Source organism: Rutidosis leptorrhynchoides, chromosome 3, assembly GCF_046630445.1.
Source record: "Rutidosis leptorrhynchoides isolate AG116_Rl617_1_P2 chromosome 3, CSIRO_AGI_Rlap_v1, whole genome shotgun sequence".
Lineage (NCBI taxonomy): Eukaryota > Viridiplantae > Streptophyta > Magnoliopsida > Asterales > Asteraceae > Rutidosis > Rutidosis leptorrhynchoides.
Window position 1 is genome coordinate 648017966 of NC_092335.1, and position 144179 is coordinate 648162144.

At 35.6% G+C, this 144179-nt stretch overlaps 2 protein-coding genes and 1 pseudogene across 2 annotated transcripts; all 3 read right to left on the reverse strand.

Moving 5' to 3' along the window:
• Positions 1-40043: 40043 nt before the first annotated feature.
• Positions 40044-44483, reverse strand: LOC139899156 (peptidyl-prolyl cis-trans isomerase FKBP62-like; annotated as a pseudogene).
• A 41484-nt stretch (positions 44484-85967) lies between these two features.
• Positions 85968-95587, reverse strand: LOC139902450 (probable disease resistance protein At4g27220). Its single transcript, XM_071885075.1, has 4 exons — positions 93969-95587; positions 92697-93855; positions 86068-86142; positions 85968-85985 (listed from the first exon to the last, which is right to left on the reverse strand). Exons 1-4 carry the CDS (start codon positions 95585-95587, stop codon positions 85968-85970), a joined length of 2871 nt encoding a protein of 956 aa, XP_071741176.1.
• A 45404-nt stretch (positions 95588-140991) lies between these two features.
• Positions 140992-143653, reverse strand: LOC139899157 (peptidyl-prolyl cis-trans isomerase FKBP15-1). The gene is made up of 6 exons (XM_071881981.1): positions 143535-143653; positions 143363-143412; positions 142560-142622; positions 141811-141901; positions 141578-141682; positions 140992-141242 (listed from the first exon to the last, which is right to left on the reverse strand). The coding sequence occupies exons 1-6, from the start codon at positions 143605-143607 to the stop codon at positions 141154-141156; spliced, it is 471 nt and encodes a 156-aa protein (XP_071738082.1). The 5' UTR covers positions 143608-143653; the 3' UTR covers positions 140992-141153.
• Between the last annotated feature and the right edge of the window lie 526 nt (positions 143654-144179).

Here is a 144179-nt window from a genome sequence, read left to right on the forward strand (position 1 = left end):
ATGATATGCTAACTTAATGATTTAAAACCTGAAAACACGAAAAACACCGTAAAACTGGATTTACGCCGTCGTAGTAACACCGCGGGCTGTTTTGGGTTAGTTAATTAAAAACTATGAAAAACTTTGATTTAAAAGTTTTTATTCTGAGAAAATGATTTTTATTATGAACATGAAACTATATCCAAAAATTATGGTTAAACTCAAAGTGGAAGTATGTTTTCTAAAATGGTCATCTAGACGTCGTTCTTTCGACTGAAATGACTACCTTTACAAAAACGACTTGTAACTTATTTTTCCTACTATAAACCTATACCTTTTCTGTTTAGATTCATAAAATAGAGTTCAATATGAAACCATAGTAATTTGATTCACTCAAAACGGATTTAAAATGAAGAAGTTATGGGTAAAATAAGATTGGATAATTTTTCTCATTTTAGCTACGTGAAAATTGGTAACAAATCTATTCCAAACATAACTTAATCAACTTGTATTGTATATTATGTAATCTTGAGATACCATAGACACGTATACAATGTTTCGACCTATCATGTCGACACATCTATATATATTTCGGAACAACCATAGACACTCTATATGTGAATGTTGGAGTTAGCTATACAGGGTTGAGGTTGATTCCAAAATATATATAGTTTGAGTTGTGATCAATACTGAGATACGTATACACTGGGTTGTGGATTGATTCAAGATAATATTTATCGATTTATTTCTGTACATCTAACTGTGGACAACTAGTTGTAGGTTACTAACGAGGACAGCTGACTTAATAAACTTAAAACATCAAAATATATTAAAAGTGTTGTAAATATATTTTGAACATACTTTGATATATATGTATATATTGTTATAGGTTCGTGAATCAACCAGTGGCCAAGTCTTACTTCCCGACGAAGTAAAAATCTGTGAAAGTGAGTTATAGTCCCACTTTTAAAATCTAATATTTTTGGGATGAGAATACATGCAGGTTTTATAAATGATTTACAAAATAGACACAAGTACGTAAAACTACATTCTATGGTTGAATTATTGAAATCGAATATGCCCCTTTTTATTAAGTCTGGTAATCTAAGAATTAGGGAACAGACACCCTAATTGACGCGAATCCTAAAGATATATCTATTGGGCCTAACAAACCCCATCCAAAGTACCGGATGCTTTAGTACTTCGAAATTTATATCATATCCGAAGGGTGTCCCGGAATGATGGGGATATTCTTATATATGCATCTTGTTAATGTCGGTTACCAGGTGTTCACCATATGAATGATTTTTATCTCTATGTATGGGATGTGTATTGAAATATGAAATCTTGTGGTCTATTATTATGATTTGATATATATAGGTTAAACCTATAACTCACCAACATTTTTGTTGACGTTTTAAGCATGTTTATTCTCAGGTGATTATTAAGAGCTTCCGCTGTCGCATACTTAAATAAGGACGAGATTTGGAGTCCATGCTTGTATGATATTGTGTAAAAACTGCATTCAAGAAACTTATTTCGTTGTAACATATTTGTATTGTAAACCATTATGTAATGGTCGTGTGTAAACGGGATATTTTAGATTATCATTATTTGATAATCTACGTAAAGCTTTTTAAACCTTTATTGGTGAAATAAAGGTTATGGTTTGTTTTAAAATGAATGCAGTCTTTGAAAAACGTCTCATCTAGAGGTCAAAACCTCGCAACGAAATCAATTAATATGGAACGTTTTTAATCAAAAAGAACGGGACATTTCATGAGCAATCTGGCGTTGCTCCATTCGTTGCTGACTATCCCACATTTGGTTGTTGTGCGTCCTTTGTTCGTTCGGGCTCAACCTCATGTTATTAACACTACCAACCAAACTGTCCCAACTTGATTGGGACGGATGCCACGGAACCTGATCACCAACGTTAGTCTGTGCCTCCATTTCCGCCTCTTCTTCCTGCTGCTGTTCTTGCTGCACGCCACTGCCACTTGCGCCACCTGCCTCAAAAGGTACCAAATGCCCATTTCTATCCTTCATAAGAATTTCAGCATTAATATAAGAAACCTTTTTTAATGGTTTCATGACGTTCGTACACTCCTGTAATCTGCTGAAATCTATGTTAAATTGTCGAGCAATTTGGGTGATGTAGTGGCCTCCCAGAAGTGGCTTCTGTTGCCGTGTCTAGGTAGCAATGGCCAGGAAATAATTACCGATCAACCCAGGAATGTCGGTATAGCAACCCCGCTTTATTTGGTCCATAATCCATAAATCCAACGTTTTCACTTTCTCGTGACCCTCAACCCTCGCATTAAAAGTGCATGCGATAAGTCTATGAAGCAGTTTATCATCCCAGGCTGCGATTTCGTTGTACCTGTGCCTGCTTGATCTAAACTGTGCAGCCGCATTCGGCCTACAAATCCTTCGCCAATAAGAAACATCACTAAATTCATGCCGGCCAACATAATCGGAGGCCCGCAAGTATTCACCTAACTGGGTATCGGTGAGTTCCTCAAAAATACCCAAAACTCGGCATAGCTCAAAACTACTTATACCCCTGTACTCACCCCCTAAACGAAATCGAAGAAAGTCATTTGACAAATAATCGCTGACATTGTTAAACCGCACAGTTGAGTAGAATTCTTTAAGCAACACCGGATAAATTGGTTCGTTGATGCTGAAAACTTGCTCCCAAGCGTGGGTGACTACTCTACCGTCGGGGATGGCGAGTAAGTTAGAAACATGGCGGCGCATACCCGCCTCTTCCAATGGGCCCCAGATAAAATACCAAGTGGCATTAATAGGCCTACGGTTTATCGTCTCAAATGTTTCTGTGTAGTCTTCGTCGTTTTGAACCTGTGTCAACCAAACTCGAGGATCATTTCGATCCTCCTCTTCTTCTTCTCCTGACGATGATGATGAATGATATTGCTGTTGTGGTGGTGGTTGTCGTGGTGGAGGTAAACCTGCTGTCCTTCCTCTCTTTGCCGGTCCTCCTCGGCTTGAATGTCCCTGCAAAACATTAACACCAGACCAAAAGAACATAGAAACCGTTGTGTTAATGTTAGCTAAAACATAACCGAGTAGCAAGAGAACTTAATCATTCCATTTCAAGTTCATAAGTATTATGACTCATTTAAGCAAAAGCGTGTGTTCACAATTTTAAACCAAAGTCAACTATAGTCAACATAAACCCGTTAATAACTTTTCAAAAATAAAAATCACAACTTCACAATGTAGCATCAACTTATGACTCAAGGATTCAAGCATGTTGTGTTATAGATCATAACATTTAAATTTGCATTCTAATGATATTCATCACAAATCATAACACATTTTTCGCAATTTTAGTTCAAATGACCTATTATAGCATCATACATTATGGCATTCCATTCCATCAATTTACTTCAACAGGCCCATACAAATGAAAATCAAGCATACATACTTCATAAGTTCCTTACAATTCAACAATATGCTAAAAAATTCAAGAACATTCAAAAATGACCCGGCCAATTTGACATCAATATCACCAATACAATTAAATACTTCACAAGATTCATTAACATCATATACAAACTCAACATCATGAACTAATCACCCTAAATTCGGATTCAAATTCCACAAACCCTAAAATCATGAACAAACCCTTAAAAGCATGTAATCTTTGCAAAATAAACACATTATGGGCAATTAAACTACTAAGGCATGTTAATCTTCACAATAATCATGCAAATCAAACACCCCACACTTATCCTTCACCAAATTATAGATATAAACATACAATTCAAGTAATTGATAAAGAAAAGTGTAAAAATGGAGTATCCATACCCTAGAAAACATGATTTGAAGTTTGGATTTGAAGAAGAAATCGCGAAATTGAGGTAGAAATTAGGGTTTTTGGAGAGTGTTTCGTGTTTGGCAGAGAGAAATGGATAAAAATGTGTTTTTGTGGTTAAGAAATGGGTTGGATAGGTATTTAAAACGTATTTTTTTTTATGAGTCAGTCACTCTAGACGGCGTCCAGAAAGGAGGACGGCGTCCAAGGTTTCATTTTAGGACGGCGTCTAGCAAAAGAGGACGGCGTCCAGGTCTTTAAATGGGGACGGCGTCTAGGAAAATGGGACGGCGTCCAGGTCTTTAAATGGGGACGGCGTCCAGGAAAATGGGACGGCGTCGCATTGCACTAAAACTCACTGACCTGTTTTTCTGAGTCGCGCGTGTTTAAAGGCCAAACGTAAATCATTTTGTACCAAACTAAAATTTATCGTGCACACATTTCAAACCTATTTACAATTGTGAACCATTTTTTAACGAGTCGTTCACCAAACTCGTCCCCATTTTGATTTATACTTTGTTCTTGAAGTTGAGGCTAACCTCATCCTCAATTTCTAGGGGACCATCAACATAGTGTTTGACCCGGTGGCCATTCACTTTAAAAGTATCACCCTTCCAGTTCACCATTTCAATTGTACCATAAGGGTACACCTTTCTAACCACAAATGGTCCCGTCCATCGGGACTTAAGCTTTCCTGGTGATAACTTGAAACGGGAATTGTAAACAAGGACACGATCTCCTTCCATGAATTCTTTTGGATGTTTCAATCTTTTGTCGTGCCATTGTTTGGTTTTTTCTTTGTAAATTAGAGAGTTGTCATAGGCTTCGAGCCTCAACTCATCTAATTCGTTTAGTTGGGTCAAACGTAACCGACCCGCTTCTTGGTAATCCAAATTGCATGCCCTTAGCGCCCAATGCGCTTTGTGTTCAATCTCCAACGGGAGATGGCATGCTTTTCCATATACCATGCGGAAAGGAGTTGTTCCAATTGGTGTTTTGTAGGCCGTGCGAAAGGCCCACAATGCATCGTTTAACTTGATTGACCACTCTTTTGGATTTGCACCAACGGTCTTTTCAAGTATGCGTTTTAATGACCGGTTGGTGTTTTCTACTTGCCCACTTGTCTGGGGATGATAGGATGTTGAAATTTTATGGATAACTCCATATCTCTTCAACACCTTTTCCAATTGCTTATTGCAAAAGTGGGTGCCCCGGTCACTTATAAGAGCTTTTGGCGTGCCAAACCTAGAGAAAAGTTCCATCAAAAAGTTTACCACAACTCGACCATCATTTGTTGGTAGAGGTTTTGCCTCCGCCCATTTGGAAACATAATCTATGGCAACAAGTATGTATAGGTAAGAATGAGATTTTGGAAAGGGCCCCATAAAGTCAATTCCCCAAACATCGAACACCTCGCATACTTGGATGCTTTGTTGAGGCATTTCATCCCGTTTAGTGATTTGACCGGTCCGTTGGTACGCGTCACAAGCCTTACAAACAGTGTAGGCATTTTTGAATATTGTAGGCCAATAGAAACCGGCCTCGTAAACTTTCCTCCCCGTGATTTGGGGACCAAAGTGCCCACCTGTTGGACCAAGGTGACAGTCAAGCAGAATTTCGGTGCATTCTTTCCCCGAAACACACCGACGAATAATTCCATCCGCACATCGCCTAAATATATAAGGGTCTTCCCAAAAATAGTATTTTAGGTCACTAAAGAATTTCTTTCTTTTCTGATGTGACCAACCGGTTTCTAGGAATCCACCCGCAAGATAGTTGGCTATGTCTACAAACCATGGATCATCAATTTTCTCAATCTTCATGAGATTTTCGTCTGGAAAGTTATCTTGGATAACAGTCTCATGGAGAACCCCAAGATTCGGGTTCTCAAGTCGAGAAAGGTGATCGGCAGCTAGGTTTTCGGCCCCCTTTTTGTCTTTAATATCGATGTCGAATTCTTGCAAAAGCAAGACCCAACGTATTAACCGGGGTTTAGCATCTTGCTTAGCAAGCAAGTACTTCAATGCCGAGTGGTCTGTATAGACAACCGTCTTTGCTAGTACCAAATAGGATCGGAATTTATCAAACGAAAAGACGATTGCCAAGAGTTCCTTCTCGGTGGTAGTGTAATTAAGTTGGGCTCCTTGCAATATCTTGCTAGCATAATAAATGGGCTTGAAATGTTTTTCAATTCTTTGCCCCAAGACGGCACCAATAGCAAAGTCACTAGCGTCACACATAAGTTCGAATGGTATTGACCAATTCGGTGATATGAGAATGGGTGATTGTGTGAGCTTTGCTTTAAGTAGGTTAAAGGCGGTAAGACACTCGTCCGTAAAGACAAATGGAGCGTCTTTCTCAAGAAGTTTGTTCATGGGGGTTGCAATTTTGGAAAAATCTTTAATGAACCGCCGGTAAAAACCGGCGTGCCCCAGAAAACTTCTTACGCCTTTTACATTTGACGGTGGTGGTAATTTGGCTATGACTTTCACTTTAGCTCTATCCACCTCTAGACCTGCACAAGAAATTTTATGACCCAATACAATGCCCTCTTTTACCATAAAATGGCATTTTTCCCAGTTTAGCACAAGATTTGATTCTTCACACCTAATCAACATACGCTCAAGATTATGAAGACATGAGTCAAAAGAATCACCGAAGACTGAAAAGTCATCCATGAATACTTCCATAAAGTCTTCAATCATATCATGAAAAATAGCTACCATACACCTTTGAAAGGTAGCAGGAGCATTGCATAAGCCAAAGGGCACACGTCGATAGGAGAAAGTACCATAAGGGCATGTAAAGGTCGTTTTCTCTTGGTCCTCTGGTGCTATAGGGATTTGGAAATATCCCGAGAAACCGTCAAGAAAACAATAAAAGTTCTTTCCTGCCAACCTTTCCAACATTTGATCAATGTAAGGAAGAGGAAAATGGTCTTTTCGGGTAGCATCATTTAATTTTCTGTAATCAATACATACCCTCCAACCCGTGATAGTCCTGGTAGAAATTAATTGGTCGTCTTCATTTGTGACAACGGTCATGCCACCCTTTTTGGGCACGCATTGGACCGGACTCACCCAAGGGCTATCCGAAATTGGATAAATGAGACCTGCATCTAGGAGTTTGACAATCTCCTTTTTAACAACTTCTTGCATATTAGGGTTGAGTCGCCTTTGTCTTTGTACACATGGCTTATAGTTATCTTCCATTAATATCTTATGCGTACAATAAGAGGGACTTATACCCTTGATGTCATGAATTTTCCATGCTAGAGCCGTTTTATGGGCTTTTAACATGGAAACAAGTTTAGACTTCTCACTTACAGAGAGTTCGGATGAAATGATAACCGGGAGAGTAGAACCTTCTTGTAGGTAAGCATATTCCAAGTGTTTTGGAAGTGGCTTGAGTTCTAAAACGGGAGGTTCTTCAATCGATGTTTTACATCGGTACTCATTTCCTAAATCCAATTTCTGTATTCTTCATCATTTGGCTCATAACCGTTAGCCATCAAGGTGGTCAACATCTCCACTTCTTCCAACATATTCTCTTCATCACCTTTCGCAAAAATGCATTCTCCCGTACCTTGCAATTCTGGAAATTCCTGCAACAACTCCGAATATGTGTTTATGGTTTGCACATAATAACATTGATCATCAGTAGACTCGGGGTATTGTAGGGCATGGTCAACGGAAAAGGTAACCTTCATATCCTCAATACTAAGGGTCAATTTCTGCCCATGAACATCTATCATAGCTCTAGCGGTATTGAGGAAAGGTCGACCTAATATAAGAGGCACACGTGTGTCCTCCTCCATGTCCAAAATTACAAAGTCAGCCGGAAATACTAGGGTACCTACTTTTACCAACATATTCTCTAAAATTCCACGAGGGAATTTAACAGAGCGGTCCGCTAGTTGAATTGCCATTCGGGTTGGTTTTAGTACCCCGGGGTTTAGCTTAACATATAATGAATAAGGCATTAAATTTATGCTAGCCCCTAAATCCGCTAATGCTTTAATGCATTCCAAATCTCCCAGGAGACATGGTATGGTAAAACTTCCAGGATCTGCTAATTTCTTTGGTATTTTGTTCATCAAAATTGCTGAACAATTAGCATTCATGGTGACGGATGAAAGTTCCTCCATTTTCTTCCGATTAGTAAGTAAGTCTTTTAAGAACTTAGCATACTTGGGCATACCTGAGATTACATCAATGAAAGGCATATTTATGTTAATTTGTTTAAACATATCTAGGAATTTTGACCTTTCGGCCTCTAGCCTTTCTTGTTGTTGTTTTCTTGGGTATGGGAGCGGTGGTTGATATGGTTTCACTACGGGTTTTTCCCATTCTTCCTTTTCAACCACTTTTTCCGGCTCCTTAACCGGTTCATCATTTCGGTTCAACGGAACACTAAAATCAGAATTTTCGGGCATTTTTGGAGCATCGTATGCTAAACCACTCCGTGTGGTGATAACATTGGCGTGCTCATTTCGAGGGTTCTTATTTGTATCGCCCGGTAAACTACCTGATTTTCTCTCACTAAGTAAATTAGCTAAACCACTCATTTGTTTCTCCAAATTCTGAATTGAGGCTTGTTGATTTCGAAACTGGTGTTCGTTTTTCTCGTTGGTTTGGTTTATATTTGTGACAAGCTGAGTTTGTGATGAAATCAACTTTTCCAACATACTCTCCAAATTTGACTTTTTTTCTTCCTGTTGGGGTTTTTGATAAAAACCCGGAGTTTGTTGTTGGAACCCACTACTTGACCCTTGTTGGTAATTGGAATTTTGACCTTGAGGGTTGTAGGGGTTGTTAAAGTTCTGGTTAAATTGGGCTCTTCCTTGAAATTGATTGTTATTTCTTTGGCTTATGAAAGCCACTTCTTCTTTTTGAGCCATTGTTAAACCGGCATCACAATCTTTTCCTAAATGAAGACCACCACAGTATTCATAACCTACTTTCATACTATGAATTTCCTTGGTGATTTTATCCATGGTTCGAGCAACACCGTCTATTTTAACACTTAGGGAAGTAAGGTCATCATAGGCGTCGGCGCTTTGGACTTGAGCATTACGAGTAATTGGGCTTTCTTGATGCCACTCATGAGAATAATCGGCTAGCTTCTCGATTATTTCATAAGCCTCTTGCTCGGTTTTGTCCATAAGAGAACCACTGGCCGCTTGGTCAATTGAAATTCGGGTTGCTACATTACAACCTTTGTAAAAGATTTGGACCTTTTGAAAGGTATCCAAACCATGGTTTGGACAACCTCTTAGCATTTTGGAAAATCGATTCCATGCTTCGTACAGGGTTTCCATCGGCTTTTGACAGAATTGAGTAATTTCGTGTTGGAGTCTCGCAGACTTGGATGCTGGAAAATATTTCTTAAGAAATTTTTCCAACATACCATCCCACGTTTCTATCGTAGCCTCGGCCAATGAATCTAACCAACTTCGTGCTTCCCCTTGGAGTGTCCAAGGGAAAAGTCTTAATAATATGGCCTGGTCAGTTTCTGGTTTAAGTTTAAAAAGAAGACATATCTCTTGAAAGAGACGAATATGTTCGTTTGCATATTCATTCGGACCACCACCAAATTGACACCTGTTATTAATCATTTGAAGAATAGGTCCTTTTATTTCAAAAGTTACCTCACCAGTAGGTGGAGTAATAGCACTACCTTGTCCGGTCCGGGTTGCTTTCATCTTTGCTGCCATTGATTGTCATGGTACCAACGGTCTTTCTCCTTCCATTTCAAAATTTGGGGGTTGAACGGGTTTACCAAAGTCTGAATATCGAGGCTTGGTCGTACTTGATTCTGAATCAAAGGTTTCTTGCTTTGATGAAGATTCAAAAATTTCAAGTACTTCTTTTGAAATCCTACCAAGCTTTCTATCAGGTTCTGTAAACGGTGTACGTAATGGAGATTCTGAACTTCGGGTATGTGGCATATGCGACCTATAAACTGTCAATCACACAACTAACAAAAACTATTAAACATACCGATTCTATAAGTTTAAAAATCAAAGACTATTAAAAATTTAAAATAAATAAGAAACTACTTAATCACAAATCAGTTAATAATTCTATTTTGACACAAAACTGTCCCCGGCAGCGGCGCCAAAAACTTGATGTGCGAGAAGTGTCGTATAAATTGTCGTATAAAATAATATGGAAAAATACCGATTAAAGATTTCTACACATTAACGGGCAGTGTACCCGATCGTGTAGTAGTATAGTAACTGGTTTAGTTCCGTGTATCGTTCCAAGGACAGTTGTATTAGCCAAACTAGAATTATAAACTATATTATGATTAACTAAGTAAATGAAACTTAAAGGTACAAGTTTTATGTTTTGGTGGCCATTTAACGATTTAGCCAAATCAGAGAAGGTTAAATGTAAAAACAATATTTTTGGTCTTTTAAATTTATAAGATGAAAATAAATGCAAAGAAAGCAAGTAAGATAGTTTTGATTTAAATCAAAGAGATGAAATGTTCATCTAGATATTTTACCCTCGGTATTGGATGTAAGTTTTGATATTAAGGCCTGATTGAATAATTATGTGTGTAAGTTATCTAATAGGTTCACTAAGAGTTCTCTTGAATAAACACGCAAACACAATCACAAGATCAAGGGTTCCCTTTTCACTATGGTTCTTGTATTTGTAATCAAATAACTATTATAAGCATGCTAATCACCTAAATCGACCCGCCAAGAGTTCTCTTTAGCGAGTACTCAAACAAGAATTACTAAGTGAGGGTTCCCTATTACTTAGACCTTTTCGTTTGTGACTAGTTGATTAGCTAGATCAAAGACTTGAATAACAATTGTCTTTGCGTTCACTCTACACAATTCATTCCTATTTTGTTTAACCATTTTAATCTAGTTTACCCCCTTGGTCCGGTTTAGTAAACAATAAATCTAAGACAAGTTGATTGTAAATCAATATGATACATCAACAAGAGTTCTCTTTATCAACAACATATCAATTAACTAGATACAAATGATTTTAACAGCAATAAGCATGGTTCTTAATTCAAGCTTTAATCTATCACACATAATACATTCAATCAATAAGATTACATCCAATACCTTGGTTATTAATCTAGACAAACATTATAGAAACTAGCCAACAATCATGGTAACAGACAACATAACAATCAGATTAACAACTGAAATCATTGTTTTAGAACAAGGAATAACCTACAAGAACAAGGAGTTCTTGGATGATGAAGGTTTTGATCTTTGATGTCTTGATGCTGAGCCTCTTCCAAGAGCTTGGAGTTCTCCAATTTTGCTCCTAAAAATCGTCTCTGTACTCTCTGGTTCGTAAGTTATGAAACAGTCCCTCAAAATAGTAGTTTTAAAGTGGAGAAAGTAGGTAAAAAGCACAAAAGTCGGCTGAAACCTACTACGGGACGGCGTCCAAAAAGGCTGGACAGCGTCCCGTCTTTAATAGCTAGACGGTGTCTTCAAATACAGGACGGCGTCCTATTTTAAGAGTCTGGATGGCGTCCTATAACCCCGGACGGCGTCCAGATATGCTGAAATCCACTATTTCGCTTTCTTTTCAATCCTCTTTTATTTGGACGAAGCCTAACACCTTGGAAGCTTTGTTTTACCATTTTAGAGCACTAAATAGACCTTAAGTCGTATCGGGATCAACCAATGTCATAAATCATCAAAACTCTTTGTAAATCACTCTTCCGATACAAATTTGCACATCTTGGATTATCACTTGTAGAAACGCCTTCATTATCCTCGATTCTAGAGCATTTTACACGATATTGCGATAGATATATATGATGTTATTGAGCAATATCAGAAAGATATCAGATAACTGGTAAATACCTGTGTGTTGCATAGTGTGGGAATTAATCCCAAATATGTTGAAATGTCCCGTTCTTATTGATTAAAAACGTTCCATATTAATTGATTTCGTTGCGAGGTTTTGACATCTATATGAGACGTTTTTCAAAGACTGCATTCATTTTTAAACAAACCATAACCTTTATTTCATCAATAAAGGTTTAAAAAGCTTTACGTAGATTATCAAATAATGATAATCTAATATATCCTGTTTACACACGACCATTACATAATGGTTTACAATACAAATATGTTACAACAAAATAAGTTTCTTGAATGCAGTTTTTACACAATATCATACAAGCATGGACTCCAAATCTTGTCCTTATTTAAGTATGCGACAGCGGAAGCTCTTAATAATCACCTGAGAATAAACATGCTTAAAACGTCAACAAAAATGTTGGTGAGTTATAGGTTTAACCTATATATATCAAATCGTAACAATAGACCACAAGATTTCATATTTCAATACACATCCCATACATAGAGATAAAAATCATTCATATGGTGAACACCTGGTAACCGACAATAACAAGATGCATATATAAGAATATCCCCATCATTCCGGGACACCCTTCGGATATGATATAAATTTCGAAGTACTAAAGCATCCGGTACTTTGGATGGGGTTTGTTAGGCCCAATAGATCTATCTTTAGGATTCGCGTCAATTAGGGTGTCTGTTCCCTAATTCTTAGATTACCAGACTTAATAAAAAGGGGCATATTCGATTTCGATAATTCAACCATAGAATGTAGTTTCACGTACTTGTGTCTATTTTGTAAATCATTTATAAAACCTGCATGTATTCTCATCCCAAAAATATTAGATTTTAAAAGTGGGACTATAACTCACTTTCACAGATTTTTACTTCGTCGGGAAGTAAGACTTGGCCACTGGTTGATTCACGAACCTATAACAATATATACATATATATCAAAGTATGTTCAAAATATATTTACAACACTTTTAATATATTTTGATGTTTTAAGTTTATTAAGTCAGCTGTCCTCGTTAGTAACCTACAACTAGTTGTCCACAGTTAGATGTACAGAAATAAATCGATAAATATTATCTTGAATCAATCCACGACCCAGTGTATACGTATCTCAGTATTGATCACAACTCAAACTATATATATTTTGGAATCAACCTCAACCCTGTATAGCTAACTCCAACATTCACATATAGAGTGTCTATGGTTGTTCCGAAATATATATAGATGTGTCGACATGATAGGTCGAAACATTGTATACGTGTCTATGGTATCTCAAGATTACATAATATATAATACAAGTTGATTAAGTTATGGTTGGAATAGATTTGTTACCAATTTTCACGTAGCTAAAATGAGAAAAATTATCCAATCTTGTTTTACCCATAACTTCTTCATTTTAAATCCGTTTTGAGTGAATCAAATTGCTATGGTTTCATATTGAACTCTATTTTATGAATCTAAACAAAAAAAGTATAGGTTTCTAGTCGGAAAAATAAGTTACAAGTCGTTTTTGTAAAGGTAGTCATTTCAGTCGAAAGAACGACGTCTAGATGACCATTTTAGAAAACATACTTCCACTTTGAGTTTAACCATAATTTTTGGATATAGTTTCATGTTCATAATAAAAATCATTTTCTCAGAATAACAACTTTTAAATCAAAGTTTATCATAGTTTTTAATTAACTAACCCAAAACAGCCCGCGGTGTTACTACGACGGCGTAAATCCGGTTTTACGGTGTTTTTCGTGTTTCCAGGTTTTAAATCATTAAGTTAGCATATCATATAGATATAGAACATGTGTTTAGTTGATTTTAAAAGTCAAGTTAGAAGGATTAACTTTTGTTTGCGAACAAGTTTAGAATTAACTAAACTATGTTCTAGTGATTACAAGTTTAAACCTTCGAATAAGATAGCTTTATATGTATGAATCGAATGATGTTATGAACATCATTACTACCTTAAGTTCCTTGGATGAACCTACTGGAAAAGAGAAAAATGGATCTAGCTTCAATGGATCCTTGGATGGCTCAAAGTTCTTGAAGCAAAATCATGACACGAAAACAAGTTCAAGTAAGATCATCACTTGAAATAAGATTGTTATAGTTATAGAAATTGAACCAAAGTTTGAATATGATTATTACCTTGTATTAGAATGATGACCTACTGTAAGAAACAAAGATTTCTTGAGGTTGGATGATCACCTTACAAGATTGGAAGTGAGCTAGCAAACTTGAAAGTATTCTTGATTTTATGAAACTAGAACTTTTGGAATTTATGAAGAACACTTAGAACTTGAAGATAGAACTTGAGAGAGTTCAATTAGATGAAGAAAATTGAAGAATGAAAGTGTTTGTAGGTGTTTTTGGTCGTTGGTGTATGGATTAGATATAAAGGATATGTAATTTTGTTTTCATGTAAATAAGTCATGAATGATTACTCATATTTTTGTAATCTTATGAGATATTTCATGCTAGTTGCCAAATGATGGTTCCCACATGTGTTAGGTGACTCACATGGGCTGCTAAGAGCTGATCATTGGAGTGTATATACCAATAGTACATACATCTAAAAGCTGTGTATTGTACGAGTACGAATACGGGTGCATACGAGTAGAATTGTTGATGAAACTGAACGAGAATGTAATTGTAAGCATTTTTGTTAAGTAGAAGTATTTTGATAAGTGTATTGAAGTCTTTCAAAAGTGTATAAATACATATTAAAACACTACATGTATATACATTTTAACTGAGTCGTTAAGTCATCGTTAGTCGTTACATGTAAGTGTTGTTTTGAAACCTTTAGGTTAACGATCTTGTTAAATGTTGTTAACCCAATGTTTATAATAACAAAAGAGATTTTAAATTATTATATTATCATGATATTATGATGTACGAATATCTCTTAATATGATATATATACATTAAATGTCGTTACAACGATAAACGTTACATATATGTCTCGTTTCAAAATCATTAAGTTAGTAGTCTTGTTTTTACATATGTAGTTCATTGTTAATATAATTAATGATATGTTTACTTATCATAATATCATGTTAACTATATATATAACCATATATATGTCATCATATAGTTTTTTTACAAGTTTTAACGTTCGTGAATCACCGGTCAACTTGGGTGGTCAATTGTCTATATGAAACCTATTTCAATTAATCAAGTCTTAACAAGTTTGATTGCTTAACATGTTGGAAACATTTAATCATGTAAACATCAATCTCAATTAATATATATAAACATGGAAAAGTTCGGGTCACTACAGTACCTACCCGTTAAATAAATTTCGTCCCGAAATTTTAAGCTGTTGAAGGTGTTGACGAATCTTCTGGAAATAGATGCGGGTATTTCTTCTTCATCTGATCTTCACGCTCCCAGGTGAACTCGGGTCCTCTACGAGCATTCCATCGAACCTTAACAATTGGTATCTTGTTTTGCTTAAGTCTTTTAACCTCACGATCCATTATTTCGACGGGTTCTTCGATGAATTGGAGTTTTTCGTTGATTTGGATTTCATCTAACGGAATAGTGAGATCTTCTTTAGCAAAACATTTCTTCAAATTCGAGACGTGGAAAGTGTTATGTACAGCCGCGAGTTGTTGAGGTAACTCAAGTCGGTAAGCTACTGGTCCGACACGATCAATAATCTTGAATGGTCCAATATACCTTGGATTTAATTTCCCTCGTTTACCAAATCGAACAACGCCTTTCCAAGGTGAAACTTTAAGCATGACCATCTCTCCAATTTCAAATTCTATATCTTTTCTTTTAATGTCAGCGTAGCTCTTTTGTCGACTTTGGGCGGTTTTCAACCGTTGTTGAATTTGGATGATCTTCTCGGTAGTTTCTTGTATAATCTCCGGACCCATAATCTGTCTATCCCCCACCTCACTCCAACAAATCGGAGACCTGCACTTTCTACCATAAAGTGCTTCAAACGGTGCCATCTCAATGCTTGAATGGTAGCTGTTGTTGTAGGAAAATTCTGCTAACGGTAGATGTCGATCCCAACTGTTTCCGAAATCAATAACACATGCTCGTAGCATGTCTTCAAGCGTTTGTATCGTCCTTTCGCTCTGCCCATCAGTTTGTGGATGATAGGCAGTACTCATGTCTAGACGAGTTCCTAATGCTTGCTGTAATGTCTGCCAGAATCTTGAAATAAATCTGCCATCCCTATCAGAGATAATAGAGATTGGTATTCCATGTCTGGAGACGACTTCCTTCAAATACAGTCGTGCTAACTTCTCCATCTTGTCATCTTCTCTTATTGGTAGGAAGTGTGCTGATTTGGTGAGACGATCAACTATTACCCAAATAGTATTAAAACCACTTGCAGTCCTTGGCAATTTAGTGATGAAATCCATGGTAATGTTTTCCCATTTCCATTCCGGGATTTCGGGTTGTTGAAGTAGACCTGATGGTTTCTGATGCTCAGCTTTGACCTTAGAACACGTCAAACATTCTCCTACGTATTTAGCAACATCGGCTTTCATACCCGGCCACCAAAAATGTTTCTTGAGATCCTTGTACATCTTCCCCGTTCCAGGATGTATTGAGTATCTGGTTTTATGAGCTTCTCTAAGTACCATTTCTCTCATATCTCCAAATTTTGGTACCCAAATCCTTTCAGCCCTATACCGGGTTCCGTCTTCCCGAATATTAAGATGTTTCTCCGATCCTTTGGGTATTTCATCCTTTAAATTTCCCTCTTTTAAAACTCCTTGTTGCGCCTCCTTTATTTGAGTAGTAAGGTTATTATGAATCATTATATTCATAGATTTTACTCGAATGGGTTCTCTGTCCTTCCTGCTCAAGGCATCGGCTACCACATTTGCCTTCCCTGGGTGGTAACGAATCTCGAAGTCGTAATCATTCAATAATTCAATCCACCTACGCTGCCTCATATTCAGTTGTTTCTGATTAAATATGTGTTGAAGACTTTTGTGGTCGGTATATATAATACTTTTGACCCCATATAAGTAGTGCCTCCAAGTCTTTAATGCAAAAACAACCGCGCCTAATTCCAAATCATGCGTCGTATAATTTTGTTCGTGAATCTTCAATTGTCTAGACGCATAAGCAATCACCTTCGTTCGTTGCATTAATACACAACCGAGACCTTGCTTTGATGCATCACAATAAATCACAAAATCATCATTCCCTTCTGGCAATGACAATATAGGTGCCGTAGTTAGCTTTTTCTTCAATAACTGAAACGCTTTCTCTTGTTCATCATTCCATTCAAATTTCTTCCCTTTATGCGTTAATGCAGTCAAGGGTTTTGCTATTCTGGAAAAGTCTTGGATGAACCTTCTGTAGTAACCAGCTAGTCCTAAAAACTGGCGTATGTGTTTCGGAGTTTTCGGGGTTTCCCACTTTTCAACAGTTTCTATCTTTGCCGGATCCACCTTAATACCTTCTTTGTTCACTATGTGACCGAGGAATTGAACTTCTTCCAACCAAAATGCACACTTTGAAAACTTAGCGTACAATTCTTCCTTCCTCAATACTTCTAACACTTTTCTCACATGTTCACCGTGTTCTTGGTCATTCTTTGAGTAAATAAGTATGTCATCAATGAAAACAATGACAAACTTGTCAAGGTATGGTCCACACACTCGGTTCATAAGGTCCATGAACACAGCTGGTGCATTAGTTAAACCAAACGGCATGACCATAAACTCGTAATGACCGTAACGTGTTCTGAAAGCAGTCTTTGGAATATCATCTTCTTTCACCCGCATTTGATGATACCCGGAACGTAAGTCAATCTTTGAATAAACAGACGAGCCTTGTAGTTGATCAAATAAGTCGTCGATTCTCGGTAGTGGGTAGCGGTTCTTGATGGTAAGTTTGTTCAACTCTCGGTAGTCGATACACAACCTGAATGTACCATCTTTCTTCTTGACAAACAAAACAGGAGCTCCCCACGGTGATGTGCTTGGTCGAATGAAACCACGCTCTAAAAGTTCTTGTAATTGGCTTTGTAGTTCTTTCATCTCGCTGGGTGCGAGTCTGTAAGGAGCACGAGCTATTGGTGCAGCTCCTGGTACAAGATCTATTTGAAATTCAACGGATCGATGTGGGGGTAATCCCGGTAATTCTTTCGGAAATACATCGGGAAATTCTTTTGCAATGGGAACATCATTGATGCTCTTTTCTTCAGTTTGTACTTTCTCGACGTGTGCTAGAACAGCATAGCAACCTTTTCTTATTAGTTTTTGTGCTTTCAAATTACTAATAAGATGTAGCTTCGTGTTGCCCTTTTCTCCGTACACCATTAAGGGTTTTCCTTTTTCTCGTATAATGCGAATTGCATTTTTGTAACAAACGATCTCCGCTTTCACTTCTTTCAACCAGTCCATACCGATTATCACATCAAAACTCCCTAACTCTACTGGTATCAGATCAATCTTAAATGTTTCGCTAACCAGTTTAATTTCTCGATTCCGACATATATTATCTGCTGAAATTAATTTACCATTTGCTAATTCAAGTAAAAATTTACTATCCAAAGGCGTCAATGGACAACTTAATTTAGCACAAAAATCTCTACTCATATAGCTTCTATCCGCACCCGAATCAAATAAAACGTAAGCAGATTTATTGTCAATAAGAAACGTACCCGTAACAAGCTCCGGGTCTTCCTGTGCCTCTACCGCATTAATATTGAAAACTCTTCCACGGCCTTGTCCATTCGTGTTCTCCTGGTTCGGGCAATTTCTAATAATGTGGCCTGGTTTTCCACATTTATAACAAACTACATTGGCATAACTTGCTCCGACACTACTTGCTCCGCCATTACTCGTTCCGACACCATTTGTTCCTTTCGTTCTATTAACCCCTGGTCCGTAGACCTCACACTTCGCCGCGCTATGACCATTTCTTTTACACTTGTTGCAAAATTTGGTGCAGAACCCCGAGTGATTCTTTTCACACCTTTGGCATAGCTGCTTCTGATTGTTGTTGTTGTTGCGGTTATTATTGTTGTTGGGATGATTGTTGTAGTTGCTGTTGTTGTTGTTGTTGTTGTTGTTGGGCCGTTTGTTGTAGTTGCGATTGATGTTGCGATTGTTGGGATAATTGTTGCGATTATTGTTGTAATTGCTGTTGCTGTTGTATTGGTGATTCTTATCACCGTTTTCCTCCCACTTTCTTTTGACTTGCTTCACATTGGTCTCTTCAGCAGTCTGTTCTTTAATTCTTTCTTCAATCTGGTTCACTAGTTTGTGAGCCATTCTACATGCCTGTTGTATGGAGGCGGGCTCGTGTGAACTTATATCTTCTTGGATTCTTTCCGGTAATCCTTTCACAAACGCGTCGATCTTCTCTTCCTCATCTTCGAATGCTCCCGGACACAATAGGCACAATTCTGTGAATCGTCTTTCGTACGTGGTAATATCAAATCCTTGGGTTCGTAACCCTCTAAGTTCTGTCTTGAGCTTATTGACCTCGGTTCTGGGACGGTACTTCTCGTTCATCAAGTGCTTGAATGCTGACCACGGTAGTGCGTACGCATCGTCTTGTCCCACTTGCTCTAGATAGGTATTCCACCATGTTAACGCAGAACCGGTGAAGGTATGCGTAGCGTACTTCACTTTGTCCTCTTCAGTACACTTACTTATGGCAAACACCGATTCGACCTTCTCGGTCCACCGTTTTAATCCGATTGGTCCTTCGGTTCCATCAAATTCCAAAGGTTTGCAGGCAGTGAATTCTTTGTAGGTGCATCCTACACGATTTCCTGTACTGCTAGATCCAAGGTTATTGTTGGTATGTAGCGCAGCCTGTACTGCGGCTATGTTTGAAGCTAGAAAAGTACGGAATTCCTCTTCATTCATATTCACGGTGTGTCGAGTAGTCGGTGCCATTTCCTTCAAAATAGTTAAATGGAACAAGTTAATCATACAGAATATTAAGAGTAGTTAATAGTATTTCGTAGCATAATATGAACTCATTTATAAAAGCTTTTTCTTCATATTAGCGTTTTATAAGTTTAAATTCGGGTAGTACCTACCCGTTAAGTTCATACTTAGTAGCTAATATACAATTCAACTACTACAATTCTATATGAAAAACTGATTATAATAATATTTCGCGTTCAAACTTTTATACAATATTTTACAAACTTACAATACCGCTTATTTTACATAAAGCATGAAATATAGCACACAATAACTTTGATACAAGATAGTTGTGAAGATAATTCTAGCTAGTACACAAGTCGTTCAGCAAAGGCAATAAAGACACGTAATTCATACGTCCAGAAACAAGTCATGCATTCTGGTTTTACTAGGACTACTTCCCATCCTTGGTCTTGTGCAACATAACCGTTATGGCCGTTGATAAGACAGCGTGTTGTAGCGTCATCAAAGGGACGAGGGTTACGTAATGTCCAACAGTCCCGTAATAATCTAAAAACCTCATTTCTTACCCCAATTACCGACTCCGTCACTTGTGGAAACGTTTTGTTTAATAGTTGTAGCCCGATGTTCTTGTTCTCACTTTGGTGAGAAGCGAACATTACTAATCCGTAAGCATAACATGCTTCTTTATGTTGCATGTTAGCCGCTTTTTCTAAATCACGAAGTCCAATATTCGGATATATTGAGTCAAAATAATTTCTTAACCCGTTGCGTAAAATAGCATTTGGGTTCCCCGCAATATATGCGTCAAAGTAAACACATCGTAACTTATGGGTTTCCCAATGTGATATCCCCCATCTTTCAAACGAAAGTCTCTTATAAACCAAGACATTCTTGGAACGTTCTTCGAATGTCTTACAAACTGATCTCGCCTTAAATAGTTGTGCCGAGGAATTCTGGCCGACTCTAGACAAGATTTCATCAATCATGTCTCCGGGTAGGTCTCTTAAAATATTGGGTTGTCTATCCATTTTGTGTTTTTAAACTGTAAAATAGACAAGAGTTAGTTTCAAAAAAAATACTTATTAATACAAGCAATTTTTACATATATCATAAAGCATAAGAACACTATATTACATATATTACACCACACGAATACAACTATCTTATTCCGACTCGCTCGTTTCTTCTTCTTCGGTTTTGGTTCGTTTTGCCAAGTTTCTAGGGATATATGATGTTCCCCTAATACGAGCCGTCGTTGTCCACATTGGTTTAGAAAAACCTGGTGGTTTAGAGGTTCCCGGGTCATTGTTACAACTTAAGGACTTCGGGGGTTGACGATACATATAAAGTTCATCGGGGTTGGAATTAGATTTCTCTATTTTTATGCCCTTTCCCTTATTATTTTCTTTTGCCTTTTTAAATTCAGTTGGGGTAATTTCTATAACATCATCGGAATTCTCGTCGGAATCCGATTCATCGGAGAATTGGTAATCCTCCCAATATTTTGCTTCCTTGGCGGAAACACCATTGACCATAATTAACTTTGGTCGGTTGGTTGAGGATTTTCTCTTACTTAACCGTTTTATTATTTCCCCCACCGGTTCTATTTCTTCATCCGGTTCCGATTCTTCTTCCGGTTCCGATTCTTCTTCCGGTTCCGACTCTTCTTCCGGTTCCTCTTCGGGAGCTTGTGAATCAGTCCACAAATCATTCCAATTTACATTTGACTCTTCATTATTATTAGGTGAGTCAATGGGACTTGTTCTAGAGGTAGACATCTATCACATAATATCAAACACGTTAAGAGATTAATATATCACATAATATTCATATGTTAAAAATATATAGTTTCCAACAAAAATGTTAAGCAATCATTTTTAAAGAAAACACGGTCGAAGTCCAGACTCACTAATGCATCCTAACAAACTCGATAAGACACACTAATGCAAATTTTCTGGTTCTCTAAGACCAACGCTCGGATACCAACTGAAATGTCCCGTTCTTATTGATTAAAAACGTTCCATATTAATTGATTTCGTTGCGAGGTTTTGACCTCTATATGAGACGTTTTTCAAAGACTGCATTCATTTTTAAACAAACCATAACCTTTATTTCATCAATAAAGGTTTAAAAAGCTTTACGTAGATTATCAAATAATGATAATCTAATATATCCTGTTTACACACGACCATTACATAATGGTTTACAATACAAATATGTTACAACAAAATAAGTTTCTTGAATGCAGTTTTTACACAATATCATACAAGCATGGACTCCAAATCTTGTCCTTATTTAAGTATGCGACAGCGGAAGCTCTTAATAATCACCTGAGAATAAACATGCTTAAAACGTCAACAAAAATGTTGGTGAGTTATAGGTTTAACCTATATATATCAAATCGTAACAATAGACCACAAGATTTCATATTTCAATACACATCCCATACATAGAGATAAAAATCATTCATATGGTGAACACCTGGTAACCGACAATAACAAGATGCATATATAAGAATATCCCCATCATTCCGGGACACCCTTCGGATATGATATAAATTTCGAAGTACTAAAGCATCCGGTACTTTGGATGGGGTTTGTTAGGCCCAATAGATCTATCTTTAGGATTCGCGTCAATTAGGGTGTCTGTTCCCTAATTCTTAGATTACCAGACTTAATAAAAAGGGGCATATTCGATTTCGATAATTCAACCATAGAATGTAGTTTCACGTACTTGTGTCTATTTTGTAAATCATTTATAAAACCTGCATGTATTCTCATCCCAAAAATATTAGATTTTAAAAGTGGGACTATAACTCACTTTCACAGATTTTTACTTCGTCGGGAAGTAAGACTTGGCCACTGGTTGATTCACGAACCTATAACAATATATACATATATATCAAAGTATGTTCAAAATATATTTACAACACTTTTAATATATTTTGATGTTTTAAGTTTATTAAGTCAGCTGTCCTCGTTAGTAACCTACAACTAGTTGTCCACAGTTAGATGTACAGAAATAAATCGATAAATATTATCTTGAATCAATCCACGACCCAGTGTATACGTATCTCAGTATTGATCACAACTCAAACTATATATATTTTGGAATCAACCTCAACCCTGTATAGCTAACTCCAACATTCACATATAGAGTGTCTATGGTTGTTCCGAAATATATATAGATGTGTCGACATGATAGGTCGAAACATTGTATACGTGTCTATGGTATCTCAAGATTACATAATATATAATACAAGTTGATTAAGTTATGGTTGGAATAGATTTGTTACCAATTTTCACGTAGCTAAAATGAGAAAAATTATCCAATCTTGTTTTACCCATAACTTCTTCATTTTAAATCCGTTTTGAGTGAATCAAATTGCTATGGTTTCATATTGAACTCTATTTTATGAATATAAACAAAAAAAGTATAGGTTTCTAGTCGGAAAAATAAGTTACAAGTCGTTTTTGTAAAGGTAGTCATTTCAGTCGAAAGAACGACGTCTAGATGACCATTTTAGAAAACATACTTCCACTTTGAGTTTAACCATAATTTTTGGATATAGTTTCATGTTCATAATAAAAATCATTTTCTCAGAATAACAACTTTTAAATCAAAGTTTATCATAGTTTTTAATTAACTAACCCAAAACAGCCCGCGGTGTTACTACGACGGCGTAAATCCGGTTTTACGGTGTTTTTCGTGTTTCCAGGTTTTAAATCATTAAGTTAGCATATCATATAGATATAGAACATGTGTTTAGTTGATTTTAAAAGTCAAGTTAGAAGGATTAACTTTTGTTTGCGAACAAGTTTAGAATTAACTAAACTATGTTCTAGTGATTACAAGTTTAAACCTTCGAATAAGATAGCTTTATATGTATGAATCGAATGATGTTATGAACATCATTACTACCTTAAGTTCCTTGGATGAACCTACTGGAAAAGAGAAAAATGGATCTAGCTTCAATGGATCCTTGGATGGCTCAAAGTTCTTGAAGCAAAATCATGACACGAAAACAAGTTCAAGTAAGATCATCACTTGAAATAAGATTGTTATAGTTATAGAAATTGAACCAAAGTTTGAATATGATTATTACCTTGTATTAGAATGATGACCTACTGTAAGAAACAAAGATTTCTTGAGGTTGGATGATCACCTTACAAGATTGGAAGTGAGCTAGCAAACTTGAAAGTATTCTTGATTTTATGAAACTAGAACTTTTGGAATTTATGAAGAACACTTAGAACTTGAAGATAGAACTTGAGAGAGTTCAATTAGATGAAGAAAATTGAAGAATGAAAGTGTTTGTAGGTGTTTTTGGTCGTTGGTGTATGGATTAGATATAAAGGATATGTAATTTTGTTTTCATGTAAATAAGTCATGAATGATTACTCATATTTTTGTAATCTTATGAGATATTTCATGCTAGTTGCCAAATGATGGTTCCCACATGTGTTAGGTGACTCACATGGGCTGCTAAGAGCTGATCATTGGAGTGTATATACCAATAGTACATACATCTAAAAGCTGTGTATTGTACGAGTACGAATACGGGTGCATACGAGTAGAATTGTTGATGAAACTGAACGAGAATGTAATTGTAAGCATTTTTGTTAAGTAGAAGTATTTTGATAAGTGTATTGAAGTCTTTCAAAAGTGTATAAATACATATTAAAACACTACATGTATATACATTTTAACTGAGTCGTTAAGTCATCGTTAGTCGTTACATGTAAGTGTTGTTTTGAAACCTTTAGGTTAACGATCTTGTTAAATGTTGTTAACCCAATGTTTATAATAACAAAAGAGATTTTAAATTATTATATTATCATGATATTATGATGTACGAATATCTCTTAATATGATATATATACATTAAATGTCGTTACAACGATAAACGTTACATATATGTCTCGTTTCAAAATCATTAAGTTAGTAGTCTTGTTTTTACATATGTAGTTCATTGTTAATATAATTAATGATATGTTTACTTATCATAATATCATGTTAACTATATATATAACCATATATATGTCATCATATAGTTTTTTTACAAGTTTTAACGTTCGTGAATCACCGGTCAACTTGGGTGGTCAATTGTCTATATGAAACCTATTTCAATTAATCAAGTCTTAACAAGTTTGATTGCTTAACATGTTGGAAACATTTAATCATGTAAACATCAATCTCAATTAATATATATAAACATGGAAAAGTTCGGGTCACTACATATGTGACTAGTGTACTGCCTTCTTCTTCCCATTTCTAGAAAATTCATCAAACACATCCGTACCTTCATCCCTCCCACCTAACCAACCCCTAATTCTCCATTGTTAATCTTGAGCTCGAATTGGTCTTGAAATCACGTTCTTTACACTCCACTGATTCTTTTAAGGTATGAATCATGAGCTTTCATGATCAATTTAGTGTTAAAATGGTGTTTTTAAATGTATTTGTTCAAAAGCTTGATTTTGTGTCAAAATCCATGGATTTGATGTTGTTATGGTCAAAACTTTGTGGGTTTATAGTCTATAACATGTAGTATTTGAGTTGTGGTAAGTTTTGGTGTCGAATACGAGCTCTAGATCGAGTTTTGGTGAATTTAACTTGAAGTCCGTAGGTTGTGTTCAGAATCTGCAGATGATGAACACAGTCGACCGACAGTCGGTCGACTGGCAAGTGTGACGACCCGGAAATTTCCAACCAAATTTAAACTTTAATCTTTATATGTTTCCGACACGATAAGCAATATTTGTTAAGTTAAATTTCAAGAATTTTAAACTATGTTCATACATTCATTCAACCTCGACCAAGTTCCAACGATTCACGAACCATTAAACGAATATGATTATATATGTATATGTGTATATATATTATAACTTGAAACATAAACAAAATATTAGATTAAATACTTTATATGATTGTATCTGTTTCAAAATGTTTATCAATGGAATTAGAAGATAAGATCAAATGATTGAATTATCAGATATATTGAATTATGATTACAAGTCTCTGTTGAAAGGCCCACGTTGATTTGAGAAATCTTTCCATTTTAACAATATTCGGAAAATGGTAAAGTGATTTATAAATAAGAACAAATTGTCAATCATTGAGAACTAGACAAAGGATAGTGGAAGATTGAATCTCATAAAGACTCGATTGATCTATTTAGTTTCAAACGTATAAAAACGTTTTCAGTTTAAAAAGAACTTTATTATTAAAACGTATATAACTTTTATAAATATCTAGAACCACTTTTGACAACTCATTACTTAACTAGTATGATAAAGATAGCGATATTTATATTTTATTTTATTAAATATATATAACGATTTAAATTAATATTATATATATTTATACGCGTATTATACGTACATAGTTTTATACTTTTACTATACTTAAACTTTACATTTACTTTATTTTTACTTTACTTTAACTTTAATAATTCACTTTAATAATTCATACTTTAATAATTCACTTTAATAATTCATACTTTAATAATTCACTTTAATAATTCATACTTTAATAATTCACTTTAATAATTTATACTTTAATAATTCACTTTAATAATTCAAAAATCTATTATAAATAGAATTCAATAGGTTTCATTATTTCATAGAAACTTGAAAATATTTTTCTCTAAACTCTCTCAATCGATTTACATATATTTATTTACTCCGTATTATTTCAAGATATTATTAGTATACATAAAATATTACGACGGACTGCTGTCCGAGTGATTTCGAAATTGTTTTTCGAGTGGGATAGGATTAAGGAAATTATGGGTTATAGCTATGGAGGTGATTGAGTATGGTTCATGGGTATGCTCGTGAGGTCAATATAGTGTTTATCATTTTCGTTGCGTTTACGTACCTTTCCTGCAATATTGAATCTCAATATTGATACGTGAGTACTCATAATTTAACTTTTACATACTAATAGTGTATCCCTGACTAGTGCTCGAGTATTTAGGATTATGCATGCTTGTACTTTTAATAATACCTCGCAATGTAATCAACTATTGTGAATCGTTTATAATGTATATGAACGGGTCCTTTCAGTTGGTATCAGAGCGGTGGTCTTAACGAACCAGGTCTGCATTAGTGTGTCTAACTGATAAGTCGATAGGATGCATTAGTGAGTCTGGACTTCGACCGTGTCTGCATGTCAAAAGTTTTGCTTATCATTTTGTGTCGAAAATTAACTACTTATCATCCTCAGGAAATTACCTGCTTATCATTTTTAGTCTAAGACACATCTTGCTGCATTGATTGCATGAATAGTGTATAGACAAAAATTCATATCTTAGCATATCTGCTAAATCATATCTTATCGTATCCGTTACTTTAAACTTTGCCTGACATATCCCGCAAAGTCCTCCGTAATCTACAAAATCTTTTGATCTATCTATCTATATTTATATATATATATGTATATATATATGTATATATATATATATATATATATATATATATATATATATATATATATATATATATATATATATATATATATATATATATTCTATGTAATTAGAATACCATCCGTTAGCCAAAATCATTTCATATCGGAAAAAAAAATCCTTTATCCAATCGTACGAAATGGAATTCGTCATCAGTTCAAGTCACTCAGATTCCGAAATGGAATCCCATTCAAGCTCCGAAAGCAGTGTGACCGGAATAGATCAACCAATCAGTCATCACCTATTCTGGATGAATTGGGGATGTGTTCGTAGCCTCCTCAATCATTGGAGACAAGAAGAAGGTGATCCCTTCCATCCACCACATTGCCCTCTTGAGGAAGAACCTGAAGCACTTACCTGCGAACCTGTCCGAAATACCATGTTCTCGCTCATTTCCAGAGTATCTCGTCACGATTATATATTACATCAAATTTTAGATTTTATTTATCCTCTCGTCCGAACCGACAATCACCCCGGTGTAATAGAAGAAGTCATCGAGCTCCGCGCTCGGGTAGTGGCTTTGGAGAATATGGTGCAGAGATTACAAACACCAGCAGCAGCATCAGCAGCATAACCAGTACCACCATCATCAACGCCAACAGCACCATTACCAACTCTAACCACAACGCGTTGTAAACCTCAACTTCACAATCTGTCCCACGAGCATCAAAGTCATACGCACCATAGATACCAAGGAGTACCAACAACAATAACTGACGAAGTATTAATTCATAACTTCATTGGAGAAACATTCCACGGCGATTATGTAATCTCTAAAGTCTTAGAGATTATCTAATCTAGCCCTAACCATAAATTAGTTAAGCGAACCAAAATGATAGAAGGAAGAGTAGAAACCCTGACAAAAATGGTGTGTGATTAACAAGCTAAACTTGCTTTACCAACAGCATCAACAGTACCGTCAGCGTTACCAGCATCGTCAGTATAGTCAACATCCGAATCAACAACACCGATAACATCACAAACTCCGTTAGTTCAAGAATCAATGTGGACATCATTACGAATCAATAACGTGTATATTGTATCAACGAGTTATGAAGAATTAACTCATTCCCTCTGAAGAAATTATATGTATATTATATATATATATATATATATATATATATATATATATATATATATATATATATATTTTGAAATAAATCTTTCCGTACTAACCTATTGTGTGTAAATCTTAACTACTCGGTTAATTCTTATTACAAATATGCAATAATGTATGTCCTTCGGCCGCAACTTAACCAGCGTTAACTACAATCTCTGTCGCAATTCAACAAATTTCAATTCATAATAAATCAAGTATATATTTGATTTTACACTTTCATCATCAATGTACCCGAAACTTTTCAGATAACATCATTCGTACTTTGCGAAATTCACAAGAATTCCACGAACCGAACATCATACATCAACAAATAACGAAGTATTGATTCATAATTTCAATGTCATTAAAGAAATACTGCGTAAAAGTTATGTACTTTTTAAAGCCTTTAGGGATTATTCAATTCTAGTTTCAACCGTAAATCAAATGAGTTTAATTTAACATTAACTCATTAAATCTATGTTATATCTGAAGAAAATATACATATATATATTTTCATAAAGACTGTAATAAAATTCTTTTGTACAAAATATTAATTGTGAAATTTTTTTTTTAACGGGTAGGTAATACCCGAGAGATATATAAATTCACAAATAATATGTTACATTCTTCGAATCTGATTCAGCAAATCATCCATTATACTCCCTACTTTCACAACAATATACATTCTTTTATAGAAATCAAAACAACCATACTCATTCAAAATGTAATTACATATTCTGATTTTGAAATCTCAAAATTCAACTCGAGATATGACCAAAATCATCACTCTTAGATCCTTACATCTTTCACAAGCTATATTTTGACTTCAAAACTGTGTTAGAACATCAAATGTATGTTAACGATTACAATCTGTGTTCAAAACCTTCGAAAATTTCTGAAAACACTTCGAATGATGAGCAATCGAGATGATGATCCAACCACATGTTACCCACAGTTATGTACCCGAAAAACTCTTGAGACCAAAGTAAAAGTTTAAACAACGTATCCGCGTCAGATTCTTTGGCATTTATTAGCAAAAATAACTTTGCGACTCCTATTCAAAGTAGCCAGTTTTGTCACAGCTCCAGCAAGTCAACTTCGACTTTTCAGTCAGACTAACCTTATTATAACCTTGAGATATACACCATCGTTACCAGGGAACCTTTTACATTCCACCACATTATTAGCAGATGTACCAACAACTTCATTACCCTTTGACTTTAGCCTCTCCAAAAAGTCATTATAATTATTTATTGAAACCCCATCATTTACTCATTCGCATCTTGTAATGAGAATTGTCATACGAATCATTGGGAATTAGCAATCAGTATTTTAAAATCTCGCAGCATGTCTACGCCAACAGTTATATGTGTATATATAACGTCTATCTTCTGGACTTAATTTGAATGTGAAGTTTCTGAAAAACACTCCGAACTACGAATTGGTTCTCCGAAAATGGAAAAAATGCTGATGAAGCAGCAAAAACTATAAACGACTTTAAACGGTAAAAACTGGATGATAATGATGAAGTGTGCTGGCAAAGCGCAGAAAAAGAGAAGTTTTGGAACTGGAAAACGGATTGAGCAAAGTAGGAAGGAGGCTGTGGACAAATTACAAAGACTGAACCTGACTTCAAAGGATCCAAATGATTCAGTACCTGCTGAAGTCATTAACGAATACTTTGCTCCTGACTCTAAACCCTTGCGGACAATATTCTTCATCATCCTCTAATATTAGAAATTCTAAAATATCATCATATCTTTCATTATAAATATCCTCCATATTTCTGAAGATATTTTCTTAATTTTTCTTATTTGAAATCATTTACCTCTTCACGCTATCTGTATTACATCATAAAAGAAACTATTTTAGTTTCTAAATTCTGAAACATTCAAGTTTAAAATAGGAATATTTTAAAGTAGTGTTGGGAACTGAAGCATGAATTAGTATAATATAATGACACTTGATCAACGTGATTATATTACAGTAAGTCATGCTGAGTTTCTAAATGGAACGTGATGATTCACAGATCATAACATCATCATGTGCCATGTTATACGACTCTTGTATTCTATTTAACCTCTAAAATATCAAGAAAATATTTCTTGATGATTCGGCCTTTTCCAAGGTATTCTAGTAATTTGACAAGTCAAGATCGTGCCATCACAATTTCCTTCCTAGAACATTAACAATGTTCATTCCGAAATTCATATCTGTGAATTCTGGACCATTACAAGCGGTGCTTAATCGCAAGAAGAAGAAACGAAAGGACAAAACTCCGAAATAGAAATTGGGGTATAAATTGCAGCAAATAAAAGAGAGCATTAACTGTGAATGATAATGATTATAGAAGACAGAAGCAGAGACTTTAAAATATAAGGGAACATATAAAGCTCAACGATAAACCAGAAATTATAAACCATATATATCAATGCATATAGCAATATAAAGACACGGGAGAACTAGAAACACTATAAACCCAAGAGTATAGTAGAAGTAAATAGATTCTTCTGGTGGTAGATGAAAAAGAAGAATGACCGATATGAAAGTTAGAAGTATATCGAGAATCAGAACTGGATGGAGCATATTGATGAATACTTTAAAATATGAGTTGAGGGGAAAAGAATAGAAGGTGATGAAACATGACTAGGAACTTAGAAATCAACAGATTTAACTCACACAATGGCGGAATAAGTGAAATAAACCCTCTAGTGAATAGGTTAAGTTTTTTTTTTTTTTTTTTTTGTGATTAATTTAGTCAAACCACAACTAAATCAAGTGTGATTAGATCAACACTTAGAGCTATTATTCACCACCTGGGTGATTTGGACTGAGAGAGAATCGGAGGAGCTCACTAGATCTGAGTGTGTGTAACAAATGAGAGGCTTAAACTAAAATGAAGAACATAAGACTTTATATACCCCTGCTGTTGACTCACCCATACGATTCATTCATCACACGTACGAGTTGGCTTCATCAGCCGTACGGGTGATCACTCACACGTGTCTTCTCATTTAGGTTGTAATTGTGACTTAGCTCAGCATCAACCGTGCGTATGAGCCTGTCAGCCGTACTAGTGAGGCTTCACTCGTACGTCTGACTAAGTCTAACATAGTCAAACATCTAAATCTCGTTCCTGTAGTTCCTGTAACCACATACAAACACGGATAGGATAATAACGAGCAATCATGGTGGCCTGTAAACTGTTGTACCTGCAATGGACGTGGGTGGATGTCTAGGGACTTGCATAAAATGCATCAACAGAAGGTGCGAGTTGTAAGGAAATGAAGGAGGTGAATTTATAAGAAAATCTTTGACAGAACAATTAAAATGGACGATCGCATTTAAAGCGGATCCTAATTCCCTTGATTACCGGAGAGTCAAATCTTATTAAGAAGATTTTCTTCAAATCCCTTGAAATCTGGGAATAAATCATGTCTACGTCAAATGATAAGATGAATCTACACTTACTCATTTCATTCTTCTATGTTAGCTTCATTCGTACTCTTCATATAAATGGATTGTTTATCCAAATTATTCGTTGATGATAAAACTCTAATTTTTAGCCCGTATGCATCATGAAAACATACTTATTATCATTCACGACCTTTCCACACAAATTTCGGGACGAAATTTCTTTAACGGGTAGGTACTGTGACAACCCGGAAATTTCCAACCAAATTTAAACTTTAATCTTTATATGTTTTCGACGTGATAAGCAATATTTGTTAAGTTAAATTTCAAGAATTTTAAACTATGTTCATACATTCATTCAACCTCGGCCAAGTTCCAACGATTCATGAACCATTAAACAAATATGATTATATATGTATATGTGTATATATATTATAACTTGAAACATAAACAAAATATTAGATTAAATACTTTATATGATTGTATCTGTTTCAAAATGTTTATCAATGGAATTAGAAGATAAGATCAAATGATTGAATTATCAGATATATTGAATTATGATTACAAGTCTCTGTTGAAAGGCCCACGTTGATTTGAGAAATCTTTCCATTTTAACAATATTCGGAAAATGGTAAAGTGATTTATAAATAAGAACAAATTGTCAATCATTGAGAACTAGACAAAGGATAGTGAAAGATTGAATCTCATAAAGACTCGATTGATCTATTTAGTTTCAAACGTATAAAAACGTTTTCAGTTTAAAAAGAACTTTATTATTAAAACGTATATAAATTTTATAAATATCTAGAACCACTTTTGACAACTCATTACTTAACTAGTATGATAAAGATAGCGATATTTATATTTTATTTTATTAAATATATATAACGATTTAAATTAATATTATATATATTTATACGCGTATTATACGTACATAGTTTTATACTTTTACTATACTTAAACTTTACCTTTACTTTATTTTTACTTTACTTTAACTTTAATAATTCACTTTAATAATTCATACTTTAATAATTCACTTTAATAATTCATACTTTAATAATTCATACTTTTATAATTCACTTTAATAATTCATACTTTAATAATTCACTTTAATAATTCAAAAATCTATTATAAATAGAATTCAATAGGTTTCATTATTTCATAGAAACTTGAAAATATTTTTCTCTAAACTCTCTCAATCGATTTACATATATTTATTTACTCCGTATTATTTCAAGATATTATTAGTATACATAAAATATTACGACGGAGTGCTGTCCGAGTGATTTCGAAATTGTTTTTCGAGTGGGATAGGATTAAGGAAATTATGGGTTATAGCTATGGAGGTGATTGAGTATGGTTCATGGGTATGCTCGTGAGGTCAATATAGTGTTTATCATTTCCGTTGCGTTTACGTACCTTTTCTGCAATATTGAATCTCAATATTGATACGTGAGTACTCATAATTTAACTTTTACATACTAATAGTGTATCCCTGACTAGTGCTCGAGTATTTAGGATTATGCATGCTTGTACTTTTAATATTGCCCTTAGACATGTTAGGTTGAATCTTGAATTAGTTACACTTGCAGTTGAGATAAGGTATAAGATATGCATGTCCTTGGAAAGCTAGCGAAAAGTTAAGAACTTTTCCTTTAGATATCGAATGGTTTCGATGAACGGATTAGAAGTTATAATCAATTGAATTTTCGATATTTTTATTAAAAATGATTATTATTATCGTCGTTTTTATCGTCGTTCTAGTTTTATCTTATTATTATCATTATTATTATCTTTATCAATAAAAGGGATTTATCATTAAAAAATGTTATTTTTTTTATTATTACTATCGTTATTATCGTTAAAGTTATAATTAGTATTATTATTATTATCCAATTATTATTATTATTATTATTATTATTATTATTATTATTATTGGTATTATTATTATTATTATCATTATTAATATATATATCATTTTTAAAAATAGTTATTGTTATTGTTATTATTATTATTACTATATTATCGTTAAGATAATTATTAGTATTATCATTAATAATGTTATAGTAACTATCATTATTAATATTAGTGTAATTAAAACAAATATCTGTAACACCTAATTATTTTGATTACTATTATTATCATTATAATGAACACGATATAAAAGACGATTAAAAGCTATTAAATAAAACGATTAGGAAATAATGGGTAAGAGTATCATGATGAAATTAAAATATTATAAGATATTGATTTAGATAAAATTATCGTTCTTATTATTTTTATCATTACTATTATTATTAAAAGTATCGTTAGTATTAAAACTATCATTTTAATAAAAATTATCATTTTAATAGAAATGTCATTGTTACTATAAAATATCATTATTATTATTATTTTAAATAGAATTATTATTTTAAAAATAATATTAAAAATTATTGTAAATATTAAAGTTATCATAATTAGAATTATCGTTTTATCATAATGTCATCTTAGTAATTATAAATATTGATATTTTTATAATAATAATTATTATTACAAAATAATACAATTTTTACTTACTAACATTATAAATATTATTTTATCAAATAAATATGTGATACAAACATATTTTACTACGTGTAATAACTTACTTTAATAATACCTATCATATTATCTTTATGATATTAAATGAACCCTATAAATTTTATTACTTAATGTATATAAAAGTATATTTTATTATATAAATTTAATATAAAATTTTATTTATTAATAAATAAATTATATTATTTACTCTAATAAATCTTTTAAAAATATTTAAAAATATAAAATGACGATATTTAAACTATATATTAATCATGTATAGATTTTTGAAAATTATTTTGAGTCAAATTTACTTTTGTTGACTTTTGCATATTAGTCTCGAGCATTAGAATTGTGGTACACTATGACTTGACCTAATTTGTTAGACAAATATTGACCAACACATAAATATATATAATTAATTTAGGTTCGTGAATTCGAGGCCAACCTTGCACTTGTTCAATGACGTTATATGTATTTTTACTACGAAATACAGTATGGTGAGTTTCATTTACCTTTTTACCCTTTATATTTTTGGGACTGAGAATACATGCGCTTTTATAAATGTTTGACGAAATAGACACAAGTAATTGAAACTACATTCTATGGTTGAATTATCAAAATCGAATATTCCCCGTTTTATTAAAGTCTGGTAATCTAAGAATTAGGGAACAGACACCCTAATTGACGCGAATCCTAAAGATAGATCTATTGGGCCTAACAAACCCCATCCAAAGTACCGGATGCTTTAGTACTTCGAAATTTATATCATGTCCGAAGGAGGATCCCGGAATGATAGGGGATATTCTTATATGTATCTAGCTAATGTCGGTTACCAGGTGTTCACCATATGAATGATTATTTTTGTCTCTATGCATGAGACGTATATTTATGAGAACTGAAAATGAAATTCTTGTGGTCTATTAAAATGATGAAAATAAATGATTATGATAAACTAATGAACTCACCAACCTTTTGGTTGACACTTTAAAGCATGTTTATTCTCAGGTGTTAAAGAAATCTTCCGCTGTGCATTTGCTCATTTTAAAGATATTACTTGGAGTCTTTCATAGCATATTTCGAAGAACGTTGCATTCGAGTCATTGAGTTCATCAAAGATTGTTATTAAATCAATTTATAGTTGGATAGTGGATATTATGAAATGGTATGCACGCCTGTCAATTTTCGATGTAAAGAAAGATTGTCTTTTAAAAACGAATGCAATGTTTGTAAAATGTATCATATAGAGGTCAAATACCTCGCAATGTAATCAACTATTGTGAATCGTTTATAATGTATATGAACGGGTCCTTTCAGCTAGTGAACCGACCGACTGAGTTCGACTTTCGGCCGATTGTGGTGATACCAAATAAGTCGACCGATTGGGAAAGTCAGTCAACCGGTTGTGTCTACAGTCGACCGACTGTCTATGTCAGTCGACCGATTGAGGAGACAGTCGACCGACTGTGTGTCCAGGGCAGAATGTTTTACCAAAGTGCCTTTTTCTAGCCGTTATGCTGCGCGTTTGTATTTTGGTGTTCAGGATGTAAATTTTGAAAGTGCACAAGTGTTAAGCATGAAAATTTTAGCGGACGCATTTTTTTACTAATTTGCTATAATTCGCTGTCCGTGTGTCTAACCTTGATGGGAACACTATTCTAACTTGGTTTTTGCTGTTCTCAGGAGATAAGGACAAGGAGGAAGCTCAGAAATAATAACTGAGCAGTTGCTGGTAATTGGTGAATGGGTCTATCTACGGATAGAGTTTAAGTAGCATATCATGCTACTGTGGCTGACTCTTTTACCATGCATAGTGTAGAAATTGCCATGTTAGAATAATAATATCGTTGCCTGATGTTGTATGTGAATTTTGTGTACACTGTGTGAATGCACCAGTAGGGCCTAGGGAGACTGGGGACTCGAGACCGTGCCTAGGAGAGGTTAGAGTCCGTATGAGGTCAAACCGTGCCTAGGGGAGGTTGAGTCCATAGGCTACTAATTGTGGAGTATAGTGTGAACGATGCACCCCCTGCATCTGGATAACTATACTGTGAATTGAGTAGCAGGGACTATCGGTACATTCAGGCCCGATCAGCTGGGAGTCGTGTGCTCGTACAAGCCGCCGATCCTCGTATTGTCTTATTGTATGCTAGTTGGTAGTTAGCAAGTGTTGTTGTTAGCATATAACTTGTGTGTGGCTTAAGCTATATCTGTTAGATAGATTCCATTCACTTAGCGGTGCGCTAATCCCCCACATGTTTCCCCCTTTGCAGGTTTAGGTACTGCTAGATGGGATGGGTATTGATGCAGAAGACATGTTTGACAACCCAACTCTGATGTGGACTTTTGTATAAATAATGTTTTGTAATAACGTAACACCGTTGTGTAAACATAAACATAATTGCACGGATTAATGTAATGACGTGACTTATATTGTGTTTATTATTAAAGTCTTCCGCTGTGTATTAAAAAAAAAAAATGGCCGGTGTTACAATTTTGGCCTGCTATCGTCAACAAATATTTCTCTCTGTCGGTCGATATTCCAATTCCTAACAGCGGATACAAGTTCTTCTTTATTTCTGAAAACCATTCGTTTTCTAATTACACCGCCGTCGTTATAACAATCCCATCCTAGCCCGTCATCATCATCGAACGCAGGTCGACCAGAATCTTCTTCAACATTAAGAAACCTGAAATGATGGTTCACGATAGGTTGGATCGGTCTCTCGATCACGTTTTGATCATCTTCAGATATATCACCTTCAACAATATAATTCTCTACGGAATCATCACTCGTTGTTGACGCACCATCGTGGGAATTTACTTCTTTATTCTGTTCTTTACCCACCTCTTCATCTTCATCTTCATCGTCATCTACAAACACACCTCCTGATTGAGATGTGAATGCGCCACCGGCCCCAGTTTGTGTAACTTGAGAAGACTGAATTAAACTTTGTAACTGATCAACAAAACCGGATTCTTGTGTCGGAAAGACTTGCTCAAACTGAATTTCAATTTGACCAACGTAACGTGCATTTTGACCAGCCAAAAAATACATTGATTCCAAAGACCTATCGTCGTGAATTTCAGTCGGACACGCATTACCGAAGTAATCATTCCACATAATCATCTTCAATGTATGTGTTCTTGGATCAGCACCCACACATTTATAAGCCATTTCGTTTAACTGCATGCAATTAATCTTTTGTTATATTGAAAAACTGGTTCTAAGTGATGTTTCATCACCAGTTAACCACCCATTTTGAAATGTAATTCTACCACCCCAAATAAAATGAACCATAAAACCAGTAAATTCGGCCATTATATGTGATGAATATAATGGTGTTTTAGTGTTTTTAGTAATATGAGGATGTGTTTTAGTGATTAAAGAACAAGATGTAATCACGATGGAATTGAGATTAATTGATGCCAATCATAGCTCTATAAATAAAATTTTTGGCTGAAAAATTCAAATGCACACTCAAACAATGACATGATAGATTGCAGCTTTGCAGTAATAATACACTGAAAAATACAGTAATAATATACTGAAAAAAACTGAAAAAGCAGTAAATATCAGCGTCTAAACCGTCATTTGAAAGGCCGGTTTGCAGTGAATATCAGCATCTGTCAGAAACGTACTACGTATATATACGTTTAGGGTTTATGAGGACCTAAACCGGCAAATGAAATGCCGGTTTAGAACTTGACTGACAAACCGACGTTTGAAACATCGGTTTACCTATTTGTATATATATTTTTTTTTTTTTTTTTTTTTTTTTGAAAAACCATTTATGTAATTACTCTAACAAAAAAACCATTTAAAAAAAAATTCAATACAATTTAAGTTTGCAAGCGTACGAAACTATAGAGCAGATCATGTTCAAGTAAGGTCATGCTTATTTGCCTCTCCACCCATTTTAAATACCTACGTTTATATTAGCTTACAAGCGATGTGGGAATAAACAGAGTCAAGGGCTTATCGGATTCTTTCGTAACCTCTAATGTTACTAAAGTGGAGTATATATACTATTCAGTTAAGACTGTAAGAAACATATGTTGCAAAAACAATACAACAATATACATATTTGCAAAACATTAATTTTGTCTTAAGCTAGCGGAATGTATTATCTGTTAGAAAGGTAAATAGTGATACTAATTATTAAAAATATTCACCTGTTTATCAGGGCTTTTAGCGCAGTGTGCGTATTTCCAAATCACTGTAGGAAATTGTTAAGTCAATTTCTTAACTTTTTTAATAATTGTTAAGTCAATTTCTTAATGAATGAAGGTTTATTTTTATTCTGAAGGTAAGATGCAACTAATGGATACTGAAGCATGCATTCTCGATGAATGAAACCTTACATTAAAAGTTTGTCAAGTCAATTCGACTCGACCAATACCAAATGTCACCATCTAGCCCCAACTTTTACTACCTAAAGCTGTGATGGCCGCTGAAACATGTCCTGAGTATGAAAATAAGAACATGTCCAAAAATGTACAACTATCATTTAGACCTGTTTAGACCTTTTAATCAGTTGGTCCTTTTAATGTACAACTATCATTTAATCCTTTTAATCAGTTAAACCATTGTGCTAGCTATTCCTTTCCTTTACGGGTCATGAATAACACAAACATGATTCTTTTGTGTTGATATTGCACCACATTGATGAAAGACAAGCCAAAGTACCAGCACACCGATCTAGAAATGTCAAGACCTGAGGTTATTAAGTCAACTGTTCATCGGTTGTGATCAAGGCAACTGAATTATGTGATTTTAGCCGTAGCAATGCTAGGCTTCTGTTTTGGTCGTATTAGTATTTCTATGTTAGAGTTTGGGCATGTCCAGTTCTTGTTATTGTTGGTTTTGGTGAAATAATCTATATGTTTCCCAAAAAAAAAAATTAAAAAAAAAAAAAGCATAGTAGTAACTTTGTAACGTGTACCTTTTTTTTGGGTAAAGGTGTACTTTTTTTCCTGTGAAAGGTGTTCACCCGATAAATATTTGTAACGTGTACTTTGGCTTGTCTTTCATCAATGTGGTGCAATATCAACACAAAAGAATCATGTTTGTGTTATTCATGACCCGTAAAGGAAAGGAATAGCTAGCACAATGGTTTAACTGATTAAAAGGATTAAATGATAGTTGTACATTAAAAGGACCAACTGATTAAAAGGTCTAAACAGGTCTAAATGATAGTTGTACATTTTTGGACATGTTCTTATTTTCATACTCAGGACATGTTTCAGCGGCCATCACAGCTTTAGGTAGTAAAAGTTGGGGCTAGATGGTGACATTTGGTATTGGTCGAGTCGAATTGACTTGACAAACTTTTAATGTAAGGTTTCATTCATCGAGAATGCATGCTTCAGTATCCATTAGTTGCATCTTACCTTCAGAATAAAAATAAACCTTCATTCATTAATCATTAGTTAAATCTTTCCTAAACATAGTTCGAACCACAGATTCGTAAATAAGCGTCAGCATTGATTTATTTGGTTTTAACTATATAGTGGCCCGGCCCTGTCAATCAAGGTGTGACTTAAAATGAACTGATTCATTGAATAAATGATCCATTGAATTGAGATATGTATTCAGCAAATGTTTACAATCAATGTCTTGAATCATCTCTAATCAGGACCACGCTACGTAACAAGAATTAGACCATTAAACCCTTTCTAGGCTAACTTTTTGTGTGCAGTTTTAGCTTTAGAAATAAATGACAGCTTGAACTATACTTTTTATTCATAAACAATGTCAGCATTGCTTCAGGTCCCTTTAATGGACGATTCAATCATCAGACCCTGAAAACTCCTAACAATATACGAGTAATTTGTTAAGCAACAGCCTTCGAGTATGTATATATTATGCTTCGTTCATATCAACTCAATGATAAATGAGAGATTTCTTCTACATAGTATCAATGGTGTTTCGATAGGAAACTCAGGCATAGTTGTATTAAACACTACCAATATCCAAATACAATCAAAGACATAATTCAAGAAAGATTACACGAAGTTCCAAATTAGTTAAAATATGTTTTCCCATTGCAATCAGTTCCTGTTTTCACTTCTCAATGACAAGAAACAAAGACAAAACAAAGAAGAAAAAAAGGACACCATCAATCAAACAACTTGATAAGAGCACTAGATCATAAAAAACACCAAATGTCTCTCTTGCACTACAGCAGGTATCCTTTATTGTTTTATTAAGCCTTGCTGTCTATGCTCATTGGTTCTGCCTCCTTTGTAGCTGCTTTCTGCACACATCCACCAAACCTCACAATTACAAACCATATAAATATAAATCTCATCATTAAAATCTAATGAAATAAAAGAGGGAAGACTCACATTGGTTGAAGACTTAGTCATCTTTGCAAACATATTTCCATAAAATTTAGCATCCTTCTTATTGTATTCTTTTATCTTCTCCTTCAGTACTTTGTACTCAAGTTTCACATCCCTGGTTTCAACATGATAACCATATTAATCAGTAACATATTTCAATTAAAACATTCAACATTAATCATAATTGTAGAAAACTGTGTGCTTACTTATTGTTGGGGTCAATCTCAAGGGCCTTCTTGATATCAATTTCTGCAAGATCCAAATCAGCAACATTAATGTAAGCTTGAGCCCTCCTGTAAAGAGCCTTCACATTTGTACTCTCAAGTTCCAATACCTGCATAAATTACAGTTTTCACAACTTGTTAGCCCACCATTGTTACAGATTCAAATCAACATTCACACATGTTGCATAGGGTGTTCATTTATTTATTTTTCCTAACCTTGGTACAAAGCTTTTGAGCCTGCTTGTAATCTTTGAGTTTCAACTGGCAGGCAGCATTATTAAGGTTGCAACTAATCTTCAAAGCTTTAGCTTGTTTCTTCTCTTCTTCCTCAAAATTAGTATCATACTCAATGTACTTAGCAGCCTGAAAGTACAAAACAAGACTTAGCCATGCACTAACTTCCCATTAGTCAGTAAAACATCTGCACAGGTAATGTATATAATCATACCTTCTCATATCTCTTAGAAGCTTTGGAATATTTACCAGCTTTAAAAAAAGCATTTCCTTCTTCCTTCTTTTTGCCAGCAGCTTCAATCTTTTCTTGGGTAGTGGTCATGTCCCAAGATTCTTTATCCTGAAAAAGCCATTGAACAGCTTAGAAATGGGTTTTTTCAACCCATTTTGTTATAAATGGTTAAAAGGGTCAACATAAAGAGTAGCAAGATGACAACTTTTTTTTATCTTTAACCTACTAGACCAAAGTTTGACACATCTTGTTTAAATTAATCAAAACATCAAGTAATATCAAATACCTACCTTAACTAAAGAGACGAGCTCTATTTCATACGTGACAGTTGCATTAGGTGGAACTACAGCTAGTTCTTGTTGGGAACCGGCTGAACCGAACGCATACTCTGGTGCGACAGATAGAAAAGCTACTTCCCCTTTCTTCATTGTCATCACAGCTCGATCTAGCCCATCAATCACTTGCTCTGTTCATGTAAAAACCAAAGTGTCAGCTAACTTAAAACAAGTAGAAGCACAAAACAATAAACAAAACAAAAAAGAAAACATCTTTCTATGTTGTATACCTTCATCTGTCTTGAACTCCAAAGGCTCAACATCATCATGACCTTTCTTGATGAACATCGTACCATCTTCTAGCTTACCGATCAATTTAACTGTCGATAAAAAGAACGGGAAGCACATTTAGACACCATATGATAAACAAACAGTCAAAAGATAAATATGATATCAGGGAAACAAGGCTACTAACCTGTAACAACAGCTCCTTCATTCGGGCGTTCATAACCCTCCCCTTCTTTCAAAATTTTCTTAATAACTTTCTTGTCGTTTCACATTTGTGACAACCTTCCAAGATAAAAGCTCGAGGGTTATTTGGAGTGTAGCATTTGCAGGGACTGCACCTTCATCACCAGAGGCAGGTTTTCCATTTTCTCCAAATCCATCTACATAATAGAATAATGAGGTAATCATATATTAAATGTCTTACAGGCAAAAAAAAAAAAGACAAATAAAACCTCTAAAAGTCACAACATCACACTTACATTCTGGTTTGACTGTAAGAATGACCTTCTCTCCTTTCTTCATTGTTTTTACCGCCTTTGACAGTGCAGGGCAGAAATGGCCTGATTAGAAACAACTACATCAACAACAATTGAAAACAAAAAACATAATCTAATAGCCAAAACAGAATGTGCACGTATAAACTTATACCGTCTTGTACTGTGAACTCCACACCATCTGATTTTGCAACCAGAGTCCCATCCTCAAGTCGAACCTCATAATTGACTGAAATCGCAAACAAATAAACAAACCACCAAGTTAAAATCAGGGACAATAGGTAAAAAAGTAGTTAAAGCTTGGAACTTTAACACAAACCTAAGACTTCATCAAGGTCTTTAGGGTTCTCCCACTTCTCTCCTTCCTTAACAATCTTCTTGAAAATACCACCATCCTTGCAAATGTCCTTGACACTAACCCAAGAGATCAATTCAACATCAAACTGAAGTGTAGCATTAGGAGGGATAGTTGGAGGTGAACCAGCTTCACCATATGCCAGATCAGCAGGTATGGTGAAAATTGCATTTTCACCCTTCTTCATTGTCTTGATACCAAGGTCCCATCCCTTAATCACTTGCCCTGTTGTCAAGAAACAAAAGATTTAATTCTGTGACAAATACTATTCACATATCAAGGTAACACAGTATGCATCTTAATACTACCACAATATACATCATGATACAGAAAAAATCAAACATACACATAGCTTAGCTGCTCATAAAATAACATCATATACATTTATGTTCACCTATATTGTAGATAAAACAAATATCATTACATCAATCATGATATGCTAAGTTTGAAGAAGAAAGTGATACTTAAAACGATCGAAAAGAAACACGTACAATGAATTATGAGCACAAATATATATGAAAAACAGCACTTGTTTACTTATTTAAAATTAAAGTAAGCAAAAACAGATTTAGAATAGATCAACCATTTTATAATTATTATTACTATATAATTTATATAAATATAATGTATACTAACATATAAACATAATTACAGCTTTAGTGTACATTTGTTTTAACATTATATTATATTATACATATATACATTAGAGCAAATTTGAATTACTATTGATGAATAGAGTTGTACGTTCTGTTTAAATCGTTGTACCCATTAAAACTCTTTACTGCCAAATATCAAACACTCCAAGAGCTAAAGTAAAAATTACATATTTCTTAATAAAAAAACTTTAAAAAAATCACTCAAATCTTCAACGGATCACATATTCTCACTCGCCACGCGTTATATTTTTCCGAAACCACGGTTCAACTCGAAATAATTTTACGAACACAACGCAACTACATATACACAAAATGAACGCTTTTCAAAAAACGCTAAATATCTCGGACTACTATGTTTTAGGATGCCTTATTAAATTGTGTTAATATATTCCGGATCAGTCATGTTGGACAACTTTCACTAACTAAAGTGTAGGAAAGACATTCCAAGATCAAAAAGAGCATGTGATTATGCAATATATGCAAACTCATGTAATAACCTTTTGTATTTAACAACCAGTAACTTTTTGTGATAATCTGTGACTTTTCTAAATTCTTAAGTTTATCGCAAGATCACGCGGTGGACCAATTGCTTGTTATTAAAATTAAACTACTACATATTAACAATTAAAGGCAAACAAAAAGTAAATTAAACACAAAACGCATTCTGTAAATCTAAAAATTACAATATATCAATAAATTATGCAATTGCAGATTAATAATCTATGAAAGTTACCTTGACCAAGAGTGAACTTAAATGGCGCCCCCCTATCACGACTGGAGTCAAACTTCGTCCCATCAACCAACGTTCCAGTATAATGAACTATCAACAAAACACACACACAGTCAGCATAGATATATTTGTAAATCTCGAAACAGTATAGAAGTATAACCCTAAAAACATTATACCTTCAACTTCATCACCACTTTCAGGTGTGTCCCAACCATCGCCTTCTTTAATTAGCTTCTTTTTCAAACCTTGATTCCCGATTTCTTTTTCTTCACCGACTTTTAACGTCACTGGAGCTGATTCAATGTCATCCATGAAATCGTCGTTCATGTCGTCAGCTGCCGGAATATCAAAATCCTCATCCATTATTGATCAATTGAAGTCAATTAAACACGAATTGTGAAGTGAATTGAAAAAAAATTGGCGATTAAGAGATTAATTACTGAGGTGGAATTTGGGTGTACTTATATTGTACGTATACGTATATAAATGGGTGGGTAAGTCGTAACTGTTTGATGAAAGTTGGGGATTCTAGAGTGTTCTCCCAAGGGTTTTGAAAAGAGAGAGAAAAAAAAGTAAAAATGAAGGGTCAGGATGATTCCAGAGAGATCTAGGATTGACGTCAGTCTCGAGATATTGAGAGAGTACGTGATTTGCTGATTTTGGTAATCCGACGGTCACCTGATGCTTGCGTGGATTTACCGGGTCGGATATTTTGGTAGGATTTGAGGAAATAAGGAATATTCTCCGGTAAACAAACAGGAGTAATGATTTTATATGGACTTTGACTTTTAGGAGGTGTTTGGACGAAGAGTTTACGAAAACTTTTTTTTAAAAGAAGTATTCGACATCGAATACTCTCATTTGTCACGAATGTACGAGTTTTTGGAAAAAACCCGAATCACATTGCAGGAACTCAATCCTTAAACCATCCTGAGATGCAAGCTGACCTGTTTTAATCTTGAATGGATCCGGGAGAAAATTCCCTTGGGATCAATCTGGAGCTCCATATTTCAGACAGATTGATTAACAGGATGATCAGAATGAGGCTCGAACCCATGACCTAAACCCCAAGCGACACCCACAAGGTGTGAGGATATGAACAAGCGGCTGGTCATCTGTGCGTTGATGCGATTGTTTCTCTTAGTGGTTTATGAAAGGATCTGTACGTAGGATAATGCATAAATTTACATAGGAAAAGTACATAACTTAATATAAGTTTATATGATGGTAGGTTCAAGAGTTGGTACATAAGTTTACATAGAAACATACAAAAGTTTACATAAGTTTACATAAGGTTGTAGAGGAGAATACATAAGTTTATATGATGGTAGTTGCAAAAGCTGGTGAAGAACATGATGGTTTTGTTGTTTGATGTGTTACTCCTTTTTCTCCTGATCCTTTGCTGACGTTTCTGTAATTGCAATGGACATAGTCTTGTTAGTTGTTGTTTAAATGAAATCCCAAAACCCTAATAACTTGTCCTAATTAAAAAATAAAATCGGTAGTTAAAATATAAACAAAAGTATGGTAATTTGACTTTTATGGTCAAAATCAAACCATGATTCCCAACAAACAGTTTTCAGTCTTATGCTAAGATAAACTCATTCAATTTCATTACTATCTAACAATATAGTCTACCATGACCACCACTTTTGACCAATCATTATTCCAGTTTAACCAAGAAAAGAATACAAAATCTGTACTTAAAATTCCTCTTGCTAACAACATTCTTGCACCATCAACCATAACTTTGATCCATTTCGTTTGAGTCCCAATAAACACTTCTACGCGAATTTTCAAACAATCAAACCATCTCATAAACACTATTTCCAGTAAACTTTGACCAGAAAAGTCAAAATTACCCCAATTGGCATAGTCATTACACCATAATCTATCCAATTCATGTCCAAACTTAGATTATGATTCCAACACCGCAAATTGATTATAGTCCTCAAACAGCACCAAAAAATCACAAATATATTCAAGCATGTCACATTATTCTCATTAACACCATGCCTACTTAAATTTTTTATATGACTAAACTTTTACCAATCTATCCAAACATTACTGGTGCTACCAAAACAATAATACCAAAGAACATATCATAAAAAAACAACACGTATCAAAAACGAAACCAACGAACAGTTTTCATTCGTATACATTTATGGAAAGAGATGTCTATAAAAGCAACTAAAACTATGTGCACCTGGCTCAAACGAGAAAGTTTGCATTTTGCTGGTGTATCGGGTTCTTTTTATGTAGCAGCGGTAGCACTTGAGGAACTTTTTAAGGTTGAGGTTACTCCTGCATGATTTTACATTCATTAGTAAATGGTTTTGAAAAGTGGTAGTTGACTCAAGTGCTTACCTTGTTCTAATTGAAAATGGACCAACACATGAGGCATAATTTTGGCCTGTTATTGCACCTGGTACGAATTTTGTTTCTTTCTTTTGATGGTAACTTGGTACTTAGTATAGTTGGTGGCCGCCACTACTAGAGGATATAATAAACAATTTGTTTCAGGATCGAGGATTTTTGCTTGAAAAAAAAAAGATTAGAAATTAGGGTTGTATGGCATCTAATACCATGTTAAACAAGATGATGGATATATTGCTTGATCGTACTAGACATCAAATGAGGCATAACATGTTGGAGATATGGAGAACTTTAAACAATTAGAGGGAAGATTCCAGGAAACTCACACGAAGCTTCCACGAAGTTGTTAGAAAACTCACATGTAGCTTCTACGAAGTTGTTAGGAAACTCACATGTAGCTTCCACGAAGTTGTGAGGAAATTCACATGTAGCTTCCACGAAGCTGTCAGGAAACTCACATGTAGCCTCCATGAAGCTGTCAGGAAACTCACATGAAGCTTCAAGGAATTGTTTTTAGCTTACTCCTTAAATCATTCTATAAATAGACCCTCTTGTAACTCATTGTAAACACACCACAAATATTCAGTAAATACATTCTCTAGTTGGTCCGTGGACTAAAGCAATCACAACGATTGCATATAACCACGTTATCTCTTGTGTCGATTTACATTTCTTGCATTTATAATCTTTCGTTCATTAAGTGGGTTAGTAATCTTGTAGAATTACTATCGGTGAGTGATCTTGTTGAATCACTTGCGTTGTTTTGGGTCCTAATATCCTTACAACTGGTATCAGAGCTCAAGGTTTCAACTTTAGGTACGATGGCGGAAGACGGAAAGTTTAGAATCGACCGATTCGATGGGAGAGACTTTGGCTTTTGGAAGATGCAAATTGAAGATTACTTGTATCAAAAGAAGCTACATCAACCTCTGTTAGAGACCAAGCCCGAAAGCATGAGCGATGCCGATTGGACGCTTTTGGATCGTCAAGCTTTGGGTGCGATTCGTCTTTCACTTGCTAAGAACGTTGCATACAACGTTATGAATGAGAAGACGACGTTTGCTTGCTTGAATGCACTCTCTAACATGTATGAGAAACCTACCGCTTCTAATAAGGTTTTTTTCATGCGACAATTGTTCAATACGAAGATGAAGGAAGGTACGAGTGCAACGGATCATATCAACGAGTTCAACAACATCATATCGAGGTTTGCATCGGTAGATATTGTGTTTGATGATGAGTTAAAGGCACTAATCTTGCTTTCATCATTACCGAAAAGTTGGTCGGGTACGGTTACCGCAGTTAGTAGCTCTACGGGAACTACTAAGCTAGCGTTTGAAGGAATAAGGGATTTGATTCTTGGTGAAGATACTCGTAGGAGAAACTCGGGGGAATCGACATCCGGTTCTTTGTTAAGTACCGACAACCGTGGTAGGAAATTTGATCGCGGTGAGAAGAAGGGTAGAAAGAAGTCTAAGAAGAGGTATCCATCGAAAGATAGAAGTGAAGCTGTTTGTTGGGGTTGCAATCAAAAAGGACACTTTCAAAGGAATTGTAAAAATGGTCCAGCGAAAGGTGTGAACTTGACCGAGGAAGAAAGTGATGATGCACTTTTATGTAGTGTTGAAAATTCTATGGAGTCTTGGATTTTGGATTTGGGAGCTTCGTTTCATGCTACTCATATCAAAAGCATGATGAAGAATTTTCATCCATATCAAGGCAAGGTGAGATTGGCGGACGACAAACAACTCAATATAGAGGGCATTGGAGATGTTGTATTGAAGACTACTCTTGGCTCTAATTGGACCTTGAAAAACGTAAGGTACATTCCTAAATTAAAAAGGAAACTTATTTCGGTTGGTCAATTAGATGATGAAGGTAACGCGGTTACTTTTGAAAACCGCCAATGGAAGGTGGTTAAGGGTAGTTGTGTCGTGGCTCGTGGACATAAAAGGGGAACTCTTTATATGGTTGAAGTGTTTGATGAAGACACGGTGGTTGCTACGGTTAATATTGAGTCCGAATCAACTCTATGGCACCGAAGACTCGGGCATATGAGTGAGAAGGGTATGAAGATGCTTGTTTCGAGTGAGAGAATTCCAGATTTGAAAAAGGTAGAACTTGGATTTTGCGAACCATGTGTATATGGGAAGCAAAAGAAGGTGACTTTTGGGAAATCGGAAAATTCTCCTAAGTTGGAGAAATTGGAGCTTGTTCATACGGATGTGTTTGGTCCAACCAATGTAGAATCACATGGAGGTTCTCGCTATTATGTCACCTTCATTGACGACTCCACTCGAAAGGTATGGGTTTATTTTCTTAAAGCTAAATCTGATGTATTTAATACATTTGTGAAGTGGAAAGCTATGGTAGAAAATGAGACTAATTTAAAAGTCAAGTGCTTGAAGTCGGATAATGGAGGGGAATATGGTAGTCGTGAGTTTAAAGACCATTGTGCAAAGCTCGGTATTAGAATGTTGAAAACAGTACGGGGGACACCGCAACACAATGGGGTCGCCGAACGTATGAATCGTACGTTAAATGAAAGGGCTAAGAGCATGAGACTACATGCCGGTTTGCCTAAGATGTTTTGGGCAGATGCGGTTAATACGGCGGCTTATTTGATTAACAGGGGACCCTCAACACCGTTGGGTTTCCGAATTCCCGAAGAAGAATGGCAAGGTAAGAAGGTGAGTTATAATCACCTTAGGATCTTTGGGTGTAATGCTTATGTGAAGACCAAAGATGCGGATAGAGACAAGCTTGAAGCTAAGTCAAAGAAGTGTACTTTCATAGGTTACGGGTCTGATGAAATGGGTTATCGTTGTTGGGATAACGAGGCTAGAAAAGTGATTCGTTCTCGTGATGTTACCTTTGATGAAGATTCGATTTATGGCAAACCGGAAACGGGGAGTCCTAAACCGGGTCATGTTACTTTTGACGATGTTTCTATTGATGATCTTGCAGGTTCTAGTGGGAGTACGGGTAACAATGAATTGCCAATTAACGGTGAGGCGTCAGAAAATGCTAATGATGGAAATGATTCGAAAAGCGGTGATGATTCCGAACATAGTGCGAGTTCTAGTGATGAGGAGGACACAAATGAAACCGGTCCAACCATTTCGGTTGCTCCTACACTAAGACGCTCGACTAGAGTGCCCAAACCTAATCCTAGGTATTCTCCATCAGCAAACTACTTGCTCTATACCGAGAATGGTGAACCCGAAAGTTACTTTGAGGCAAGGAAGACAAAAGAATCCATACAATGGGAGCTTGCCATGAAAGAAGAGATGGGGTCACTTGAGAAGAATAAAACTTGGTCACTAGTGAAGTTACCTCATGATAAAAGGGCGTTGCAAAGTAAATGGGTGTATCGAATCAAGAATGAGTTGGATGGCAAGAAAAGGTACAAGGCTCGTTTGGTGGTTAAAGGCTTTCAACAAAAGAAAGGAGTTGACTACCAAGAGATATTTTCACCGGTGGTGAAGATGACTACTATTCGTTTGGTACTTTCTATGGTTGCATCTGAGGACTTACATCTAGAGCAACTAGATGTGAAGACCGCATTCTTACATGGTAACCTTGATGAAGAGATCTATATGAGGCAACCCGAGGGCTTTGAGGTAAAGGGTAAAGAGAAGTGGGTTTGTAAGCTAAAGAAAAGTTTGTATGGATTGAAGCAAGTACCTCGGCAATGGTACTTGAAGTTTGATGAGTTTATGAAGAAGATTGGTTTCTTAAGATGTGAAGCGGATCACTGTTGCTATTTGAAGAAATTCAAGTCTTCTTACATAATCTTATTGTTGTATGTTGATGACATGTTACTTGCAGGTTCCAACATGTCCGAAATCAACAAGTTGAAAGAATTACTTTCCCATGAGTTCGAGATAAAAGATCTTGGTGGTGCTAGGCAAATACTTGGCATTAGTATTGTGCGTGATCGTGTGAAGGGTACTCTATACTTGTCTCAATCCAAATATATTGAGAAAGTTGTAGAGAGGTTTAACATGGAAAATTCAAAGGCTCGTTCTATGCCTTTGGGTAGCACGATAAAGCTATCGAAAAGTCAATCACCTAAAACAGAAGAAGACAAAATGGAGATGGAAAAGGTTCCATATGCATCGGCCGTGGGTGGTGTTATGTATGCCATGGTTTGTACAAGACCCGATATTGCTCACGCAGTGGGAGTTGTAAGTCGTTATATGTCTAATCCGGAGAAAGAGCATTGGGAAGCGGTTAAATGGTTACTTCGTTATTTGAAAGGTACTTCTAATATGGGATTGTGCTTCTCTAAAAGCAATGTCATACTTAGAGGTTATGCGGATGCTAATTTGGGTGGATGTGACGATTCGGGGAAAAGCACTACGGGTTATGTTTTCACAATAGGGAAGACGGTGGTTAGTTGGATGTCTCGACTACAAAAGAGTGTTGCTTTATCAACCACCGAAGCCGAATATATGGCTATTGCAGAAGCTTCTAAAGAGCTTGTTTGGTTGAAAAACTTCTTAGGTAAGTTGGGTAAAAGACAAGACTATTGCGTCTTGAATTGTGATAATCAAAGTGCTGTTCATCTTGGGAAGAATCCGGTGTTTCATAGTCGTACGAAACACATCAAGATAAGGTATCATTTTATTCGACAACATATAAATGATGGTACTTTATTATTGGAGAAAATCCTTGGTACGAAGAATCCTGATGATATGTTTACTAAGGTTGTTACGACAGAGAAATTGAGGTTTTGCATTATCTCAATTGGTTTTTGAAAGGACTCGTTCATATACATTATAAACGATTCACAATAGTTGATTACATCGCGAGGTATTTTGACCTCTATATGATACATTTTACAAACATTGCATTCGTTTTTAAAAGACAAACTTTCTTTACAATGAAAGTTGACGGCATGCACACCATTTCATAATACATCCAACTATAATTGACATAATAATAATCTTGATGAACTCAATGACTCGAATGCAACGTCTTTCAAAATACGCCATGAATGACTCCAAGTAATATCCTTAAAATGAGCTAATGCACAGCGGAAGATTTCTTTAATACCTGAGAATAAACATGCTTTAAAGTGTCAACCAAAAGGTTGGTGAGTTCATAGGTTTATCATAACAATCATTTCAATATATTAATAGACCACAAGATTTCCGTTTATAAATATATGTACACTCGCAAGTGTATAAGAGTATTCTATAAATTGTAGGCACCCGGTAACAAGCCTTAACGTTCATGTTTTACCCTCTGAAGTACACCAGATCAGGTGTGTTTAAAATAACCTCGAAGTACTAAAGCATCCCATAGTCAGGATGGGGTTTGTCAGGCCCAATAGATCTATCTTTAGGATTCGCGCCTACCGTACATAGACAAGTAGTTTAATGTTACCAAGCTAAGGGTATATTTCTGGTTTAAACCCACGTAGAATTAGTTTTAGTACTTGTGCCTATTTCGTAAAACATTTATAAAAAACAGCGCATGTATTCTCAGTCCCAAAAATATATATAAAAGGGAGCAAATGAAACTCACACCTTCTATTCTTTCTCCCTCAACTCATATTTTAAAGTATTTGTCAATATGCTTCATCCAGTACTGATTCTCGATATACTCCTCACTTTCATATCTGTCGTTCTTCTTTATCATCTGCCTCCGGAAGAATCTATTTACTTCTACTATACTCTCGGTTTTATAGTGTTTTTAATTCTTCCGTGTCTTTATATTGCTATATGCATCGATATATACGGTTTATAATTTTTGGGTGGTTGTTGGGTTTTATATCTTCCCTTATATTTCAAAGCCCCTGCTTTTGTCTTCTATAATCATTGACATCCACAGTTAATGCTCCCTTCTATTTGCTGCGATTTATACTCCAATTTCTATTTTGGAGTTTTGTCCTTTCGTTTCTTTTTCTTGCGATTAAGCAACGTCTGTAATGGTTCAGTATTCGCAGATATGAATTTCAGAATGAACATAGTTAATGTTCTAAGAAGGAAATGGTAATGGCACGATCTTGATTTGTTAATTTACCAGAATACCCTGAAAAGACCGAATCATCAAGAAAATATATTCTTGATATTTTTAGAGATTAAATAGAATACAAGAGTCGTGTAACATGGAACATGATGACGGCATGGTCTGTGAATCGTCATGTCCCATTAGAAACTCAGCATGACTTACTGTAATATAATCACGTTGATCAAGTGTCATTATATTATACTAACTCATGCTTCAGTTCCCAACACTACTTCAAAACATTCATAATTTAAACTCGAAAGTTTATAGAATATAGAAACTAATAGTTTCTTATATGATGTAACACTGATAGCGCAAAGAGATAAATGACTTCAGATAAGATTAGTTGTGAAAATATCTTCAAAAATATCGCGGATATTTATAATGAAAGATATGATAATATCTTAGAATTTCTAATATTGATGGATGATGATGAAGATTTGTCTGTAAAGGTTTAGAATAAAGAGTAAGGTATTCGTTAATGACTTTAGCAGGCACTGAATCATTTGGATTCTTTGAAGGCAGATTTTGAAATGTCCCGTTCTTATTGATTAAAAACGTTCCATATTAATTGATTTCGTTGCGAGGTTTTGACCTCTATATGAGACGTTTTTCAAAGACTGCATTCATTTTAAAACAAACCATAACTTTTATTTCATCAATAAAGGTTTAAAAATCTTTACGTAGATTATCAAATAATGATAATCTAAAATATCCTGTTTACACACGACCATTACATAATGGTTTACAATACAAATATGTTACAACAAAATAAGTTTCTTGAATGCAGTTTTTACACAATATCATACAAGCATGGACTCCAAATCTCGTCCTTATTTAAGTATGCGACAGCGGAAGCTCTTAATAATCACCTGAGAATAAACATGCTTAAAACGTCAACAAAAATGTTGGTGAGTTATAGGTTTAACCTATATATATCAAATCATAATAATAGACCACAAGATTTCATATTTCAATACACATCCCATACATAGAGATAAAAATCATTCATATGGTGAACACCTGGTAACCGACATTAACAAGATGCATATATAAGAATATCCCCATCATTCCGGGACACCCTTCGGATATGATATAAATTTCGAAGTACTAAAGCATCCGGTACTTTGGATGGGGCTTGTTGGGCCCGATAGATCTATCTTTAGGATTCGCGTCAATTAGGGTGTCTGTTCCCTAATTTTTAGATTACCAGACTTAATAAAAAGGGGCATATTCGATTTCGATAATTCAACCATAGAATGTAGTTTCACGTACTTGTGTCTATTTTGTAAATCATTTATAAAACCTGCATGTATTCTCATCCCAAAAATATTAGATTTTAAAAGTGGGACTATAACTCACTTTCACAGATTTTTACTTCGTCGGGAAGTAAGACTTGGCCACTGGTTGATTCACGAACCTATAACAATATATACATATATATCAAAGTATGTTCAAAATATATTTACAACACTTTTAATATATTTTGATATTTTAAGTTTATTAAGTCAGCTGTCCTCGTTAGTAACCTACAACTAGTTGTCCACAGTTAGATGTACAGAAATAAATCGATAAATATTATCTTGAATCAATCCACGACCCAGTGTATACGTATCTCAGTATTGATCACAACTCAAACTATATATATTTTGGAATCAACCTCAACCCTGTATAGCTAACTCCAACATTCACATATAGAGTGTCTATGGTTGTTCCGAAATATATATAGATGTGTCGACATGATAGGTCGAAACATTGTATGCGTGTCTATGGTATCTCAAGATTACATAATATACAATACAAGTTGATTAAGTTATAGTTGGAATAGATTTGTTACCAATTTTCACGTAGCTAAAATGAGAAAAATTATCCAATCTTGTTTTACCCATAACTTCTTCATTTTAAATCCGTTTTGAGTGAATCAAATTGCTATGGTTTCATATTGAACTCTATTTTATGAATCTAAACATAAAAAGTATAGGTTTATAGTCGGAAAAATAAGTTACAAGTCATTTTTGTAAAGGTAGTCATTTCAGTCGAAAGAACGACGTCTAGATGACCATTTTAGAAAACATACTTCCACTTTGAGTTTAACCATAATTTTTGAATATAGTTTCATGTTCATAATAAAAATCATTTTCTCAAAATAACAACTTTTAAATCAAAGTTTATCATAGTTTTTAATTAACTAACCCAAAACAGCCCGCGGTGTTACTACGACGGCGTAAATCCGGTTTTACGGTGTTTTTCGTGTTTCCAGGTTTTAAATCATTAAGTTAGCATATCATACAGATATAAAACATGTGTTTAGTTGATTTTAAAAGTCAAGTTAGAAGGATTAACTTTTGTTTGCGAACAAGTTTAGAATTAACTAAACTATGTTCTAGTGATTACAAGTTTAAACCTTCGAATAAGATAGCTTTATATGTATGAATCGAATGATGTTATGAACATCATTACTACCTTAAGTTCCTTGGATAAACCTACTGGAAAAGAGAAAAATGGATCTAGCTTCAATGGATCCTTGGATGGCTCAAAGTTCTTGAAGCAGAATCATGACACGAAAACAAGTTCAAGTAAGATCATCACTTGAAATAAGATTGTTATAGTTATAGAAATTGAATCAAAGTTTGAATATGATTATTACCTTGTATTAGAATAATAACCTACTGTAAGAAACAAAGATTTCTTGAGGTTGGATGATCACCTTACAAGATTGGAAGTGAGCTAGCAAACTTGAAAGTATTCTTGATTTTATGAAACTAGAACTTTTGGAATTTATGAAGAACACTTAGAACTTGAAGATAGAACTTGAGAGAGATCAATTAGATGAAGAAAATTGAAGAATGAAAGTATTTGTAGGTGTTTTTGGTCGTTGGTGTATGGATTAGATATAAAGGATATGTAATTTTGTTTTCATGTAAATAAGTCATGAATGATTACTCATATTTTTGTAATTTTATGAGATATTTCATGCTAGTTGCCAAATGATGGTTCCCACATGTGTTAGGTGACTCACATGGGCTGCTAAGAGCTGATCATTGGAGTGTATATACTAATAGTACATACATCTAAAAGCTGTGTATTGTACGAGTACGAATACGGGTGCATACGAGTAGAATTGTTGATGAAACTGAACGAGGATGTAATTGTAAGCATTTTTGTTAAGTAGAAGTATTTTGATAAGTGTCTTGAAGTCTTTCAAAAGTGTATGAATACATATTAAAACACTACATGTATATACATTTTAACTGAGTCGTTAAGTCATCGTTAGTCGTCACATGTAAATGTTGTTTTGAAACCTTTAGGTTAACGATCTTGTTAAATGTTGTTAACCCAATGTTTATAATATCAAAAGAGATTTTAAATTATTATATTATCATGATATTATGATGTACGAATATCTCTTAATATGATATATATACATTAAATGTCGTTACAACGATAATCGTTACATATATGTCTCGTTTCAAAATCATTAAGTTAGTAGTCTTGTTTTTACATATGTAGTTCATTGTTAATATACTTAATGATATGTTTACTTATCATAATATCATGTTAACTATATATATAACCATATATATGTCATCATATAGTTTTTACAAGTTTTAACGTTCGTGAATCACCGGTCAACTTGGGTGGTCAATTGTCTATATGAAACCTATTTCAATTAATCAAGTCTTAACAAGTTTGATTGCTTAACATGTTGGAAACATTTAATCATGTAAATATCAATCTCAATTAATATATATAAACATGGAAAAGTTCGGGTCACTACAGTACCTACCCGTTAAATAAATTTCGTCCCGAAATTTTAAGCTGTTGAAGGTGTTGACGAATCTTCTGGAAATAGATGCGGGTATTTCTTCTTTATCTGATCTTCACGCTCCCAGGTGAACTCGGGTCCTCTACGAGCATTCCATCGAACCTTAACAATTGGTATCTTGTTTTGCTTAAGTCTTTTAACCTCACGATCCATTATTTCGACGGGTTCTTCGATGAATTGAAGTTTTTCGTTGATTTGGATTTCATCTAACGGAATAGTGAGATCTTCTTTAGCAAAACATTTCTTCAAATTCGAGACGTGGAAAGTGTTATGTACAGCCGCGAGTTGTTGAGGTAACTCAAGTCGGTAAGCTACTGGTCCGACACGATCAATAATCTTGAATGGTCCAATATACCTTGGATTTAATTTCCCTCGTTTACCAAATCGAACAACGCCTTTCCAAGGTGCAACTTTAAGCATGACCATCTCTCCAATTTCAAATTCTATATCTTTTATTTTAATTTCAGCATAGCTCTTTTGTCGACTTTGGGCGGTTTTCAACCGTTGTTGAATTTGGATGATCTTCTTGGTAGTTTCTTGTATAATCTCCGGACCCGTAATCTGTCTATCCCCCACTTCACTCCAACAAATCGGAGACCTGCACTTTCTACCATAAAGTGCTTCAAACGGCGCCATCTCAATGCTTGAATGGTAGCTGTTGTTGTCGGAAAATTCTGCTAACGGTAGATGTCGATCCCAACTGTTTCCGAAATCAATAACACATGCTCGTAGCATGTCTTCAAGCGTTTGTATCGTCCTTTCGCTCTGCCCATCAGTTTGTGGATGATAGGCAGTACTCATGTCTAGATGAGTTCCTAATGCTTGCTGTAATGTCTGCCAGAATCTTGAAATAAATCTGTCATCCCTATCAGAGATAATAGAGATTGGTATTCCATGTCTGGAGATGACTTCCTTCAAATACATTCGTGCTAACTTCTCCATCTTGTCATCTTCTCTTATTGGCAGGAAGTGTGCTGATTTGGTGAGACGATCAACTATTACCCAAATAGTATCAAAACCACTTGCAGTCCTTGGCAATTTAGTGATGAAATCCATGGTAATGTTTTTCCATTTCCATTCCGGGATTTCGGGTTGTTGAAGTAGACCTGATGGTTTCTGATGCTCAGCTTTGACCTTAGAACACGTCAAACATTCTCCTACGTATTTAGCAACATCGGCTTTCATACCCGGCCACCAAAAATGTTTCTTGAGATCCTTGTACATCTTCTCCGTTCCAGGATGTATTGAGTATCTGGTTTTATGAGCTTCTCTAAGTACCATTTCTCTCATATCTCCAAATTTTGGTACCCAAATCCTTTCAGCCCTATACCGGGTTCCGTCTTCCTGAATATTAAGATGCTTCTCCGATCCTTTGGGTATTTCATCCTTTAAATTTCCCTCTTTTAAAACTCCTTGTTGCGCCTCCTTTATTTGAGTAGTAAGGTTATTATGAATCATTATATTCATAGATTTTACTCGAATGGGTTCTCTGTCCTTCCTGCTCAAGGCATCGGCTACCACATTTGCCTTCCCCGGGTGGTAACGAATCTCAAAGTCGTAATCATTCAATAATTCAATCCACCTACGCTGCCTCATATTCAGTTGTTTCTGATTAAATATGTGTTGAAGACTTTTGTGGTCGGTATATATAATACTTTTGACCCCATATAAGTAGTGCCTCCAAGTCTTTAATGCAAAAACAACCGCGCCTAATTCCAAATCATGCGTCGTATAATTTTGTTCGTGAATCTTCAATTATCTAGGCGCATAAGCAATCACCTTCGTTCGTTGCATTAATACACAATCGAGACCTTGCTTTGATGCGTCACAATAAATCACAAAATCATCATTCCCTTCATGCAATGACAATATAGGTGCCGTAGTTAGCTTTTTCTTCAATAACTGAAACGCTTTTTCTTGTTCATGATTCCATTCAAATTTCTTCCCTTTATGCGTTAATGCAGTCAAGGGTTTTGCTATTCTGGAAAAGTCTTGGATGAACCTTCTGTAGTAACCAGCTAGTCCTAAAAACTGGCGTATGTGTTTCGGAGTTTTCGGGGTTTCCCACTTTTCAACAGTTTCTATCTTTGCCGGATCCACCTTGATACCTTCTTTGTTCACTATGTGACCGAGGAATTGAACTTCTTCCAACCAAAATGCACACTTTGAAAACTTAGCGTACAATTCTTCCTTCCTCAATACTTCTAACACCTTTCTCAAATGTTCACCGTGTTCTTGGTCATTATTTGAGTAAATAAGTATGTCATCAATGAAAATAATGACAAACTTGTCAAGGTATGGTCCACACCCTCGGTTCATAAGGTCCATGAACACAGCTGGTGCATTAGTTAAACCAAACGGCATGACCATAAACTCGTAATGACCGTAACGTGTTCTGAAAGCAGTCTTTGGAATATCATCTTCTTTCACCCGCATTTGATGATACCCGGAACGTAAGTCAATCTTTGAATAAACAGACGAGCCTTGTAGTTGATCAAATAAGTCGTCGATTCTCGGTAGTGGGTAGCGATTCTTAATGGTAAGTTTGTTCAACTCTCGGTAGTCGATACACAACCTGAATGTACCATCTTTCTTCTTGACAAACAAAACAGGAGCTCCCCACGGTGATGTGCTTGGTCGAATGAAACCACGCTCTAAAAGTTCTTGTAATTGGCTTTGCAGTTCTTTCATCTCGCTGGGTGCGAGTCTGTAAGGAGCACGAGCTATTGGTGCAGCTCCTGGTACAAGATCTATTTGAAATTCAACGGATCGATGTGGGGGTAATCCCGGTAATTCTTTCGGAAATACATCGGGAAATTCTTTTGCGACGGGAACATCATTGATGCTCTTTTCTTCAGTTTGTACTTTCTCGACGTGTGCTAGAACAGCATAGCAACCTTTTCTTATTAGTTTTTGTGCCTTCAAATTACTAATAAGATGTAGCTTCGTGTTGCCCTTTTCTCCGTACACCATTAAGGGTTTTCCTTTTTCTCGTATAATGCGAATTGCATTTTTGTAACAAACGATCTCTGCTTTCACTTCTTTCAACCAGTCCATACCGATTATCACATCAAAACTCCCTAACTCTACTGGTATCAAATCAATCTTAAATGTTTCACTAACCAGTTTAATTTCTCGATTCCGACATATATTATCTGCTGAAATTAATTTACCATTTGCTAATTCGAGTAAAAATTTACTATCCAAAGGCGTCAATGGACAACTTAATTTAGCACAAAAATCTCTACTCATATAGCTTCTATCCGCACCCGAATCAAATAAAACGTAAGCAGATTTATTGTCAATAAGAAACGTACCCGTAACAAGCTCCGGGTCTTCCTGTGCCTCTGCCGCATTAATATTGAAAACTCTTCCGCGGCCTTGTCCATTCGTGTTCTCCTGGTTCGGGCAATTTCTAATAATGTGGCCCGGTTTTCCACATTTATAACAAACTACATTGGCGTAACTTTCTCCGACACTACTTGCTCCGCCATTACTCGTTCCGACACCATTTGTTCCTTTCGTTCTATTAACCCCTGGTCCGTAAACCTCACACTTCGCCGCGCTATGACCATTTCTTTTACACTTGTTGCAAAATTTGGTGCAGAACCCCGAGTGATACTTTTCACACCTTTGGCATAGCTGCTTCTGATTGTTGTTGTTGTTGCGGTTATTATTGTTGTTGGGATGATTGTTGTAGTTGCTGTTGTTGTTGTTGTTGTTGTTGTTGGGCCGTTTGTTGTAGTTGCGATTGATGTTGCGATTGTTGGGATAATTGTTGCGATTATTGTTGTAATTGCTGTTGTTGTTGTATTGGTGATTCTTATCACCGTTTTCCTCCCACTTTCTTTTGACTTGCTTCACATTGGCCTCTTCAGCAGTCTGTTCTTTAATTCTTTCTTCAATCTGGTTCACTAGTTTGTGAGCCATTCTACATGCCTGTTGTATGGAGGCAGGCTCGTGTGAACTTACATCTTCTTGGATTCTTTCCGGTAATCCTTTCACAAACGCGTCGATCTTCTCTTCCTCATCTTCGAACGCTCCCGGACACAATAGGCATAATTCTGTGAATCGTCTTTCGTACGTGGTAATATCAAATCCTTGGGTTCGTAACCCTCTAAGTTCTGTCTTGAGTTTATTGACCTCAGTTCTGGGACGGTACTTCTCGTTCATTAAGTGCTTGAATGCTGACCACGGTTGTGCGTAAGCATCATCTTGTCCCACTTGCTCTAGATAGGTATTCCACCATGTTAACGTAGAACCTGTGAAGGTATGCGTAGCGTACTTCACTTTGTCCTCTTCAGTACACTTACTTATGGCAAACACCGATTCGGCCTTCTCGGTCCACCGTTTCAATCCGATCGGTCCTTCGGTTCCATCAAATTCCAAAGGTTTGCAGGCAGTGAATTCTTTGTAGGTGCATCCTACACGATTTCCTGTACTGCTAGATCCAAGGTTATTGTTGGTATGTAGAGCAGCCTGTACTGCGGCTATGTTTGTAGCTAGAAAAGTACGGAATTCCTCTTCATTCATATTCACGGTGTGTCGAGTAGTCGGTGCCATTTCCTTCAAAATAGTCAAATGGAACAAGTTAATCATACAGAATATTAAGAGTAGTTAATAATATTTCGTAGCATAATATGAACTCATTTATAAAAGCTTTTTCTTCATATTAGCATTTTATAAGTTTAAATTCGGGTAGTACCTACCCGTTAAGTTCATACTTAGTAGCTAATATACAATTCAACTACTACAATTCTATATGAAAAACTGATTATAATAATATTTCGTGTTCAAACTTTTACACAATATTTTACAAACTTACAATACCGCTTATTTTGCATATAGCATGAAATATAGCACACAATAAATTTGATACAAGATGGTTGTGAAGATAATTCTAGCTAGTACACAAGTCGTTCAGCAAAGGCAATAAAGACACGTAATTCATACGTCCAGAAACAAGTCATGCATTCTGGTTTTACTAGGATTACTTCTCATCCTTGGTCTTGTGGAACATAACCGTTATGGCCGTTGATAAGACAGCGTGTTGTAACGTCGTCAAAGGGACGAGGGTTACGTAATGTCCAACAGTCCCGTAACAATCTAAAAACCTCATTTCTTACCCCAATTACCGACTCCGTCACTTGTGGGAACGTTTTGTTTAATAGTTGTAGCCAGATGTTCTTGTTCTCACTTTGGTGAGAAGCGAACATTACTAATCCGTAAGCATAACATGCTTCTTTATGTTGCATGTTAGCCGCTTTTTCTAAATCACGAAGTCCAATATTCGGATATATTTAGTCAAAATAATTTCTTAACCCATTGCGTAAAATAGCATTTGGGTTCCCCGCAATATATGCGTCAAAGTAAACACATCGTAACTTATGGATTTCCCAATGTGATATCCCCCATCTTTCGAATGAAAGCCTTTTATAAACCAAGGCATTCTTGGAACGTTCTTCGAATGTCTTACAAACTGATCTCGCCTTAAATAGTTGTGCCGAAGAATTTTGACCGACTCTAGACAAGATTTCATCAATCATGTCTCCGGGTAGGTCTCTTAAAATATTGGGTTGTCTATCCATTTTGTGTTTTTATACTGTAAAATAGACAAGAGTTAGATTCATAAAAAAAAATACTTATTAATACAAGCAATTTTTACATATATCATAAAGCATAAGCACACTATATTACATATATTACACCACACGAATACAACTATCTTATTCCGACTCGCTTGTTTCTTCTTCTTCGGTTTTGGTTCGGTTTGCCAAGTTTCTAGGGATATATGATGTTCCCCTAATACGAGCCGTCGTTTTCCACATTGGTTTAGAAAAACCTGGTGGTTTAGAGGTTCCCGGGTCATTGTTACAACTTAAGGACTTCGGGGGTTGACGATACATATAAAGTTCATCGGGGTTGGAATTAGATTTCTCTATTTTTATGCCCTTTCCCTTATTATTTTCTTTTGCCTTTTTAAATTCATTTGGGGTAATTTCTATAACATCATCGGAATTCTCGTCGGAATCCGATTCATCGGAGAATTGGTAATCCTCCCAATATTTTGCTTCCTTGGCGGAAACACCATTGACCATAATTAACCTTGGTCGGTTGGTTGAGGATTTTCTTTTACTTAACCGTTTTATTATTTCCCCCACTGGTTCTATTTCTTCATCCGGTTCCGATTCTTCTTCCGGTTCCGATTCTTCTTCCGGTTCCGACTCTTCTTCCGGTTCCTCTTCGGGAACTTGTGAACCAGTCCACGAATCATTCCAATTTACATTTGACTCTTCATTATTATTAGGTGAGTCAATGGGACTTGTTCTAGAGGTAGACATCTATCATATAATATCAAACGCGTTAAGAGATTAATATATCACATAATATTCACATGTTAAAAATATATAGTTTCCAACAAAATTTGTTAAGCAATCATTTTTCAAGTAAACACGGTCGAAGTCCAGACTCACTAATGCATCCTAAAAAACTCGATAAGACACACTAATGCAAAATTCTGGTTCTCTAAGACCAACGCTCGGATACCAACTGAAATGTCCCGTTCTTATTGATTAAAAACGTTCCATATTAATTGATTTCGTTGCGAGGTTTTGACCTCTATATGAGACGTTTTTCAAAGACTGCATTCATTTTAAAACAAACCATAACCTTTATTTCATCAATAAAGGTTTAAAAAGCTTTACGTAGATTATCAAATAATGATAATCTAAAATATCCTGTTTACACACGACCATTACATAATGGTTTACAATACAAATATGTTACAACAAAATAAGTTTCTTGAATGCAGTTTTTACACAATATCATACAAGCATGGACTCCAAATCTCGTCCTTATTTAAGTATGCGACAGCGGAAGCTCTTAATAATCACCTGAGAATAAACATGCTTAAAACGTCAACAAAAATGTTGGTGAGTTATAGGTTTAACCTATATATATCAAATCATAATAATAGACCACAAGATTTCATATTTCAATACACATCCCATACATAGAGATAAAAATCATTCATATGGTGAACACCTGGTAACCGACATTAACAAGATGCATATATAAGAATATCCCCATCATTCCGGGACACCCTTCGGATATGATATAAATTTCGAAGTACTAAAGCATCCGGTACTTTGGATGGGGCTTGTTGGGCCCGATAGATCTATCTTTAGGATTCGCGTCAATTAGGGTGTCTGTTCCCTAATTCTTAGATTACCAGACTTAATAAAAAGGGGCATATTCGATTTCGATAATTCAACCATAGAATGTAGTTTCACGTACTTGTGTCTATTTTGTAAATCATTTATAAAACCTGCATGTATTCTCATCCCAAAAATATTAGATTTTAAAAGTGGGACTATAACTCACTTTCACAGATTTTTACTTCGTCGGAAAGTAAGACTTGGCCACTGGTTGATTCACGAACCTATAACAATATATACATATATATCAAAGTATGTTCAAAATATATTTACAACACTTTTAATATATTTTGATGTTTTAAGTTTATTAAGTCAGCTGTCCTCGTTAGTAACCTACAACTAGTTGTCCACAGTTAGATGTACAGAAATAAATCGATAAATATTATCTTGAATCAATCCACGACCCAGTGTATACGTATCTCAGTATTGATCACAACTCAAACTATATATATTTTGGAATCAACCTCAACCCTGTATAGATAACTCCAACATTCACATATAGAGTATCTATGGTTGTTCCGAAATATATATAGATGTGTCGACATGATAGGTCGAAACATTGTATGCGTGTCTATGGTATCTCAAGATTACATAATATACAATACAAGTTGATTAAGTTATGGTTGGAATAGATTTGTTACCAATTTTCACGTAGCTAAAATGAGAAAAATTATCCAATCTTGTTTTACCCATAACTTCTTCATTTTAAATCCGTTTTGAGTGAATCAAATTGCTATGGTTTCATATTGAACTCTATTTTATGAATCTAAACAAAAAAAGTATAGGTTTATATTCGGAAAAATAAGTTACAAGTCGTTTTTGTAAAGGTAGTCATTTCAGTCGAAAGAACGACGTCTAGATGACCATTTTAGAAAACATACTTCCACTTTGAGTTTAACCATAATTTTTGGATATAGTTTCATGTTCATAATAAAAATCATTTTCTCAAAATAACAACTTTTAAATCAAAGTTTATCATAGTTTTTAATTAACTAACCCAAAACAGCCCGCGGTGTTACTACGACGGCGTAAATCCGGTTTTACGGTGTTTTTCGTGTTTTCAGGTTTTAAATCATTAAGTTAGCATATCATACAGATATAGAACATGTGTTTAGTTGATTTTAAAAGTCAAGTTTTAAGGATTAACTTTTGTTTGCGAACAAGTTTAGAATTAACTAAACTATGTTCTAGTGATTACAAGTTTAAACCTTCGAATAAGATAGCTTTATATGTATGAATCGAATGATGTTATGAACATCATTACTACCTTAAGTTCCTTGGATAAACCTACTGGAAAAGAGAAAAATGGATCTAGCTTCAATGGATCCTTGGATGGCTCGAAGTTCTTGAAGCAGAATCATGACACAAAAACAAGTTCAAGTAAGATCATCACTTGAAATAAGATTGTTATAGTTATAGAAATTGAATCAAAGTTTGAATATGATTATTACCTTGTATTAGAATGATAACCTACTGTAAGAAACAAAGATTTCTTGAGGTTGGATGATCACCTTACAAGATTGGAAGTGAGCTAGCAAACTTGAAAGTATTCTTGATTTTATGAAACTAGAACTTTTGGAATTTATGAAGAACACTTAGAACTTGAAGATAGAACTTGAGAGAGATCAATTATATGATGAAAATTGAAGAATGAAAGTATTTGTAGGTGTTTTTGGTCGTTGGTGTATGGATTAGATATAAAGGATATGTAATTTTGTTTTCATGTAAATAAGTCATGAATGATTACTCATATTTTTGTAATTTTATGAGATATTTCATGCTAGTTGCCAAATGATGGTTCCCACATGTGTTAGGTGACTCACATGGGCTGCTAAGAGCTGATCATTGGAGTGTATATACCAATAGTACATACATCTAAAAGCTGTGTATTGTACGAGTACGAATACGGGTGCATACGAGTAGAATTGTTGATGAAACTGAACGAGGATGTAATTGTAAGAATTTTTGTTAAGTAGAAGTATTTTGATAAGTGTCTTGAAGTCTTTCAAAAGTGTATGAATACATATTAAAACACTACATGTATATACATTTTAACTGAGTCGTTAAGTCATCGTTAGTCGTTACATGTAAATGTTGTTTTGAAACCTTTAGGTTAACGATCTTGTTAAATGTTGTTAACCCAATGTTTATAATATCAAAAGAGATTTTAAATTATTATATTATCATGATATTATGATGTACGAATATCTCTTAATATGATATATATACATTAAATGTCGTTACAACGATAATCGTTACATATATGTCTCGTTTCAAAATCATTAAGTTAGTAGTCTTGTTTTTACATATGTAGTTCATTGTTAATATACTTAATGATATGTTTACTTATCATAATATCATGTTAACTATATATATAACCATATATATGTCATCATATAGTTTTTACAAGTTTTAACGTTCGTGAATCACCGGTCAACTTGGGTGGTCAATTGTCTATATGAAACCTATTTCAATTAATCAAGTCTTAACAAGTTTGATTGCTTAACATGTTGGAAACATTTAATCATGTAAATATCAATCTCAATTAATATATATAAACATGGAAAAGTTCGGGTCACTACAGATTTAGTCTTTGTGATTTTTCCACAGCCTCCTTCATAGTCTGTTCAATCCGTTTTCCAGTTCCAAACCTTCTCTTTTACTCAGCTTTTCCACCTTACTATTCTTTGTCATCAAACTTTTTTACTGTTAAGATCGTTTACAGTTTTTGATGCTTCGTCAGCATTTCAAGAACTAGTTTGCAGTTCAAAATATTTTTCAGAACTTCACATTCAAAGTATGTAAGTCTAGGAGATAGACGTTTTACGTACACATATAACTGTTGGCGTAGACATGCTGCGAGATTTCAAAATACTGGTTACTGTTTTTCGATGATTCATATGACAATTCTCGTTACAAGATGCGAATGAGTAAATGATGTGATTTCAATAAATATAATGATTTTTCGAAAAGTCAAAGATAATTGAAGTTGTTGGTAAGTTTATTGCTAAGGTGGCGAGATATGTGTAAGACCCAAATATTTATTGTACATAATGTATTTATGGTGTACGATGCGTGTATGAAGTTTACGTGTTGCTTGCTCGGACGCCGAAGGAAACTGGACGTTGTCTGAAGTGACAAGGTGTGTACGTATCCTTTCAACCCCAAATAAAGTTTGTGTTGATGTTCCAAAGCCTTACCATTGGAAAGGAAATCTTATCACGTTTCCAACGATATTTGATTCATCGAAAACGGAGCTACGGTAAAAAAGTTATGGCCAAAACAAGAAACTGAAAACTGACCTGAAGGTTGGAGCGGCGCTCCACCTTTCGGTGCGGCGCGCCGAACCCGTCTGATGCAATTTTCAGCCTTTTTAAAAGGTCTAAATGAAGGGTACTTTGGTCTTTTCACTTGGGGTCGGTTTGGGGTCATCAAAACTGATCCTTTGATCAGTTTGGATCACATTTTCACTCATCAAACACTCTCAACCTTATCTAGTGAGAGAGTAAGAGTTTTAGAGAGAGAGAGAGAGGTGGATTTAGAGAAGAAGGAGGCGGATTCTCATCAAAGCTCGAGTTCTAAAGTTGTTCCTCTCATTCTTGGCTACGCGGTGATAGTATTGGTAAGCTCAAACTCCGAATTTCATCTATTTGATTTGATATTCAAGTTAGGGTTTGAGTTAGTTTGATGAAAAACCCTTTTAGATGATGAAATGGGTTTAGTGATGCTAGTAATTGGGTTTATTGTTAATTGTTGGTGGATTTTGGGTTGGTGAACTAATTGGCCATGTTTAGGACTTGAAATTGAGTTTAATCACTTAAGTTAGTGATTATAGAAGTATTGAAACCCATTTAAGGTTATTTGGTTGACTAATTGTGACTTTGGGTCAAATTAGGGTTTGGTGGTGATTATGACCCATTTGGCGATTTAATGAGGTTTATAAACTTAAAATGGATTTAAGTTGAAGTATTAAACCGAGTTAAATGTGTTTTGGTGTTAAAACTTGTAAATGGTGAGATTTTGACTTAATGGGTCAAAACTAGGGTTTTAGTGTCAAAATGGGTATGACGCGTGTTTAACACTTGAGTTCGGGTTTAATTGGCGTATTAGGACCATTCTCACTTGTGTTAGTGATTATTGGTTAGTTTTGGGCACGGTTTGTGCTTGGAAGTGCATTTGGGTTGAAATTGCACTAAGTGACGAATTGGGTTGATTTGTAAATCCACTCTAAGTGTATTGTTGTAATTGTGATAATGGAATAGGTACTTTCCATTGGCGAGTTGCGGATTACTTGGAAGCATTCTTCAAGACTTCAAGGTGAGTGATAATATCCTATGTGCATATGTATGTGTAGGATGGGTGCGGGTCGGGTGAAGTGATTCTCGGCTATAGAGCTCACTTCACATATGGATGGATTTGATGGACTTTTGTATGAGTCCAATTGGCACGGTTGTGCATTTTGGTTGACCATCTTTGGCGAAGTACGCGTTCGCGTGTACATTATCACACGTGGTTGTGATGTGGTTGATATAACCCCAATGGCGAAGGGTATAATATTGAGAAGTGAATCGCGTGTGTATTCGGATTCACGATGACGCGTGTGGTTTCGGTCATCTTATTGTATTGTGGAAATGAATCTCGTGTAGTTCGGATTCATGGTGACTCGTGTAGTTCGGTCATCTTATTGAGGTAGTAATCTCGTGTGGTTTTGGATTACTAAGGCTCGTGTAGTTCGGCCAACCTCGATGTTGTGAAGATAGTAATCTCGTGTGGTTTCAGATTACTACGGCTCGTGTAGTTCGGCCAATCTTCATTGTGGTATTTGGTTCTCGGTATTGGGTTAAGGTGTTAACCTTGTTCGTTTATATTGTTATATATTAATGTATTGTTGTGTTGTAGCTAACCCTCCGGGTGTAGCTATTTGGCGTTGTTCACATCGTCGTTGGTGAACTTATATTGTTGTTGTATCTTTAGCTCGTTGCTTAGAGATCGTACGGTATGCTTAGTGTAGTGCCTTATATGGATGCCTCGGTATGCGGTATTTGTTATTTTGTGGCATGTCCATTTTATACATATATATGTATGTAGTATATTATCATTCACTAAGCGTTAGCTTACCCTCTCGTTGTTGACTCTTTTTATAGATTGCATGCGGATGGTGGCTCGGGTAAGCGCGAGGATTAGAGGACTTGCATAGTTTGCGTAGAAGGCTTGCTTTTGGATTTATTAGGATTGGGTAGCGTATCCCCAATCGCCATGCTCGGCTTTGTTTTGTATTAAAAGTCTTATGGTCGAAAATTGTATTTTGATACTTAAAGGGTAATTTGGGTCGATGTGGGCCCCGCTTCGTAAACATAATTTTATTAATAGAACGTGCTAGTTTTTATATATGGAACATGGGGTTAAAAGCGTTACGCCTAAATATGTCGGGAACTAGTCAACCATTTTCGCGTTTAAAGACTTTCCGGACAGACAGGTTTGGCGCGCCGCGCACCCCTGGTGGCGCGCCGCGCCAGGTGGCAGTTCAGCAATTTTTTTTTTATTTTGTATTTTCACGTGGTTTGTTCGCGGGTTGGTTTGGGTTGTTACAAGTGGTATCAGAGCATGGTCTAAGGGATTTAGGTGACTTGAGATAGGTGCCTAGACTTAGACTTGTGTGTGCTTAAATTGTTGCGGGACTTGTAGGATTACGGGACGGAATGGGTTTGGTTAGTGCCTTGGCTATAGGTTGACTAACGTTTATATTAGTAATGCGGATATTATTAATATGTTGTTGTGTTGTGATAATAATTCTCGCGTGTGTTTGTACCGCGTAGAATTTTGGTTGTGTTTGTGTATATCATCGAGCGAGACCGTCGTTGTACTAACGAGTCGATGCGGCATGTGTGCGTAATAAGAACTTGCAAACCTTATTACGGGTGCAAATCGTGTCTAACAAGTGATGTACGATGAGTGTTTAGCAAGATGGGGCTGTGTCGTGCGTACGGTTTTACACGTTCGTGGACTAATCGTTTTGCATTCTTTAGAATGACGACGCGAAACGAGACCGAGGTGAATGACGTGGAGTTTAACGCCAGGGTTGCGGCCGCCGTTGCGGAGCAAATGGGTGCGTTAGAAGAAAGAATGGAAAGGAGGTATTCCGAACTTCAAAGTAGTGGTGAAATGGAGCGTTATCTTAAGAGCTTCATGAGGACTAAACCCCCGATGTATGACGGAAAGCCGGATCCTTTGGTAAGCACAACTTGGATTTCGGACGTCGAAGGGTGTTTCCGTACTATTGATTGCCCTCCCGATAGAAAGACGAGACTCGCTACGAGTTTGTTGCGGGGTAGGGCAAGGGATTGGTTGGATGGTAAGATTGATCTTGTCGGTGGCGAGACGTTTATGGCTTTATCGTGGGACGACTTTAAGGAGGAATTCTTCGAGGAGTTCCGGACTTCGGCCGATTTGTGGGAATTGCGTAATGAGTTGCGAAATTTGCGACAAGGATCTATGGATTTGAGTACTCTCAAGATGACCTTTATGGCGAAGGCTCGTTTTTGTCTGGAGTATTTGGGGAATGATCGTTTGTTGATGGGAGATTTCTATCGGACCTTGAATGATGACTTGAAAAGTAAAATTAGCCAGGGTCAAGCGAAATCGTTTTCGGAATTATTCGACTTGGCTAGAGGTTTCGAGTCGTATTCACGATCGAAAAAGGGTGAACCTTCAAGTGAGCGAAGGGTCGTTTCTTATGGTGCTCCGAGTAAGAGGGCTAAGGGTCCGAGTGTGAGCACGGGTGGTACGCGAACGGGTATGTCGGATTCTAGTGCGGCTAGATGTTACAATTGTGGTGTGAGGGGTCACAAGTCTTGGGAATGTTCGGTACCAAAGGGTGATGGTATGGTGTGCTTCAATTGCCAAAAAGAAGGACATCGTAAGTCGGAATGTCCCAAGTTAGCGGGGACGGGTGCGGCCAGGAGACGTTAAGGTACGTTTAATTTTGATAAATATGTCTTTTGATTATTTATTAAATGCCGTTTGAGTTCGAGTTGCGTGCCTTTGTTGTGCATGTTATGCTATGGGTGACGTTCCTAATGGAAGTACCCTATGTTGATGTTTGATTGACGGGCGAAGGGCGTAAGACTCGGCGTAACCAAGCATTCCTTAGTATTTGGAAAATATCTCTACCAAGCCATGGAAATGAGTTTTGGTGTTCGGATGTTGGAGCATGTTCGCTCTCGTGTTGAAGTTGATGAACCATGAGGTTCGACGGGTGGGATGAAACCTGAGAAATCGAGTGTTTTGGATCTCGATGTATGTTGGTAAAGGATTCTACGTGATGCGACATTAGGTGCCTCTTTTATACCTACTAGCGTGGTGTTCGACTCCGATTGTGTTGCGGTTACATTGTACTTAGGGTACCGAAGTGAAACCCTTAGGTTCATGAGTGATCGGGTGAAATTCGACAAAATAAAGCAATTGGATGATTGCGAGTGTATAGTTCGTGTAATTTGTGGTACACTTTTCGTTCGAAATGTTCAAGGATAGGTTAGGATCCTTGGTATGCTCAAAGTTGGAACAAGACATGGTGATGGGCCGTGCGAACCCAATTATTGGTAAAGTCTACCTTTGGTAGCATTGTACGAGTGTACGAGATGCGGTTATGGAACGTAATTCCAAGTGGAGGAGTTACACTCCCGCACGAGGAGGTTTTAGTAAACCGAAACTTGTGTCGGGACCTAGATTTGGTCGATTGTGGTAGAGTACAATTTCGGTTAAATTGTACTTATGATTTTGGATTTGAATTATCACCAAGGTGGTAATGTGGTAAATCTCGTTGAGAGATAATGGACGTGTTTGGCAATCAAGGTGAAATCCCTCGGTTAAGGGATGTGTGTGTCGGATTCTCTTTTAGAGAATTATTGTTTTGTACCTATGTTTGGTATAGGTGGTTCTTGCTCGATTATGGTATGGTTGTTTGATGAAGCATGATATTTAGGGTCCGCTGACTTCATCATGGGAATACGTGATTGGTGGAGCATGACTTTCGGGGTCCGCTGACTTCATCATGAGCGTGGTGTTATATCGGTGAAGCATGATCTTCGGGTCCGCTGAGTTCATCCGGTGTTGAGATTGGTGGAGTATGACCTTTGGGGTCCGCTGACTTCATCAAGGGAGTAGTGTTATGTCGGTATGGTGTAACACTATCAGGAAATGCGAGTACCGGTGGGAAATGCGAGTACCATTCCTATGTAGAGATTGTGAATCGCGTGTGGTTTCGGATTCACGATGACGCGTGTGGTTTCGGTCATCTTAACTAAATGAATCTCGTGTAGTTCGGATTCATGGTGACTCGTGTAGTTCGGTCATCTTATTGAGGTAGTAATCTCGTGTGATTTCGGATTACTAAGGCTCGTGTAGTTCGGCCAACCTCGATGTTGTGGAAGTGAATCTCGTGTAGTTCGGATTCATGAATGACTCGTGTGGTTTCGGTCATTGTATCGAGGAGTGAATCTGGTGTAGTTCGGATTCACAATTGACTCGTGTAGTTCGGTCATTCCTCCGGGATAGTGACTCTCGTGTAGTTCGGATTCACTAAGGCGCGTGTGTTTTCGGCCAGCCTTCGTGTGTTGTGTGATTAGTGATGCGATAGCCGTGTTTCGCTCACGTGTTGTTACGGGTGTGACGATCGTCGATTTTGTACACCTTAGGATTAGCGTTGCCATAGTCGTTTTGGGTGCTTTTGGTTTTAGTCGTTGCTTATGATGTTAGGATAGTGGCGTATTGGTTGTATTGCGCACTACAAAGGATGTTTAGTGGTAAGAGTAATCCGTGAGGATTCATGTGGTTCGATCTTCAACGTTCGGATTGTTGACTTTAGGTTGAGACTTGGTCACTTTTAGCGTTGTCCGTGGTAAAGGTACGCTAAGGAATTTATATCTCGGTACGAGGTTGGTTGAGTTTTTCCCGATATGGGAAATTGAGCAGGTTTTAGTGCTCGAATTGTGGTTTTGATAAATCACGGTTGACGATTTTAGTTGTTAAAAGTGATCCATTGGGAAGAATTGTCTAGGAAAGTTCGTATTGGGACTTGAGTGAGGATCGTTGAGTAGGTCCGGATTGGTTAAGTGGAGAAGATCACGAGGACGTGATCGAGTTTAAGTGGGGGAGAGTTGTAAGACCCAAATATTTATTGTACATAATGTATTTATGGTGTACGATGCGTGTATGAAGTTTACGTGTTGCTTGCTCGGACGCCGAAGGAAACTGGACGTTGTCTGAAGTGACAAGGTGTGTACGTATCCTTTCAACCCCAAATAAAGTTTGTGTTGATGTTCCAAAGCCTTACCATTGGAAAGGAAATCTTATCACGTTTCCAACGATATTTGATTCATCGAAAACGGAGCTACGGTCAAAAAGTTATGGCCAAAACAAGAAACTGAAAACTGACCTGAAGGTTGGAGCGGAGCTCCACCTTTCGGCGCGGCGCGTCGAACCCGTCTGATGCAATTTTCAGCCTTTTTAAAAGGTCTAAATGAAGGGTACTTTGGTCTTTTCACTTGGGGTCGGTTTGGGGTCATCAAAACTGATCCTTTGATCAGTTTGGATCACATTTTCACTCATCAAACACTCCCAACCTTATCTAGTGAGAGAGTAAGAGTTTTAGAGAGAGAGAGGTGGATTTAGAGAAGAAGGAGGCGGATTCTCATCAAAGCTCGAGTTCTAAAGTTGTTCCTCTCGTTCTTGGCTACGCGGTGATAGTATTGGTAAGTTCAAACTCCGAATTTCATCTATTTGATTTGATATTCAAGTTAGGGTTTGAGTTAGTTTGATGAAAAACCCTTTTAGATGATGAAATGTGTTTAGTGATGCTAGTAATTGGGTTTATTGTTAATTGTTGATGGATTTTGGGTTGGTGAACTAATTGGCCATGTTTAGGACTTGAAATTGAGTTTAATCACTTAAGTTAGTGATTATGGAAGTATTGAAACCCATTTAAGGTTATTTGGTTGACTAATTGTGACTTTGGGTCAAATTAGGGTTTGGTGGTGATTATGACCCATTTGGCGATTTAATGAGGTTTATAAACTTAAAATGGATTTAAGTTGAAGTATTAAACCGAGTTAAATGTGTTTTGGTGTTAAAACTTGTAAATGGTAAGATTTTGACTTAATGGGTCAAAACTAGGGTTTTAGTGTCAAAATGGGTATGACGCGTGTTTAACACTTGAGTTCGGGTTTAATTTGCGTATTAGGACCATTCTCACTTGTGTTAGTGATTATTGGTTAGTTTTGGGCACGGTTTGTGCTTGGAAGTGCATTTGGGTTGAAATTGCACTAAGTGACGAATTGGGTTGATTTGTAAATCCACTCTAAGTGTATTGTTGTAATTGTGATAATGGAATAGGTACTTTCCATTGGCGAGTTGCGGATTACTTGGAAGCATTCTTCAAGACTTCAAGGTGAGTGATAATATCCTATGTGCATATGTATGTGTAGGATGGGTGCGGGTCGGGTGAAGTGATTCTCGGCTATAGAGCTCACTTCACATATGGATGGATTTGATGGACTTTTGTATGAGTCCAATTGGCACGGTTGTGCGTTTTGGTTGACCATCTTTGGCGAAGTACGCGTTCGCGTGTACATTATCACACGTGGTTGTGATGTGGTTGATATAACCCCAATGGCGAAGGGTATAATATTGAGAAGTGAATCGCGTGTGTATTCGGATTCACGATGACGCGTGTGGTTTCGGTCATCTTATTGTATTGTGGAAATGAATCTCGTGTAGTTCGGATTCATGGTGACTCGTGTAGTTAGGTCATCTTATTGAGGTAGTAATCTCGTGTGGTTTCGGATTACTAAGGCTCGTGTAGTTCAGCCAACCTCGATGTTGTGAAGATAGTAATCTCGTGTGGTTTCGGATTACTACGGTTCGTGTAGTTCGGCCAATCTTCATTGTGGTATTTGGTTCTCGGTATTGGGTTAAGGTGTTAACCTTGTTCGTTTATATTGTTATATATTAATGTATTGTTGTGTTGTAGCTAACCCTCCGGGTGTAGCTATTTGGCGTTGTTCACATCGTCGTTGGTGAACTTATATTGTTGTTGTATCTTTAGCTCGTTGCTTAGAGATCGTACGGTATGCTTAGTGTAGTGCCTTATATGGATGCCTCGGTATGCGGTATTTGTTATTTTGTGGCGTGTCCATTTTATACATATATATGTATGTAGTATATTATCATTCACTAAGCGTTAGCTTACCCTCTCGTTGTTGACTCTTTTTATAGATTATGCGGATGGTGGCTCGGGTAAGCGCGAGGATTAGAGGACTTGCATAGTTTGCGTAGAAGGCTTGCTTTTGGATTTATTAGGATTGGGTAGCGTATCCCCAATCGACATGCTCGGCTTTGTTTTGTATTAAAAGTCTTATGGTCGAAAATTGTATTTTGATACTTAAAGGGTAATTTGGGTCGATGTGGGCCCCGCTTCGTAAACATAATTTTATTAATAGAACGTGCTAGTTTTTATATATGGAACATGGGGTTAAAAGCGTTACGCCTAAATATGTCGGGAACTAGTCAAACATTTTCGCGTTTAAAGACTTTCCGGACAGACAGGTTTGGCGCGCCGCGCACCCCTGGTGGCGCGCCGCGCCAGGTGGCAGTTCAGCAATTTTTTTTTTATTTTGTATTTTCACGTGGTTTGTTCGCGGGTTGGTTTGGGTTGTTACAATATGAAAGGTCCCCAGTAACGATGACGAAAGGGCAACGTATCTATCGAGGTTATAATAAGACTAGTCCGACTGAAAAGTCGAAGTTGACTTGCTGGAGCTGTGACAAAACTGTCTACTTTGAAAAGGAATTGAAAAGTCATTTTAGCTAATAAATGCCAAAGGGTCTGACACGGATACGCGTCGAACTATGACTTTGGCTTCGAGAGCTTTTTAGGTACATAAATGTGGGTAATATGTGGTTGGATCATCATCTCGACTGTTCATTGTTTGAAGTGTCTTCGAAAACTTCGGAGAGTTTGAACACAGTTTGTAATCATTAATATACATATGATGTTCTAACAAGGTTTTGAAGTCAAAGTATAGCTTTGAAAGATGTAGGAATCTAAGAGTGATGTCTTCTGTTAAATCATGACTTGGATTTTGATTTGTCAAAATCAGAATGCGTAATCAAATTTGGGTGAGAATGGTTGCTTTGATTTCTATACAAGAATGTATATTGTTGTGAGATTTTGGGAGTATAGTTGATGATTTGCTTAATCAGATTCGAAAAATGTAATATATTAATAGTGAATTTATATATCTCTCGGGTATTACCTACCCGTTAAAAAAAAATTCACAATTAATATTTTGTACAACAGAATTTTATTACAGTCTTTATGAAAATATATATGTGCATATTTTCTTCAGATGTAACATAGATTTAATGAGTTAATATTAAATTAAACTCAATTGATTTACGGTTGAAACTAGAACTGAATAATCCCTAAAGACTTTAGAAATTACATAACTTTTACGGAGTATTTATTCAATAAAATTGAAATTATGAATTAATACTTCGTTATTTGTTGGTGTTTGTAACTCTTGCACCATATTCTCTAAAGCCACTACTCGAGCGCGAAGCTCGTTGACTTCTTCTATTACACCGGGGTGATTGTCGGTTTGGACGAACGGATAAATAAAATCTAGAATTTGATAGTATATAATCGTGACGAGATACTCTGAAAATGAGAGAGAAAATGGTATTTCGTCCGGTTCGCCGGTAAGTGCTTCAGGTTCATCGCCAAGAGGGCAATGTGGTGGATGGAAGGGATCAACTTCTTCTTGTCTCCAATTATTGAGGAGGCTACAAACCTATCCCCAATTCATCCAGAATAGATGATGGCTAATTGGTTGATCCATTCCGGTCACACTGCTTTCGGAGCTTGAGTGGGATTCCATATCGGAATTCGAGGGACTTGAACTAATGACGAATTCCATTTCGTTCGATTGAATAAAGAATTTTTCGATATGAAATGATTTTTCGGCTATCGGGTGGTATTCTAATTACATAGAATATCTATATATATAGCGCAAAAGATTTCGTAGATTACGGAGGAAATTACGGGATATGTCAGGCAAAGTTTACAGTAACAGATACGCTAAGATATGGATTAGCAGATACGCTAAGATATGAATTTTGTCTATACACTATTCATGCAATCAATGCAGTAAGACGTGTCTAGACTAAGAATGATAAGCAGGCAATTTCCGACAAAAATGATAAGCAAAACTTTTGACATGCAGACACGGTCGAAGTCTAGGCTCATTAATGCATCCTAACGACTATCAGTTAGACACACTAATGCAGACCTGGTTCGCTAAGACTACCACTCTGATACCAACTGAAAGGACTCGTTCATATACATTATAAACGATTCACAATAGTTGATTACATCTCGAGGTATTTTGACCTCTATATGATACATTTTACAAACATTGCATTCGTTTTTAAAAGATAAACTTTCTTTACAACGAAAGTTGACGGCATGCACACCATTTCATAATATATCCAACTATAATTAATTGACATAATAATAATCATGATGAACTCAATGACTCGAATGCAACGTCTTTCAAAATACGCCATGAATGACTCCAAGTAATATCCTTAAAATGAGCTAATGCACAGCGGAAGATTTCTTTAATACTTGAGAATAAACATGCTTTAAAGTGTCAACCAAAAGATTGGTGAGTTCATAGGTTTATCATAACAATCATTTCAATATATTAATAGACCACAAGATTTCCGTTTATAAATATATGTACACTCGCAAGTGTATAAGAGTATTCTATAAATTGTAGGCACCCGGTAACAAGCCTTAACGTTCATGTTTTACCCTCTGAAGTACACCAGATCAGGTGTGTTTAAAATAACCTCGAAGTACTAAAGCATCCCATAGTCAGGATGGGGTTTGTCAGGCCCAATAGATCTATCTTTAGGATTCGCGCCTACCGTACATAGACAAGTAGTTTAATGTTACCAAGCTAAGGGTATATTTCTGGTTTAAACCCACGTAGAATTAGTTTTAGTACTTGTGCCTATTTCGTAAAACATTTATAAAAAACAGCGCATGTATTCTCAGTCCCAAAAATATATATAAAAGGGAGCAAATAAAACTCACCATACTGTATTTCGTAGTAAAAATACATATAACGTCATTTAACAAGTGCAAGGTTGGCCTCAGATTCATGAACCTATATTAATTATATATATTTATATGTTGGTCAATATTTGTCTAACAATTTTTGGTCAAGTCATAGTGTACCACAATCCTAATGCTCGAGACTAATATGCAAAAGTCAACAAAAGTCAACTTGACCCAAAATGACTTCTAAAATTTATACGTGTTTATTATATAACTTAACTATAGTCGTTTTATATATTTAAATATATTTATTAGATTTTATAATAATAAAAGTCATTTATTAATAAAAATTTATATTAACGTTTATATATGATAAAATATACTTTTATATATCTTAAGTAGTAAAATTTATAAAGTTCACTTAATATCTTAAAACTATAGTGGTAAGTATTATTAATGTAATTATATTACGCGTGGTGAAAAATATATTTGTATCCCCTATTTATTTGATAAAATAATATTGATCATAATAATAATAAGTAAAAGTTGTATTATTTTGTAATAATAATTATTATTATTCTATAAAAAAATAACAATATTTATATTTACTAAAAATGTTATTATGATAAAATGATAATACTAACATAATAGTAATAATGATATTTTATAATAACAATGATATTTCTATTAAAATAATAACGACGATAGTAATAATAATCATTTTAACAATAATACTAAAATTCAGTTGACTATAACTTCAAATCCGTTCATCGAAACCATTCGATATCTAAATGAAAAGTTTTTAATTTTTCGCTAGCTTTCCAATGACATGCATATCATATACCCTATCTCAGTAGCATATGTATCTAATTCAGGATTCAACAAACCTATCTAAGGACAATATCGAATGTACAAGCATGCATAATCCTATATACTCGAGCACTAGTCAGGGATACACTATTGATATATAAAAGTTAAGTTATGAGTGCTCACGTATCAATATTGAGATTCAATATTGCAGGAAAGTACGTAGACGCAACGGAGATGATAAACACTAGATTGACCTCACGAGCATACCCATGAACCATACCCATCACCTCCATAGCTGTAACCCATAATTTCCTTAGCTTCGACTCATTCAAGAAACTATTTTGAAATCACTCGGACATCACTCCGTCGTAATATTTTATGTATACTAATAATATCTTAAAATAATACAGAGCAAATATATATATATATATATATATATATATGTAAATCGATTGAGAGAGTTTAGAGAAATATATTTTCAAGTTTCTATGAAATAATGAAACCTATTGAATTCTATTTATAATAGATTTTTGAATTATTAAAGTGAATTATTAAAGTATGAATTATTAAAGTGAATTATTAAAGTATGAATTATTAAAGTGAATTATTAAAGTATAAATTATTAAAGTGAATTATTAAAGTATGAATTATTAAAGTGAATTATTAAAGTATGAATTATTAAAGTGAATTATTAAAGTATGAATTATTAAAGTGAATTATTAAAGTTAAAGTAAAGTAAAGGTAAAGTTAAAGTATAGTAAAAGTATAAAAACTATGTATGTATAATACGCGTATAAATATATATAATATTAATTTAAATTGTTATATATATTTAATGAAATAAAATATAAATATCGTTATATTTATTATACTGGTTAAGTAATGAGTTGTCAAAAGTGATTCTAGATATTTATAAAAGTTATATACGTTTTAATAATAAAGTTCTTTTTAAACTGAAAACGTTTTTGTACGTTTGAAAATAGATTAATAGAATATTATGGAAACCAATTCTCCACTAGCTTTTGTCTAACTTTCGTAAATGACACTTTTTATTTTTATTTATAAATAGCTTTACAAATTATTCCGAATATCGTTAAGAGGAATAGATTTCTCAAATCATAGTGGACCTCTCAACAGAGACTTGTAATCATAATTCAATGTTTCTGATAATTCAATCATTTAATATTTTTTTTTTTAATTTCGTCGATAATCATATTGAAACAAATACGTTCATATAAAGCATTATACTTTTAAATACTTTGTTGACATTTTCAATTTATAACATATACACATATACATACATATTCATATATGTTTATTTAATGGTTCGTGAATCATTGGAATTTGGTCGAGGTTTAAATGAATGTATAAACATAGTTTAAAATCCTTGAGATTTAACTTAACAAACATTGCTTATCGTGTCAGAATAATATAAAGATAAAGTTTAAATTTAGTCGGAAATTTCCGGGTCGTCACGGTTTTCTAATGAATTGATGAGAGAAGACCCCAACTAGAGAATTAGAGAGTTAATATTCTAACAAGTAGTGTTGAAGACCTTGTATCGAAAGTCTGCTCATCCGAAGTATGTGTTGAGTGTGCGTGTCCCAAATGGAGTTTGGCGGTATAATGGTGGTTTAACGTTCTTGGTTAGATCGTTGATATTTTGGGTTGACGAAGGTTGGGTTTGTTCAAAGTCTCCAAGTGGGAGATTGTTGGAGATATGGAGAACTTTAAACAATTAGAGGGAATATTCCAGGAAACTCACACGAAGCTTCCACGAAGTTGTTAGAAAACTCACATGTAGCTTCTACGAAGTTGTTAGGAAACTCACATGTAGCTTCCACGGAGTTGTGAGGAAATTCACATGTAGCTTCCACGAAGCTGTCAGGAAACTCACATGTAGCCTCCATGAAGCTGTCAGGAAACTCACATGAAGCTTCAAGGAATTGTTTTTAGCATACTCCTTAAATCATTCTATAAATAGACCCTCTTGTAACTCATTGTAAACACACCACAAATATTCAGTAAATACATTCTCTAGTTGGTCCGTGGACTAAAGCAATCACAACGATTGCATATAACTACGTTATCTCTTGTGTCGATTTACATTTCTTGCATTTATAATCTTTCGTTCATTAAGTGGGTTAGTAATCTTGTAGAATTACTATCGGTGAGTGATCTTGTTGAATCACTTGCGTTGTTTTTGGTTCTAATATCCTTACATAACACGTCTGTGTTCAACACTTTTGTGTTCAATTTCCAAGCTTAAAATGATTTTTGACCTATAGTACATGATTTTAACATGATGGTTTGTGTTATTGGTCAAATATGAGGTTCGACCTGAGGATGGGACTCTAGTTGAAAAATCAGATGGAGTGGAGTTCAGAGTTCAAGACGGTAGTTTATACGTCCACATTCTTTTTTGGTTTAGATTTTTTTATCAATTGTTGTTGATGTAGTTGTTTCTAATCAGGCCATATCTACCCTGCTCGGTCAAAGGCGGTAAAAACAATGAAGAAAGGAGAAAAGGTTATTCTTACTATCAAACGTAAGTGTGTTGTTGCGACTAGCGGTTTGTAATTGTTTATTTATTTATTTTGTTTTTGCATGTGTGATTTTTAATATACTATTACTTCTTTTATCCTTTATGTAGATGGATTTGGAGAAAAGGTTAAATCTCTGGTGATGAAGATGTAGTCCCAGCCAATGCTACACTCCAAATCACGTTGGAACTTTTATCTTGGAAGGTTGGAACTTTTATCTTGGAAGATCGTCACAAATGTGACAGATGACAAGAAAGTTATCAAGAAAATTTTGAAAGAAGGGGAGGGATATGAACGTTCGAATGAAGGATGTGTTGTTACAGGTCAGTAACCTTGTTTTTACAATATTTTATCTTCATCTTTCGACTGTTGTTTATCATATGGTATGAAGGAGGTGTTGTTACAGGTCAGTAACCTTGTTTTTGCAATATTTTATCTTCATCTTTCTACTGTTGTTTATCATATGGTATCTGAAGGTGCTTCTTGTTCTTATTATTGACCGTGAAACTGATCAGTAAGCTACAAGATTAATGTAAAGACGTGGCCAAAAATAAACACATTATTTGGGATTGAACGAATTAAAAATAAGAAACAAGCTCTAAGGTTTAAGTTCTTTTATTTCACACAAATTTAATAATCAAAAACTACTTTCAATTACAATCATGCGCCCCTTTTAAACTACTCGTATCTCATAGTCAGAGGCGGAGACAAGAGGGGACTGAGGGGTGCTCAGCCTCCCCCAAGGCCCAAATAAAGTTCAAATCTCAAGTGTATTTTATGCTCAAATAATTATACGTCTCCTTCAATGAGCAAGTCTTAAATGTATTTTTATGTTCAAATAATAGTAAAATAATTGGCTCAATTATTCAAGACTCAAATAATTTACAAGCAGTCCATTGTCACTTTAAAAATTAGTTTAAAGATTTTAAATGTAATATTTGTTTATCGAGTAAGTCATCATCATCTCTTAATTCTGACTTCGCCTCTGGTTTTAATGTGTTAAGTTACCACTTCTAAAAACAACACTATTCTCTCAATTATACAGTAAGGTATCCAAATAGTTGTGAGGCTTCTTATATTCAACAATGTGATAAATTGACTCTAGTCACACTATCACTTCAAAATCATCTTTGCCACTCAATCAAACCATCACTTCAAAAGTTTTGCCATTCCTTGATCCTTCTGACTCACTCATAAACCACGTTGAATCCATTTTTATTGTTGTCCATTTTAGATACCAAACTCATTGACGAACAAAGCATGCCTCATGCTTATATAAACTTCAGCTTCTAATAATCAAAGGCCCTTTGATGGTATAGGACCTAATTATCAAAACAAATAAGTTCAACAAAAATCTATACTATATTTAATAACAACGATGAAAATAGATCATCTTAAATAACAACAACTAATCCTAACCCTCCATTAACTTAATCCTAAATAATCACAACCACTCATTTTCAAAAAACTTCCTAATGACATCATAATCATCACCTTGAATTGTTTGATTATCAAAACACCCTTCTAATCAATATATTTATTATAGGAATATATGTGAATTTGTAGTAATTGAATTAATATCAACTACACTAATACATAATATCAACTACAAATCTGGAAATCAAATCCCAAGTATATTGAGTTCACGTTAGCGGTTATCCCAAATTCATTACTTTTTACAAAGCATCTTACCTTTTAAATGTGAACCGAGATTACTACGTGGAACCTTAAAACTTTGTTTATTTATTTATTACTCCGTATTTACTTATTTCTATTTCTATATTCCATCAAATCTTGTGGTTGTTTAACTGGTTTTCATTTAATTTATTTTTCTTATATAATAACTCTAATAATGAATCTTTTATTTTCTTTAAGAATATTGCTAATTATTATTAACTCATCTATGATGGTTATTAGTAAATGTTGTTATTTACTCTATGTTTTATTTATGTAAAATAAACTATTGTTAATTTATTTGACTTCTACGATATTATATTTTACGTTATTATCTTTTTATAAAAGAAATGTTTTGCGGTTTTTCCTCTTTGTGTTATATGGAAGGACGAGTTTTATTTTTAACTATGATGTATGCGGCCAAATTAAATCAATCGGTGACTGTTTTTCATACTTTTGCTAACCACGTTGAAATTTGAACATGCAATCTCTCGTAAGGAGTTTAGGGTCCTACTCACTATACTATCTTGGGAATTGGGATGGTTATTATCTTGTTATAATAAGCTTATGAAATTTATATATTGTTGATATGTAATCATCGAGTAAGCCACCCTCAATTCAGAATCTCGGCTTCGCCTCTGCTCATAGTACAGTAACTTCAGATGTTACTATATGAAACAATTAGTTCATGACTCCGTTTGTTCCCACATCACCTGTAAGCTAATATTAATTTGTTTATTTAAGAATGGTGAAGAAACAAACAAGCACGACTTTACTTGAACATGATCAATGTAGGAAAATATGGATTAGTGGGTAAAGAATCTGTCACTGCATTGATACTAGAATCGTGTGAACACTTTCTTAATAGAGTATTTCAACCCACTTGGTCACGAGTTACACGAAATCACTATTAGGATAAGACTAGTATGAACAGCCTTTCTTGACCAAAAGAACATTTGTTCCTTGCAATTGTAGATTATAAAATCTGGAAGTTTGAATGTTGAAAGTGTATGAATTTAACAAAATTCCGGAACCCTTCTTCAAATGAAGAAGTCTTGTATTTATAATTGACCAAAAGGTGCAATGATAAGTTGCAACCTTTCATACATGATTATAATGAAATGGTACAACACTTTGGAACCAGCACCACTTAAATGGTGTCTAAACAAGTGTATTTTGATGTTAAAACCATTCCAAAATGACCAGGATTTAATATACAACGTTTTGGACCAACATGCCTTTTGGGTCAAAAAGGCACCTGTTCACATTTCACACTTTAGGTCGCGTCGCGCCACATAGGGCCGCTTCGCGCCTCAGACCTGTGACTGGAACTTGTTCCTACATACAAGCTCTGTATTCAAAACACGTTGTAGGTCGCGACGCGCCTTATACCTTGGTCCTGATCCTGTCAAACTTTGTACCATTTAGCTCATTAAGTTCAACTATGTATTAAGCGATCTTCCTAACCCTTTACGAACGTGTACTCCACACTTCCGGGATTCGTGTAGGGTATCAAAGAACACTTCCACTTTCAACCTAGTAAATCCAATTCACCAAAATGTGTATTGTCTCATTTCCCTAACATCACCAACAATCAATTCTATATGCCCGTACTTCTGTATTCTTGATTCCTAGCCAGAGCGTGATCAACACAGTATTATGGTGCTGGCCATGGATCAGTAAAGGATCGTTTACAGCTCATCCAATGGGTCTTGGGGGAGATGAGAGTGCAGGATCGAGATTTGTAACAAATATTCGCCTTGTTGGAAAGGATACGACAGGCTCAATTCAAGGTTACATGGTTGTCTGACAAACAACCCTTTCTTTTTTTCAGGTTGACTGGTGAGTTCTGATATTGTCGTTCATACAATGAATATAAATATATAGATTCATTTGGCTTTGTGAGGATCGTGCAGATGTACTGCTCGATGAAATGCACGAACTATAATACTATGTTTTTGTAGGATGGGTATGATATTCCATACTAAATATTGGTATTAGCTCGGGTTGCACAAGACACATTATTGGTTTGCAGGTGTCACATGCCTATAATTCAAGACGTTGATGACTTGATTAAGCTTGCAAACTTTGAAGTGAAGTTGTAAAGTACTAGATGTCAACAGAATTGTAAAGGTCTCGTCACACAGTAATCATGAGTAACGGAAGAGGGCCGACAAGTGAGTTTTTATAGCTCTCTTGCTTTTAAGCAAATCATTATTTATTACATTGTTGATGGACCATATTGTTTGTTTGACAATAATCACATTGATGCAAATTGTATGTAATAAAAATTTAACAGAAAAATTTTCAGGCAGTTGTGAGAGATCAACTTTTCTTAATTAGTCTCTAATTAATCTCTTCATTCTCTTGAATAAACTTTTGTTAGAGTTATTAGTGTATACATGTTTCCTTCACGAAATGTGTGTGAGGCATGCCTACCAACAACGATTGGCACAACAGAGTTTGTACCAATGTTTCCATTGATTTATCAAATAAACGGAACTCAAGAAATGGTACCTTAAAAAGCATACGTAATATTTTCTACAAAGAGTGTATGTAATTATAAAGTTCATGATTCATTCATTAAAGAACTTCAAGTCACCTACACAAAGCTCGGTAGCATGTTTCCTACACAAAGAACTTCGATTCATCGACACAAAGCTCGATTCACCTAATCAAATGATTGTGGGTGAACTGCTAATTAACTGGAAAAGGATGATACATAAAATGAACATGCATCATTCATTCCCCTAGGAGATCTTCATACTATTAAGGATAAATCTAACTAAAAAGAATCATCATAACACACATGTGAGCTTTCTACACTATCTTTTACAAAATCATTGTTGACTATATATAGAATCATTTAATCTTGTGTTGTAGCTCATGTGATAGTGGTCTGCCTCTCTTAGCGAGAGGTCAGAAGTTCGACTCCCGTGGGGTGCAGCATTGCACACAAGGTTGCCCTTTACCCTTGAATTCCACCCAAGGATATCTTCCACATATCGCGTTGTGGTGGCAGTGAGGGAGGGGGTTTTACCGCACATGCCCTCGGATTGGGTCGGGTTTCCTCCTGGGCAGCAGTTTGGGGGGTTATGCAACTACGGGAGATGAACCCCGTGGGTGGTTAAGTCCCCCTGAGTGATCTCATACTACAGTTCAAAAAAAGAACTATATATAGATTCATTTCGGTGGTGTAGTCAACTTAATTTAAAAAAAAAAGTGTAAACACATACAATATCTAAATACAATCAAAACACAAATTATAATAAAAAACAGTCACTGGAACACTTAAAATAATAAACACTCATAATAATAAGAACTTAATAAATTACAATAAAAATCACAACATTATTTCATTGTTCCATTTCTAGGAACGAATCAGGTTGGCACTATATTTTTCATTTAAACATTTTTTATCAAACACCTTTATCTACAAGTTTGGTTCTGCAAATCCAAAAACACAGATATTAAAATACTAATGGTATAATTAAAACAGATAAATCATGGTATTTAAATGGCAACTTACCACTTCTGTTAACTGAAAGGACCGGTTATAGCCCAACAAGCACCAAACATATAAGCCATGAGCTCTCACATTACTCTAAAACCAATTGGTAGTAGAGAGAGACACTCATGAGCTTATATGTTGATCTTGACATTTATCCCCAACCAATGTGGGATTGGGTTTGCACCCAACAATCCTCCCCTCAAACCGAAGACCACATCACCAGGCCTCCCCTTCAACGATATTCCGCACATGATCCATTCATCTTATATCGCCGGCCATTACCCGCAACTCTCAACCTGACCAAGGCCAAATCAGGGAGATCTTTTGATATAAGGCACACACAATGATCCATTATCGTTGTCTAACTGGGGCGATTAATCCACATAATTCTAGGCTAACCCGCTCTGATACCACTGAAAGGACCGGTTATAGCCCAACAAGCACCAAACATATAAGCCATGAGCTCCCACATTACTCTAAAACCAATTGGTAGTAGAGAGAGACACTCATGAGCTTATATGTTGATCTTGACATTTATCCCCAACCAATGTGGGATTGGGTTTGCACCCAACAATCCTCCCCTCAAACCGAAGACCACATCACCAGGCTTCCCCTTCAACGATATTCCGCACATGATCCATTCATCTTATATCGCCGGCCATTACCCGCAACTCTCAACCTGACCAAGGCCAAATCAGGGAGATCTTTTGATATAAGGCACACACAATGATCCATTATCGTTGTCTAACTGGGGCGATTAATCCACATAATTCTAGGCTAACCCGCTCTGATACCACTGAAAGGACCGGTTATAGCCCAACAAGCACCAAACATATAAGCCATGAGCTCCCACATTACTTTAAAACAATGGGAAAATGGTCACAACGGGCAATCTACAAAACGGAAACAAACATCCGTTTGACAAGCATTTCCCGACCCATATGAACCTGTGAGAAAACTAACAAATAAGGTATACCACAATCACCACAAATCAGCCCCAATTCTGTCCCAAATCAGCAAATACAAAATAATTGAGCACACACAATACACACGAGACTTTTTACGTGGAAAACCTCTCAAAATCGAGAGTAAAAATCACGGGACTCGTAAGCCACTTAATGTTCCACTATCATCAACAAGAGAGCAATACAATAATCCTTCTCTAGCTCAACTAGAGGTATACAACATCATCATACTCTTGAACAACAATAATCAACAAGTATATGAAGAAATTAAAGACAAAAGATGAACAACACTACCCCAAAAAAAACAGCTACTGTTCCAGCAGCGAAAATACGAGCTACAGACCTTTTTAGACGAATTCAACGGTTGAAAACCTTGGCACTGATGTCAAGAAGACACAGTCCAAAATTGGAGAAGATTCAACGGTCGGATCTCCGGGGATCGTCTCTTTTCTGAGCTGCTGTACATAAAAACGGGATTTTTAGGTTTCACTCTTTTTCTTGATTACTTTTTGATCTCTCTCCCTCTTGATAGATCAAAGAACAGCTGCACACAACTGATTCAAATAATGCACCCAGATGTTGACCAAGTCAAACTTCATCTTGGGCCTATTTTGTTGGGCTTGGGCCTTTCACATTAATTGGAAACCAATAACCCAACAAATCTCCCCCTTTCCAATTATGAGGAAGGAATCGCCATCCCGGCGATCGAGCAACATACCTTGAGCTTCTCACTTGCTAAAGCCTTTGTGAACATGTCGGAACCATTATCATCGGTATGAACTTTATCAAGTTCAAACGAACCATCTTCAAGACGTTCTCTAATCCAATGATACCTCACATCAATATGTTTTGTCCGCTTATGGTACATAGAATTTCTAGCTAAATGAATCGCACTCTCATTATCACAAAGAACCACACATCGTGATTGCTTAAACCCAAGATCTTGTAGAAACCTTTTCATCCACAATAGTTCTTTGCACGCTTCTGTTGCTGCCATATACTCAGCCTCGGTTGTAGACAATGCAACACACTTTTGTAACCTTGATTGCCATGAAACTGCTCCCCCTGCGAAAGTCATCAAATATCCAGAAGTGGATTTCATGTTATCTTTGTTTCCTGCCATATCTGAGTCTGTATAACCAACAAGCACCGGCTCTCCATTTCCGAATGTGATACCTAACTTTGAAGTACCTCCTAAGTATCTCATAATCCATTTAACCGCTTCCCAATGCTTCTTACCCGGATTTGACATAAACCGACTAACAACACTTACCGCATGAGCTATATCTGGCCTAGTACACACCATAGCATACATCAAGCTACCAACTGCTGACGCATATGGAACTATATCCATCTCCTCAACATCCTCCTTTGAAGTAGGACAATCTCTTTCTGTTAGCTTAAAGTTGTTTGTAAGAGGGGAACTAACCACTTTAGCATTCTTCATGTTGAATCTACTTAGCACCTTTTCAATGTATTGCTCTTGTGATATATGTAACGTCTTAGCACCTCTATCTCTAGAAATTCGAATGCCAAGAATCTGTTTTGCTGGCCCCAAGTCTTTCATAGCAAAAGACTTGCTCAATTCTCGCTTCAACTGCGCAATTCTTTTAATATTTTTACCAACAATCAACAAATCATCAACGTATAACAACAATATGATGAAATCATCATCACCAAACCTCTGAAAGAAAACACAATGATCTGAAGTTGTCTTTCGGTAGCCTTGCTTTCCTATAACCGACTCAAACTTCTTATACCACTGTCTCGGTGCTTGCTTCAACCCATATAAACTTTTCTGAAGTCTACAAACATAATTTTCTTTACCCTTAACCCGAAAACCTTCAGGTTGCATCATGTAGATTTCCTTATCCAAATCACCGTGAAGAAAAGCAGTCTTAACATCCATCTGTTCAACCTCAAGATCAAGACTAGCAGCTAATCCAAGAACCACTCGAATATATCCCATCTTCACAACCGGTGAGAAAATCTCATCAAAATCAATACCCCTTTTCTGGCTGAATCCTTTAACGACTAACCTAGCTTTGTACCTTGGTTGTGAAGTAAGCTCATCTATCTTCACTTTGAATACCCATTTGTTTCTCAAAGCTCTCTTGCCTTTAGGTAACTTCACCAGCTCATAAGTATTGTTCTCATGCAAAGAATTCATCTCATCTTGCATAGCTTCACCCCACTCTTTCTTATGCGCATCTTTCATTGCTTCTGAATAACATTCTGGCTCTCCCCCATCAGTAACTAATATATACTCATCAGCAGAATATCTAACAGAAGGATGACGGTCTCGAGTAGACCGCCTAAGTGGGATAAATGGGGGCACATCTGGTACTGGAATCTCTACCTGCTCAGGAGCATAATCATCATCAGTACCATGTTCATCATTATGAACATCATCTCCAACATGTTGTGGAGTAACTGGATCCAAATCAACAAGATCAGCACTAGTTTGAGGAACTGAATCTGTCTTCTCAACATCTTTTAACATCTGATCTTCTGTAAAAACAACATCTCGGCTTCGTACAAGTTTCTTCTGAACTGGATCGTATAACCTGTACCCAAAATCATCTTCACCATAGCCGAGGAATACACATGGCTTAGTCTTCATATCAAGCTTTGACCTCTCATCTTTGGGAACATGAACAAAAGCTTTACATCCAAAAACTCGTAAATGACGGTAAGAAACATCTTTGCCGCTCCAAACCCTGTTAGGAACATCAAAACGCAAAGGAACACAAGGGGTTAGATTAATAATATGAACTGCCGTATTTAAAGCCTCACCCCAGAAGGAATCGGACAACCCTGTATGTGAAAGCAAACATCTAACTCTCTCAACCAAAGTTCTGTTCATCCTCTCTGCTAAGCCATTCAACTGAGGTGTCTTTGGTGGAGTCTTTTGATGCCGAATACCATTCTCCTTACAATAAGCATCAAATCTGCCAATGTATTCACCGCCATTATCAGTCCGAATACACTTGAGTTTCTTCCCCGTTTGCCTTTCAACTAGTGTATGAAATTCCTTAAACTTTTCAAATACTTGATCCTTTGACTTTAAGGTATAAACCCACACCTTCCTGGAATGATCATCGATGAATGTAACAAAGTAGGAACATCCACCAAGTGTCCTAGTCTTCATAGGCCCACAAACATCCGAATGAACTAGATCAAGTATGTTCTCCATTCGAAAAGGAGAATGACTCTTAAACGCAACTCTGGTCTGTTTCCCTGCCAAACAGTGAGAACACTTACTCAAATCAATACCACTAACACCCGACAACACATTCTTCTTGAACAAGATAGACATCCCCTTTTCACTCATGTGGCCAAGTCTTTTATGCCACAACTCAGTAGAATCAACATTGTCCACTGCGTTAACAATGTTCTGGATGATCTTCGGACGCGTGATGTATAATCTTGAGTCTTTCTTGCCTCTTCCCACTATCATAGAACCAAGAGTTAGTTTCCAAATACCATTACCAAAACCGTTATAATAACCATCATCATCAAGAATGCCTGTTGAAATAACATTAAGTCTCATATCCGGAACATGTTTTACATTATGCAAAACTAACTCCATTCCTGTGTCAAATTTCAAACAAACATCTCCAATACCAACGATCTTTGATAACCCGGCATTACCCATCCTAGCAAATCCATAGTCACCTGGAGTGTAAGATGAGAAGTGATCTCTACAAATTGCAACATGACATGTAGCACCACTATCAACAATCCAACTCGTGTCATCATGAGTAAGATTGATCATATCATAATCAATACAAACAAAGAACTCATCTGTGATAGCGTTAACTTCAACCTTATCATCATCACCACCATCACTTTTCTTTTGTTTATTCTTGTCATATGCTTTTTTCTTCTCGTTCTTTAACTTTGGACAATACCACTTTGTGTGCCCCTTTTCATGACAATTATAACACTCAACATTAGCAAATTTACCTTTGCGTGAGCTGCTACGATGATTGCCTCTTTTACCCTGACCTCTACTATGACTTCTCCCCCGCGTTTCTGTGACCAAGATATCTGACTGTGAAGAGGAACCTTGTGACTTTCTTCTCATCTCTTCATTCAAAATACTACCCTTAGCCAATTCCATGGTGATAGTACCATTTGGTGCAGAGTTGGACAAAGATGTCCTAAAAGTCTCCCAAGAGTCTGGTAATGTACCAAGTAACCAGAGACCTTGAATCTCATCCTCAAACTTGATACCCATACCTGCAAGCTGATTTATAATACCCTGATATGCATTTAGGTGATCTGTAATAGGAGTCCCATCATGATACTTCAAAGCCATCATCTGCTTAATTAAGAACAACTTGTTATTCCCAGTCTTTCGTTCATATAACTGCTCAAGCTTTTTCCATAAGGCTTTAGCATCAGTCTCCCCAGTAATATGATTCACAACATTATCATCAACCCACTGCCGAATATACCCACATACTTGTCTATGCAAAATTTTCCATTGAGCATCAGATTTTTCTTCAGGTTTATCCTCAGTAAAAACGGGCAAATAATAATCTTTCACATAAAGAAGATCCTCCATTTTACCTTTCCAAACATGATAATTTGAACCATTTAAACTAATCATTTTACTTGTATTAGCTTCCATCTTTCACACAAGTCAAATCAAATAACCTAGCTCTGATACCAATTTGATGGGAAAATGGTCACAACGGGCAATCTACAAAACGGAAACAAACATCCGTTTGACAAGCATTTCCCGACCCATATGAACCTGTGAGAAAACTAACAAATAAGGTATACCACAATCACCACAAATCAGCCCCAATTCTGTCCCAAATCAGCAAATACAAAATAATTGAGCACACACAATACACACGAGACTTTTTACGTGGAAAACCTCTCAAAATCGAGAGTAAAAATCACGGGACTCGTAAGCCACTTAATGTTCCACTATCATCAACAAGAGAGCAATACAATAATCCTTCTCTAGCTCAACTAGAGGTATACAACATCATCATACTCTTGAACAACAATAATCAACAAGTATATGAAGAAATTAAAGACAAAAGATGAACAACACTACCCCAAAAAAACTGCTACTGTTCCAGCAGCGAAAATACGAGCTACAGACCTTTTTAGACGAATTCAACGGTTGAAAACATTGGCACTGATGTCAAGAAGACACAGTCCAAAATTGGAGAAGATTCAACGGTCGGATCTCCGGGGATCGTCTCTTTTCTGAGCTGCTGTACATAAAAACGGGATTTTTAGGTTTCACTCTTTTTCTTGATTACTTTTTGATCTCTCTCCCTCTTGATAGATCAAAGAACAGCTGCACACAACTGATTCAAATAATGCACCCAGATGTTGACCAAGTCAAACTTCATCTTGGGCCTATTTTGTTGGGCTTGGGCCTTTCACATTAATTGGAAACCAATAACCCAACATTAACTCTGTTGATAATCTTCTTCAATCCTCTTTTGTTAACCAGATTGTAATTTTCTTATTCTCTATATACTATTGTTTTCATTTCTTTTCTTTTCTTTTTCCATGTTTACTATAAATTGTCGTCCCCGTTTGTAAATTTCTTCCTGTTGAAAACAAGTAGAGCATAACATTTTATGGAATTGACCAATTAAATCAAATTTACTGCATGTAATTGATTACTATAATGTTATATTTCATTACCTTATATTCCTCAAGAGATTTCACAACAGCAGCATTAATGGAATAAATTCCATCAAGTGGTACATCATCCACAAACTTGAGCTTGGGTGTTTCTTGGATTCCGTGTCCCCACGTCTTCATGTAAGAACAAGTGTTGACCTGTACTTTCACGAATGATGGATATTTGATGGTACAATTGCCTGAGTAGAAGCTTTTGAGTTTAACCAAATAATATAACTTAATACTGGTAAGGCAAGGGAATACAATTATCTTTGCAGCAGTTTCAACTTCACCCCAAATCACTTCCTCTAATTCGGAACAATATTCAATGTGTAGCTCCTTCATTGAGACAAGCCCCTTTGCTACACTGACCGGAAATAGTCTTACTAACTTATTACAATATACAATATGAAGGTTGACTAGGTTAGGAAGACTTATAAATTGATCTGGGCAATTCCATAGAACCTTCAAATTCTTACATTGTTCTAATCGAAGGTCTTTTACTTCCATTAAAAACTTTTCCTTTTTACTCCTTTGTCCATCATATCTATCAACTAGACATGTAACATTGTAACATCCCACTAATTTAATATACTCCAAATGATTGAAAACTTCTCGATAGAGGTCCGGTACGATGTTGTTCAAGTTTTTTATTTCAGTTAGAGTTATATTAGGACGACTTACCTCAATCACCTTTTTCATCCATTCCAATAATGGAAACACGAGATTATCACTGTTTAAGGTTAGATAACATTCTGAAGTCCAGGTGTAATCGACCGTCACAGGCTTTCGGTAATAAAATCCGCTTGTTAACTGTCCGATTTGAATATCAAATCCTTTCAGCTTTTTATAATTTAAACCTTCGGGAATGTCATAAACACTTGGCGCTTTTAATCGCAAACATGTGAGCTTCGACAGACACGTTACCTCAACAAGAAACTCGAGAACTCCAATGCTATCGATTCCAAAGTCAATACATAACTCTTCCAACCTAAAGAGATTCAAAATGACACCTGGTTTTGTATAAGATAGTTCATAACATTTTCTAACTTCAAGCCGCCTTAAGTTTACCAACTGACCAATACATTCAGGAACTTCTTTGATTCCAATTTCATTAAGGATGAGAATCTCAAGGCTTTTCAACTCCCCAAGTATAGAAATTTCACATAGATTTCCATTTCTATAAAGATTGAGCATGCGAAGTTTTGAAAGTACAGTTAATGATCGTGGGAGGGAGATATATAATTTAAGTCCAAATCTAAAACTCTGGTATTTTTTATTCCTTCTATAAACTCATCAGAAATTGATGACAAATTGTTATCCTGCAAATGCAAAGCTTCAAGATTTGGGAAGCTAATACTATATTCAGGAAGCTTACGTATTTTATTACGCATGAGTGAGATCCCCGTGTAACTTTGTGGGATGTTATTTCTTGGCAACCATTCTTCCAAACCTTTCCCAGCCATCACTAGAAAATCATTTGTACCGCTAGTTGCAATCAACAACGCCACATCACGCACAACATCATGCATTTTAATGTAGTATTTTGAAACTGCCAACTCGACATCTGCATCCAACATTAAACTAGAAGACCTGAGGATATTCACTGCATTTTGAACTCTGCTTCTTGCATCCTCCATGCTTTCAATCTCTTTAAACTTTTCCAAACCTACTCTATAATGTACTAATTTTTCTATCAAGATATTATAGTCTTCTGGGAACATACTACATTGTAAGAAGCACCATTGGGCTTCTTCGTTTTCAAGATAATCATAGCTTAGCTTTAAACGAGTAAATGCCTTTTTTATTGATGGATCTATATCCGCAGGCACATTTTTTTGTAGCTGAGTAAGAGCCGCCTTCCATGAACGGACATCTCTGTTTTTCAAAGTATTTCCAATCACATTAAGCATTAGTGGCAATCCGCCACATTCTTTAACAACCTCCATTGCAACTAGTTTCAATTCTATGTCGGTCTCAACTTTGTCACCGACTACATGTTTGAAAAGAATCCATGCTTCTTTAAATGGCAAAGAGTTAACACAAATTTTACTCTGAGCATTCATTCTATCACACACATCTTCGCTTCTAGATGTCAATAGAATTTTACAATTCATGTGATCAATCCCACGTGGAATGCACAATTCTTCCAAATCCAATTCCTCCCACACATCATCTAAAATTATTAGAATCTTTTCGCCTTTCATTATTCGCTTTGTTGCTTCTCCAATATCACTTTTAATTTTATTAGAATCTACAGTTTGAGAGAGAGTTGTAAATGCAACATCAGCGAACACATTCTTTACTCTTGAATTAACTTCCTTGGCCATTGTAGTTCTTCCGACACCTCCTACACCATAGACTCCAATAATTTGTATGCTTTCATCTTTAATAGCTGTAATAATATCCCCCAAAACTGAATTTTGGGTAATAATACCATCAAGATTCTTGTTTTTGTAAAAGTCTAGTTGTCGCGGTGCAGGAGTATCTATCGTGATTGCAATATTGTCATAAACCGTGCCACGTACTTGGAGCTCCATAAGAGATGCAGTCTCTGTTGCCTTTTTACCGTAATGATGAAGAGTGCTCCAATTACCACACAATCCTATTCCAAAGCATGTCTTCTTTGCATTTGCTTCTTTTGTAATAAATTCTTCGGCCTTCAATATTTCATCAGCAACAGCGTTGACCCAGTCTTCCACACCATGCACAAGATTATCTCCTTTATGTTTAGTTAATTCTATTTTTTGTTGAATCCTCCCTTTCATATCTTTGAGCTTTTGAATTTCACTTCTGTACTTTTGAACATATTGTTTGTAATTCCACATGTAACTAATCTCCTTCTTGGCAACAACAAACAACGAGTCCACAACTTTCTCAGCAACTGAAGTTACAACGGCCCCCTCAGCCATTTCAATCTTCTGATCGAAAAGTTGTCGAAAATATGAAATGTATAGACATCAAGATATTACTTTACGTATCTTTATTAGATATAATAAGTACTTATACTATATATTTCGCTTTGTTTCAAAAAATACTACACAAAAGACACACTTAGTGGAATTATGGTAGAATAAATAACTCCATCAAAGTCAAAGAATAATATTAGCCGATGCATATATTGAAAGTCAACTATGTTATAATATATAAATATATATATATATATATATATATATATATATATAAATGGATAGTCAATTATTGATACATAAAAGTAATATTATTGTATTACCTAAACTTGTGATATTTTTGCTATAAATAGTCATGAATGCAAGCATTAAACTTGCACCATTTCTCACACTTACAAAGTGTTTCTTTCTTTCTCTCCATTATCATCTTTGTTCTTACACTTCATTATTAGTATTCTTAATCAAGAATCAAATCACTAAAGGTAGTTACAAGCCTACTGAATTATAACATCAAGAATCAAACTACTAAAGGTAGTTATAAGCCTACTGAATTATAACACGTTATCAGCACGATAATCTTAATACTAATTATGGTTGGCTCTGCCACCTAAATAATATATGGTCGGTTATACCACCTGAATAATATATGGTCGACACTGTCGTCTAATTATCATTTATGTTACTAACATTTATATTTCAATTATCTAACATTTATATGGCCGACACTGTCGCCTAATTATCATTTATGTTACTAACATTTATATTTCTATTATCTAACATTTATATGGCCGACACTGTCGCCTAATTATCATTTATGTTTACTAATATTTATATTTATGTTATATAACATTTATTAATGATTGCTTACATATGGTCGACACTGTCACCTACTTATCATTTATGTTATATTAAATTTATGTTTAATGTTTATATACTTATGAATATAAAGTGACTATAATTTATCATGTTGTTTGTTTTAATAGAAAATGTCGAATCTGGAAAAGCTTAAATTTACTCCTTTAGAATCAACTGGAAACAACTACATGCCATGGGTTATAAAAGTAAAAATGCATCTTAAATCAATGGGCATTCTTGAAGCCATAAATGAAAACAACACTTGTTCTGAAAAAAAACAAGCAACGGCATGTTGCTTTATTCGTCAACATATTAATGAATGCTTACAAAATAATTATGTGACTGTAGAAGATCCCCATGTTTTATGGGAAGGTCTCAAAAGCAGATTCAATAATCAAAGAGAAATTTTACTTCCAGCTGCTATGGAACAATGGAGAACATTAAGGTTCCAAGACTTTAAGAAAGTAAATGAATATAGCTCAGCTCTGTATAATACATGTTCACAACTTAAATTCTGTGGACATGAAATAAGTGATGCAGACATGATGGAGAAAACTTTCTCCACAATGAATGCTGCAAACATCACAGTGCAAAGAAATTTGAGAATGCTAAAGTTCAAAACATATCCTGAACTTAATTCATATCTCTTAGTTGCAGAGCAAAATGATGAGCTATTAATGAAAAATCAGCAATCCCGTCCTACTGGTACACTTGCAATCCCTGAAGCAAATACTGCAAATAATTATAAACGGGGACAAGGACGCGGGCAAGGTCGTGGTTATAATAACCATCACCATCATCATGCCAAAAGCCATAACTATGGTAGAAACCATCCTTATGGTAATGGTAATGGGCGAGGACGTGGTCGTGGTCGTGGCCGTGGTGGTCAAAGAAATAATAATCCACGAAAATATAAATATCAACCACAAAACAAGCCCACTAAACAAGATGTTGAAGAAAATTCTTCTAAAAATTCTGAAAAATCTTGCTACAGATGTGGTAGAATGGGCCACTGGGCTAATATTTGCCGAACATCTAAACATCTTGTTAAGATGTATCAGGATTCGCTGAAAGATAAAGAAAAGGAAGTAAACTTTGTGGATAACGTCGATCCAACAGTCACTGAGAAACCATCTGATTTATATGAAGATTTCTTGAATGTTTAAGTTGTGTGTCTTTCGAAAAATAAACGATTTAATATCGTCTGTCTTTGTCATTATGTTTGCTAAATGTTTCAGTACTATCTATTTGCGTGTAAAATATTGTGTAATATTAATGTACTCACTATTTATTTCTTATATATGAAGTTCAATATGAATTTTGCTGGAATACAACATCAATCAAGTGGTGGAGATCTCTGTATAGCAGACAGTGGAACTACACACACTATACTTAAATCCGAGAAATATTTTATTGATCTAAAACCAACGGAAGGAACTATACATACAATATCAGGACCTGCTAACTTGATAAAAGGGATAGGAAAGGCAAATTTCATACTACCAAATGGTACAAAATTTTTAATAAATGATGCCTTATTTTCTCCCAAGTCAAGCAGAAATTTATTGAGTTTCTCCGACATATACCTTAACGGGTATGATTATCAGTCAGTGACAACAGAAAATGAGAAATATTTAAGTATCACTGACAAGAGTCATGTGGTTGAAAAACTGCCAAGACTTAGTTCTGGATTACATTATACACATATAAATGTACCATAAATACATATGGTAGTTAACGAAAAATATATTGATCCTGGTGTATTCAGTTTATGGCATAACAGATTAGGCCATCCAGGATCAACAATGATGAAAAGGATTATTGAATGTACTCATGGACATCCACTAAAGGATAGAAAAATCCATCATGATACAATGGTTCCATGTACATCTTGCTCTCTTGGAAAATTGATAACTAGACCCTCACCACTTAAGGTTGAGAAAGAATCACCAATGTTTCTTGAAAGAATTCAAGGTGATATATGTGGACCAATTCATCCACCATGTGGACCATTCAGATATTTCATGGTTCTAATAGAGGCATCTAGCAGATGGTCTCATGTTTGTATGTTATCAAGCCGTAATGTGGCATTTGCAAAATTTCTTGCCCAAATTATTAAATTGAGAGCTCATTTTCCTGATTACACCATTAAAAGGGTGAGACTTGATAATGCTGGTGAATTTACATCTCAAGCATTTAGTGACTATTGCATGTCTATAGGAATTGTTGTTGAACATTCTGTTGCTCATGTGCATACACAAAATGGTTTAGCCGAGTCATTGATTAAACGTTTACAGTTAATCGGTAGACCATTGATAATGAGAACAAAACTCCCTGTATCTATATGGGGTCATGCAATTTTACATGCTGCTGCATTGATTCGCATCAGACCAAGTGCAAGTCATAAATATTCTCCCCTACAACTTGCTTTTGGTCAAGAGCCAAATATTTCCCATCTTAGAACATTTGGTTGTGCAGTGTATGTTCCAATTGCGACACCACAACGTACAAAAATGGGTCCTTACAGGAGGTTAGGAATATATGTTGGATATGAAACATCTTCAATATTAAGGTATATTGAACCTATGACAGGTGACGTTTTTACAGCACGTTTTGCTGATTGTCATTTTAATGAAACATTGTTCCCTAGATTAGGGGGAGAAATGAAAAATAAAGAAAATGATGTTTCATGGTGTGAACCTCAATTAAAGTATCTTGATCCTCGCACAAAAGAATGCGAGACAGAAGTTCAAAAGATAATGCATATGCAAGAACTTGCAAATCAATTGCCTGATGCATTTACAGATACAAAAACGGTGACAAAATCATATATACCAGCAGTAAATACTCCAGCTCGAATTGAAATTCTAAAAGCTGGCAATAACGTCACTCATGAATCTTTGCCACGTCAGAAACGTGAAAGACCAATTGGTTCAAAGGATAAAAATCCTCGAAAAAGAAAATCAGCTGATAATGAAGTAAAAGAAAGTGTTCAAGAAGAACCACAAATCAGAACCCCTACTGCAGAGGAGATTGATGATGTCAATATAGAAATTGCAATCAATTATGCATATTCAAAAATATTATGGAACCGAAATGAAATGAAAAATCTTGATGAGAAATTTTCATTTAATGTTGCATATGACATCATGAATAATGATGATGATCCAGAACCAACATCTATGGTTGAATGTCAAAATAGACATGTTTGGGCTCAATGGAAAGAAGCAATACGAGCTGAATTAGAATCACTCAATAAAAGAAAAGTTTTCGGATCCATCATTCTCACTCCTAAAGATGTGAAACCTGTAGGATACAAATGGATTTTTGTCCGAAAAAGAAATGAGAAAAATGAAGTTACAAGGTATAAAGCTAGACTTGTAGCTCAAGGTTTTTCTCAAAGACCGGGAATTGATTATGAAGAAACTTATTCCCCTGTTATGGATGCAATTACTTTTAGGTACTTAATCAGCCTGGCAGTTTCTAAAAATTTAGAAATGCATCTCATGGATGTTGTGACTGCTTACCTATATGGATCACTTGATAGTGATATATATATATATGAAGATACCTGAAGGATTTAAGGTACCAGAAGCATCAAATGCAAAACCCAAAGAAATGTATTCGATTAAATTACAAAGATCTTTATATGTGTTAAAACAATCGGGACGTATGTGGTATAACCGATTAAGTGATTACTTGATAAGCAAAGGGTATACAAATAACCTTACTTGCCCTTGTGTTTTCATTAAGAAAACAACATCCGGATATGTGATCATAGCTGTTTATGTTGATGATCTTAACATCATAGGTACAAATAAAGAGATCTATGAAGCCATTCAACTTCTAAAGAAAGAATTTGAAATGAAAGATCTCGGAAAAACCAAGTAATGCCATGGTTTACAAATTGAGCATATACCTAATGGTTTACTTGTACATCAAACAACATATACTGAAAAGATTTTGAAACGTTTCAATATGGACAAGGGAAAACCATTAAGTACTCCTATGGTTGTTAGATCACTCAATGTTGAAACTGATCCATTTCGTCCATGTGAAGATCATGAAGATATTCTTGGACCAGAAATACCATATCTTAGTGCAATTGGAGCTCTTATGTATCTTACAAATTGTACAAGACCTGACATTTCTTTTGCAGTTAATTTGTTGGCAAGGTTCAGCTCTGCTCCTACCAAAAGACACTGGAATGGGATCAAACACATATTTCGATACCTTCGAGGAACTACAGATTTAGGATTATTTTATTCTAACGAATCAAAACAAGATTTGGTTGGTTATGCTGATGCAGGTTATTTATCTGATCCACATAAAGCTAAATCTCAAACTGGATATGTATTCCTAAATGGAGGTACTGCAATATCATGGCGTTCTCAAAAACAAACACTTGTTGCTACATCATCAAATCATGCCGAAATGATTGCATTACATGAAGCTACTCGGGAATATTTTTGGTTGAGATCAATGACACAAATCATTACTGATTCTTGTGGACTAGAACGCGATAAAAGTCCAACAATTATCTATGAAGATAATGCAGCTTGCATAGCACATATGAAAGAAGGGTATATCAAAAGTGACCGAACCAAACACATACCTCCTAGATTCTTCTCATACACTCAAAATCTCATTAAGGACAACGAGATTGAAATGAGATATGTTCAATCCAGCAAAAACTCTGCTGATCTTTTCACGAAAGCACTTCCAACTGCTATTTTCAGAACACACGTTCATAACATTGGCATGAGACATGTTCAAAAGATGTAACAACCGAAGTGATGTCTACTTGAGGGGGAGTCAACTCCATGCTGCACTCTTTTTCCCTTAGCTAAAGTTTTTCCCACTGGGTTTTCTTTAGCAAGGTTTTTAACGAGGCAGTAACTTACAGTTGATCTTCAACAAACAAAATTGCCATCCAAGGGGGAGTGTTATAATATATAAATATATATATATATATAAATGGATAGTCAATTATTGATACAAAAAAGTAATATTACTGTATTACCTAAACTTGTGATATTTTTGCTATAAATAGCCATGAATGCAAACATTAAACTTGCACCATTTCTCACACTTATAAAGTGTTTCTTTCTTTCTCTCCATTATCATCTTTGTTCTTACACTTCATTATTAGTATTCTTAATCAAGAATCAAATCACTAAAGGTAGTTATAAGCCTGCTGAATTATAACATCAAGAATCAAACCACTAAAGGTAGTTATAAGCCTACTGAATTATAACAAACTATAGTTATTTGTAGCACATATTTGTTATTTTATTGTATAGCTGTAAAGTAATTGATTGTCCAAATTCATTCCTATTTAGGAGAATGGTTTGTTACAGAAGATAGGATATACACTCTATAAATACACGATCATATCAATGATAATGAGCATCGAGTTTTATCATTCTTACATGGTATCAGGCCTTGTTCTCTAAACCAAATCATCTTTTCCTCTCTGTTTCTTCTTTCAGCCGAAACAAATCCATTCTCCTCTTCAACATGTCTGATAAACAACTCTATCATCCTGCCCTCACCATATCCAATATCAAAAATATGATCCCATCACACTTGAACTGGACAACAGCCAATATACATCTTGGGCTCGCTTGTTCAAGATCCATTGCCAAGCATACGATGTGCTTGATCATATTCAACCACCAGAAGTTGAATCCTCTGATTCCTCCACTACCAACACAGCTCCACCTAATCCTCTTTGGCCACGCCTACATGCCATTGTTCTACAATGGACCTATGGCACTATTTCCAAGGAACTTCTCAACACCGTGCTTGAACAAGAAGAAACTACTGTTGCTGCTGCCTGGTCACGTCTTCAATCTGTTTTTCAAGATAACAAAAACTCTAGAGCCCTTTACCTTCACAGACAATTCTCCACCATTTGTCTTGATGATTATGCCAATGTCTCAGCCTATTGCCAACAAATCAAACTTCTAGCCGATCAATTGATGAACGTAGGTGACAAAGTCTCTGAAGATTGAATGGTTCTTCAGCTAATTGATGGGTTGAGCGATAACTTTGATACTGTTGGCACTTATTTCACACAATTAGACAAATTGCCATCCTTTTATGAAGCTAGATCCAAGCTTATTTTGGAAGAAACCCGCAAGCAAAAGCAATCTGCAATAAACCCTAATTCATCCGACACTGCACTCGTAAGCACCACCAATAACCCTTCTTCTGCACCGCCTAAAAATCACCATGATCGAAACATCAATACCACTCACAACAGCAACCCACGCGGTCGAGGTCGAGGGAATTTTGGCTACAGAGGTCGCAATTTTAGGGGAAGAGGGATGAGTTTTCATTCGGGTTATCAACAGGGTCAACAACACCCACATTGGGCCAATTACTCACCTTGGAACTCAGCTCACCAGGCCCAATGGACACCACCGCCATATCCTTACCCAACCAACTCTTGGACCAAGCCAAATTCAAGTGCTTCACAAGCTGGTTTACTTGGGCCACGGCCACAGGCCCACTATAATAATTCGTCGCAGTCCACAGCTTACAACCCTACTGATATTGAGAATGCACTTCACACCATGACTCTAAACCCGCCAGAGGATACTTGGTACATGGACACAGGGGCTACGTCTCATATGTCTGCAAACTCAGGTAACTTACAGTATTATAATTCATTAAAGCAACCTAAACATATAATCGTCGGAAATGGCCATGGCATCCCAATTAAAGGTTTCGGTCACTCCACCATACCAAACCCCTCCCGTCCACTCTACTTACAAAATATTCTTCATGCTCCTAATCTAACTAAAAACCTCATCTCTGTTCGACGTTTATCTACTGACAATAATATTTCACTCGAATTTGATCCTTTTGGTTTTACTGTGAAGGATTTTCCGTAGGGCACTCCGGTTCTGAGATGTGACAGTACGGGAGACTTATATCCACTTACCACCTCCGTACTGCAACGTTTCTCCTCACCTTCTACCTTTGCTACTTTATCACCAAACTTATGGCATCACCGTCTCGGTCATCCGGGAGTTGAAGTTTTATGTTCTCTTAGCAATAAAAAGTTCATCGCATGTAATAAAACTCCTTTACATACAGTTTGTCAATCTTGTGTGTTTGGAAAACAAATTAAATTGCCTTTTGTTTCTTCTATCTCTACCACTTTATTACCCTTTGATATTATACACAGTGATCTCTGGACTTCTCCAATACCGAGCACATCTGGACACCATTACTATACCTTGTTTATTGATGATTATTCTAACTTCTTGTGGACATATCCCATAGCCAAGAAATCTGATGTCTTTCCCACATTTCTCACGTTTATTACATACATTCGCAATCAATTTAACAAATCCATTAAATCCTTTCAATGCGATAACAGGACCGAATACAACAATAAACAACTTCACCAATTCTTTAACAATAATGGTATGTCTTTCCGCTTCTCATGTCCCTATACATCTCCACAAAATGGAAAATCTGAATGAAAAAAAGGTGCAATTAACAATATAATTCGCACGCTTCTTTCTCATGCTTCTCTACCATTATCTTTTTGGCACCCTGCCCTTCAAATGGCCACCTATCTAATTAACATCATTCCAACAAAACTTCTTCAATATCGTTCCCCAACTCAAATTCTCTATGGCCGTGTCCCCTCTTACTCCCACTTGCGTACTTTTGGATGTTTATGCTATCCACTTTTTTCTTTCATAAACCATTAACAAACTAAAACCTCGATCCACACCTTGCATTTTTCTCGGTTATCCATCTAATCACCGTGGATATAAATGTTTTGATTTTAATAACAAGAAAATTATCATCTCTCGACACGTCCTATTTGATGAAACCAAGTTCCCATATGAAACACACTATTTAAAACTTACCACACCATATCATCATTTAACAGATACATTTAATTCCATTTACTCTCATAATCTTCATAAGCCCACTCTCTCGAGTTCTATTCAGCCCATCAACAATAGTCCAAATATTTCGTCTCCACCTACTGTTACCGAAAGCCCACACCAAGCAGGCCCATTTCATGTTACTTCTACTTCTACAAAAAGCCCAACTCAAACACACTCATCTCATGTCTCTTCTCCGAGCCCACAATCCATCACGACCAACTCTCCCTCCAACTCTAGTAGCTCGTCTTCTCCTACCTCTCCATCAACCTCTCAATCTTCATCACAAACTGACCATTCTCACGAGCCATCTCATCCTACTACTCAACCAAATACTCCTCCACCAACTCGTACAATCATCACACGAAGCATGAACGGTATTCACCAACCAAAAATACCTTTCAATCTTTCGACTACCACTTCTATTTCCCCCCTTCCTCACACACCAAAAGATTCCATTTCAGACCCACATTGGAACATGGCCATGGTCGACGAATATAAGGATTTAATGGAAAATAATACTTGGTTACTTGTCCCGCGGTCACCTAAGATGAAAATTATTCGATGCATGTGGATCTTTAGACACAAACTAAAATTTGATGGTACACTTGAAAGGTATAAGGCACGTCTTGTCAGTGATGGTCGTTCTCAAATAATTGGAATTGATTTGTAATGAAACTTTTAGTCCTGTGGTGAAACCTGCCACCATTCGACTTGTCTTGTCTATTGCGCTTAGTAAATCATGGAACATCAACCAACTTGATGTCAAAAATGCCTTCTTGCATGGAAAATTAGATGAAACAGTGTATATGTATCAACCTTACGGGTTTCGTGATCCCACTAAACCCGACCATGTCTGTTTACTTAAAAAGTCACTTTACGGGCTCAAACAAGCACCACGTGCATGGTACCAACATTTTACAACTTTTAGAGCCACCCTTGGTTTTGAACATAGTCAGTCAGACAACTCATTATTTGTGTACACTCATGGTACTAAAATAGCTTATCTCTTACTTTACGTGGACGACATCATTCTGGTTACCTCTTCCACATCGCTTCGTAACAGTTTAATGACGTTATTTTCTCGTGAGTTTGCAATGAAAAATCTTGGTACTCTCAGTTATTTTTTGGGCATCTCAGATAAATCGAACAATCAGGGTCTCTTTTTAAGCCAACAAACGTATGCACAAGACATATTAACAAGAGCAGGTATGAAAAATTGTAACACGATTAAGACCCCGGTGGACACGAACAGTAAACTAAGCACTACAACTGGTAACTCATATGCCAATCCAACCGAATACAGGAGCTTAGCTTGTGCCTTACAATACTTAACATTCACACGCCCCGACATCTCATATGATGTTCAACAAATCTGCTTACATATGCATGACCCGAAGGATTTTCACATGCAAGCTCTTCGCAGAATACTGAGGTATCTTCGTGGTACAATTCATCTTGGTTTGTAACTTACCAAAGGGTCTCTCGCATCGCTAGTTTCCTACACGGATGCGGATTGGGGTGGGTGTCCAGATACGAGACGATCCACCTCTGGTTATTGTGTCTTTTTAGGGAATAATTTGATCTCTTGGTCCGCTAAAAGGCAACCTACGGTTTCACGGTCAAGTGCTGAAGCAGAATATCGTGGCGTGGCAAATGTTGTTTCTGAGTCGTGTTGGCTTCGTAACCTCCTCCTCGAATTATACTGTCCCATTTTGAAAGCGACGATTGTTTTTTGTGATAATGTGAGCGCTATATTTCTATCCGGGAATCCCGTACAACACCAACGTACCAAACGTATTGAAATGGACATCCACTTTGTCCGTGAAAAAGTAGCTCGGGGACAAGTTCGTGTTCTACATATTCCTACGCGGTTTCAACTAGCTGACATTTTCACAAGGGGTTTGCCACGAGTTCAATTTGAGGATTTTCGAGACAGTTTGAACGTACGTCCACCCTCCCGCTCAAACTGAGGGGCTATATTAGCCGATGCATATATTGAAAGTCAACTATAGTTATTTGTAGCACATATTTGTTATTTTATTGTATAGCTGTAAAGTAATTGATTGACCAAATCCATTCCTATTTAGGAGAATGGTTTGTTACAGAAGATAGGATATACACTGTATAAATACACGATCATATCAATGAGAATGAGCATCGAGTTTTATCATTCTTACAAATAAAAAGTTAGAAAGGAAATTCTGATAAGTAGTGTGTAGGATACTAGGATCGTTTTCAGGCCAAAACAATTGTGGGACTTTGGTTTTATGCATACATTATTTCTTTAAATTTTTGATGTGAAACTTTGGTGTGCACCTGTTAACCGATTATCCTCAACAATCAATCTCTTAATTGGTTTGTCCATACTACTCGGTCATCACACATGTAACATTTAACACGGATCAATTGGTGATACTCTCAAGTGCTTATGTGTATATGTTATACGGAGTATTAATTTCTTTTAATTTTCGTTATGTAACTTTAGTATTATGCATAAATTAGTTTCTTTTTAGTTTTCGTTGTTGGCTCTGATTCACACACATTAACCGATTATCCCAAAAAAAAAAAATTAAATAGTAATATTTTAAATGTTCCTTGCAAAAATACAAATTTAACAAAATTTGTTACAAAAATGGTAAAACCGAAGTTTGAAACTTCAGTTTTGCTAAATCCGAAGTTTCAAACTTAGGATTAATTTTATTTTTTTTTAAGACCCTATGCCTATATAATTAATGGGTGATGATATTTTCACTTTTATTTTTTATAAATTCATTATAAATGGTGTATATTATTTATTTCATTGTTATGGAACCACTATCTTTCTCCTCCACCATATTAATCTTTAGCCAATTGTTGTTCGTGGTGGGTTTCGTGGATGTAGCATATTTGAAAACGAAAAATTGGTGAAGATGTTGTCTATTTATTTATTTTATTTACTCTGTATATTTTAAGATTTGAGGTTCTATTTTAAGTTTTGATGTTCAGATTTGACAATGGAAGATGTATATGTAAGATATCTAAATTTTAATAATAATAAAAATATACTCGGTAATAATAATAATAATACATTAATATAATATAATAATAAGTTTGTAGTGGCAAATAAAAGTGGAAAAATCATTACCCATTAATTATATAGGCATACGGGTCAAAAAAAAAAACAAATCCGAAGTTTGAAACTTCGGTTTTGGCAAAACCGAAGTTTCAAACTTCGGTTTTACCATTTTTGTAAAAAAAAAAAAAAATCTTTTTCTATTTTTGCAACTTATGTAATAAAAATTACTATTTAAAAAAAAATCGATTATCCCAACGTAGTGATTACTTAGACAAAGGTCAGTTAAAAAGGAAGTCATTATTAGTAATGGATGATTTTTTATTGACGAGTGTCGAATCCATCTTGTATGTTATATCAAAGATGAGTTTTATGATTATTTCAATAGCAATCTTGATCAGATTACTCTTGGCTGATATGCCGTTTTTAATTTCTAGGGCGGTTCTAGAAGATGATGATGATGTATTTTGGAGGCGGGGTTGACTGAGATGGAAATAAAAATGACGGTTTTTGTCGTTTGAAAGTTTTAAGGCTTTTGGGCCTAATGGTTACTCCGTATAATTTTCAGTTTCTTAAGGGGTTTTAGGAAGTCCTGAAAAAAAGACGTAGATGTTGCAAAGGAGGCCCTTGTGACATGTTACTAGATTATGGTGCTCTTAATTCCTAAAGTGTTGAATCCGATTTTTATAAAATCATCACAAATCCTTGTAGGGATGCAATATAAAATTATCATGAAGATCCATGTCCTTCGGTCGTTCCGTTAACAAAGGTTATTGATAAGGTGAGAAATCGGCTTGAAGGAAGGAAAGTCCTTGACGGTCCTATTGTGTAGTGAGATAATGTCGTGGTACCTATAAATAATCCCATTGTAAGTTTATGAATTTTTAAGTTCAATATTTAGTTTCAAACCGAATAACTAAAGAGTCGAACTAAAAGAAAGAAAAAAAAAAAAAAATTTGAATTAGGTTCTTAAATTTGAGTCGGTTCCAGTTTTAATATTTCAAAAAATAATTAAACCGAAAACCAAATTCAACTAGTAATGCATCATTAAATGATTAATACATAAACGAAAAAGCAATTTAAAAATTAAAAGTCATATTTAAAATCGATTTGTTATAATTATTTTGGTTAAATTATAACTTTTTGAGATTTTCAATTTTAACTGAAACCGAAAACAATTCAAATTTTGTTTCGATTTCAGTTTGGATTCAGTTTTTGTCTTGAAATTTAATTCGGTTTCAGATTGCATTCGGCTTCGGTTTGGATCCGGTTTTGTCTTGAAATTTAATACGGTTTCAGTTTCGTTTTTGCCTCCAAAATTTTCAAAATCGAACTCAATAAAGCGAGAAAAATGAAAAGTGGACTGATGAACGCCCATAACATACGATTTTGTTACTTGGACATGGATTCCATGTTATCACGACTAGATTTTGGTAGGAAATGGCGTGTGTGGATCAGGATATGTCTTGGTTCGGCTAGATCTTCAATTATGGTTCACGTGAGCCCAACGGATAGTTCCCTATACGAAGGGGTTTCTTGATTCATTCAATAAGGAGGTTTAAACATTGGAAGTCTTAAGGCTTTGAACTTAGTTTTATTACAACGTGGTGATAAAGGTTTTTTTTTTTTTTTGAAAAGCAAGTAAAGTTTTATTAATATAACAATTAATTACAAGTTGTACCTATCTCGACTATACATGTAGAACATAATATGAATAAAATACAAGGATGTGAGGGTAGACTACTTTTGGAATTACGAGCCCGTTGGAACTTGAAGATAGCGGTTTCTTGCTTCTCTGAATTCTATATGGTCTCGTGTGATAACGTCCATGGCATAAAAGGTTTGGGTCGATCTTCTACTTGTCTGTGGTGTAATATCATGGGATCATTGGAAACGATGCATAACCAAAATATCATTCCTTATCATACGAATCTTCGAAAGGTGGGTGATGTAAAATCTATTTGCTTTTGGAAGGATATATGGATTGGGGATAGTTTACTATCTCATCTATAAGATATATTATTCCATTCGGTTCAAACGTAGACTATTTGATTTCGGATAGACTCATTGATGGAAGTTGGCATTGGGATTGTTGAGAGAACACTTATCGGATCTTGATAGTCTAAAGGAGGACATCCCTGGTTTGATTCAAGATGCAAGATATTGATAATAGGGGTATGCATGGTACAAAAACGAAACAAAATAGTTCGGTTCGGTTCTATCCCGAGTCCCATTTTGTAGTAAAAAGTAGTACCGAGGACCGGACCATATATTTTCGTTCCGGTCCGGTTTAGTTCGATCATGTTTAGTGTTATTTTCGGATTCGGTACGGACCAAAGAGGCCAAATGTGGACAGAGGACCGAACTAAAATAGCTCGGTTCAGTTTGGAATCAGCTCGGTTCCTAATTTCGGTTTGGTTTGTCGGTTTTTTCCGAACTGTGCGCACCTCTATTAGATAATATGCCACTACTACTCAAAAGTAGTTGGTTAATGTTTTTTCGGCGCTCGGGTTTGGATCGTTTGCCATCTAGATTTAAGTTGTCCTTACATGGTATGAGATCAAGTCCGTTGAATGCCCATTTTGTCAAGGAGTGGAGTCTGAAAAGCATGTTCTTTTTCGTCGTGTGATGGCTTCTTAACTTTAAAGCCATGTTTGAGTTTGAATTGATAATAATGTCCCTTCTTTTGACTCACGCGACGAATATATGTCTTCATTTCATAATTGAGGGTTGATGGGATTTCGAAAGTTAATATAACATCCATTGTTGTTGCTACTACAAGGGTCATATGGACGTTTTAAAACAATATTGCTTTTAGTGCTCATCCGTCGAAGACTATTTAACTCTCTACGTAATTTCTTTTATTTTTGAATTAGATATAGAGGAAGATATAATTGGTCGTAGAACTCTTAGACGAGTAATCCGTGTGTAAATTATTGTTTTGGCCTCTCCAATTTCTTGCTTTTCGTGTGTGTGCCTTTTAATATGTTTTCGTTCTAAAGAAGTACATATTTATTTACTAATATATGAAACATAAAAATGGATGACACATTTAATTAGATTAATATAAGTTAATGAAATACTCGTAAATAAATTTGCATCATTTATCCTTGTTGTAATTTTGTGTGTATTCATTACATGTAACGTTTATATTGGCATTGTGATAACAATTGAAGAATTACAATAATAATAATAATAATAATAATAATAATAATAGTAATAATAGTAATAGTAATAATAATAATAATAATAATAATAATAATAATAATAATAATAATAATAATAATAATAATAATAATAATAATAACTAGAAAAATATTCGACCGCGCGTTGCTGCGTTTGTATTCAACGCGCGGTCGAATTTGGATATTCGTTGTTTGGTACTTAATATATCTAGTATGTTGGGTTGTTTGTTGTACGTGTATATATATGTATGAAATATAGCTCAAAATATTTAGTGTTTTTTTAACGATGTCCGTTTCGCGTATAGTTAGTCGCGTTGTGTTCGTAAAATTATTTTGAGTTGAAAGGTGGTCTCGTAAAAATTTAACGCGCGGCGAGCGAGAAGATATGTCCCGTTGAAAATTTGGGTGAAGTTTATTTAAATTTTTTAAATAAAATAATAAATTTACGTTTTACACCCTGATTTGAGGGGTGAATTTGAAAGTTGCATTAAAGTGTAGGGGTTAAATATTTTTATTTCTTTTTGCATTGTCGTTTGGGAAGGTGTGGAGGTCCTAAACGACCAAACCCACCATTCTAATTGGGGGGTGAATTTGAAAGTTGCATTAAAGTGTAGGGGTTAAATATTTTTATTTCTTTTTGCATTGTCGTTGGGAAGGTCCCACCATTCTAATTCCCACCATTCTAATTGGGGGTGAATTTGAAAGTTACATTAAAGTGTAGGGGTTAAATATTTTTATTTCTTTTTGCATTGTCGTTTGGGAAGGTGTGGAGGTCCTAAACGACCAAACCCACCATTCTAATTAGTATATAGATAAACCACCATTCTAATTGGGGGGTGAATTTGAAAGTTGCATTAAAGTGTAGGGGTTAAGTATTTTTATTTCTTTTTGCATTGTCGTTTGGGAAGGTCCCACCATTCTAATTGGGGTGAATTTGAAAGTTGCATTAAAGTGTAGGGGTTAAATATTTTTATTTCTTTTTGCATTGTCGTTTGGGAAGGTGTGGAGGTCCTAAACGACCAAATCCACCATTCTAATTAGTATATAGATAAATAAAAATAAAAATAATAGTAATAGTAAGAAGAAACATATGTTGGAACTAATTAATCAGTTTATATTATAGCTATTTAATTAAATTTGTTTTTAATTAAGTGATATGTTTAATTGTTTAATTAAAGTTAGAAGTGATATTTGTTGGCCATGTTTTATGGTGTACGTGGAGATAAAATAGGAGTGTATGGCCACTTTTTAAGTGTAGTGAAAATGTGGGTTAAATGGTGCTACTTTTAAGTTTTTACGTTGGCTTATATATACTCATTTAGATATCAATAATATTGAAGCAGAAGTTAATAAAAATGTAGTCTTTCATGTTCTTTGCTTTCAATTGCAATTTATTTTTCTTTTGAAATATGTATGTAATTTTGTGTTACTATTGAATTGTTAATAAGGGACATGTGTCCCAACAATTGGTATCAGAGCTTAGGTGTGTGTTCAACTAGGTCGTGTTGCTCGTGAGAAGAAACTAGATCGGGGACAAGAAATTGTGATAGCTCGTGGTCAGGGTGTAGCGACCCCGACAAATCGTCAAGTGACGGCGTCTACTACGTGGGTCCCATTACCTGGTCATAAGTCTTTATGACAATGTTTGACCAAAATATGTCGCCCTCATTTCAAAATAAAGATTGTTTTCAAAGTTTACAAGAATTGTTCAACCAAAAGTTAAGTTACAACGTTATAAGTACGATTGAAATCTAGGCGACACGGTTTAAAGTAAAGTCAAAAGACGCTCCATGAAAAGCATGTATACTCGACATCCAAAGCAAGTATCAAATAATGAGCGGAAGCATGTATCACATATCGAGCAAGACCTGAGAAAAACATAGAAATCTGTCAACGAAAAACGTTGGTGAAATCATAGGTTTAGTAAGTAAATTGTATTGAACCACAAGGTTCTTTAAGAATTGCTGAACCAGAATCATTCACATTCCAAAATAGTATTTGTATCACGAGCACCCAATTATCAAGGCTTAACCGAATCTTCCCTCTGAATTTTGAATTTAGTGTTAGAACTTACACTATACATTGTTGAAATTATATTTCATTCACTAACGGTAGCGAACCGTCTGAATGAGGGTTTGTTAAACCCGTATGGCCACACAACATAATTACACGCTTACACTTACACCCTGCAAGTGGAACTAATGATAATTGGATTGAGGACTTTTGTTCAAACTCGTATGCATCTTTGTATTCGTATTTGTTCACAATGTAAAAGCATGAAAAGTAAATAAGTATGAAATGTATGTGTTTCTCAGCCCACGATGTAAAGAATAAAAGTGATTGAAAAAGTGGGACTATGATCTCACCTTGAGTGCAAGAGTTAATAAAGTACTTCGACAAGTAAACGCGTGCAAAGACAAAGCTAGTCTTGACCTAAACATATAGGTTATATCAATAACGGTAAACACAAACGGTCAAAGATGTTCAATTAGTCCTATGGCTCGTTACGACTCGATTATGAAGCATGTGAGTCAAATTGTCAAGTTTCATGCAAGATACAAGTATAGAATCATGTTAGAAAGATTGCATAATTAATTGGTTAAGTTTGACAAAAAGTCAAACTTGGTCAAAGTCAACGAAAAAGTCAACATGTTCGGGTCGGGTCTCGGACAAATTTTCTATGCTAGTTATTCATATATAAGCATGTTAGAACAAGTTGCATGCGAATTGGAAGTCTAAAACATGGCAAACATTTCACGTGAAACGGACATTGGAGACAGAAGCTGGGCACGGCTTATGCCGCGCCGCGGCCAGGCCTGTCGCGCCGCGACAATGGCCGTGGCCTGGTCCCAGGCCTGTTTCACTTGTTCAAGACTTGGTCAATTTTCAAACAAACGCAAAACTCAAACCGTAAACAACTAGAAGACGTATCTTATACCGTTGGAAAGCTCTTTTGACAAGGAACACAACTAAACATGTTTCACCAAACAAAAACATCATTTATAATAGCCGAAAACTCATCAAGTGATCATTAAACGTTCATTTTTAAGGTTTCAAGTTCTTCAAATGCAATTTGAGTTTCGGGAAACCAATTTACACATACGATATGCCGTTTCGAAGGTAATTAAGCATACATTGCATCTAAACACTTACTAACAACATTAACAAGCATTCAACGCATCAAAAGTTCATTTCAAAGTCTAACAAACCCTAACCAAAATTCACAAAAATCAATAATCGGGTTTTTGAAGTTTTCTTAATCAACCTACGCATCAAAACGAAGCTAGTGATACTAGTAACACAATTAAAACATGAACTTTAACAATCAAACAACATTTAATCTTCCAAAATGCAAGATTAAGCAAACCCATTTCAAATGTTCAAACTAGTTACTCAAAACAACAAATCGAGCAAGTAAATCATATATTCATGCTAGACACGAGCCATAGACACTAACTAACACCATCTCAAATCAAAAACACGAATTTAGAGAAATCTAGAGTTTTAGAAATGTTACCCAAACGAGATGAAGTTGGTATCAAATTGTAGAGGATGAAGAGAGGATTCCAAATATGTAATTTGTTTTGTTGTAAGCCTCCTAGATCGAATTTAGATGATGAATGATTGAATTGGGTGTTTGTGTGTGTGTTCTTGCTAGAGAGAAAGAGAGAGAGATGGAGGTGATTGAATGGTGGTGATTGGGGTGGACTAGTTGACCTAGTCAACTAGTTTGCCCCGTGTCAATTTTAGTCCCTCGAGTTTAGAAGCGGGTGCGGAAAATACCTAAACGGAATATTTTAAAACGCGTATTAAAATCCGATAACGAGAATATTTAGAATGTTAGCTAACGGAGGTTACGAATCTAGATACGAGGAATATTATCTAAAAAGAAAAAGACGGCGTTAAAAAATAATTTAACGGAAAAATGCGGGATGTTACATTATCCACACCTCAAAAGAAATTTCGTCCCGAAATTTAGTTGGAAGTAGTAGTCGATATCTCTTACTCGAGACTTAGAGTAGTAACTCTACGAATGAGTGAAGGTACTTTCTTGGACATTCCACGAATCCGGATAGTCGGGGTGTTACGTTGTATTGAGGTTCGATTTCACGATCCATGATTTCAACCAGTTTTCCCATGAAGAGGAGTTTGTCATCAATAGTTGGTGCATCTAAAAGGATTGCACATTCCTGTTCCGCATGACACGTTTCTAAGTTTGTTACACGAAATGTAGGATAAATGGAAACTTAATTGAGTCGGAAGTTCTAAACGGTAGGAAGCGGTTCTAATACGCCCCAAGGTTTCAAAAGGTTCAATATTGCGGTTATAACCTTCCTCGATTTCCCAAAATGGATTACACCTTTCCAAGGTGCGGGTTCTCAATATTACGCGATTACACACTGGGATTTGTGAGGTTTTCATCTAAGTTTGGTATAACTCTTCTGGCGACCATGGGTTGTCTCTAGCCCGCCTCGGACTCGAACGATCTCAATTGTTGTTTCTTGATGGAGTTCAGATTTGGCGATTTGCTTGCCGCATGCTTTGGTTAAATGAACAGGGGTATGACATTTGCGGTCATATAGGGTTTCGGAAGTGCTGCGTTAATATACGAGTGATAGCTGTCGTAGTAAGGGGAACTACTAAAGGTGACAATACCAGTCTGTAACATGTCTTTCCAAGATTGAATCGTACGTTTGCTCGGTTCGTCGGTTGTGGGAGATACGCGGTACATATGTCTAAGCGGGTTCCCAAGGTCTCTTGCAACGCTAGAGGTGAAACGAGTATTTCAATACAGGATAAATGACGAAAATACACCGTGTTGGAATAGAATTTCTTAAGATATGTTTGAACAAGTCAGTTAGGGTTCGAAAAAAATGTTCGTTAGGACTATTCACCCTCGTGGCGAATACTAATGTAATATGAGGAGTTTCTCTATCCATGGAGAAATGTTACAAGGAGTTTCCTTAACGGAAATGCGAGCGATGAGGATAGGAGTGAAATGAGGACTTTGAATAGGATGAGCTTACATCTCGAGGTTGCCATAACGTGCCCCTAGTTGTAAAAAAAAAATGAAGCCTGAAAGAGAAACGAGATAGTACACGTAATTGTATAGTTCGGGGTTGAATAATGGTTGGACGATTATCAGTAACGCAAGGGCGTTAAGTCAAAGAAGAGTGAAGTATCGTTGGATTGTGTGCTATCTTAAATTCCAGTAATATCAGACGGTGACGGTGAAATAACAGAGGTATGTAGTGTGGTACGTGATGACGAGAAGATTGATCGGATCCACAATTTAGTATTCGAATTCTTCGTGTAAAATAACGAATTTTAGTTATGTTGATTTTTGAGTCGAGAGAGTATGCCTTTCGGCGTCCAAGTAGAAATATTTCCATATTTGAGTCCCACCTGGTGCTATACGAATTAAGCTAGTAAGGTTGGTGTGAATAATCACGTTCAAGATTCGGGCACGTAGAGGTTTAGATTTCTACCTTAATGAGTTATCGAGGGTAAAGAACGAGCATCACGAGAAAAAGTCGAAAATGAATCTGCGGTAAGTCTGAGTCATGAGAGTTTCCTGATTACATGTGGCTTGATTTGGAGATTGATTGTAATGCCTCGACCATTAACATCATGGTCTAGAAAATTGGACTTCGTTCAACAGAAATTCTCACTCGGAGAATTTGGTATAAGGTTGCTCTTTTCTCAAAAGTTCGAGCGTAAGATGGTGATGTTGTTCGTTTTCCTTCTTTACTTAAATAAGTTAAGACGTCATCTATAAATACGATAACAGATTTGTCTAGATAAGTTTGCATACGTGGTTTAGGAGGTTTATGGATACGGACGAGCCTTGGATAAATCGAATGGTACTAAGAGAGATTTACAACTAACGTTGCGAGTTCGGAAAAGACTCAGGAGACATCGTCTCCCTTAACCCCCAATTGATGATAACCGGAACGGAGGTCGATTTGGAAACTACGGGATTTGTGCAAATAATCATGAGGTAATGGATACGAGGGAGAGGGTATCGGTTTCCAACCGAAAATTACTCAGTTCACAACAATCTATACAAGATGATGGGGAAACATTTTTTTTTTTTTTTTTTTTTTTTAACGAATAGGTTTCGAGCTCCCTAGTTCTATAGGTGTCAAGTCAAAAGTCTTAACGTATATCCTCCAATAAAATTTATAGGCACACAATATTTTCCGTTGGTCACTTAAATCGTCTAAGTAATATCTAGGGAAAAAAAGTGGAATGTAAAGAGCACGAGTCAAAGACTTGGTTAATAAACATCTAGCGGTAATCGAATCGAATAAGTATGAAATATACTGTTTGTTGTGAAGAAACGTACCCGTGACTAGTCCATCGTCGTCTCGGGCATCCTAGGTGTCGATGTTGAAAGTTCAACGGCGTGCGTTGGGGTTGATTTTCTTGTTTGGGCACGCACTCCTAAAATGACCCGGTTGGCCACATTCAAAACAAACACCCGTCTTGGGTGCATTGGGCTCCTTTTGAGCGACGGGAGCGGTATTCCTACAATCGTGGGCTACATGGCCACTTCTTTGACACTTCAAGCAAAAAGGTTTGCCACATTCACCTAAATGATGTTTGTAGCACTCGTTACAATACGGTAGGTGTCCGGTATAACCTTTCTTGCCGTTGGGGATGAAGGGCTTCTTGGCGGGGTTGTTGTAATTGCTTGATTGGGGGGCTTCCCATTTTCTTTTGTTGTCACCCGACTTATCCTCGGCTTTACGTGCCGGCACTTCAATCTCGTCCACTGTTTCAATCAATTGGCGGGCCATATTCAAAGCCTCTTGGTGGTTAGCGGGTTTGAATGACATTACTCCTTGTTTGATGCTCTTGGGGAGACCATCCATGTAAAGTTCAACCCTTAAAGATTCGGGGTTCACAAGATTTGGGCACATCAAAGCAAGTTCGGAGAATCGTTGATTATAGGCCTTAAGGTCGTTCCCGACCGCTTTCAGAGCTCTTAGTTCTTGTTCGAGCCTTCGGGTTTCTTCGCGAGGAAAATATTCGGTGATCATCTTTCCTCTTAAGTCGGCCCAAGAGAGAGCGTGGGCTTCGTGGATACCCACCGATTGTACATACGAATTCCACCATGTGAGAGCGATACCGGCGAAGGTGTGAGTGGAATATCTAACCTTGTCTTGGTCTCGACAACCGCTTATGCTAAAGACGGCTTCCGTTTGCTCAAACCATCGGGTGAGCACAACCGGTCCCCCGGTTCCATCGAAAGTGTGAGGTTTGCACCCTATGAAATTCTTATAGGAGCATCCTTCGTTGGAATTTCTGGCTCCATTGTTGTTGTTATGATGATTGTTGTTATTGTTGTTGTTGGAGGAGTGACCGGCCATGGCCGCATCCACGGCAGTGGCTATCATACGTTGGAGGGCTTGTTCGGGAGTTTCGGGAGGAGCGCGTCGACGAGCCATTGTTCCTTCATGACACAAGAATATCGTTGGTTAGTATTTTCAACAATACTAACCGGAGTATGGAATAAGGATAGAGAGAAAATTTTCCTTGACTCGCCCTAAATTCTTTATGTCATAATGTCGGAACGTCCATGTGAATCACCGTAATATAATCCCGGAAATTATATTACCCTGATTCTCATGTGCATTTAACATTACTTCATAAAGTCAAGGTGGCGCGTCAACAAAATTTATCAACGTAAGATCAAGATCGAATACGAGTTAGATATGATAGAAGAGTTCGAGTATAAATGCACAAATAGTCAAGTAATTCCTACTGCAGTCTATATGCCGGTTGTAGTCTAGATTCATGTAACGACCCTACTTTTTCCGTTATCTTTTGCCGTTAATTATTTAACGACCGTTAATTATTTTTCGTGCCACGTCATTTCTATGACCTATATTATTATTTTTGTAATAATATATTAATTATTATGTGTTATATGAATATTTGTATTCATATCTTTAATTGTACGTTTCTACGTGTCGCGGATTTCTATCCGGCGAATCTTTTCGGTTTTCAAACCAACGGTCGAACTTTTGGAATTTTTAAGTCCTAATTATTTTAAATATGATATTTTGATGTCATATGATTATATATAGTGTTTATATATTTTATTCGTCGCGTATTTATTATCTCTCCGAATTTCAAATCGCGTAGTCGTGTTTTCGCGTTTCGGGCTTCGATCGGGCGTTCGGGCCACAAGGAAATTACATTTAAGAGATTTGGGCTAAGTGGGGCCCACCCCACTATCATTTTCGGCCAAAGCCTCATGGGGGGAGGGAGTAATCCCTTGATTTTTCCCTTTTTGCCAATTCATTTTCCCATTTCCTCATTTTATCAAAACCTAATATTTTCTCTCTTTTTTTTTTCTCTCCTCCCTCCTCTTGGTGCCGTCACCTACCACCACCACCTTCACCATTTGATCATCAAAAATTGCTTGGATCATCAATTCATTAGCATAATCGGATTCTACACGATCTCCTCTACACGATTACATCTTTCAATTCTTGATTAGGGTATAAACCCTAACCCTAGATTTTTAATTTTTCATATATTTTCTGTATTTTGATGTTATATTGATAGTATGATAGTTACATGTTATTGTATTGATGATTGTATGCATAGAATTACTCGTAAATATATGTTTTCGGTTTGATATAATTGGGACAGCAGCTTTTTCGTGTGTTTCTGACTTGGTGACTGTTATAAAAGTTAAAATAAAGTATCTAGATGAGTTCCTCTCATCAAGACATTAATTTTAGACTCCGGATTCATGTCGTTTCGATTCCCGGAGCCCTAGATACGAGCAAAGTGGTATTTTGTTAAGATTGAAATGTGATTTTGGTATGAACCAGGTTTGGTCCGACTTTGTGACCATATTTGGTGACTTTAGGGTGTGTTAGTGTGTTAGGACTGATGGTGGGGCGAACTTTCATGTTCAGGTCATCCCAATCCGAGCCACGTATCACCCGTTACGTCTAAAACACGTTTTTGATTGAATTGAAGTTCCAAGTAGTGTATTGGCTGTATATCACGACTTGTGGGCTGTTCATGGTATGTTCTTGAGTGTATCAAAGTGTCGGGTGGTTTGCTTAGGCGGAGATATATGTAAGGCTCGCCGAAAATCGACACCCGGGGCTCAGGATACGACCCGATGAACTTTTGATTTAAAACTTGTGACAAATTATTAAACTTATGATATAAATAATGGATTTCATTATCATTTAATTACTTATGATAAAAAAAAAATAATTATCATTATTTAAGACTTATGATATATATTATATCATTTAATTAATACTTATGATTTAATTAACATTTTAATAATACTTTTATTATTAATGGAAAATACTTATGATAAGTATTAAACTTGTATTATGAGATTACTATTATAAGACTTATAATAAGGATTAATTAATTATTTAATTATTATAAGGCTTAGTTATTATTTAATTATAATTTAATTATTAAATATTTAAGATTTAATAATTATAATTAGAAACTTATGATATGATTAATAATTCATTATTAATTAATAATACTTATGATATGATTTAAAATTTATTATTAATTAATAATATTTATATTATGACTAATATTTAATTAATTAATTAAATACTTATGTTATATTATTTATATCATTTAAACTTATATTAACTTTAATAATTCATTTTAATTTAATTAAACTTATGTTATGATATAATTAGACATATTTAACTTTAATAAACGTTATAACTTATATTATTATTATAACTTACACTTTTAAAATTTACATTGACCATGTTTGACCAAGGTTGACTTTTGAGTTGACTTTCGGTTGACTTTGACTTTCAGTTGACTTCTGTTGACTTTCTAAATAAGGAAACTTTCCTAACTTAAAACTTTCTAAAAATAGAAACTTTCTAAATTTGGAAACTTTCCAAAAATAGAAACTTTCCAAAAATAGAAACTTTCCAAAAATAGAAACTTTCCAAAAATAGAAACTTTCCTAAAATAGAAACTTTCCAAAAATGGAAACCTGCTAAAAATAGAAACTTTCTAAAAATAGAAAGTGTGTGTCCGTACGCTGTTCCGATCAAACCGATGCATGTTGAGTATTGTTCTATGTCTACTTGCAACATGTACAATAGCTATCATACTAAGACTTGACCTAAGTTAGTTATTTATATCGACCTGCTTTATTTATAGGTCGGCGTTGTGATCATTCATGATCACTTTACTTCATTTGCTGTTCGCATAATTGTGTGGTTACTTCGTTTGCTAATAAGGTGAGTTATAGTCCCATTTTTATATTTTAAATCTTTTGGGATGAGAATACATGCAATTTATTTTATATTTTGGACACAAGTGAAAGTTGATTTAAATTATTCATTGTGAGTTGAACAAAAATATTCCCTAGTCTGGTAACTGTAATCACTGGTTTCTACTGGTGAACGCGAATCCTATGGATAGATCTATCGGGTTTGACAACCCCATTTCGAGCTAGTCGCGCTAGCAATTTATAATCGGAATGTTTAGTACTTCGTATTTTGTTGTAGATACACTTGTTCGGTGTATATTATTTATTGTGTTTGGCAAGGGTAAATAAATGGTTAAGTGGTTACCAGGTGGCTCACGGAAAATGGAATAATGTTTTATTATATGTTTTCTAGCATATAATTTGGTGGTTCAAAAAGGAGTTTTTATGTTTTCAAACATAAATTTTTATTGTTTAAATTAAATATTGTTTGCAATATTAAACCTATAATTCACTCAACATTTTTGTTGACAGTTACTCGCATGTTTTATTCTCAGGTTCATGATTGATTGCTTCCGCTGTGCTTAGAGAGTCTGCATTTTTATGATGGCAGCTTTTGTTAAACATTAACTTGCATTCTATTTTGTTACATTAAATAGTGGTTGTTTGTTGACTTTGTTTTGGTCAACTTTTGGTTAAAGTATTATTGTATAGTTTTTCTAAACTTATACATTTTAGTAGATTTCCTTTATAGGAAATCATTTTTAAATAAAGAATGCAAGGTTGTTTTATTAAATTCATATAGAGTTTCGATCAAGCTGTGGGACCAAGTGACGGAGCCGTTAAGTGCTTTGACGGAGTCGTCACAGTTGGTATCAGAGCTCTGGTTGTAGGGAATTAGGCTGCATTGATGTCGTTACCCGGGTCAATAGGGTGCATTAGTGAGTCTAGTCTACAGTCCGGCCTATTATATATTATTATATGTGATTATTTGTGTCGTGTTGGTATGTATATTGTTATCATACATACATTTCTATTATGTTCTGAATCCGGGAGGAACTCCCATTCTGATTTAAACGTATTCTCCGACTCATGCGAGTTCATCTTTTAAAGGAACACCTCGGTTAGTGAAACCGAGGGGGTGTCATTCTTGACTTCTGGAATTCTCGACATTTCTATGTCATAATTAGAGTTTATTGATATAACGTTTAAGTTACATTATGTGTTCTAGAATGCTCGGCATTTCTATGTCATCTATTATGGTTATGTATATAACGTTTGAGTTATATTACGCGAGATGTCATTCTTGACTTCTAAATGCTCGGCATTTCAATGTCAGCTATTATGTTTAGGTATATAACATTTTGTTATATTACGTGCATTTGTGACGTTGTGCCTATGTGCTTTGGTTGTTGAAACGGAAAACGTCATTCTTACTTTTAGAGATTCTTGGTACTTCGAAGACATTTTTATGTCAGCGTTACTCCTATTCATTACTTTCGATGTCTTTGTCTCTTGTGCTATCCTTAGCACATTGTTAAGAAATTGTTTTAGGGAAATTGTGTTGAAATTCGAGGTTGACCACGTGTCCTGACCTTATGTAGTGATATTGGAATGGAACTATGAGTTAGTGAAATATAATGGCGTCAGGCCAACGTGATTATATTACTTTAAATCATAAAAAGTCCCAATATTGTGACATGAGGAATAGAAAGCGAGTCAAAGAAAATTTGTACACCACTCATTCAGAAATTCTAACGTTATTACATGAGTAAGGAAGATACTCATTATCTTATTTGTTGATATGCGAGAGACTCATCTTAACCGAACTACCTACCCCATGTTTTATCATTTATAACTCGCTTGATAGTGACAGCTTCGCACGTGAATAGTTTTGACCCAAGGACTTGTGTTCTGATAAAAGTCAAGACATTATTTAACTCATTGGTTTTCATGACCTCGTAGCATTTATTGAAGAGATGTCGCAAGACGATTCAAGTCCATCACCCGAGCTTTAACGATCTTACTTCAACTCGTAACCTCTGTGATGCGGATACCCTGCTTTTCATTAAAAATTTTACACATTTGTGTAGTTGGGCGGTTCTCACGAGATTTATGGGCGAATAGAAGTAATGAAATACTTTGTCATGTATACTATTTATAAAATCATATATGTACGTATGAATTCAAATGGACAAATTTACCCTTACCTATTTTGGCTAGTATACACTAATTTATACCTTCAAAATTATTTTAAAACCACACCTTTATTGAGTTGTTTAATTAAGTCAGATTATTTTATATAAAATGGTACACATTGTACATACTTCTAAATTACTAAGAACTTCGTTCCGTTTATGTTGTCACATCAAACGTTTAAAGCTTTTTCAAAACTCCTTTGATTAATTTTATCAACTTTTCGCATTACCCTACAGAGTGTCTGGATCACAGTTCTTCCCATCCTCGATTTAAGGATGAAACTTACCATTAAGTTCATTGATAGAAACTCTTACGCCACTTTGGATGCCGGTTTTAGAAAACTTGTTGGAAAGTCTTTGCGCTCATAAAATTTTTCCTCTTATGGTTGGACATAGCCGAAACTCGGACCGATAAATCAATTTTCTGGGATAAGCTCGGTGGTCACCCTATTGTAGAAAAGGCGCTAGGTGGGTTTCTACCCCAACTGTTGTTATAGTGGGTATCATGGATATATATTACACTAGACCGTTTGAGGAGTTTCTACTCTCAATATTCGCTGTTAACCGCAACACCCTCGAAAACATCAATCCTAAGATTCAATAATTTGAGGTGCACGAAAATTATTTTTGGAGATTCATCCCACCTGGAGTCGGTCATTCTTTATAACCCATGATTCGCGTTCTTTTCATCCGCATATAAATTTAAGAATATGGATGAATCCTAGATTTCCTCGCTCATTGAGCAAGGGAGTTCACTCTCGTTGAAATATCACACCTTTCGTATGTCTTCCTTTCGGAAATGTAATGAAATCTTACTTTGAAATCCATGATCCTCGTTATCTCCTTTGAGAGAATCGCCTTAAATATCTATGCCACTTATGTGACTACTCCATATATTCTTCCTTCATTGTTGCAACTATATTTCATTCGTCCCAGTTCGTCCCATCGGGGAGCTTCTGTTTTGTTTGTTAAGAAGAAGAGTGGATCGTTCCGATGGTGTATTGATTATCGTGAATTGAACCAGCTTACTGTTAAAAAAAAAACTGTTACCCTCTTCTGAGAATTGATGATCTATTCGATCAGCTTCAAGGTTCGTCTGTTTATTCTAAGATCGATCTTCGTTCCGGCTATCATCAGTTGCGTGTTAAAGAATCTGATGTTCCAAAAACTGCTTTTCACACCCGTTATGGTCACTTTTAATTCCTTGTTATGCCGTTCAGATTGACAAATGCACCTGCTGTGTTCATGGACCTCATGAACCGTGTGTGTAGACCCTATCTGGACAAATTCGTTACTGTTTTCATCGACCACATCCTTATTTATTCTAAGAGTGATGAAGGGCGAAGAACATTTGAAGTTAGTGCTTGATCTGTTGAGGAAAGAAGAGATGTACGCTAAGTTCTCTAAGTGTGCTTTCTGGTTAAGAGAAGTTCAATTTCCTCGGACATATTGTTAGTAAATAGGGAATACAAGTTGGTTCTGCTAAGATTGAGGCGATTGAAAAGTGGGAAGTTCCGAAAACTCCTAATCAGATTCGCCAGTTTCTAGGATTAGCAGGCTATTATAGAAGTTCATTCAAGATTTTTCACGAGTAGCGAAACCTCTGACTGCTTTAACGCATAAGGGGAAGAAGTACGAGTGGAAGAGTGAACAAGAGTCTGCTTTCCAAACTCTGAAGAAGAAGTTAACTTCTGCACCGATATTATCACTACCTGAGGGTAATGATGATTTTGTTATCTATTGTGATGCTTCGTGTCAAGACTTTGGTTGTGTTTTGATGCAACGAAAGAAGGTTATTGCGTACGCGTCACGTCAGTTGAAGATTCACGAGCAGAATTACGTAACCCATGATTTAGAGTTGAGAGCTGTTGTGTTTGCGCTTAAGATTTGCAGACATTATCTATATGGGGTCAAAGGTACATTGTACACTGATCACAAAAGTCTTCAACATATTCTTGATCAGAAACAGTTAAATATGAGGCAACGAAGATGGGTTGAGACGTTAAATGATTATGATTGCGAACTTTTATATCATTCGGGAAAGGCCAATGATGTGGCTGATGCATTAAGTCGTAAAGAAAGGGCTGAACCTCGCAGGTTTAGGGCCTTGAATATGACAATTCAAACAAACCTCGCTAGGCAGATCCTTGAGGCACAATAAGAAGCCTTGAAGGAGGAAAATTTTGTAACGGGAAGGTCCGAGGCTTGAGTAAACAGTTAGAGGTACAAACCGATGGTACCCGGTATTTTGCGGGATGCCTTTGGGTTCCGAAGTTTGGTGATCCACGAAAACTTGTTTTAGATGTGGCTCATAAGTCTAGGTACTCTATTCATCCTGGTTCAGGAAAGATGTATCATGATCTTAAGGAGCTGTATTGGTGGCCTAATTTGAAAGCTGATGTGGCTACGTATGTGGCTAAGTGTTTGACCTGCGCTAAGGTTAAAGCTGAACATCAAAAACCGTCTGGACTTTTGGTGCAACCTGAAATTCCCGAGTGGAAGTGGGAAGGTATTAAGATGGACTTTATTACGAAGTTACCGGGAGTTGTGGGTGGTTATGATACCATTTGGGTGATTGTTACTGACTCGCCAAGTCAACTCTTTTCTTGCCAATTAAGGAAACATATTCAATGAAGAAGTTTACTCGTTTGTATTTGAAGGAGATTATTTCGAGACATGGTGTTCCCGTATCGATTATGTTGGACTGAGGCAGTCCTAACAAGGTGCTCTAGGAACTAAATTGGATATGAGCACCGCTTATCATCCACAGACGGATGGTCAGAGTGAAAGGACCATTCAAACGTAGAAAACATGTTAAGAGCGTGTGTTATTGATTTTGGAAATGGGTGGGATAAATATTTGCCGCTGGATGAGTTTTCTTATAACAGCAGTTATCATGTAAGTATTAAAGCCGCACCATTTGAAGCTCTGTATGGTAGGAAGTGTAGGTCTCCTGTCTGTTGGAATGAGGTTGGGGATGCTCAACTCACATGACCAGAGATCATTCACGAGACTACCGAGAAGATTGCACAGATTAAGGAAAGATTGAGAACTGCCAGGAGTAGGCAAAAGAGTTATGCTGATAAGAGAAGGAACGATATCGACTTTCAGGTCGGTGATAGTGTTATGTTGAAAGTTTCACCTTGGAAGGGTGTGGTACGTTTTGGTAAAAGGGGAAAGTTGAATCCTCGATTTGTTGGACCTTTTGGGATTATTGAGAGAGTTGGACCAGTGGCTTATCGTTTGAAATTGCCACAAGAACTCAGTGCTATTCGTGACGTTTTTCATGTATCGAATTTAAAGAAGTGTTTGGCCGAGGCCAATGAAACTATTCTTTTTGATGAACTTCATGTTGATAAGCAACTTTATTTTATTGAAGAACCTGTTGAAATTATGGACCGAGAGGTAAAGACTCTTAAGCAGAGTAAAATTCCTATTGTTCGAGTTAGATGGAACACCGGACGCGGTCCCGAGTTCACTTGGGAGCGTGAAGGTCAGATGAAGCAGAAGTAACCGCATTTGTTCCCAGATGCCGAGGAAACCCCTGCACCTGCTTAAATTTCGGGACGAAATTTCCGTAACGGGAAGGTACTGTAACGACCCTACTTTTTCCGTTATCTTTTGCCGTTAATTATTTAACGACCGTTAATTATTTTTCGTGCCACGTCATTTCTATGACCTATATTATTATTTTTGTAATAATATATTAATTATTATGTGTTATATGAATATTTGTATTCATATCTTTAATTGTACGTTTCTACGTGTCGCGGATTTCTATCCGGCGAATCTTTTCGGTTTTCAAACCAACGGTCGAACTTTTGGAATTTTTAAGTCCTAATTATTTTAAATATGATATTTTGATGTCATATGATTATATATAGTGTTTATATATTTTATTCGTCGCGTATTTATTATCTCTCCGAATTTCAAATCGCGTAGTCGTGTTTTCGCGTTTCGGGCTTCGATCGGGCGTTCGGGCCACAAGGAAATTACATTTAAGAGATTTGGGCTAAGTGGGGCCCACCCCACTATCATTTTCGGCCAAAGCCTCATGGGGGGAGGGAGTAATCCCTTGATTTTTCCCTTTTTGCCAATTCATTTTCCCATTTCCTCATTTTATCAAAACCTAATATTTTCTCTCTTTTTTTTTTTTTCTCTCCTCCCTCCTCTTGGTGCCGTCACCTACCACCACCACCTTCACCATTTGATCATCAAAAATTGCTTGGATCATCAATTCATTAGCATAATCGGATTCTACACGATCTCCTCTACACGATTACATCTTTCAATTCTTGATTAGGGTATAAACCCTAACCCTAGATTTTTAATTTTTCATATATTTTCTGTATTTTGATGTTATATTGATAGTATGATAGTTACATGTTATTGTATTGATGATTGTATGCATAGAATTACTCGTAAATATATGTTTTCGGTTTGATATAATTGGGACAGCAGCTTTTTCGTGTGTTTCTGACTTGGTGACTGTTATAAAAGTTAAAATAAAGTATCTAGATGAGTTCCTCTCATCAAGACATTAATTTTAGACTCCGGATTCATGTCGTTTCGATTCCCGGAGCCCTAGATACGAGCAAAGTGGTATTTTGTTAAGATTGAAATGTGATTTTGGTATGAACCAGGTTTGGTCCGACTTTGTGACCATATTTGGTGACTTTAGGGTGTGTTAGTGTGTTAGGACTGATGGTGGGGCGAACTTTCATGTTCAGGTCATCCCAATCCGAGCCACGTATCACCCGTTACGTCTAAAACACGTTTTTGATTGAATTGAAGTTCCAAGTAGTGTATTGGCTGTATATCACGACTTGTGGGCTGTTCATGGTATGTTCTTGAGTGTATCAAAGTGTCGGGTGGTTTGCTTAGGCGGAGATATATGTAAGGCTCGCCGAAAATCGACACCCGGGGCTCAGGATACGACCCGATGAACTTTTGATTTAAAACTTGTGACAAATTATTAAACTTATGATATAAATAATGGATTTCATTATCATTTAATTACTTATGATAAAAAAAAAATAATTATCATTATTTAAGACTTATGATATATATTATATCATTTAATTAATACTTATGATTTAATTAACATTTTAATAATACTTTTATTATTAATGGAAAATACTTATGATAAGTATTAAACTTGTATTATGAGATTACTATTATAAGACTTATAATAAGGATTAATTAATTATTTAATTATTATAAGGCTTAGTTATTATTTAATTATAATTTAATTATTAAATATTTAAGATTTAATAATTATAATTAGAAACTTATGATATGATTAATAATTCATTATTAATTAATAATACTTATGATATGATTTAAAATTTATTATTAATTAATAATATTTATATTATGACTAATATTTAATTAATTAATTAAATACTTATGTTATATTATTTATATCATTTAAACTTATATTAACTTTAATAATTCATTTTAATTTAATTAAACTTATGTTATGATATAATTAGACATATTTAACTTTAATAAACGTTATAACTTATATTATTATTATAACTTACACTTTTAAAATTTACATTGACCATGTTTGACCAAGGTTGACTTTTGAGTTGACTTTCGGTTGACTTTGACTTTCAGTTGACTTCTGTTGACTTTCTAAATAAGGAAACTTTCCTAACTTAAAACTTTCTAAAAATAGAAACTTTCTAAATTTGGAAACTTTCCAAAAATAGAAACTTTCCAAAAATAGAAACTTTCCAAAAATAGAAACTTTCCAAAAATAGAAACTTTTCTAAAATAGAAACTTTCCAAAAATGGAAACCTGCTAAAAATAGAAACTTTCTAAAAATAGAAAGTGTGTGTCCGTACGCTGTTCCGATCAAACCGATGCATGTTGAGTATTGTTCTATGTCTACTTGCAACATGTACAATAGCTATCATACTAAGACTTGACCTAAGTTAGTTATTTATATCGACCTGCTTTATTTATAGGTCGGCGTTGTGATCATTCATGATCACTTTACTTCATTTGCTGTTCGCATAATTGTGTGGTTACTTCGTTTGCTAATAAGGTGAGTTATAGTCCCATTTTTATATTTTAAATCTTTTGGGATGAGAATACATGCAATTTATTTTATATTTTGGACACAAGTGAAAGTTGATTTAAATTATTCATTGTGAGTTGAACAAAAATATTCCCTAGTCTGGTAACTGTAATCACTGGTTTCTACTGGTGAACGCGAATCCTATGGATAGATCTATCGGGTTTGACAACCCCATTTCGAGCTAGTCGCGCTAGCAATTTATAATCGGAATGTTTAGTACTTCGTATTTTGTTGTAGATACACTTGTTCGGTGTATATTATTTATTGTGTTTGGCAAGGGTAAATAAATGGTTAAGTGGTTACCAGGTGGCTCACGGAAAATGGAATAATGTTTTATTATATGTTTTCTAGCATATAATTTGGTGGTTCAAAAAGGAGTTTTTATGTTTTCAAACATAAATTTTTATTGTTTAAATTAAATATTGTTTGCAATATTAAACCTATAATTCACTCAACATTTTTGTTGACAGTTACTCGCATGTTTTATTCTCAGGTTCATGATTGATTGCTTCCGCTGTGCTTAGAGAGTCTGCATTTTTATGATGGCAGCTTTTGTTAAACATTAACTTGCATTCTATTTTGTTACATTAAATAGTGGTTGTTTGTTGACTTTGTTTTGGTCAACTTTTGGTTAAAGTATTATTGTATAGTTTTTCTAAACTTATACATTTTAGTAGATTTCCTTTATAGGAAATCATTTTTAAATAAAGAATGCAAGGTTGTTTTATTAAATTCATATAGAGTTTCGATCAAGCTGTGGGACCAAGTGACGGAGCCGTTAAGTGCTTTGACGGAGTCGTCACAATTCACCTATGTACCCTATGACTCGGGGTGGACACAAATGAACTCTAAATCCCTACAACCAAGGCTCTGATACCACTTGTAGCGACCCCGACAAATCGTCAAGTGACGGCGTCGACTACGTGGGTCCCATTACCTGGTCATAAGTCTTTATGACAATGTTTGACCAAAATATGTCGCCCTCATTTCAAAATAAAGATTGTTTTCAAAGTTTACAAGAATTGTTCAACCAAAAGTTAAGTTACAACGTTATAAGTACGATTGAAATCTAGGCGACACGGTTTAAAGTAAAGTCAAAAGACGCTCCATGAAAAGCATGTATACTCGACATCCAAAGCAAGTATCAAATAATGAGCGGAAGCATGTATCACAATCGAGCAAGACCTGAGAAAAACATAGAAATCTGTCAACGAAAAACGTTGGTGAAATCATAGGTTTAGTAAGTAAATTGTATTGAACCACAAGGTTCTTTAAGAATTGCTGAACCAGAATCATTCACATTCCAAAATAGTATTTGTATCACGAGCACCCAATTATCAAGGCTTAACCGAATCTTCCCTCTGAATTTTGAATTTAGTGTTAGAACTTACACTATACATTGTTGAAATTATATTTCATTCACTAACGGTAGCGAACCGTCTGAATGAGGGTTTGTTAAACCCGTATGGCCACACAACATAATTACACGCTTACACTTACACCCTGCAAGTGGAACTAATGATAATTGGATTGAGGACTTTTGTTCAAACTCGTATGCATCTTTGTATTCGTATTTGTTCACAATGTAAAAGCATGAAAAGTAAATAAGTATGAAATGTATGTGTTTCTCAGCCCACGATGTAAAGAATAAAAGTGATTGAAAAAGTGGGACTATGATCTCACCTTGAGTGCAAGAGTTAATAAAGTACTTCGACAAGTAAACGCGTGCAAAGACAAAGCTAGTCTTGACCTAAACATATAGGTTATATCAATAACGGTAAACACAAACGGTCAAAGATGTTCAATTAGTCCTATGGCTCGTTACGACTCGATTATGAAGCATGTGAGTCAAATTGTCAAGTTTCATGCAAGATACAAGTATAGAATCATGTTAGAAAGATTGCATAATTAATTGGTTAAGTTTGACAAAAAGTCAAACTTGGTCAAAGTCAACGAAAAAGTCAACATGTTCGGGTCGGGTCTCGGACAAATTTTCTATGCTAGTTATTCATATATAAGCATGTTAGAACAAGTTGCATGCGAATTGGAAGTCTAAAACATGGCAAACATTTCACGTGAAACGGACATTGGAGACAGAAGCTGGGCACGGCTTATGCCGCGCCGCGGCCAGGCCTGTCGCGCCGCGACAATGGCCGTGGCCTGGTCCCAGGCCTGTTTCACTTGTTCAAGACTTGGTCAATTTTCAAACAAACGCAAAACTCAAACCGTAAACAACTAGAAGACGTATCTTATACCGTTGGAAAGCTCTTTTGACAAGGTACACAACTAAACATGTTTCACCAAACAAAAACATCATTTATAATAGCCGAAAACTCATCAAGTGATCATTAAACGTTCATTTTTAAGGTTTCAAGTTCTTCAAATGCAATTTGAGTTTCGGGAAACCAATTTACACATACGATATGCCGTTTCGAAGGTAATTAAGCATACATTGCATCTAAACACTTACTAACAACATTAACAAGCATTCAACGCATCAAAAGTTCATTTCAAAGTCTAACAAACCCTAACCAAAATTCACAAAAATCAATAATCGGGTTTTTGAAGTTTTCTTAATCAACCTACGCATCAAAACGAAGCTAGTGATACTAGTAACACAATTAAAACATGAACTTTAACAATCAAACAACATTTAATCTTCCAAAATGCAAGATTAAGCAAACCCATTTCAAATGTTCAAACTAGTTACTCAAAACAACAAATCGAGCAAGTAAATCATATATTCATGCTAGACACGAGCCATAGACACTAACTAACACCATCTCAAATCAAAAACACGAATTTAGAGAAATCTAGAGTTTTAGAAATGTTACCCAAACGAGATGAAGTTGGTATCAAATTGTAGAGGATGAAGAGAGGATTCCAAATATGTAATTTGTTTTGTTGTAAGCCTCCTAGATCGAATTTAGATGATGAATGATTGAATTGGGTGTTTGTGTGTGTGTTCTTGCTAGAGAGAAAGAGAGAGAGATGGAGGTGATTGAATGGTGGTGATTGGGGTGGACTAGTTGACCTAGTCAACTAGTTTGCCCCGTGTCAATTTTAGTCCCTCGAGTTTAGAAGCGGGTGCGGAAAATACCTAAACGGAATATTTTAAAACGCGTATTAAAATCCGATAACGAGAATATTTAGAATGTTAGCTAACGGAGGTTACGAATCTAGATACGAGGAATATTATCTAAAAAGAAAAAGACGGCGTTAAAAAATAATTTAACGGAAAAATGCGAGATGTTACACAGGGTTTGTTTTCTTGGATGGTGTGAAGAGTTTCTTGGAGCAGTGATCAGGAAAGTTGGAGTTGTCACGGTTGTTGAGAAGCTTTCAAATTTTGTTTGTGATAGGAGACTAACTGGTGGAGGTACAAGAAAACGTGATAGTGTATTCGGCTTGTTTTCTTGGGCGGTGTAAAAGGCTCTTTTGACAATTTTGATTGCAACATGTTGAAGATGTCAAAAAGGAGAAGACACACAGTTGTATGCATTGTGGTTATGACTATTCAAACCGAGATGATTGTGGACGTGACCCGTGAAGAGGTCGGGGGTGTGGGATAAGTCGAGATGGGGTGGAACGTGTCCGGAAGAGCCGCGGTATATGCTACAAATGTGATGAATGAGTAGAGTGGATAAACCGATTAAGGGAGTGATTGTTAGAACTAATTAATCGGTTTATATTGTAGCTATTTAATTTAATTTGTTTTTAATTAATTGATATGTCTAATTGTTTAATTAAGTTAGAAGTGATATTTGCTGATCATATTTTATGGTGTAGGTGGAGATAAAATGACAGTGTATGACCACTTTTTAAGCGTAGTGGAGATGTGGGTTGAATAGTGCTACTTTTAAGTTTGTACGTTGGCTTATATATAGTCATTTAGATATCAATAATTTCGAAGCAGAAGTTAAGAAAAATGTAGTCTTTCATGTTCTTTGCTTTCAATTGCAATTTATTCTTTTGCAATATCTATGTAATTTTGTGATACTATTGAGTTGTTAATAAGAGACATGTGCCCAACAATATATATAAAAAGTTAAAAATAAACAGATGATGTATGAAAGATGAATCGAACCTGAATTTGCGGATCAAATCAGAGTTAATTAGAAAGATGATCTTGATTAGCAGTCATTAGTTAGACAAAGCTCTGTCAGACATGGTTGTTGACATGATCTAATACGATAAATGTTTGATGATGATCATTTTTTTTCGAACAGCAACAATATATTAAGAGGCTAGCAAGATGCTAAAGCCAAAAACAAAGAAACAATACAAATAATGCGAAAGTAAATGCAACGAAACAAGAAAAAACAAAAGAATTACAAAGAAGAAACAAAAGAAGATTATAACGGATTACAAAGCCAAGAGGTCCACGCGGGAGCAAATTTGGATCTAGCTTGAAGCCATGCGAAGGACGATAATCTTATGTTGTCAAATAAGTCTCTTTCTTTAATATTGCCGTTTTCATGAAGTGTATCGTTTCTAAATCTCCATAACCACCAAAAAGTAGCAGCTACAATGCTATAAATGCGAGTCTTTTTAGACAAGGAACCATTTAACGAGTCCATCCAGATAAAGAAATCTTCAACAGTGATGAATGGATCAGGCCAAGGAATGGCCGTCCAAAGTCTGATTCGTCTCCAAATTGAGTTGGCAACATAACAAAAGATAAAAGTATGATCCCTTGAATCTCCACCAACACTACATATGGGGCAAATAATAGTATTGATATCGAATCCTTTAAAGGCAAGATTTATTCTAGAAGGAAGACGATCCAAAATTAAACGCCATATGAAAATATTAATCTTCAAGGGAATAAATTTGGACCAACGAGTATGATAGCTAGATGTCGGGAGATGAAGGTCGTCTAGCAGCTTGCGGGCATCCGAAACGTGAAAATTTCCATCATTTCCTAGATTCCAGAACCATGTGTCGTCAGTGTTGCTAAGAGAGACCGAACTCAGATCTGTTAATAAGTCATGAAGTTTTGCCGAAGTTGGAGGGTTTCGAGACCAGTCCCAGTTCCATCCGTTATCCATGCTTAGTCTTTCGCATATCAAGCAATCCGGATTGTTGTCAAGACGGTATAAACGATTAAACTTACTTTCAAGAGTGAAGTTTCCCAACCATTTGTCCTTCCAAAATTTGGTATTGCGACCATTTCCGAGCTTTAGATGAAGAGTATCTTCTGGAATATTTCCTGAATCATGAAGAGATTTAATAGAAGCAACAATGTTACTCCAGACCCCTGAAGTTTTACAACCACGATTTCCAAAACCCGCCTTAATACCATGGATAGCAACAAGCGTACGAGCCCAAAGAGAGCTAGTACAACGAACCAGACGCCATTTCCATTTCAAAAGAAGCGAAAGGTTAAAGGATAGGATACTACCAATGCCGAGACCTCCGTTTTCAAGAGAAGCTATCGTTTGCTCCCATTTTATCCACGCCATCTTTCTCTTTTCTTTACAGCCTCCCCAAAAGAATCGTGCACGCTTTTTTTCAAGAGATTTGATGATGGAAATAGGAGCACGAAACAAAGATAAGTAGTAAATACCAAGGCTACCCAAAACAGATTTGATCAATGTATATCTACCTCCAATCGAAAGAAGGTTAGCAGCCCATAAAGAGAGTTTGGAGTCAAATTTATCAGTCAGGTGTTGCCAATGAGCCCTTCGATTAGGGTTGGAGCCAATCAGAAGACCAAGAAATTTGAATGGTGTATTACCAGCTTCACATCCACATCTAGACGCCATGAGATCGACTTGGTCCATCTCAACACCTATCCCATACAGTTTCGATTTTTGTAAATTAATTCTCATGCCCGAGACAAGGTGGAAATATTCGAGCACCATTAGAATATTATCTAAGTCTTGGGAATTCCATTCAGAAACAATGGCAACATCATCTGCAAAAAGAAAATGAGAAATATTAAGATTACCGATGGTAACCCCCTTTATCAGGTTGTTCGAGGCCGCACTTTTCATGGTTAGATGTAAGCCTTCCATGACAATAATAAAGAGAAATGGCGATAACGGGTCACCTTGCCTTAAACCGCTTGTAATCGAAAATTCCGAAGTAGGACTTCCATTAACCAAGATAGAAGTTCTAGCGGAGGATAAACACGCCTTAATCCAAGATCTCCACTTAACTCCAAAACCAAGTTGACCAAGCATGAAATCAAGATATCTCCAATCAACCGAATCAAAAGCCTTTTCAAAGTCAACTTTAAAAACCAATAGCTTTTTTTTTTTTTTTTTAATCCAATCAATGACTTCACTAAGAATTAGAGGGCCATCGAGGATTTGTCTGCCCTTAATGAACGCAGTTTGCTCACTACTAATAACATGGTCGATAACCTTAGCGAGCCTATTTGCAAGAATCTTTGCCACAATCTTGTACGTGGCGCTTATTAATGAGATGAGACGATAATCTTTGACATTTACCGGGTTATCAACCTTTGGGATTAACGTAATAAACGAGGAGTTAGAACCGTGAGGTAAATGACCAGATTTCATGAAATCATCTACAAAATTGAAGATATCATTCTTGAGAATTTCCCAAAAATGTTTGATGAAAGAGAAAGAATAACCATCCGGCCCTGGAGATTTATCACTACCACAATTCCAGACGGCCTCTTTAATTTCTTCGAGAGTGATCGGGGTCTCTAACCCATCGCGCTCTGATTCAGATAGGACCGAAGCTCCTTCTAGATTGTGCAAAGGAACATGAGTAATTTTGGATTGAAACTTTGATTTGAAAAACAAGAGAAAAGCGTTTTTAATGTCGTTTGGATCAGTAATCCAGATTCCATTAACCATGATACCCTGGACGGAATGAGTATGTCTTTTACGTTTAAGAATCGAGTGAAAGAAGCCTGAATTCTCATCACCTTCAAGATCCCACTTAGTACGCGCTTTCTGAGAAATGTCCAAGTCTCTAGCTTTTAATATTACATGCCTTTCTTTTACAAGAGACAAGCGATTTAGCCTCTCCTCTTCAGTAACCGAATGATTGTCAAGTTTATCCTCAATCTCTTTTATAAGCAAATCAATCTCTTTTAGCCTTGAGAGATCATTAGATCGACAACCTGCAACCCATTCTTTGATGTTATTTTTTAGATTCTTCAGTTTCAAGTGAATTGGTAAACCTGCGTAAGAGTCTAAAGCCTCAATTATGACATTATCCGCATTAGGTTTAAGTAACCAAGATTTAAAAAACTTGAAAGGAGTCGGTCCGAAATCTGTTTTCAAAACATGAAGCAATAAAGGACAGTGATCTGACAAACGTCTATCAAGGACAGTAACACGAACGTCCGGATGATCATCCAAGACATTTGGAGACAATAGAAAGCGGTCTAGTTTACTCATCTTTGTACCAGGAGTGTTCATATATGTGAAAGATCGACCACAAAGAGGAAGGTCGATCAGGGATGTATTATTCAAAAAAGTGTTGAAAGTATCCGCATCATTTCTGTTGAAGATAGAACCATATCTTTCAGCTTCACATCTAACCTCATTTAGATCACCAAAAAGAATAAATCTACCAACATGGTTTCGAATAAAATCATGAAGAGAGCACCAAAGCAACGACTTATCTTCCGAGTTTTGAGGACCATAAATGTTTACCATAAAATAAGGTTCAGTATACTTTTTCCAGAAACCTTTGACAATAATGTAACTATGATGACACCAAATTTGTTCTTTGCGAAAAGAGTTGCGATCCCAAACGGAAAGTAACCCGCCCGATCTACCACGAGCAAGACTACACGCGAAATCAAATTGGTAATTACCCCACATAGACTTGATACGGAAAATTTCAAGTCTAATCATTTTCGTTTCTTGAAGTGCAAAAAAAGAGACATTATTCTTAAAACAAATTTCTTTCACCCACTCGCATTTTCCTCTAGTCTTCGTTCCGCGAATGTTCAAAGAGAGAACATTCATTGATCCACAATATCTTCACCAATACGATTAATGAATCTTGAAATATTTCTTTCACAACCTTTAACATCGTAACCCAAGGTATCGCCGATTGCTACTAATCTGGACATTTCATGTAAGATGGAGATACCATGGTAATCCTTTTTAATGTAAGAAGCAGGGGAAATAGTACCAGTAGATGAAGAGTGTGGTGCAAGGGGTGATTGCACGTCACAACGATCCGATTGACTATTATTCAAAGGAGATTCTGGAACAAAAGGGGCTTCATCAACATTACGATCTGAAGAGTTTTCCTTCGACTCCTTAAAAGAATCTTGCACTGAAGGATCAGAATGATTGACCTCTACTTCTACGTTACGAATTACCTCGTCATCAAAGATATTCACATCAACACTTTCATCATCATCAGATGATGTTTCAGAAATGTCGCCTGAGATGTTTAAAGACCAGGAGGCAACCTCATTCACATGAGCTAAAAAAGTGGTTCCTCTTAAGCTAACTTCAACATCTTCCACAAGCGTATCTCGGCTCGTAGTAGCAATACAAACATGTCCAATACTCATGGGTCTAGAAGGATTAGTATCCGCATAAATGAACTTACCAAAGACAGAAGCAATCTTTTTATATGCACATGGTCCCCAAGCAACAGCAGGAAGACCTTGAATTTGTATCCAAATAACTCGTTCATCGATGACAAAGTTACTACAGGGAGTCTTTATGCAGCTAAACAAAGGCTTAAGATTATCATTGTTTTCAAAAGAGGAACACGTTTCAGCATCATTAAACTGTAACCAAGCCCAGAAACCTCCAACGTGATTGATGGCAATGTCATAGAACCCTTCACTTTTACAAATTCTATACAGGCTACCAAGAGTATCAAGAGATTGTACCTTTACTAACAAAGCTTTTGAACCGTCTTCAAAAGAAACAAGATCCTCTTCCTGTAAAGAGATCTTCTTGTTTGAGGATGAAGAATGTGAAGTGTGTGCTACGGGATTGGCCTTCGCTTCAGATGACTCGGAGTTGATCTTCATAGATTCGGCCGGAGTAGGGAAAAAAGCTGCTTGGGAAACATTTACTCTAGCTATATGGTTTGCGGAGACTTGCTGTTTCACGTTACGATTAGTGACTGAATTAACCCGATTAGATCTAGCAGGTGTCACATAGACGTGGTAGTTACCGATCCAAATGTTTGATAATGATCTTGCAAAAGTATCCACGTCTTTGATTCCAAGGAATCGCACAAAACCAAATCGCTTGCCAGTTTTTGCAAGCTTTGAAGGTATGAAAGCATCAGCTATTTTTCCCATAGGTTCAAAGATCTTTCAAAGGGCTTTGCTGTCAACATGATTTGGAAAGTTTGTAACAAAAAAAGAGGCTGTTATCTTCTCTAAATCGATGATGGGGTTTGATTTCTGTGATTGATTAAGGTTGCCAATCTTCCACACAAAGTTATGATTAGGTTGCATATTGAGCGATTGAGTGTCGAATTGGGGAGAAAAAAGCGTTTGGTCCCGCCGGTAGAGAAACGCCCTTCGTCGCCGGTCTTCTAGGGCTCAAATTGTAAGAAAAGAGTAATTCACATGAAAATAATTGATCAGTGTAAAGTGTTATATGATGATCATGATATGGGCTTTAATGAGAAATGGTCGAGTCTTATAGCTCTTTTGTGATTAAACAATCTATAAACTGATTACTTGATTTGATTAATAATTGTCATAACAAATAATCAGGTAACATGGTTTCCAAGAAACTATTAAAGTTAATTATTAATTAACATTGTAGCCTCACATGTAGTTTGGTTGTATTGTCGATACAGAAAAGAATAACTTAAAAAGAAAAGTTAACATCAAAGGCATAAGCTTTGTAATTACGCTTACTTGTAATTTTCTTTTTGTTTTTATTTTATATAAAGCAAAGTATATTATATTTCATTCATATTTGCTGTTCAAAAAAGCAAAGTATTTTTACGTGGGATAATAAGAATCAAGCCATGCAAACATTAAAGATGAAAAAAAAGATTGAAAACAATTGGCTAAGTTCATGTCAGGGTCTAAGATTTGACCATGATAGTCTCATGGACTCTCATTGATAAGTCACAACCATCTAAATTTATGTTGGGCTTTGTTAAGTATTGAACAAAAAAGCTTGGGCCTTTCGGAGTTAGATTGATTGGTTAACCAAATAGGGTTAGCCTCGTTGTAAACTTTGTGCACAAAAATAATAAAGAAAAATCATTGGAAATTAATAAATTATATTGTTTGGAGTTTTCAAAATGTCATAATTGATTGGTTCATAAGAAGGAACGATGTGTGATCGGATAAGTCCATAAATGGTTTCATTCTCAATTACTATTGTTGTTGTTCTTAGGATGAATTAATTAAGGTTATGATGTCTGAGACTCTTGATTTCTTGTCGATCATGTTGAAAAGTCAAAATTGGAAATCTGGGATGTATGCTTGGATAATATGGTTTGCTTCTGTTCAAGAAATGACATGGATAACGTTGCATGGTTGACTTCATTGGGTCAATTGGTTAAAAATCAAGTTGCAAAAATACAAGGTTTATGGAGACAATATGGGTAGAGTTAAATATGGCTATTTTGTTGAACTTTGACTAAAGTCAATAAGATACTCATGATCTGTGCAGAAAGCTTGTTTCGTATTTGTTGGCCTGTTGGGAATGGGAATCAACATCTTGCTTATAACTTAGGTGTAAACTGGGCATCCTTGTGGTGCATCACAATATATATGTAAAAAAAAGTCAAATTCTGCCAAGTCAAAATTAATGGTTTCAAAGTCAGTTGGGTTGTGCTTTTAACGTGTTTATGAATGAATATATGCTTCAAGCTGTTCTTATTTCTAAAAAAGTCAACAGTAACTGCACCACAAAACTAGACTCAACAGGCTTCATGGTCTAATTATTGTTAGGGTGGTCTTGATCACAAATACCCTTTTTCTGTTCATGATAAAGCACAATTCAGATGCTGGCCGGAGGAAAGCTAGCATTGATCATGAAGTTTCTCGTGCCTAAATACGGTTAATCTTATTAATTCTAGTGAGATTCCGTGTGCGCCGTTTAAAAATAAGAATCAACAAAAGCGGAAGATGGAATTGGTTCAAGTTGCCGAGATAAAAAAATTCGATGTGTTCATTAAGGATATTTGAGTTGGTTTTATATCAGTTTCATGTTTTGTAGCTTTCTTTTCGTCTAGTAGTTCGTTCGTTCGATTCAGGTAAGATGACACTCATGACTCGGTATAGATAGTTCGTTTTGTTAGCCGCTTTCCAGGTACGAGCTTGATCGGAGTTCTCTATTGTACCCTTATTGAATTCGTTTTTTTCGAAAACGTTTTCCGTATTATAAAAGTTCTCGTTATTCTTGCAACAACAAAAAAAAAAAAAGGCTTCTGTGGCAATTGAAATTTGTTTCATAGCTAGGATTGAAAACTTCATAACAAACCTTTGCTTGACTGGTGAGGTGATAAAGTTAAACTATCACCACCAGTAGTATAAACTTGATTGCCATAATAGGCATACTTAAAGGGGAGATAATAAAGTTTAACATGCAGCCACTGCAGATTGCACAACAACAAAAGTATTCTAATATGAATCATATTTCCAACCATAACCTAAAACAGATATCTACACTAACCAAATTGTAGATTTGTCCTAAATCCAATCACCTTATTCCTGATTTTATTCCATATTATTCGACTTTGTAACAAGCTACATAGATCATGCCATATGTGAATTAACTTAACGGTTCTAGTGTAGTTAGTACCTGCAAGTCACCTCATGTGCTTAACTTCATAGTTCTATCCTACTCAATGATTAGCAAGGAGCAACGTGCAATTGTAGCCTTTTTATTGACAAGTTCGATAAGAAGAAGAAACTAAAACAAAAATGAAACAATGTGATAATTGATGTAACGTCTTTATATATTGAAAAATGCATATAAGTAGTCTTAGAAGACAGTAGGATATTTAGAGGTGTTTAAAGTACAAAATGAAATATCAAACCTAGAATTCTCTCCTAATACATGTTAACCAGCAGAAAATGTTATAATCAGGTTTCTTAAAATCATAGTTCACTGTCATCAATGTCTCCTGCACCTGATGGTTTACCATTCACTGCAATAAGTTCTGTATCGAATATAAGTGTGGCCCCACCTGTTTAGATCAAAGATAACTGGTTAGAACAGGTACAGGTACAAGATGGCTAATAGCATAATTAATAAAAAAAATAAAGAATGAATAGTTGTGACCATTTATTTACTTTCAAGCATAATCAACAATAGAACCAAACATCATTTGTTGTGAGGTTAGGTTGGTTGTTTCATGTTTAGTTTAGCTCGGATGTTTGGTTTGTATGTTTTAAGGATATTTCATCTTTGATGAACTCCATTTTTATAATAGTTATTTCGTTTTTTCGCCCAAAAAAAAATAAAAAAATAGAACCAAACATCAACTGTAGCAAACTAATACAAATCTGCCATCTACATTACCTGGAATAGTAGGTGGTGAACCCTGATCTCCATAACCCATCTTTGAAGGTATCTTCAACTTACGCTTTTCTCCAACACACATACCTAGTATTCCCTGGTCCCACCCTGAAACATCAATTTCGTTAAATCAAATCTATTTTAACTGTAATACGTGAATGCGATATAGAGCCCCTGTCTATAAAAAGGGTGACTGTACAACACATGGAACAAATGAAGGAAAGTTGTTTCCATACCTTTAATCACCTGACCAGTACCAAGTTCGAATTCAATTGGGTCACCCCTCTCAAAACTGGAATCGAAAACGGTTCCATCAGTAAGTTTTCCCTGCAAAATGAGAGGTCAATGTCAGCCAACCAAAATATTATCGTACCAAAATAAAACAAATCACATGTCAACATATCATGTTCAATCATGCATATCTTCTTACGATGCAAGCTTACAATACAACACTTTGTTAAACATCACAATAACTAATAACATGATACATGTGAGATAATGAGACAAACACCCTCATGTATTCAGATAAATAAAACATGGACTTCTTTAATACATAACCAGCGTGTTATATCATTTTCGTTTGAGTGGGAAATAAGTAACAAGCCAAAATACAATCAGGCAACTCCATTTTCTTAATGATATATACAGAAGTGATCATGTGTTATGACTTAGGAGTGATTAAAGGCAAAATGTTACTAGCTGTCCTTGAGATTAGTATAATCAAACTATCAGAAAAATCATATGCAGTAATACAATATCCAGCCCTTTTAGGTAGAAGAAACAATAAACTTTGTACCGACTTACTGAAATTTGCTTTTGTAACAGTTTGTACTTGAAATAACTTAAAATTTGGTTTAATTACGATCAAAAGTGCATCTCGTGCAATCACTCAATTACTGCTACAAGATTGTAGAACACAGTAAAAGTTTAATCCTATCAAAAAAGGTAGGGAAGAAGAAAGGAAGCAGCAATATATCAAACTCACCCGGTAATGAACTTTAATCCTATCACCTTTGTGTGCTTGAATTTCACAAGATGCTGGCTTATGCTGAAAAAACAATATCAGTTAAATTCATGACATAACAAAGAAGCTTATAGTCAGTAACATAGATATTGGATTACACAAGTTAAAGTCTAAAATATCAAACACAAACTAAGAAATACAAGTAGAAATATCATTAGTCAAGTGTGAAAATGAAAATCAATTAGCAAACTAAATCTCTCTATATAAACGCATAATAGAAATAGACAGTTCTCCATAATGTTATAGATATTGGTTGTTGACACCTCAGTGTATATTATCGTTACATGTAAAGAAAAAGCACTTAAAGCAACCAAAACATGGATTATCAAAACTTTGACATAATTAGACATAAACTAAGTAGCCCACCACGAAATTAAGCAGTAAGGCTCATCACGCAAGTGTACAGGATTACTTCATTAAACAGCTTATTATTTGTTCTACAACAAGTGATTATTAGCATATAGCTATGTGACTATGTGTCATAACACATTTCACAAAATATTGTATGGATCTGCTTATCATGTACTATCAAAACACAATAAGCTTCACATGTTTTCAAGTGTTCCGTGAATTCTTATTACAGACGTAGAATGTGCAGAGGCATCATGATTCATGTGTAATGAAATTATAAGTTATCATTAAACACATTCACTTAGCAAATCTCCAATATGCTTAACAGGTAATTATTAACATAAATACACCAAATCAAAGGTTTACCGTTTACATCATACTGATAGTAACAAGACATGAGCTGGCGAAATTACCTTAACGCCGATCTGTAACTCCGTCACATCAGCGGTCTTCTTCGCCGAAACTATAGAAGATCACATTGCAATCCAATTTACACAATCAAACCATAAGGATTAACAAAAATTGACACTAATCAAGAAAACAATAGAAATACATATACTCGTAGATGATTTGATTTTGATTTACCATAAGTAGCGACAATAAGTAAAATCAACAGAAAGTGTGCTTTCATCGCAGAGTTTAGATTCACTTTAGACATTTTCTGCTCGCTCGAGTAACTGCGATCGCTACGAGTTTTGTTACGATGGCGTATAAACCCTTGTGACGCGGTTCAGCCAATCATGTGTTGCCATGTCATGGATTAGAAAAAATAGTAGCAGTATTTTACCCTAGTTTTTTGGATTTTGACTGTTTGAGTCCTTGAACTTTCTCATATCACATATGTACTGACAGTATGCGAGAGCTAAATGTGAAATTTGAGTCAACGTTTCACTACTGTTATAAGCTCTTAACATCTAATGTATTTGTTATTGTGCAATACTGTGAATCACTTGGGATTTGGAATTCTAAATCTACAAGTTAAATCACATACTCTACATGCTTTATACAAGAGGCCTCGTCCTCGCGCAAAACTGTGACACCGACTAGTTTAGGCTTTGTCCTCGAGCTTAATATAAAGGAAAAATGAAATTAAGGGAGATGAAAATAATGGAAGTGAGACTCTTTCAATTTTAAAGGAAGTATTGAAAGGAAAATGCACTATAATAATTCATTCGCTTCCTTTTTTACCTCTCTATCAAAACTCGGGAACACAAATCATTATTTGTTTCC

Coding starts and splice junctions, on each gene's coding strand:
- LOC139902450 (XM_071885075.1), bottom strand. CDS start 95,587: ATGGCTGAGGGGGCCGTTGTAACTTCAGTTGCTGAGAAAGTTGTGGAC. Junction 93,856..93,968: donor TTGTCATCAATTTCTGATGA/GTTTATAGAAGG, acceptor CAATCTTTATAG/AAATGGAAATCTATGTGAAA. Junction 86,143..92,696: donor AATCTCTTGAGGAATATAAG/GTAATGAAATAT, acceptor AATTGGTTTTAG/AGTAATGTGAGAGCTCATGG.
- LOC139899157 (XM_071881981.1), bottom strand. CDS start 143,607: ATGTCTAAAGTGAATCTAAACTCTGCGATGAAAGCACACTTTCTGTTG. Junction 142,623..143,362: donor AGTTACAGATCGGCGTTAAG/GTAATTTCGCCA, acceptor TTGTTTTTTCAG/CATAAGCCAGCATCTTGTGA. Junction 141,243..141,577: donor TTCACCACCTACTATTCCAG/GTAATGTAGATG, acceptor TGATCTAAACAG/GTGGGGCCACACTTATATTC.